The sequence below is a fragment of the Notolepis coatsorum genome (assembly GCF_963971535.1).
Source record: "Notolepis coatsorum genome assembly, chromosome: 9".
Classification (NCBI taxonomy): Eukaryota; Metazoa; Chordata; class Actinopteri; order Aulopiformes; family Paralepididae; genus Notolepis; species Notolepis coatsorum.
In genome coordinates, this window is record NC_140173.1 from 139099913 (window position 1) to 139221808 (window position 121896).

Sequence of the window (121896 nt, forward strand, 5' to 3'; positions counted from 1 at the left end):
CAGCAGTATCCAGGCCTGTCCATAGGTGCCAAGAAGCTGGCAGAGGTGTGGGGCAAACTGACTCAGTCTGACAAGCTGCCCTACAAGGAGAAGGCCCAGAAACTACGGGAGAAATACGACCGGGACATGGTGGCGTACAGAGGAAGAGGAGGACGAGGAGGGAGATGATGATGATGATGATGATAATAATAATAAACTTTATTTGTATAAAAAAAGATTGGACTGCATGTTGGACGTCTGCAGTATGTTTAGAATTCACCCATTAAGATCCATGGCGCCTCCAGACGGGGAAGTATTTTTTAAAGGGATGGAAGACAAAACCGGAAAAAAAAAACTCATTGATTGATTGAAAATTGTATTTAACAGATTGCAGAATGGGTACAATGCAGTACGGCTCAATACACACAATTGTTAAGGGGATGCAGACCAGAGAAAGACTTTCGTCTTGTTTACATCAGGGTCCCCCATTTTCAATTCATCATAACATATATGACACACAGATCCATGACAGTAGACCTCCCAGCACTAAACACTAACCCAGTCCAACTGAGACTCCTCCGCTCTGAACTCTGTTGGCCCGTCCTCCTCTCCTGTCATCCCCTCCCTTCCTCCATCAAAGTCTTGTTTGTTATTTTCTTACTTGAGACTGGTTCTCAGTTGCAGTTCACAGTCAAAGTTAGAAGAAAAGTTCAACTTTTATAATAAAACCACAATCCAAAGAAAAATAAAATACTGATGTCTATATTTTCACATTTGGTTTGATTGATTGATTGCAGAATGGGTACAATACAGTATGGCTCAATACACACAATTGTTAAGGGGATGCAGACCAGAGAAAGACTTTCGTCTTGTTTACATCAGGGTCCCCCATTTTCAATTCATCATAACATGACATAGATATACAGTACTGTTACATCTAGACATTTATGACATACCAGATCTACAAATATACAGTACTGTTTGAGTACAAAGAGTCTAAAAAGAGTATACATTTGAGGGGTATATCCTACAGTATACATAATATACCTATATATAATATACAATAAAATATACCTATTTCCTATATATACATATAATATAATAATATATAAAGTGTTTCCCCCAGGATGTTATTTTGCAGCAGCACTTGGATCAATGCTTTGCACCTGCTGCACCTCATCCCACTGCTGTGTTAACTTATCAGTGTAAGACAACCAGGGGCAAATACATATTAGTTATAAAAAATAAATATAAAAGAATGCTGCTGTTGAATGCATATATAGGGCAAACACTGCATACATGGCAACAAATTGTTATAAATCAACATTATGTCCACCCTGTTGGTTGAATAACAGGATGGAAGTTAGCCTTTAGCCTGCCTGTGTTAGCATATTTACTGGCAAGACCTTCATTATTTGATGAGGAATCCAATTCTTCACAAACCCTTTTTTTTAATTATTCAAATTGATTGATCTCAATACTTAGGCCTAACAGGGTGGACAGTTATTTTCAAACATAACAAACTCACTTAATAAAAACATCAAAATCAGATAGCAAGAGGTAGAAAATCACACATCTTACATTTGATTTTCCCTCCACTGTTGTGACGTCGCCTCATGAGAGTGATGTCATTGGGAAATGTGTTTTCTTCTTAAAGGGACAGTGACGCAGCTCAACAGGGTGGACAGTGATGAAAGGGATGAACATAAACACCTTTAATTTTTTTAATAAAATAGAATCAAATAGTTTGACCATGTTTTTATTAGTTATTCTTTAGATTGAAGTTGAACGAACGGCACTGGAGACGTGGCATAATACCTCTTTAATCAAAGCTTTAAAAGCTTAGAATCCCATATCACTGTTCATGATAAATAACAATTGACCATACATGAAAAACCAAATGGAATTAGTATTTGTCCAAATCTAAAAAAAAAAAAATAATTATACTGGGGAAAAGGCACAGCATAAGAAATATTTACCCAGTGGTTCCCAAACTTTTTCAATCAGGCCCCACTTGGGTGTAGTTGGAAATATTTCCGAGCCCCACCTAACCGTGTCCCCAACTAAATGTAGGCTAGAATAAATTTTAGGCTACAAACATGCCATTTCCTCTACTACCAACAAGACGAGATTAACATAACAAGACAAAGAGACAATAAATTTTATTTGAAAACGAACAAAAGCTTGCCAGATGATCCTGTGCCACTGTGGCCTAATAATTAGGCCTAATTAAAATGCAGTTGTGGTAGGTCTACAGTAGGCTACTTCCCTGAGTAGATTTCTTTTCATTCAAATAATAATAATAATGAGCCTGCAGTACTTCCCTGAGTAGGCTAGTAGAGTTCTTTACATTCAAATAATAATTGCACTACTTCCGTTGCTCGTCTTTTAGCCGTTACCAGAAACGTCTCAATTTTTGTTCGATTCCTCTCACAAATTCCTCTCATGCAGCGTAACGTTACGTCTCACTCTCTTCGATTCACATTAATTCGCTCATTCGATTGGACAACAGCTAGCTAGCCTGAAACACAAACTTACAATGCTTTTACAATGGACCAGGAGGACAATAACACCTTTTTGTGGCAAAACGTATATTTAGGCTTCTGAATGTGCTCTGTATATAAGGAATAACAAACGGACAGTCAACAAATTTTTCTTGACGAAAATGTGAAAGTGACGTTTATCAGTTTTGGTAGGCTAAATTAATATAATTCTTTCTTTTCTTTCGCGCCCCCCCCCCCCACCACCTGCAGTACCTCCGCGCCACACACTTTGAGAACCACTGTACTACGTCATCGTGGGACGCGGCGGGGGATAAACGAACAGAGTCGGGAGCCGTCTGGTCTCGAGGGGAGCGGCTAGGTGGCGTGGTCTGTAGAAAGACTGCGCACCGTCGTTTAGGGCTGCAGGCGGCTGAGAGACGGGGGGAGTGAGCGTGAAATAGGGCTGGGCGATATGGCCAAAAATGTTATCACGGTGTATCACGATAACATTTTTCATATCATTCAATATCGATAAATTATCGATATTTTTATTAGTATTAAAAAAAAATTATTTAAAGGGCGGCTAGGTGGTGCAGTGGGTAAGGCGCTCACCACCAATGCAGGAGACGCTGGGTTCGAGCCCAGCTCTCCGCATTGCTATCAGCTTGGCTGGTCGTTCATACTAATACAATTGGCAGTATTAGGGGGTGGGAAGCTGATGGGTGGGGATCGGACGTTGTGGACAGCGACTCCTACAGGTCGGTTGGTGCGCCTGCGCAGCAGAATCAGGAAGCGACGGGGGGCGGCGTGCCCTCCAAACGCAGACCCCCGACGCTGAGAGATCACGCTGTACAGGTGAAAAGATGCGACGGCTGCTTCCTCGAGTACCGGAGGGGACACGTGATGTAAGGCTTCGTCCACATTGCAGCCGGCTTGTGGGAGGCATGGCCTAACAACGTTCGAGACAGGGGAGGGTAGAATTGGACGATATGAAATTGGGGATGGGAGAAAAATAGAAAATGGGAGAAAAAGTAGATACAAAAATATATATATTATTATTTAAACAACCTGTATGTTTATTTTGCAGCAATTCTTTATCGTTGCCACCATCTTTAGTGTTACAGCCCCTCACACTCCACTTCTCAGGCTGCAGCTGGTTTAAAAGCGAAAGTAAACCGGCTTCTCTGCTGGCTGTGGCTCCAGGGGAGTTGAACAGTTCTGGCTCTGCTAGTTTCTTTTCTATCTTTTGGCGCTTTTTTGGTGGACAAACCACCGCGCACATGCACCGTGACTCGCGACTGGAGACTAGCTCTGCTAGCACACATAGCCTACTGTGTACAGACGGTTTCAAACTGTATTTTAAATTAGAAAGCAAACAAAATAAATGAACGAGAAAAATAAATCTCAAATTGGTCAGTATTGTCATTTGGACAAGCAAAGCCATTACTTTAAGTTGCAGGCAAGAAAGACAAGTCTGTCCACCACCTCTGGTTTTAAAGCTGCCCTGTTGCAGGTCACAATAATTTATTTTTATTAGTTATATTAGTTGACATGTTTGTTTATTTTCAGTTGATGATGATTTATTTCCTCCTTTCCCGCCCATACAATACAATACAGTAATAATACAATAAAGACACAGTTGTTTAAATGTTTATTTTCTTAATTTAATTTCCTATACAATGTAGGAACAGCACAAGTGATTGATTGGATGAAAATTGTATTAACAGATTGCAGAATGGGTACAATACAGTACGGCTCAATACACACAATTGTTAAGGGTATGCAGACCAGAGAAAGACTTTCGTCTTGTTTACATCAGGGTCCCCCATTTTCAATTCATCATAACATATGACATACACGACATACAGATAGACAGTACTGCTACATCTATACATTTATGACATACCAGATTTGCAAATACAGTATTGTTTGTGATACAAAAGAGTCCAGAAAAGAGAGTATATACATTTGACGTAGAAACTGTACATTGGAGGAGGTTGGGTAGGTGGGGGGGGGGGGGGGGACTGTACATTGGAGGTGGTTGGGGGGGGGGGGGGGGGGGTAGGAGGGGTGGGTGGGTGGGGGACACTGTACAACTGTACAAGCAAAACTACATTGGAATATTGACAAAACCATACTTGGTCATTTACTGTACATTGGAGGGGGTTGGGTTACAACACAGGAGCAGAGTATAAACAACAGTACAGGAATGAGAAACAGTCTAAATGGGTTTTAACATTTTAGTTTATTTCATGCGGATATGATCTGTAATACCTGATCGGTACAATATCTACTAACCTGATCAATACAAGCCCCCCCCCCCTCTCATGGAACAAGGAACTCTTCAATCAATCACTCAACAACCGCACGTCAGCGCAGACGTACTTGCTTTTGATTTTGACGTTCAATTAACACGTTCGCTAACGGACGTAGAGAAACGTCAGACGTACTTCGAGATACTTCCGTACTTTCCGCCAATCAGCGCATTGTCCTGTCAGCGGGAGAAATGTCGTGGGAGCGGGCGGAAGTTGCCCAATCTGGAACAATCTCCGGGGCTGCAGCTGGACCCTATTGAAAATTCCCAGATGATGGAGGTCGTGTCGCGGCGGGAGCGAGTGGAAGTAGCGACTCGTGCGCCGCCAGTTTAGCTTCCCAGTATAGTGATTAGGGGCGAAATACGAAGAGGCCGTTCAAGAGACGGGCGGGGACTTCGACCACCAAAGCGTTGCATATTATATAAGTATATTCGGAGAGTTAGCCCAAAATCAGATAGCAAGAGGTAGAAAATCACACATCTTACATTTGATTTTCCCTCCACTGTTGTGACGTCGCCTCATGAGAGAGATGTCATTGGGAAATGTGTTTTCTTCTTAAAGGGACAGTAACACAGCTCAACAGGGTGGACAGTGATGCCAGGGACGAACATAAACACTTTTCATTTTTTTTTATAAAATAGAATCAAATAGTTTGACCATGTTTTTATTAGTTATTCTTTAGATTGAAGTTGAATGAACAGCACTGGAGACATGGCATAATACCTCTTTAATCAAAGCTTTTAAAAGCTTAGAATCCCATATCATTGTTCATGATAAATAACAATTGACCATACATGAAAAACCAAATGGAATTAGTATTTGTCCAAATCTAAAAAAAAAGATTATACTGGGGAAAAGGCACAGCATTAGAAATATTTACCCAGTGGTTCCCAAACTTTTTCAATCAGGCCCCACTTGGTAGTTGGAAATATTTCCGAGCCCCTGCACCTAACCGTGTGACTGTCCCCAACTAAATGTAGGCTAGAATAAATTTTAGGCTACAAACATGCCATTTCCTCTACTACCAACAAGACAAGATTAACATAACATGACAAAGACACAATACATTTTATTTGAAAATGAACAAAAGCTTGCCAGATGATCCTGTGCCACTGTGGCCTAATAATTAGGCCTAATTCAAATGCAGTTGTTGTAGGTCTACAGTAGGCTACTTCCCTGAGTAGGAGATTTCTTTTCATTCAAATAATAATAATAATAATAATAATAATAATAATAATGAGCCTGCAGTACTTCCCTGAGTAGGCTAGTAGAGTTCTTTACATTCAAATAATAATTGCACTACTTCTGCCGCTCGTCTTTTAGCCGTTACCAGAAACGTCTCAATTTTTGTTCGATTCCTCTCACAAATTCCTCTCATGCAGCGTAACGTTTTGATTGATTGATTGAAAAGTTTATTAACAGATTGCAGAATGGGTACAGTACAGTACAGCTCAATACATACAATTGTTAAGAGGATGCAGACCTGAGAAAGACTTTCGTCTTGTTTCCATCCTGAACATTGGCAAAACCAAGGAACTGATCGTGGATTATAGGAGAGGACAGCAGGAGACACACACCACTGATGATAAACGGGGCTACCGTGGACAGGGTGAGCAGCTTCAAGTACCTGGGGGTTCACATCTCAGAGGACCTGACATGGTCAACACACATAGACACAGTAGTAAAGAAGGCGAAACAGCGTCTCTACCACCTGAGACAGTTAAGGAAGTTCAGAGTATCGGGGAAGATACTCCAGTCCTTCTACTCAGGAGCTGTAGAGAGCATCCTGACCGGAAACATCACTGCCTGGTATGGAAACAGCACGGCACAGGACAAGAAGGCCCTACAGAAAGTGGTGCGCTCAGCCGAGTGTACCACAGGTATTGCACTACCCCCCCTGCAGGTTCTATACAACAAGAGGTGCAAATCCAGAGCCTGCAGGATAATGAAAGACCCTCACCACCCCAATAACAGCCTGTTTCAGCTGCTGAGGTCAGGCAGACGCCTGCGAACCCCAGCTACTAGGACAGAGCGGCTTAGGCTCAGCTTCTTCCCCCAGGCCATCAGAGCCATGAACAATGAACATTGAGTGCTCAGAACATTGAACTGTCCACACACAAGCACACATGAACACACACACGACACGCACACTGTGCACGCTCACACACGAGCAGCCACTTAACACTTTAACATGAGCGGGCACACACTCATGTCGCACACACGCACACTTATGGCCAAAGGAAAGGACACTTTAAATTAGAATAACAGGAACAGTGTATTGCACTACCAAAGCTAACTAGCATGTCACACATGCTCTGTAAATAACTATGTACAGATACCGAGATGTCACTCCATGTTACCTGCTACCTGTTACTGCACAATGTTGTTTCTTCTTTTGATTCTATTATATGTACCACTGTATTGCACATCGTTGCGGGCAAGACCACCCGCATTTCATTGTATACCTGTATGCCGTGACAATTAAAACTCTTGACTCTTGACTTGAGGGTCCCCCATTTTCAATTCATCATATGACACACATGACATACAGATAGACAGTACTGCTACATCTATACATTTATGACATACCAGATTTTCAAATACAGTACTGTTTGTGATACTAAAAAAATCCAGAAGAAGAGTATATACATTTGACATAGAAACTGTGCATTGGGGGAGGTTGGGTAGGTGGGGTGGGGCTGTACATTGGAGGTGGGGGGGGGGGGGGGGGGGTTGGGTAGTGGGGGGGGACACTGTACATTGGAATACTGACATACATTTGACATGGAAACTGTACATTGGAGGAGGTTGGGTAGGTGGGGTGGGGTTGGGTGGGGCTGTACATTGGAATACTGACAAAGCCAATGTTGTGGAAAATGTGTATATGGGGTGGACTAGTTTAATATAGGTCAACTAGCAGTGCTGAAAGACACTAGGGCGACAGTCCGGCTGATGTTCTTAAAACAACTTTAAGTATGGGACAGATAGGGACAGATAGACATTTCGAGTACATCACATCTTGTTCTTTTAATCTTGTACATCACATCTTGTTCTCTCTTTCACACACACACATATACTCTTTCACATTCACACACACACACACACTCATTTTCATATTCACACACACACATATACTCTTTCACATTCACACACACACACTCATTTTACACATCTCACTCACTCACACACACACACACTCATTTTCTCTTTCACTAATCTTGACTCCAGACTCCAGCTTTATCTCTCTTCGATGTTAAATCTATGTGTCATCTTAATGTACGTCATGTCATATCTGATATAATATGTCACGTCATCATATCTGTCATGTTGGGGCAGGGCTGGGAAGGTATTATCTGGGGGGCACGGGGGTTGGGAGGTTAGAGTGTTTTTGTTCAGCTGTGGTGACCGTCTGCTAGATCCATAGTTCTTCTGTTAAACCTTCTTTCCTTAAATAAATTGCTTGTTGAAACTGGAAATAACGTCTCCTGCTGTGTTAACGACTACTCAGCCACAACATTTGGTGACCCTTGACCTGTAGATCGCCTTGCCGGGCCCCTCACACGGCCAGCTCCTGACCTCTCCCGTAGAAGTTCTGGCGGTGTCGACAAGATAACAAGGTGAGCGTTGTGCTTTTTATTAGAATGTCCGTTAGAGATTCTGCGGAAGGAAAAAGTTGAGCTGGCTGTGTGATAGGTCTGGACGGACGACTAGAAACGAACACGAGTGGTGAGGTGTTGACACAAGGCGAATCCTCTTTTAACAGGCTATAAATGCGCATTTTGCTAATCAATCTTAATTGCATGTTTTCGACCTTTTGGTCAAACTTTCTCTGACCCTTTACAAACACTCTCGCCCACTCCCCACTTCCCTTCGTATATCTATATGGCTGTTAGTAGAACCAGGTTAACTGTGTCCTGGCTGTAGTAGAACCAGGTTAACTGTGTCCTGGCTGTTAGTAGAACCAGGTTAACTGTGTCCTGGCTGTAGCATTGTAGAACCAGGTTAACTGTCCTGGCTGTAGCATTGTAGAACCAGGTTAACTGTGTCCTGGCTGTAGTAGAACCAGGTTAACTGTGTCCTGGCTGTTAGTAGAACCAGGTTAACTGTGTCCTGGCTGTAGCATTGTGGCATTGTGGCCCACTCCCCACTTCCCTTCTTATATCTATATTGCATGGTTCCGTCCCTCTCACACAAGCATATACCAGTACACGCCACACACACACTTACAAATAGGACCCTCAAAACACACACACACTCATTCTCACATTCACACACACACACATACTCTCTCACACTCACACACACACACATCTCTCTCACACACACACACACACACACACTCATTCTCACATTCACACACACACACATACTATCTCACACTCACACACACACACATCTCTCTCACACACACACACACTCATTCTCTTTTTCACTCACACACACATACTCTTTCTCTTTCACTCACACACACACTCATTACACACACACACACACAATGAACACACACACACACACTAAACAACGCAATAAACACACAAACATATACAAAGTTAGTAAACACGAACAACTACACACTTGGCATAACGGTTTGTTTTCACTAGTGCCTCACCTGTCCTAAATTCAATCAAGATGCATACGGCAGAAGACATACTGATAGACCGGACCCGCTTCTAAAAAACCTAATTCTCAAGGTAGGTGTCCGTTGGCAGAGGTGCACAAAGGCCGGGGACACAAAATGGCCTTCCGGAGGTACTTTTGATCTCTGCCTATGCGAAGAGATGAATGTAATGATTCGTAACCACAAGGCAGGCGACAACAGCAAAAAGAGGTTGAGAAAGAGGACAGAAGAGTTGGGGGTAATGAAGCTCTACACCCAGAAGGGGAGAGCATACAGGCAGGAGGCTTTAGCGCTAAATCAGAGAGAGACGGATATAGGGAAACCAACATCCCCACCTTATGTCACGCAATTGCCGGTGGGCACTGTGACAATAAGAGGAGAATATGAGGAGGCGGAATTAGAGACCTCCGCTAGGTCAGAGACCCCCGCTAGATCAGAGACCTCCCTTAGGCGAGATACCCCCCCCAAACTGACCCCGCAGGATCTCTATCCGAAAGTCCTGGCGGCATATAACGAGACAGCACGTCAGAAGTTGTATGATGCAGAGGAAGAGGAGGTAGAGAACCTGGGCAGGCAGAGGGAGGGAGTCGGGAGGAAGAGAGAGGAAGAGGCCCGTCTAAATGTGGCCCAGCAGACATCAGAGAAACACGGAGCGTGTGGCCACGGTAAACTGTTGAATGAGGAGGAAGATGAGAATGACACGAAACCAGAACAGGAGAAAGGAAACATTACAGGAACCCTGACTTTCGCCCCTGCATTCCTGGGAAGTGTGACAAGCACAAGCCAGTTTCCCCTGCTAATAAAGGGGAACGATATCTTTCACATGCCATGGTCACCTCTAGACATCGATGGCTTAATAGCAAGACTACCGGACCTTTCAGAAGGAGCCTCCAGGTGGATCATGCAGTTTGAGGAAAATACGTCACCTTTTCTGCTAGCAGTGGGTGACGTCAAAGCCCTGTTGACGCGTTTGCTAGGAGTTGGTGCCTGCCGGGACATCATGGGTGATACATCGATGCGAGTGGCATGCGACACGCAGGCCCATGATGGAGACATATTCAACGCGCATAGAGCGGCGTTGTGGTACAAACTCAGGAATCAATATCCATCACGTATTAATCCGGCAAAACTGGCAGGCAACCCCATAATGGAGACGGAAGGGCCTGGCGCCTATGTGAACAAAGTACTGAAGGAGTGGAGAGGTGAGCTAGGACACAACCCAGAAATTGACCCGTTGCAGAGAGCGATGTTTAGAGAAAGTGTGATGAGAGGGCTTCCAGAGGTGGTTAAGAATAGACTGGAAGACGTGGTGGGGTTAATGGACATGACTTATCCTTTGTTCTGTGCACATGTGACACATAGTGTGGAGAAGCAAAGGGCTCAGGAGCAGAAAGTCAGGGATCAGGATAGAAATGACGCAAGGAAGTTAACTCAGCAACAACTGCAGCCCCAAAGGAGGCTGCAGGCAGTAATGGTGTCATCTGCTACCTCTCCACCCATGCAGGACCAGGGACCCCCGCCTGCACCTCAGGTAGTGAGAAGCTATGGCTATAGTTCACAGAACCAGGCGCCCAGGCGGCAGGCAGGGAATGGGCAATCAGGCCCACGGATTACACAGGGACCGGGGAACGAACAACAGTTTTCCCGTTTCCACTGTTGGAACTGCGGCATGCAGGGACACAGGGAAATGAGATGTGGGCAACCATACCGTCCCGGCTCGGAGTATGGAAGACCCGTGCGCCAGGGGGAGTCACAAGGGCCCTACAACCAGGGGGAGACAAGAGGGCCCCGAAACCAGGGGGGTAATTACTAGGGGTGCCCAGAGAATGCGACGGGGGGAAATCAAATTATTGTGGTTTCCAAGGGAGCTGAGCAAGAACCTATTCTGCAGGTCCTAGTGGAGGGCAAATTAACAGAAATGATGGCAGACACTGGAGCAGGTTTTTCCTGCATAAAGCAAAAATACGCCGCTCACTTACCCCAGTCTGGACAGTATGTTCGGACGGTCGGATTCTCGGGAAAAACACAACTAATACCCACGTCAGATCCAATCTCTATGACGTTTAACAACAAGACCATAACAATACCTGTATTCATTTCGGACAGCACCCCGCGCAATCTCTTGGGACGAGATGCAATGTGTAAACTAGGCTGTAAAATCCTATGTACGCCTGAGGGGATTCTAATTGAACAAGACGTGTACCAATTGATGTTACAAGGGACAGGGGAGAAAGAGGCCACTGTGTTCTGGCTGGGCAACATAGATGCAGAGCTGCAAAGGGTCTGTGACCCCTGGGAGCCATTTCTGAAGGCCCAACTGCCTCAGTCTAGACAAACAAACATGGAGGCACATTGCACACTACAGTATTTGATGGATAGTGACCTAATTAGGAACAAGGCATGGTTGCAGGGACAGCCCGAGCAGGTGCAGATTAACTCATCTACGGTAATTGTAGGGAGACAGGGCGCGGCGTTGAGGGTTAACACAAGTAAGTATCTACGGGAACAACATAGACTAAGAGACGCCGCCCCACACATCACTCTGAGAATAAATCCTGGTTACGAATCCGAACATCTAGGTTCAATGATACAGGAATCCGAGACTCAAAGGTGGGTCTCCACGGAATCTCCGCTAATTTGGAACAGCGCAGATGGGAGTTTCATAAAAATAATGATTTCCTTTTCGGTTTTGGCAAAACCGCAAGTAATCAGATTACCAGGAGACCCTTGCGTTATTCCAGAGGCGGACGCTTTGCTGGAACAGGACATGTTGGCGCGCACCCCAGAACAGTTGTGGTCAAAACACGACACAGATGTGGGTCTAATATTGTCGGCACAGCCAGTGAAGGTCAGGTTAAAGAAGGGTTGTAGATCACCCTTTATCAGACAATATACAATGAAGCCAGAGTCGGAGGAAGCTATATCACATCAGATTGAGGGACTGTTAAAGGCAGGAGTGCTCGTCCCTTTCGAATCCAGATGTAATACACCTATCCACCCAGTGCTAAAGGCGGACAGGGCTAGGTACAGACTGGTACACGATTTGATGGCGGTGAACGACGTGGTGTCTGGACCAAAGGCGGAAGTCGCTAATCCACACACACTCCTGACAAACATCCCGAGTAGCTCGCAGTACTATACGGTCATTGATCTCACGCAGGCATTCTTCAGTGTTCCATTGGAAAAAGAGTCTCAGTATCTGTTTGCTTTTACCCACAGGGGGAAACAATACTCTTACACCCGGTTGCCACAAGGGTTCGTGCACTCGCCACATTACTTCTCGAAGGCGCTCAAGGAAGACCTGCAAGGAGTGTGCGACACACTACTCAGCACGGTCTTACTGTATGCAGATGACATTCTAATCTGCTCGGATACACGTCAGCAGTGCCATGAGGACTCCATCAAAGTTTTGAGTGGATTGGCCATGGGAGGCCACAAGGCATCCCGTTCAAAACTGCAGTACTGCCAGCCAAAAGTTGAGTACTTGTCTCGCGTCATTCAAAAGGGCATAAAAAACATCTCACCCACGCAGCTCGAAGCTGTATCCAAGGCACCTAGGCCGTTGACGGTCCGACAAATGATGACGTTTTTAGGGATGACTGGGTACAGCTCTGAGTGGGTGGAGGACTATACGATAGCGACAGCGCCGTTGAGGATGATGATAAAAGAGGCGGGTACAGACAAGCTTCACGCTCCCTTGACATGGACCGAGGAGGGGGAGGACGCGTTCATAAACATTAAGCGTCTGTTGTTACAGGCCCCTGCCCTGGCGCTGCCGGATTATGAGAAGTGTTTCCACCTATTCGTCTCACATAGAGCGCAGCATGCGACAGCTGTCCTGACTCAAACACAGGGGGGGAGTGGGAAAAAACAACCGATAGCATATTACTCTAGAGCTCTTTCGCCGGTAGAGCAGGGTCTGCCACCTTGTTATCAGGCCCTGGCCGCAGCACATTTGATGTATGAGAAAGCAACGGCCGTGACAATGGGATATGACATTTGCATTTGGACACATCACAAATTGGCAAACTTGATTGAAAGAGGCAAATTTGTTCTGACCAGCCAACGGCAACAGGCTTACATGAGGCTCCTGCAGTACTCGGACGTTACGATAAAAACATGCCACGGCAGTAACCCGGCGGATCTGGTACCACTCCCGAGCGAGGGTCAACCGCATGAGTGCGAGGTGGAGGTACAGGCTTTCGTGAAACTCCGTCCTGATTTGGGAGTCGACCCGCTCGCGATAGCAGAACTCTCACTTTTTGTGGATGGGTCCTGCTATCGGGAGGGGGAAAATTTAAGGTCAGGATACGCCGTCGTACAGTGCAAACCTACCGGAGAAACACTAACAAGAAAGGCCGGACAATGCATGCAACCATGTTCGGCCCAGCTTGCAGAACTAATAGCACTAACAGAAGCATGCATAATAGCTAAAGATCGCACGGTTAACATCTTTACAGACTCTGCTTATGCGCATGGCGTATGCCACCTATTCGCGGCCATTTGGAAGGCAAGAGGCTTTAAGAAATCGGACGGCTCACCGATCCTTCACCACAAGCAGGTTGTGGCGCTTATTCAGGCTGTAAAGTTGCCCAAAAGCATTGCTATCGTAAAGTGCCAGGCACACAGAAAAGACCTGTCCTTTGTGACGACGGGAAACAACGCGGCGGACGAGGCCGCAAAGGCGGCGGCTGCGGTGCCGTCCATGGCTGTTCTGATGTTTGCGGCCGAACTGACGACTGAGGTAACTGAGGATAATTTGAGTGATCTTCAGGACTCAGCCACGCAGGCCGAGAAACAGTCGTGGACGGAGAGGGGGGCTGTAAGGGGGGCAGATGGTCTGTGGAGGAGTCATAACGGTTTGATAGTCGCCTCCATCGATCTTCTGTCCTTGGTGATACCTGAGGCTCATGGTGTTGATCACTGTGCAAGAGCAGAGACCCTGAGACGAATCACGAAAATGGGATTTTGGTCCCCAAAGCTTCAGGCACAAATTGACGTTACACTAGCCAGGTGTTTAACATGCTTACAGGGTAATGTGCGCAAAAGAGTACCGACAGTGGCGGCTTACACACCCCTCCCTGAGGGACCATTCAGACACCTGATTATGGACTATACGGATATGATAACGCCAGTGCAGGGCAAACGATACCTCCTGGTAGTAGAGGACTGCTTTAGTCGCTGGATTGAGGCCATTCCATCTAAACACAAGAACGCGGACACAGTGATCAAGTTCCTGTGTCGCGAGGTCGTTCCGAGATTTGGAATTCCCACGATATTACAAAGCGATAATGGCCGCGAGTTCATCGACAAGGTGGTTAAAGGGCTGATGCAGAAATTAGGTATAAGACAGCGCCTTTCCTGTGTCTATAGTCCCGGGTCGCAGGGAAAGGTGGAAAGGGCCAATCTGGTCATTAAAAACAGACTGTTGAAAATCTGTATGCAAACTAAGCTTAACTGGATTGATGCTTTGCCGCTTGCTCTGATGGCTATTAGAAGCAGCGTAAACCGCCAAACACAGCTAACACCGCATGAAATGCTTACAGGCCGCAGCATGCCAGCACCGCCATTTAGACACCTGGCTAGGGGCCCGGCATTAGATATTTTTGAGCAAGATCTGAAAAAATATCTTCAGCAAGTGACTAAAATACATGAAGCTGTGTTTCGACAGGAGCAGAGAAAGGAGAAAAGGGGGGTGAAGGAGGCGGAGAAGGAAGCCACCAAACCGAGGCTGATCCCTGGGGACTTGGTCTTCGTAAAGGTCCACAAGAGAAAGTGGTCATCACCCCGGAGAGAGGGCCCGTACGAGGTGATCCGATCAACTGGGACGGCAGTCCAAGTCAAAGGATCAGCGACCTGGTTCCACTTCAATCACTGCATAAAGGCCAGCGGCGACCTCTTGGGGGATACAATCGATCGCAGTTATGCAGAACCCGACATGGAGGGCCCGAGACGGCAACTGGAAGGTGCAGTGCCTGCTGATGCTCCCGCAGATGTTGGCAGCAGTGTGCGGACGGTCGGCCGGGGGCAACAACGTCATTGCGAACCGTCACGGTCGACCCGTCCTTGAGGATGACGGGTTTGAGTGGGTAAGAGTCCCACGGGGTCCCGCTCAGGCTCAAGTACCGGCAGGCTTTCATGACCAGGCTCAGAATCAGGCGCCCCCTCTGGCCCCCATCGAGGAAGGGGGGGAGAAGATAAGACTACAACCAAAAGGGGTGTTTCCCGGAGGACCGCAAGGGCATGTTTTTGATTTTGACCATTCCCCCGTTACAGGCGGGGATACTTACCACTATACTAACGAGGATCGGGTTGTGAAATGTGCGGTGTCAATGTTGGTGTCAGCAATACGCCCTCAGCAGTATCACAATATGTGTGTAATCATCATCCATTGGAGTGCAGAGCGTAACAGAATGAGATTGAGTTTAGGGGTGGGACGGTGGACGGCGACGCTAAAAGTTCTGCTCGCTACCATCTGCCTCTAAATACTACTTAAGATCCGTTTCATGTTGGGCCGCTGAATGCACGGTGCGCATAGACCGTCCTGAGAGGCATATAGTGCGTGCATATGCCAACGCTACATTGACGGAGGTAGTAGACGTGGACGGGAGAGCTGACGTCTCCATTTGCGCAACTGCGGTGGGGGTAGAAAGGAGGGTTGAGCCTGTCCCGAACCAAGCACAGGGGACAGGGGTGAGGGGAAAAAGGGAGGTCAAGGACACTGAGTCGGAAGAGGTGGGGGTACAGGATATGTTCCAGAGGACAGCCGGAACGTTGAGGGACTCAGTGGGCTCACTCTGGGCCAGGTTGAGGGGTTTGCTTCCTCCCGGGGAACAAGATGGGGGCGACTATGACTATGACGAGGAAGACCCGGAGGCTGACCCTATGTATAGGGCGGCTTTAGGGAATGAGTGGTTTAAGTGGGTCCAGTACACGAGCGCGCAGAATCAGATAGAGGATTGTTATGTCTGCTCCAAGGCACGTCCGGATAGGCTGCTGGTGAAGGGCACGAAGTTCAGTTGGGCTCAGTGTGACAGGGATGCAGAGGCATGGGAGGGGCCCCATAATAGTCGCCCTTGGTGCGAGGCAGAGTGTTTGGGGTTTCTCGGCTCTAGTCGTTTTAAGGCGGCAGGAAACCTCACGGATTTCAAGGATGTCACTATGCGGGAACGTTGTAGGAAATTGGATGTACGTGTGCACGGGGCAGCGACGGGGTTGCCAATACCCAGAGGTGTCAAACTATGGCTGACCAAGGATTTTGAGTGCTTGCAGAAGGAGGGGACCCGGGACGTAGGGGAGGTGGCAGAGGGGCGGTGCACTACTATTTGGAGCGTCACGACTAACTGCACGAAAGAAGGAGAGTGGGGACACGGGATCGTGTTGAAGGGAGTGGATACCAATCCACGGCCTGTAGCTTGCCCTTTTCATGTCCAGGATATAGCACTGGCGGACCAATACTGGCTCTGCGGCGGTAGGAGGTTGAGGAATACACTTCCTTTAGATTGGTCAGGTAGATGTGCTCGGGTTCAGGCGATCATGCCAATGGTGGTCCTACCATTATCAGTGACGGAAGGACCTTCTGGGTCTCCTATCTCTCGAACAAAGCGTAGCTACAAGGCAGACCCAAGGGTATATCTGGACAGCATAGGACAGCCAAGGGGCATTCCAGCCGAGTTCATGGCTAAGAATGAGATTGCGGCAGGGTTTGAGTCTATTCTGCCATGGATATCGGTCAATAAGAACACAGGGTGGATCAACTATTTGTTTTACAATCAGCAGCGGTATCTCAACTACACCGAGGAGGCGTTGGATGCAATGGGGGACCAGATGCACGCGACCAGTACGGTGGCGTGGCAGAATAGACAGGCTCTGAACTGGTTAATGGCGGAGAAGGGTGGAGTCTGTTCCATGTTTGGACAGTACTGCTGCACATTCATTCCAACGAATGTGGGGCCAGGGGGAAAGTTCTCCGAGGCCATGGCTAAGCTGAAGGATTTGAGGGAGGAGTTGAGGGAGAATTCTGGCCGGAATGAAGAATGGTGGGGGAGTGGGGTGTTTGAAGGATTGGGACAGTGGGGAAGCATAATGATGCAGATGGGGATATCCATTGGGGTGGCAGGGTTGATATTGGTTCTCCTTTTCTGTTGTGGTATGCCTCTCTTGGGTAGGCTGGTAACTTCACACGTAACGAGCCGAATGCTGATGGTGGGGCAGAAAGAGATTGAGCCACCAATCGGGCCATGCCCTCAGCTCTATGCTGCCTTAAAGGGAGACGAGGGGATAGAGGATTAGGGGTATGGTGAGGAAGGGACATTTTCTTTTTGTTTGGTTCAGTTTTGTTTGTTTTATTCCTTTAACTAGGCGTATGGTGAGGAAGGGACATTTTCTTTTTGTTTGGTTCAGTTTTGTTTGTTTTATTCCTTTTACTTCAAAAAAAAAAAAAAAAAAAAAAAGAGAAAACAACATGTAAGGTTTTTTTTTGAAGACATTTTGTATTGGTTCTTTCCTTTAAGAGTGACGGGGGATGGTCTGAGTGGATGGTTTATTTTTTATTATTTTGGTTTATTTTGCTCATGGTCCTGGTCAAACCGGAATGGGAAGGGGCACGTTTATCAGTTTTGGTAGGCTAAATTAATATAATTCTTTCTTTTCTTTCGCGCCCCCCCCCCCCCCCACCTGCAGTACCTCCGCGCCCCACACTTTGAGACCCTATTGGGAGATTCCGTCATTTGACAATAGGGGGTATCTGCAGAGCCGCAGAGCCAGGCTGGACGGGTTGGAGGCGGTCTGGACAAGTATTAGTGGTCTGGACAAGTATTGCGGATGAGGGGGGGGGGCTCTCTCGCTATGTGTTGGAGTGCGCATGCGTGTGGACTGGAGCACGTGAGAGTATAAAGAGTCCATTTTTTCCTAACTCTTTCTCACATCACAAGAAGAAGAAGAAGAAGAAGAAGAAGAAGAAGAAGAAGAAGAAGAAGAAGAAGAAGAAGAAGAAGAAGAAGAAGAAGAAGAAGAAGAAGAAGAAGAAGAAGAAGAAGAAGAAGAACTCTTTCACAGTGTGGTGTGCGCGCACTGCGCCGGCAGAACAAGATGTCTTTCAGTAAAAATGTAAGTACCTATTTAGCTATTTTGGACATTAGGTTTGCTTATCAAGGCCACCACAGACCACCTGTGCAATTGAATTTAATTAGCTAACTGGCTCTCTCTTTCTCTCTCTTCTATCTTTACTAAATATAAACGTGCAAGTACATGGTGTAGTAGGACTGCTATCTTTACTAAATATAAACTTGCAAGTGCATGGTGTGTATAGGACTGCTATCTTTACTAAATATGTAAAAATGTAAGTACCTATTTTGGACATTGGGTGTGTTGCTTATCAAGGCCACCACAGACCACCTGTGCAATCGAATTTAATTAGCTAACTGGCTCTCTCTTTCTCTCTCTGCTCTCTCTGCTATCTTTACTAAATATAAACGTGCAAGTACATGGTGTAGTAGGACTGCTATCTTTACTAAATATAAACTTGCAAGTGCATGGTGTGTATAGGACTGCTATCTTTACTAAATATGTAAAAATGTAAGTACCTATTTTGGACATTGGGTGTGTTGCTTATCAAGGCCACCACAGACCACCTGTGCAATCGAATTTAATTAGCTAACTGGCTCTCTCTTTCTCCTCTGCTCTCTCTGCTATCTTTACTAAATATAAACGTGCAAGTACATGGTGTAGTAGGACTGCTATCTTTACTAAATATAAACTTGCAAGTACATGGTGTAGTAGTAAGCCATCTCCAAGTGGGCAAGTGATGTGGTGATTAGAGGCACAACCTAATATTTACATACCCATTATAGGTCTTCAAGTCACGCATACAGGAGATTCTATTATTGGACTCCAAATACATAGAGCATACCTCTGGCTTTGGCGATTAAGACTACAGAACTGTTTTTAGGTACACAGATGAGAGCTACTGTTTGTTGTGTTCATATGGCATTTAGATGTGATGGTTCACCGATGAGCGATGCTGCCCTTGGGGGGAGGGAGTGCAGAGACTCAAACGCATCAGCGACTCAACTAACTGCGTGTCTGTCTGCATGAATAAAGACTTCTCAAAGTCCAGTTGTTGTGAAGGGCCAGATTAAAGCTGAGAATCTACATTTATTGTTTTATATACCTTGTATATTATTTATATATACACGTTATATCCCTTTAAGCCTGCGTTTGAATCATAGTAATATTCGCTTTCCTTATTGGATAACGCCATCGGCGCCAGACCGCAAGCCCCCAAAGTCAGGTTCAAAGGCGAGTCCGGGCATGTCGTACGTTTCCGCCAAGACAAGGTGGCCATCAGCGGCGACATCAAAGGGATGTTCCTGCAGGTGCGACTGATGGAGGAGGACAAGCCCCTGCTGCGGTTCCTGTGGAGAGAGAGGATCGACGATGAACAACCCTCCATCTATCAATGGGAGGTCCTCCCCTTCGGCACCACATGCAGCCCATGCTGTGCCACGTTCGCACTGCAAAAGCACGTGACCGAAGACCCTGGAGCTGACGAGGAGGTCAGACAAAGCGTAGAGAGGAGTTTCTACGTGGACAACTGTCTACAAAGCGTATCAACGCCAGAAGAAGCCGAAGCCATCCTACTTAAGCTCCGAGCCTCCCTGATCAAAGGCGGCTTCGACCTTAGGCAGTGGGCCAGCAGTGACCCTCAAGTACTTCGCAGCCTCTCCCCAGAGACAAAGGCAGCAAGCAGCGAGACCTGGATGGCGACCACCCCAGGTGAAGCACAGGAAATGACATTGGGCCTCATCTGGCGCTTCAAAACAGACTCGCTCCATTATAAGCACACACCCCTGACCCAGGAGCAGGGAAGGTCGACCCCTCTACCGACCACTCGACGGAGCGTATACAGAACACTCGCAAGCCAATACGACCCGCTGGGGTGTATCCTACCTTACACCACTCGGGCGAAGATGCTCGTGCGAGAACTGTGGGACAAGGAGCAGGGCTGGGACGACCCCATACCCGACCACCTAGCTTCCACCTGGAGAGAGTGGAAGAGAGAACTCAGCTCGCTCCAAAATGTGAACATTCGCGGGAGCTACTTCCCACCCACAGTGCGGCTGGAGACGTGTCAGATGGACCTGCACGTCTTCAGTGACGCCTCGGAAGTAGCCTACGGTTCGGTGGCTTACTTGCGAGCCCGAGAGGAGGGAGGAGAAGTACACACAGCTTTCGTCCTGGCTCGCTCAAGAGTAGCCCCCCGCAAGCAACAATCTATCCCGCGTCTAGAGCTCTGCGCAGCTCTGATAGGCGCGCAACTCGCCACGCTGATACAACGTGAACTCACCATAACGGTGCAAAAGACAATCTTGTGGTCAGACTCCATGACTGTACTCACATGGATCCAGTCCGATTCTTGTAGATACAAAGTCTTCGTGGGAGTCAGAGTCACCGAGATTCAAGACTTGGTAGGATCAGCGTGCTGGAGGTACGTTGACACCAAGCAAAACCCAGCAGATGTCATCACACAGGGGATGTCTCTAGACGACCTCACACGTCCCAACATTTACATTGACGGTCCTGAGTTCCTCAAGCTCCCGGAGGAGGAGTGGCCTACCCCCACACCACGGGAGGCTAGTCAAGAGGAGGCAGAGATCAAGAAGTCTATGTTCTGCGGGCTGACGCACGTCCCAGCCCCCACGGACCCTAACATAGACGACTGCTTAACTTTTGAAAGTGCTCAGATAAAGACATTCTTGTGGCACCACCCTGAGGTTCCCCCCACCACAGACATTGACGCATCGAACTACGCAGAGGCAGAACTCCTTCTGCTACAGCGAGCCCAAAGAGACTCATTTCCAGATGAGCTAGACTGCCTGCAGGGGAAAAAGCCAATCCCTTCAGACAGCCGACTGCTCACCTTGGCCCCCGAGCTCGACACCCATGACCTCATCAGGGTGGGTGGTCGTCTGCGACGGGCCCCGGACTTAACGGATGACGTCAAGTATCCTATCGTCCTCAACAGCCGACACAAGGTCACCGAGCTTATCATAAAGAAGTACGACGAGGATGTGCACCACGCGGGGGCAGAGAGAGTCTTCGCTGAGATCCGACGCCGTTACTGGATACTGCAAGGGAGAGAAGCAGTATGTCGCTTCCAACGGACTTGTCTAGACTGTCGCAAGTGGCGAGCATAACCCAGTATACCTATGATGGCCGACCTGCCTTCCTGCCGCCTCCGACTCGGCGAGAGGCCCTTTCACTCCACGGGCGTGGACTGCTTCGGCCCGCTCTACGTCAAGAAAGGAAGAGGGACAGAGAAGAGGTGGGGCATTGTATACAAGTGTATGACCACACGAGCTGTTCATATAGAAATCCTTCAGACCATGAGTACGGATTCATTCCTCATGTCCTTCCGGAGATTTATATCAAGAAAAGGAAAACCGTCTGCGTTGTTGTCTGATCAAGGGACAAACTTCAAAGGCGGAGAAAGAGAACTGAGAGAGAGTTTCCAGGCCATGGGCCCAGAACTTAAGACCCACCTCGCTCCCTATCAGGTCGAATTCCAGTTCAACCCCCCGAACGCCCCTCATTTCGGGGGAACCTGGGAAAGAGAAGTCCGTTCTATAAAGACAGCTCTGTACGCCGTGCTTGGGGCCCAGACCGTGGCGGAAGAAGTCCTCACGACAGTCCTCACGGAGATCGAGGGCGTATTGAACTCGAAGCCCCTCGGTTACGTCTCAAGTGATGTAGCAGACTTCGACCCAGTCACCCCAAACTCTCTCTTGATGGGGCGGCTGGACCCTGCCCTTCCACAGGCGGTGTACAGACCTGAAGAAGTGAATGGTCGAAGAATGTGGAGATACAGTCAGGTATTGGCTGACCAGTTTTGGAACAGTTTCCTCCTCCACTACCTACCGTCCCTCCAAGCCTGTCAGAAGTGGGTAAAGGACAGGGACAACCTGAAAGTGGACACAGTCGTTATGATCATAGACCAGTCACTACCCCGAGCTATGTGGCCAGCCGGCCGCGTAAGCAAAGTGATCACTGGTGCCGATGGGAAGGTCAGAGCGGCAGAAGTCATAGTCCAAGGGCGGACCTACACCCGACCCGTGGCGAGGCTGATAGAGTTGCCGGAGATCCCTGACTCCCCTGATGACGACCATGACCCACTGACTTTGTAGATTGCCCTACTCCTCACAACAAATATTGAGCAGTTGACTGGACTATTAATCTGTCTCCCTTAACTAATTAGGTGCAGACTAATTAGGAGGCGGCTGTTGTGAAGGGCCAGATTAAAGCTGAGAATCTACATTTATTGTTTTATATACCTTGTATATTATTTATATATACACGGTATATCCCTTTAAGCCTGCGTTTGAATCATAGTAATATTCGCTTTCCTTATTGGATAACGCCATCGGCGCCAGACCGCAAGCCCCCAAAGTCAGGTTCAAAGGCGAGTCCGGGCATGTCGTAACATGCCCGGAGACAGTGCATTGATTCGAGACGAGAACTGAGGTTCGGCACTAGATAGCCACTTAAGTATATATACAGCGGCAGGTGCGAACAGTAGCTGTTCATCAAGTTCGGTAAAACAGTGAAGTGAGAAGCAGTGCGTCTAACAGAGCGTTGAGAACCACGTGCGTAGTGAATAGTAAAAGTGTCAGATTTAATGCAGTAACGTCAAGTTCGACTTAGCTTAATGTGAAGTAAAGAGTCGTTAATTATTGTGTATCGTGCCAACAGCAGTTCGTTCGTGTGTAGCATTACCCAGCAGTTCGTTCGTTTAGCTAGTGGACCTTAGCCAGTGCGCGTGGACTAAATACATTGGCACCAGCACACGAGGAGGCCTAGTCGGAGAACCTACTGGACATGTGCACAGGAGAACCGACGGCGGCGATTGCAGAACCAGTATTGGTTGGATTATATTGATTGTGGAACGTACTACCTGGAGAAGAGCATCGTTAATCTCCACTGTTGTTTGGATTTAAACACCGTGAGGATCTACATTCGGGCTGGCCTCATGGACCGAGGCTAGCTGGCTATTATCATTGCTATTGGGCAATTGGATTACAGTTATTGCTTTTGATGCTGAGCTTTGGATTACAAGGACTGGCTTCTGTACGTGAATCCCCTTCTTCTTCAATTGATCAGACTGAGTATCCGAACATTCCTCTCTCCTCCAGAACTTACAACTCTGGGAGGAACCCATTGTCTCCAGCGGTACCAGCGTTGCCCTCTATAATTGCCATTCTACGCCAGGCGGCGTTAGCCTAGTACCCCATCGTAGGAATCATTCTATTCCCATTGACTTATGCTACTGACTGACTTTATGCTTATTCTTCGCCATACAAGCGCGACCCTAATTCTCATATCTGTAACATTTACTGCATAATAATAAATACCCTCAAATGATATTTCTTTGTCAGTGCCGTGTTATTATGAGTGTCTGCCATATATTAGATGTACTGTCTGGCCAGTAATTAAAGTACATACCTAGCAGTGGTTTAATCTATCACAATCTTTAATACAGTCAGGGTTTTGTAACCCCTCAGTTACACCAGTTATTATACTGATATCGAATAATTAATTCTGCTCCCTCCCTCCCTCAGGCGTGTTGCACAGGGCATAGATCCTAGACCCTGGACTGAGACGACGGCCTATGATTTGCAGGTGAAAAGCTAATACAGTCATTACTATTATCCCCATGATTTCTGCCATCATTGTTATGTTGTAAGATAACATATGTATAAAGCCCCCATTTTCTTTTCTTCATGGGCATTAATAACTTATTTCATTTCTAGCACATGTTCATTCCAAGACAAACAAATGGAATTGACTGTGGGATTTTTATGCTTATGGTAAGATTGTTTCATATTGGTATACATTAGTTTTACCCTTGAATATATATATATATATTAAGTCTATTGAAGACGCAGAACATTACATATAACTGCTGCTGGATGCACCACGTTTTAGTGGAGTTAGGAAATTAAAAGCGCTCTTCCCCCTCTTTTTTCAGTACACCCTTTGCATTGTCGCCAACACCCGGTTCCAGTTCACAGAGGTCTGTATTTCCAACCAAAGTAAAGGGCCTATGTAACACATATGGCACAACTTGCAAGCAGAGATACTTGTGATTGCAATTACTTAAAAATACCACTTCATGGGGAGCTCCAGTAGCTCACCACGTACCGCGAGTGCTATTTCAGCGCCGTGGACAACCGCGCTCGCGCGGATCTGGGGCTGAGTGCGTTCGAATCCCGGACGGCAACCGTGCCTTTCCCAGAGTGTCTTCCCCCCCATCTGAACCCTTTCAGCCTGCTTCTGTCGGTCGAACTTGACCAAGTATGAATGCGAAGAAAAAGCGATAAACGCTAAAAGAACCAGGTGACTGGTCAAAGTTAAAAAAAAAAAAAAATACCACTTCATATCATTCTCATGACATCATGCCATTGCCTACCAATATAGCTCAATTGTACAACTCGTTGGCCATTAATGATAATCCCATGTTATTGTTTGTCATGTCTGTGATTTTTAGTTGGACATGAACTCAATTCGTGAGTGGTGGTGTACTCTACTAATGGAGCGCTTCCAAACTGAGGGGTACGTTACAGTATCTTTTTTTTAAAACTTTGACCAGTCAGCTGGTTCTTTTCGCGTTTATCGCTTTTTCTGGTCAAGTATGACCGACAGAAACAGGTTGAATGGGGTATAGATGGGGGGAAAGACACTCTGAGAAAATACGGCAAGTCCGGGAGTCGAACTTGTGTACCCCAGATCCGTGACGCACACGGTTGTCCCCGACGCCGAAATAGCGTTCGAGGTTTTGATTGATTGATTGAAAACTTTATTAACAGATTGCAGAATGGGTACAATACAGTACAGCTCAATACACACAATTGTTAAGGGGATGCAGACCAGAGAAAGACTTTCGTCTTGTTTACATCAGGGTCCCCCATTTTACCCCAGGTACGCGGTGAGCTACTGGAGCTCCCCACGTTACAGTATCTTGGAGTATAATTAGTCAACATGTGTTGAAGCAATAATAACTTATAATTGTTTTTCATAATTTGAAAGGCACGGCAAGAGGTTTGCCCACAGGACCAGGGAGTCGAGGTGTCTGCTCCAAGGACTGCTACAACTGTTTACAGGGTGCCTCGGACTTCAAGGATTACTACCAGTATCCCACAACACCTCCAGGTTGCCATGGACCGCAGTGCTGAACAAAAAAAGCTGGTGGACTTCATCATCACAGCACATTGGACTAAAGAACACCTAAAGGTACAGTATGTTGGCACCTGTTGCCAAATCTGTGTTTACCAAGCCCATCTGACTGTCTACAATGATTTGATCCTGGACGATTCTCTCTCCTTGCTTTTCTGTACTCTCAGGCCGTCGTAAGTGGCAGAGAACCGTCAAACTGGTTGCAGAAGTACATCCAGAGGTCACCAAGCAAGAAGCGGTCATGGTCAACGTGTGCCCCAGTCTATTTTCAGGACGACGGGCATCAAAACGCAGTGTTTGACTTCTTGTCAAACATCCTGGCCAGCACAGTCTCATCTGTACCCATCCTGGATAATGTAGCCTATATCCTTGAGGTCTTGCTGCCTGAGGTGAATTTGTATGATATTTTTACTTTTCACTATGTATGAAACAAGCCTTTGTTGAGAGATTTCAATTCTAATGTGTGCAGTTATTGAAAAATAATGCATGATCCAGGGGCTAATTTACTTCTGTCTCATGGGGTAAACTGTAATCTTCTCTCTCCATGACAGGCCACTATAAGCGCTATTGCAGCAGTCAATGAGGTCACCAGTAAGAGGGCTGAAGAAATCTTCTGGACCCCATATGTCGACAAAAGGCATGCCAACATTATCCTAATCATCAGATTCGTTTTTATTATCTGAAACATTTTCTCTTTTAAATGTCTTGTTTTGAATTTATTGTCACAGTATGTGTTGTCCTGGTCATATCGCTATTAGACCTAACTATGTATAGTGGTACAGTGTAGAATTACCAGAATATTGCATTGTCAAACTTTTTTACATTTTCTATATGTTATGCTTTTTCATATTAGTGAGTGGGAGGCATTCGATGACAAAATCGACCGTGAAAGGAAGAAGCAGCGCTGAACTCTGCTGCAAGGGTCCTCACACACACCAAACCCTGGCAGCACATCACCCCCACCCTGCAAAAACTCCACTGGCTCCCCATCAACTACCGAATCCCCTACAAGAGCCTCCTCCTCTGCAATCATTAGAGTTTTTTTTTTTATTATCTTTCCCCCCCTCCTTTTTCCGATTTTTCTCCCATCCCACTGTTAGTCGTTATGCCAATTCCCAACCCCCTTTCTGGTTGTTGACCCTGAAAACGAAACGAAAATGGCCCTGTGTGTAACTGCAGCCGTCTCTGTGCTAACAGTCACGTTTTCAGTACGAGAAGACAAGACAAAACTTCTTTCTCTGGTCTGCATCCCCTTAACAATTGTGTGTATTGAGCCGTACTGTATTGTACCCATTCTGCAATCTTGTTGAAATAAAGTTTTCATTCACACTCAAAATCTGTGTTCATTTTTTATTTTGCATACTAATGTTCTGTGTCTTGAGTCGTACTTGTATTGAAAAACGATTTTATATGTCTGAGGAGAAGACCGGTACTCATCATCTTCGTCTCCACAAAAAGAAAAATTACATGTGAAGTATGTTGTGTGCCAGGTTCAAACAGTGCTGTATATGTACAGTTTATTCCTACTCCTATCCAAGCTCCGGGAGGGTCATCAAAGAGAAGTCGGGCCATCAAAGAGAAGTCGCCTATTCTTAGTCCTTGCCCCACAATGGTGGAATGAACTACCCACCCCAGTTAGGACAGCCGAATCCCGTCTAATCTTTCGCCGTCGACTAAAGACTCACTACTTCAACCATTATCTAAATTAAAAAAAATCTAACCCTAACTAACCTTACTGTCATGCACTTGTCCTAATAAACTAACCTACACTGTAGCACTCAACACTTTATGAACATTGTTACTGAGATGAAAGTTAAGTTTACTCTATTATTACTAGATCTGGTATGTCTAGATGTAACATTACTGTCTATGTACACATAAATGTCTAGATGTACACTTTATGAACATTGTTACTGAGACGAAAGTTAAGTTTACTCTATTATTACTAGATCTGGTATGTCATAAATGTCTAGATGTACACTTTATGAACATTGTTACTGAGACGAAAGTTAAGTTTACTCTATTATTACTAGATCTGGTATGTCTAGATGTAACATTACTGTCTATGTACACAAATGTCTAGATGTACACTTTATGAACATTGTTACTGAGACGAAAGTTAGTTTACTCTATTATTACTAGATCTGGTATGTCTAGATGTAACATTACTGTCTATGTACAAGTTTACTCTATTATTACATGTCATAAATGTCTAGATGTAACATTACTGTCTATGTACCTATGTAAACGAGACGAAAGTGAAGTTGAAAATGGTGCGCAGTAGTGCAAATACTTGTCCAGACCACTAATACTTGTCCAGACCGCCTCCAACCCGTCCAGCCTGGCTCTGCGGCTCTGCAGATACCCCCTATTGCCTGGGCTTGACATTGTGCGCTCGTTACTCTCCTCAGATGAGCCGGTGTATGTACCACTACCAGCAGCTTAGGTTACAACTTTCCTGTTTGCATTAGTTTTTTATTAAAAACGTGCATTTATTATAATTTTTTATTTTATTTTTTACAAAATATAGTATCTGATTTCACACAGCTGTTCACACACTAGTTTCAGGGTCAGTCTATAGTAGGTCTACCCAATCACGTGGCGAGACGAGTGGTTATGTTTATGAAACGCACTATGAATTGAAAATGGGGGACCCTGATGTAAACAAGACGAAAGTCTTTCTCTGGTCTGCATCCCCTTAACAATTGTCTCTGGTCTGCATCCCCTTAACAATTGTGTGTATTGAGCCGTACTGTATTGTACCGATTCTGCAATCTGTTAATAAAGTTTTCATTCATTCATTCATCATTCACCAAGAAAACTGTTTTTGCTCTCACGTGACTTCCTTTTATGAGTATTCTCACTTGCCATTGGATGACATTGACTGCCACGCCCCCATGCGACCCATTTCCCCGCGAACAAGCGCTGGCTGGCGGGGAAGCTGCTCGGGTGATATATAAAGGCTCATCGGGGTATCATCCTTAATCACCCAGTACAATAACATTCATTTAGATTTTTTTAAGGACTGAAGAAGTGAAGATGGCAAAGCAAAGCTCAATTTTCAATTTTTTCAACAAGTCTCCGCCACTGGCTTCAAAGAAGCTGAAGCCAAGTCCTTCTCCCGTCGAGGCAGACGTGCCTTCCTCCGTGAAGTCCAGCTCCTCTCCGAAGGAGCAAGCGAAACTAGCAGCACCACAACAACAACAACAACAGCAGCCCACCAAGGCTAAAGTTAAACCAAATAGCCGCTCGAAGGCTGTGAAAGGGGGGTTCAGCAAACTCTTTGGCGACAAGACGCCAACAACAACAACCAAGGAGAGGTAAGAATGATGATGGGGTCCAGTATACTTGCTGGTTTTCTTACCGCATCCTGGTTAGCTGTCCCCGTGCACTGACTGCACCACGGTACAGGCCTGGCTGTCTCTATTTGGAATAAAGTTATTGTTGTCTAGCACAGCGATCAAATGAAAGCCATCAAGCACTATGAATTGAAAATGGGGGACCCTGATGTAAACAAGACGCACGTCTTTCTCTGGTCTGCATCCCCTTAACACTTTGAGTGCCAACGATGCTATATTTGACTTGAGCTGTACTGTATTGTACCCATTCTGCAATCTGTTAAATAAAGTTTTCATTCATTCAGCAACTGATTTATGTGATATATGTCACAAATTTAATATGTCACAAATGTAACAGTACTATATACCTGTGTATGTCCCTATGCCATTTAATGTCATGATGTCATGTATGTTGTCGTGTATGTCATAAATGTCATGATGAATTGAAAATGGGGGACCCTGATGTAAACAAGACAAACGTCTTTCTCTGGTCTGCATCCCCTTAACACTTTGAGTGCCAACAACGCTATATGTCGTTAGTTAATGCCGACCGTTGAATGCCAGCGACGACATGCAGCGTTTTATTGTAGTTTTTTTTTATTATTAGCGATTTGAATTCATATTTCATCAATCTAGTCTCACGTTAGTGCTGCAAACTCTCTCTGAGCTCCATTGGGAAAATACCGCCCCCTATCGTCTCTCCCTGTTATACTGCACCCCATTGGATTAGACTGAATGAAAGGGGGGGGGGGAATCCAGTTTCCTCATTTTACTTCTCCGGCAAGCCATCCGAAGAGATCCAAGTCATTGCCGAGCCGCAAAACAGCGTGGAATACATATTTCCAGTACCCAGCGCTGAATCAATAAACGCGATCGATATTTGGAATGGCGATCAGGAATTGGAATAATCTTTTTGGAGAACATCTGATCTGAGGTAAGGAATCTATTTTACCAGTCTTAGGATAATCAGAGCTGTTTTCACAAGAGATATCAGCGTGTGCCATATGTGTGTGCGCTGATCAGGAAATGAGAGAATAGATTTTTCAGCTCGCTTCTCTAGCGTGCATAATATACTATCGATAATCTAGCGTTTATTTGAAAACGATTCATAAATAGGCCAAAAAATTACAGCGTTTTTTGTGTATTCCAGAATATTCCAGTAAATGCTGTTTATCACAGAATCTTTATATTTTCCTGAAACTTTCAAGAAAACAAGGGGTTTTCAAAATGGTATAAAACGGAAATGAACCGATAAAAAACAATCCGTTAACTTTCGACAATGTTGACTGCAAACAAGTCATTGATAAGCGATGGCCAGATTAGACACAGACATAATTTAAGACATAGTTTATGGACTTTATGCGTTCACAACGCTATCATTGAAGTGGGTGCTGGCATTCAACCATGTTTTGAGACGGGGACCCGTGGCATCCAAAGTGTTAACAATTGTGTGTATTGAGCCGTACTGTATTGTACCCATTCTGCAATCTGTTAATAAAGTTTTCAATCAATCAATGGAAATTCTTCAATCTGACGGGTGCATTCCATTACTACTAAACTGCCATGGTAAACATGCGTATGGTGCATTCGGTCGGTCCTCGTCAAATCAAGACGAGATGGTGTTCGGGCGCTATAGTTAGGTAATGAAGTCAGGACCAATCGGATGCAACTTAAGGAAGGCAGCCAGTTTATCCAACCTTTCTTCCTTGATGTAGGTCGTTTGATCGATGCTTAGGAATGGTTATGAATGATGTCTCATCATGATACTCATGTTCATGTTCATAATAACTCAAAGTAATTCTGTACTGACTGCAGCTTGAAGGATACAACAGCTACTGAGAGAACTTGCTTCTAAACTGGAACAGAGGGTTGTTTAAATCTGTTTAGTTAATTTAAAATCTGAACTCGGTCTGCTTTCAGGTGAGTTGATTTCAGGGGGTCTGTTTTAAAGCTGGCATTTTGTTCTGCTAAATTGAGCCATTAACCCCCAGAGTCGGGTGTCCCATAACCCACAGGTGTATGACATCAGTTATCAGTAATAGAGATTTAAATGCTTGCTGGATAAGCGCCAGCGTACGAAGACCGACCGTCTGATCTCAAACCTACCAAAGTCAGCCCATGTTATCCCACTTATTAGGGACCTGCACTGGCTCCCCATCGCTGCACGAATCCGCTTCAAGGTCCTCAACCTGGCATATTGCGCGGCGAAGGGAACGGCTCCCGCTTACCTCTGGTCAATGGTCTCTACACACTCGCTAACTACTGTACACACCCTCAAGACCCCTCCGCTCTACATCCTCTGGCCGCCTCAGACCCACTCCTATCCGAGCTCCGGGAGGGTCATCAAAGAGAAGCCGCCTATTCTCTGTCCTCGCTCCACAATGGTGGAACGAACTTCCCATCACAGTTAGGACAGCCGAACCCTGACCGACTAAACACACTTCTTCAATCAATATCTGAAAAAAAACACTCCTTACTGTATTATACCATCATGCACTCTTAGTTCCTACTATACTAACACCCTGAAGAAGGCCATGTGTAGGCCGAAACATGTCGGTTTTTTAAAGAATTTCTAAATAATGTAAGTCAACAAATAAAGGCTTTTAAAAATTTGTAGAGCTGCCTTGGATCTCAACTTTTCTTCTATAAACGAATCCTACCCCGGATTTAATCCAAAGAGCACCTACCGAAACAAAACAAGAACGCTGAAGCCCTCTCCATATCCTCTTTTTTATACTAATATGTCTTTACTACTATGCACTCAACACTGCAGCACCCAGGTTTCAGCACTGTTTGATGAACATTGTTACTCAGCTGTAAGAGTTGTACCCTTCCTGCTGACTTGTTGTACAGTAAGTCGCTTTGGATAGAAGTGTCAGCTAAATGACAAAATGTAAAGTATATTTGCACCACGAAGGGTAAGTGAAAAATCGCAACTCGTAAACTCTAGTATCCTGGAACCTGCCAGAGTTGACCTCTGGTATTTACCATTTGGTCGGCCATTCAAGTGCAACTTCCTTGTAGTAAACTGGGTAATTTCTGACTTAACGAGTTGACGAGGACCGACCGGACGCACCATTAGTACCAACTCTGAGGAGCTGTTCGCCTGTTCCGTTTTCACCCCACTGGTGCTGCTTTGAATTTGTTGTAATTTCTTATCTACTATCTTTGGTAGTACTTGAGTTAGTCAAGTCCTAGTATTTGATGAATACTAGAGAAAAGCTGATGCCCAATACCATTTTCACTTTAAAAAAATATATATATATATTTACAAGTTGATGAGGATTGAAACTTTTTTGCAAATTAAAAGTTGGGAAGGAATTTGAGGACTGCTTTGACCAGTCACAGTCCATAAATAACCCTCTAAAGAGTTTTCCTTCTCCCCCCCAGCCTCCCATGTCCTTTCAGTGCAGGTGCCCTGGTATGGACAAAGCTGGAGGGACACCCCTGGTGGCCATGCATGGTAGTGCCCCAGCCTCTGAGTGGGCAGCAGATGAGGGGCCGTGGACGGGACCAACGCATACACGTCCATTTCTTTGACGAGCCTCCTACAAGGGGATGGGTCAGCAGCAAATACGTACGAGAGTACAAAGGTGAGCTTGAGATGGTCACGGAGTAGAACGTACCCATGTTATTCTTCTGACCTTCATGTTCTTACTTAACACTTTCAGCGCCGGCCCGTTTTAGCCATCTCTACCCGCTAGATGGCCAGCTTGATAGTCGTTTCCGCTGTGTTTCACTGTGTTTGCAAAGTTGTGTGTGTGTTCTGTATTATAGCTGTGGAGACAATGCTGTGGCTCATTTGACAGACACTACTTGTAGTGCAACATGGGAAAAAAAAGTTTGTTTCTACACACTGTAGTTTGTAGTTTATTACACGCTAAACATCGTGCATTTCCAAGATAATCCAGTCTTTTTTCATAGATGGCGAGATAAAACGCGTTATGTGCAATAAGCCCGAATCGTTCTGGTTGATTCCCTGAACCCCCAAATACTCCCAAATCAAAGGTATATAACATGTACATATGTACCTTCACAAAATCATCAGAGGGGGGGGGGGGGGCAGGGGGACAGGACGTTTTAACTCAAAACTGTGATCGTGTTTGCCGAGCATGTTTTACGTCCGGTAAAACACAGAACTGTGATCGTTAGAAAAACACGTTTCAGGTTCGGTAAAATAGACCTAGAATATACCTTACCTTAGCCAGAAGGTATTCTAAAAAGAATAATTCCAAGTGATCGCATCGCCATCGCGATTACCAGTGTATATGTATATACACGTTTCGATGGTAAAATACGCTTAGGCAACGGAATTTCGAGGCGTTCAATGTGAATCTCTGTTCAAGCAGGAGGTGGAGCGTGTATCCACGCCAATGCAATTCCAGTTCAGACACAGACGATACTGCCACCTGGTGATAGTCGATCGGCATTGCAATTCCAACTTATACAAACGACCATGGGACGGCTAGAATGACCCGTATGATTTATAACGGGGACCAGAGGAAAAATATCAAAGGATCTAAAAAAAAAAATGAATATTACGTGTTTGGCGCTCAACCGCTGGCGAGCGAACACACGTGATTGGCGCAGAAAGTGTTAAAGGGGATATTTCTTACTTACTTCTTCCTTGAGTCATATTTCTTACTTAGTGGAATGCCACCCATTGTAAGAATTAGGGATGCTCGATATTGGCTTTTTTACCTATACCGATATTGTCCAACTCTTAATTTCCGATACCGATATCAACCGATACCGATATATGCAGGGTTTCCCCCCCCCCAAAAAAATGGAATAATTTCAGGTAATTAACATTACATATCTCTTGTTGTTGAATTAACACAACATTATGCATACTTTTGACAATAAATAAAATCAGAATTTGTTCTTACTTGCTTGCCTGGGTAAATAAAGGTTATAGAAATGTAAAAAAAATTGAAAACCGATACCGATATTTTCCGATATCACATTTTAATGCCGATATCGGCCGATAATATCGGTAGGCCGATAATATCGGTAGGCCGATAATATCGGACATCCCTAGTAAGAATCCATATGTTCTTCCTGTGCCCCAGGACAGTTCAGTCAGTATGTGTGAACATGCACCGCTCTCTCCTAAATTGATTGTTACTTTGACGTATTTCCCGTATTTCACGTTAGCCTAGCTTAGCACAATGAATGGAAGAGGACAGTGCCGGTTAGCCTTCGAAAGAGGCGTTAGTTAGTTGGATAATGCCTAAGCTAACCGGCACTGTCCTCTTCCATTCATTGTGCTAAGCTAGGCTAACGGGGCAGCCAGATAGCTTTCTACTTAACGCACAGAGAGGAAACTGGTATCTATCTTCTTGTCTCTCTCCGGAGAAGACGGTAAGCTAATTGACCCAAATGTTGGCGTGTTCCTTTTTAAAGGGGAACTATCTTATAAATGGCCTTTTTCAGTGTTTAGCATTGTTTCCTGGCTATGTGGACTTGTATTAACACTTTGGGTGCCGGGAGCCGTCTTTAGACGTCTTTGCTGGCCATGCTAAAGTTGCCGGGGGACGCTGTACGTCGTCTTTATATCAATATTTCAAAAATCTGCGATCGGATTCATAATGTCCCTCCGCTGGCCTGAGATCCACCAGCAGGACCCACTGAGCTCTCTGGCGGTTCAGGAGCGCCATCTGGTGGCCGATCGGCGCAAGCGCTTAACAGGAAGCGCACTAGAGGTTTTGCTAGACGTCCGTATTGCTTCCGGCCACTCGGTACATGTCCCGTGACTCTAGCTCGTCACTCTACATAGCGATCGATTGCCAATAACTCGATAAACAACATGATTTGGACGTATATACCATTATACAAGCTGGAGATGGACCGGGTAATAATATATCCCATAATGATAAAATTTCTACTCGACGATGATCGCCCAACGGCGCGCGGAGACTGGGGTGAGTTTCAGCGTGTAACGTTACCGTCTTCGATAATAACTGATATTATCAACATTTGACCCACATTAGATGATTGGTATAACGCTGCCCACGGAATTATAAACGCCCCCTCGCCCATCCGGTCAACATCAGATGACGTGTAGTAACTTCTAGAAGTACGTCTAGTTGGAATTTTTTATATCGCGCTGATTGCCATCAAACTGTATTTCATCATCAATATAATGCATTTGGGGCTATATATCACGTTCTGGAGAAAGCTGCAGAAAGAGATGAAAACATACTTATACATTAGACCATACTTTACTATGAATATGTGAATGAAAAAGTTTAACGTTGCTACACAATGAACAATACATATAGGACTTTGAATGGGCCCTAATAATGGCAATGTAGCAATAGAATTTAAAAAGTTATAGCCCTGCAAAGAAGGGGACTTTCTCCATAGACAAATAGCGCTGGCAATCTATGGTATATCATTAATTTAACCTTAGGCAACCAAAGTGTTAATATGATCTATGTCTCTAATTCTCATATTGGCGCATTCTTCCAATTCTCCTCTCACAATATTCACCCTCACTGAACTGAGTCATTCTGAAAATGTGATGATCTGTGATGTCAGAGAGACTCGGCTGCATGATAATCTGCTGCGGGCGAGACTCAAACGGGCCCAGGCTCAAAACGGCTTGAGATCTTGAGGTAGAAAAATGCTGTTTTTGAGGACTTTATTAGAAATACAAAACAATGAATTAAAAAAAATAAAAAAATTACAGAGGTGTTCCATAGACTCACAGGAATTGTGTAAAAGTGCCCAAATAGTGAAAGAAATAGTAAAATAGTTCCCCTTTAATATCTCACCTAAAAACGCCCTGTGGCCCTTCAGGCTCCGACAGCCTCGAGGCTAGAACCGGCGGAGTGTTCTTCAGCAGCAAGCCTGTGATCCGCCGCGGGATGGAGCTCGCCGACGCCGTCATGTCCGACAGCCCCGAGAAGAGACTGGAGATGCCCCTCTGCACGGATCCATCGGACGACGAGGAAGAGTACGAGGACGACATGGAGGTGACCGTGATGGATCGGATTAATAGATGTTGATAATGTAGACATTTTAAATATACATTTTTCTTTGTCTTTTTTTGTTCTTTATAACCTCTTATCCATCGGGCCAAAAATGGGGCTAGTTTTGCATAACACGCCTGACGATTGCGTACCCAAAGTAAAGTAAAAAAAAATGCTATTTGTGCACTTATAGCGCATGCACGAGTTTGGTCTCTTGAAAGGAAACATTCTGAACTTTCTTCCACAACAGGAAGAATCACTCTTAGAGTGCTAAAACTTTTGTTTACTCAAGTTTTTTTGTTTACTTCCTGTTTGAGTTCCAGCTGAGAGGTAGGAGCTGGAAAACATAACGGTTCCATAGCCTGAAGTCTTATCTACAGTACAGGTCCAACGTTGATAACAATCCCACGGAAAATGTGTGTTTTACACGTGTTTTTATAATGCGTGTGCCGGCAATAATTCGGCATGATTATCCAAAAAATGGCCGTCCGCTGCCTTCATTCAGACGTCACTGCGAGTCGAAGCAAAGAACTTGTTGGTCTTCTACCCCTTTGTCGTCGACAGTCCTCCTCGCGTGGGATAGCGTTGGCTCCAGAATTTCATTGGCTACGAAGGCGGTCAATCATTTTCACCGTCGGTATATTACACAAGGGCTGATTCCTATACGGTAAACGGAGAGAAGAAGTTTGTTTGGAGAACTTCTCATTGGCCATCCAAATCGATGAGCGGTCCGCCATTGTGGACGGATTATTACCGATACAAGGATTACAAAAACATCTGTAAAACACACATTTTCCGTGGGATTGTTGTTATAAACTTTGGACCTGTACTGTAGATAAGACTTCAGGCTATGGAACCGTTATGTTTTCCAGCTGCTGGAACTCAAAAACAGGCATCTGGCAACAAGTAAACAAAACGTGAGTCACTTTAATTTTTATTTCAGTGTGTTCAAACTTCTAACTCTATTACATTAGCACTCAGAGTGATTCTTCTCCTGTTGTGGAAGACAGTTCAGAATGTTTCCTTTCAAAAGAGGCCAGACTCACGCATGTGCTATAAGGTCGCTTTCACATATAGTTTTGGTGGACTCGGTGCGGTTCTGGGGGTGAAGTTGCAACATTGTTGCATTCTTCATTTGGTTCGCCTGCGTTCACATAGAAATCTGTGAGGCGGACCGAGACCTTCTGAACAATGTCACGCGGTCGAAAAGGGCGCTTGTCTATTGGACAGTGGAAATGTGTGTGTGGCTGTGAGCCCGTGTGTGTGTCTGTGTGTGGACTGTCTGCGAGCCCTGTCTCCAGATCAGCGGAGGCGAATTTTGACATGGCATTGATCCATTGTTCTATTGAAGCACATTACCACCATCCTCTCGCTAAACAATGCTGCGAGCAGTGGTAAGGTAATAATAGTATTGACGTGGCATTGATCCAATGCCGTGCACCTCGGTAATAATAATAAGCCGTGTTTTTTCTTCCTTCTTCCCAAGATGCACAGTTAGATAGATAGATAGATAGATAGAGAGATTAGATGCAGTGTGCTTGTTTTGCAGTGAGTGCTGCGAGCAGTGATAATAATAATCACTTCCTATATTTGGTTCGCGTTTGGTCCGCTGAAGCCGAACCGAGACCTACGTTTTCAGGCGGACCAGAGTTCGCCTGTTTGGTCCGCGAACCGAGTTCGACGCGCATTCACACAAACCCGAAAAACCGGACTATCGAATTCTGGTCCGAAAGTCCGGACCAAACAGCCCCTGTGTGAAAGCGACCTAAGTGGTTCAAGTAATAAATCGCATTACTTTGGGTATGAAATCGTTTTATGCCAAATGTGCCCTCAGCATAAGGGGGTTAAGAGGTTAAACATAATGTCATTTGGGTATTTGTTGATCGCTCTCAGGGCAATGTTGTGGGTATTTTTATATATTCATGTGCTCTCAGGTGGACAAGTCGACTCTGACCGACGAGGAGGTCAGCGACGACGAGGAAGATCAGGAACAAGAGAAGAAGAAGCTCTCCAAGCCCAGCCGTCGCTCATCTCGCGCTTCGACGGAAAATGGAAACCAGCCCAAGCGGCGCCGCATTGTCGTGGCGTCGGACAGCGAAGACTCCGGCGAGGAGTTCAAACCGGAGAAAGCTGCTGCAGCTAGCAGTGAGGAGGAGGAAGAGGCCGTGAACAGTGGAGAAGAAGAAGAGGAAGAAGAAGAGGAGGAGGAAGAGGAGGAAGAAAGTGAGGAGGAATCCGAACTGGACAGCCCGGTCAAGCCCCTGAAGCGTAAACGTCCCGCGGAGAAGCCCGCGGCTAAACCAAAAGCCAAGAGCCCCACCACCACCACCACCACACCCGCTCCCGCTCCTAGAAAAGCCCCGTTGGCCGCCGTCCCCTCTGACACCAAGTCACGGTTGTCGGCGTTCTCTGCCCCCGACGGCGGCTTCGAGAGCCAGGCAGCGAACGGGTCGGGCGGCGGCGGCGCAGTGGCCACGGTTTGGGACCACGAGAAGCTGGAGTGGCAGCAGGATGGCAGGAGGAAAGACGGCCGGCGGCGGCGGCAGACGGACGGCGACTACGACCCCGCCACCCTGTACGTCCCGGAGGACTTCCTCAACAGGACCACCCCCGGCATGAGGCGCTGGTGGCAGATCAAGTCGACGATGTTCGACACCGTGATCTTCTTCAAGGTGGGCAAGTTCTACGAGCTGTATCACATGGACGCCGTCGTGGGCGTCAACGAGCTGAACCTGACCTTCATGAAGGGCACCTGGGCCCACTCGGGCTTCCCGGAGATCGGCTTTGGACGTTTCTCCGACGGCCTGGTCCAGAAGGGCTACAAGGTGGCCCGCGTGGAGCAGACGGAGACCGTGGAGATGATGGAGACTCGCTGCAAGACCATGCTTAGGCCCACGAAGTTTGACCGTGTGGTGAGACGAGAGGTGTGCCGAATAATCACACGGGGGACCCAGACCTACAGCGTGTTGGACGGCGCCCCCTCGGAGACCCAGAGCAAGTACCTGCTCAGCCTGAAGGAGAAGGCCGAGGGCGAGAGCTCGGGCGGCGGTCGTACTTACGGGGTCAGCTTCGTCGATACCTCCGTGGGTTATTTCCACGTCGGTCAGTTCCAAGACGACCGTCATTGCTCTCGCCTGCGCACCCTGGTGGCACACTTCCCTCCTGCCCAGGTGCTTTTTGAAAAGGGGAACCCGTCTGTTGAGACGCGGAAAATCTTGAAGGCTTCCCTGTCCGCCGCTATGCAGGAGGGGCTGAATGCAGGCTCTCAGTTTTGGGACGCTCAGAAGACGCTGAAGACGCTGGCGGAAGAGGACTACTTCAAAGAGAGCGTTGGGAAGGATCAGGAGACCAGCAACAATACTCTCCCCGCTGTGCTTAAAAGCATGACCTCTGAGAGTGATTCATTGTGCCTCACCCCTAAGGAGGGTTATGAACAGGCTCTTTCAGCACTGGGCGGATCCATCTTCTATCTGAAGAAGTGTCTAGTGGACCAGGAGCTGCTCTCCATGGCCAACTTTGAAGAGTACGTCCCTGTCGATGTGGCGATGGAGAAATCGGTCGGCTCCTCCAGCTTCTTTGCCCAGACTCGCCAGCGCATGGTCCTGGACGGCGTGACGCTGGCCAACCTAGAGATCCTCCAGAACGGGTCGGGAGGAACCGAGGGGACGCTGTTGGAGCGCCTGGACACCTGCTCGACCCCGTTTGGCAAAAGGCTCCTCAAACAGTGGCTCTGCGCCCCTCTCTGTAACCCCAAATCCATCTGTGACCGACTGGACGCACTGGAGGACCTAATGGGTGCCCAGGCCCAGGCTACCGAGGTGTCGGAGCTCCTGAAGAAGCTCCCGGATCTGGAGCGTCTCCTGAGCAAGATCCACAGCATTGGCACTCCTCTGAACAAGGGTCAGGACCACCCAGACAGCCGAGCGGTCCTCTACGAGGAGGTCACCTACAGTAAGCGCAAGATAGCGGACTTCCTGTCGGCACTGGAGGGCTTCAAGACCATGCAAGAGATCATTTCGGCCCTCGCTCAGGTCTCTGGAGATTTCCGCTCCGCGTTGCTGTGCCAAGTTGTCAACTTGAAAGCCAACAGGGAGGACGGCCTCTTCCCCGACCTCTCGGCGGAACTCAAGCGCTGGGACACTGCCTTCGACCATCAGAAAGCCCGCACCACCGGCGTTATAACCCCCAAGGCCGGCTTCGATCCAGAGTTTGACCAGGCTCTGGGCGGAATAAAGGACTGCGAGAGAGATCTGCAAGAGTACCTGGACAGACAGAAGAAGAGACTGGGCTGCAAGAGCATGGTCTACTGGGGCACCGGGCGCAACCGCTACCAGATGGAAGTCCCCGAGAGCATCTCGGAGAGGAACATCCCAGAGGAGTACGACGTGAAGTCGACCAAGAAAGGCTGGAAGCGCTATGTGACCAAGGAGTCCGAGCGGCTGTTCTCGGCGCTGCAGGGCATTGAGGAGAAGAGAGACGCCGCCTTGAAGGACTGCATGAGGAGGCTCTTCTACAACTTTGACAAGAACTACAGAGACTGGCAGACTGGCGTGGAGTGCATGGCCGTGCTAGGTAAATATGACTCATTCACATTACACAATATTCATATTACTAGGTAAATAATATGACACATTCATATTACACAATATTCATATTACTAGGTAAATATGCCACATTCATATTACACAATATTCATATTACTAGGTAAATATGACACATTCATATGACACAATATTCATATTACTAGGTAAATATGACACATTCATATTACACAATATTCATATTACTAGGTAAATATTATACATTGATACTACACAATATTCATATGACTAGGTAAATATTACACATTCATATGACTAGGTAAATATTACACATTCATATTACTAGGTAAATATTAAACATTCATATGACACAATATTCATATTACTAGGTAAATATTAAACATTCATATTTCACAATATTCATATTACTAGGTAAATATTACACATTCATATTACTAGGTAAATATTGCACAATATTCATATTACTAGGTACATTTTACATTATTTTTTTTTAAACTTTGACCAGTCACCTGGTTCTTTTAGCGTTTATCGCTTTTTCTTCGCATTCATACTTGGTCAAGTTCGACCGACAGAAGCAGGCTGAAAGGGTTCAGATGGGGGGGAAAGACACTCTCGGAAAGGCACGGCTGCCGTCCGGGATTCGAACGCGCTCAGCCCCAGATCCGCGCGAGCGCGGTTGTCCACGGCGCTGAAATAGCACTCGCGGTACGTGGTGAGCTACTGGAGCTCCCCTCATTTTACATTCTTATTACACAATATTCATTCATATTACTAGGTAAATATTACACATTCATATTACTAGGTAAATATGACTCATATTACACAATATTCATATTACTAGGTTAATATTACACATTCATATGACACAATATTCATATTCATAGGTAAATAATATTACACATTCATATTACACAATATTCATATTACCGGTACTAGGTAAATAGGAAATAAATGTCTTTAGTGTATGGAACATCATGATTTCTTTCCAGGCTCGGCTATCTTTTTGCTGTTACTAAATGGTAGACTCAGCATAGAAAATATCATCCAGTTTCTGTGAAGGATTTAGGTGGCAGGTGTTTCCTGAATCCTTTTCCTGCACCTTCTTACAGATATACTTAGATATTAGGGGTGTAACGGTACACAAAATCCACGGTTCGGTACGTACCTCAGTTTTGAAGTCACGGTTCGGTATTATTTTCGGTACGGGGGGGGGGGGTGTAATACAAAAAAAAATTGCTTCATTTATCTATTTATTTAACTGTATTAAACAATATAAAACGAATTGGCCATAATTTACTGAGCAAACGAATGCTTACTGCTGTAACCTACTAATAACACTTTATTATTATATAGCAGATGCCTTGGAGGATAAGTCGTGGACAACTGTAGCGTGTGCTTGTTTATACATAGCCCCTTTCATGACTCTGATGCTTGAATGCAGGGCTTGCATCAGTCACGAAAGGGGCTTGTTTATACAGAGCTGGTATGACTTGCTGGCTGAAATACGGACGAGAGGGAACTATATTATTATAGCTATATTACTTTTAACATGTGCTTAAACCCAGTGTTCTCGACAACGGAGTACGGTCGATAGGGCTGGGCGATATAACGATAAACATCGCGATATATTTTAATAATCGATATCGAATATCGAAATAAAAAAAATAATCGAAAATGTTTTCGCTTTTAAACCAGCTGCAGCCTGAGAACTGGAGTGTGAGGGGATGTAACACTAAAGATGGCGGCAATGACAAAGAATTTCTGCAAAATAAACATACATCTGTTGTTAAAAAAAAGATATATATATTTTTTTTATACTTTCTTTATACGGTCGCAGATCTGCTGCTATAAAAACACCTATGGTGTTTGTTATTGCTTTGGCCCGGTCTGAATTGATAGCAAGATGCTGCTTGAATGCCACGGGGAGCTGGGTTTGCACTAGGATCTGTTTCTTCCGTGTACCAGTGATATTCACATTCGGGTGATGCCGTTTCAAATGTGTGATAAAGTTCGCAATAAAGTTGAACAATGACATGGCTCTGGCTGGTCAGTTAGTATTGACTCGCCATACTAAGGCTAATATGCTATGCTGAATTACAGCTCTCGTTCAGTGTAGCTGCACGCTGCGTGGGATGAACAAACAACATCCGGTTAGTTGTGCATGTTATATTAGGGCCGGGGGGATTTAAAAGTTCTGCAAAAAAAGGTTCCGTACCGTTGCAATCGTTTGGTGCACAGCGCGTACTGTACCGGAGGACCACATTGAGGCGGTACAGTATGGATTCGCGTACCGTTACACCCCTATTAGATATTGTTACTGAGTGATGAAAACCTTGCATTTCCAAAGTCACTATTGTTCACCGAACTACACCCCCATAGTAATGAATGGAGGTCTACTTTGGTAGAAAACCACAACCTGCTCACAACAAGATCTGTGTATTATCTTGAGTAACCGGATCATGATTTATGGAAAGAGATCGCTTTTGGGTTTCTTTTCAAATTATTTTATTTTGCCACTTTGAACAACACAACCAAGTGCCATTCAGCTCCATTGTATCGGAGTGACGGCAGACATTTCTGCGGCAGATATCATCAAAACAAATCGCACAAACGGTCTGGATGGATAGATTGCACTCCGGGTATGGGGAAAAGATGTTCTTTTTGTTGTTTTGGGGTGAACCTGTCACTTTTTTTTTATAGAAGCAACGCACTTAATAAACTGGCAATATCATTATCTCACTAACTTAACATTCATTCATTCACTCTCATTTAGCCAGTCTGTTCCTAGTGGCAGCTCAGTCATGGGACATTGTGTAAAACCAGTTCAGTCCAATACTACATCTATGACACTGTCCTTTTGTCCTTTGCGCCTCTCCAGACGTGCTGCTGGGCCTGGTGCGCTACAGCCAGGGGGGAGACGGGCCGATGGCCAGGCCCCAGGTGCTGCTCCCAGAGGATGACCAGTCGGTCCCCTTCCTGGAGCTCGTGGGGTCCCGCCACCCCTGTGTCACCAAGACCTTCTTCGGCGACGATTTCATTCCCAACGACATCTTCATCGGCTGTCCTGCTAGCGATGAGGAGGAGGGGAAGGGGAAGGGCCAGGCCCCCTGCGTCCTCGTCACAGGACCCAACATGGGCGGAAAGTCCACCCTCATGAGACAGGTGGGGGGCCACTGATTTATAAAATGATGATACAGATTCCTCTTGTGTAGAAATCAGGAACTTAAACTGCTAGAAAGAGCTGTGGTATTTATTTATTTTACATGTACAATGTACTGTAAGTCTATTTTCAAGGGGTTCATTTCAGAATAGTAGACCCATTTTGGCAAAAATAAAGGTAACTGGTCGAGTTTAAATATTTATAAAAAAGAAATATATATATTTTTCTTTTATCAACCGCTTGTTCTTGGCATGTCGGTAACAATTTGTAAGAGTAGTAGGTCTCAACTTGTTTTTAAAATGGTGGATATCACCATTTTGGAATGAATTACCGGTACAAGTGTCTCTCCTGTGTGGCTTCAGTGTGGACTGGTGGTGGTTCTGGCCCAGCTGGGCTGCTACGTTCCTGCGGAGAGCCTGCGCTGCACCCCGGTGGACAGAGTCTTCACCAGGCTGGGCGCCTCCGACCGCATCATGGCAGGTAAACGGCTCGCATGATCATGTCTCTTATCAGAGGGGCTGAACGCTCCCAGTAGAACATGCTGCCCTAGCTTGAAACGGTTTCATGTTCAGTTCTTGTAAAATGCAAAAATAAATGATTTAAATAATAATAATAATTCATTTGATTTATATAGCGCTTCTCAATGACCCGAAGTCGCTGACAGTAGTTATAGTAAAAACAAAGAAACAAAAAAGGAACATGAGACCATGGGGGAAAACAGCATGAGATAACACAAAAAGACAGAGCGACAGGAACAGACATCAATCGGTTTACTCAACTACTCAACTACAGAATGTTGTTGATGTTGCATTATCATTTGAGATTACCCCCCCCCCCCCCACACACACACACACACACACACACACACATGCATTTATGTGGGGACATTACATAGACGCTAGAATAGATTGAAATCAGGACACACAAATTCTAATAACATTTTCTCTGTTATCTGGCTAACTTGTGACTCTTTTGTGAAATAGTCCTCTGAGGGCGCCCCAAGTGGCGAACCACGTAACGCGCTGCGTCGCGGCACGGCCAACCCGGGTTCGATTCCCGGACCCGGCGTTCTTTGCCGAATGTCTTCCCCTGCTCTTGTCACCCATTTCCTCCTCGCCCTCTTTCTCTCTACCGGACTGCCCGGTAGTAAAAATGCAATAAAAATCTACAAAAACATATATTAAAAAGAAAAAAGAAAAAATCCTCTGAGCCCCCCCCCCCCCCTTTTTTGTGGGATAGGCTGACACGACCTAACCTTAACCCAATGTGTCTTCTTCAGGGGAGAGTACCTTCTTTGTGGAGCTGAGTGAGACGTCCAGCATCCTGCACCACGGGACCCGACACTCTCTGGTGCTCCTGGACGAGCTGGGTAAAATAACTGTTCCGTTCATCGCTGTGAGAACCAGAGTCATGGGACATCTTCGTCTTCTATACTTGGCTATAGGGCTGTCCCCGACTAAGGATTTGGATGGTCGACTATGATTGGCCAAAATGTGCCGTTAGTCGACTATTGGTCGACTAAAAAATAAAAATAAAAAAAATTTAATATTTTTGTAAAACAAAAAATTATTTTGTATCATTCCATTTGGGCTGTGGGCTGTGCTTAATGTCTGAAGGAGTCGACGGAAGGCTTCTTGTCCTCTGCAAAAGCATGCAATTGGTCCACTGATGGATACATCTTGATATTTGTCTAGTCTAGTGTGTTCATTAGATGGGTGAAATCCTCTTTCAGTGCCTCTGTGCCTGTTTTCGTAGGCAGTTAGCCTCTGGTATGCGTGCCATTAGTGTTAGCCACGCTTCTAGGCCTCTTTTCTTTTGGAAAGAATGATATATATATATTTTTTTTTTAATTATTATAAATTATTATTATTTTTTATATATATATCTATATATATATAGATATATATATTCGACTAAGAGGTTGGCCAGTCGACTACGGCTCCTTTCGACCGATTAGTCGACTAATCGACTAATAGGGGTCAGCCCTACTTGGCTACTATTTCTTTTAAAGCATATACTGTATGCACATGTCTGTTCCATGTTTTCGTTTAAAGCCAAACTGATGAGTGAGAATCTCTGGTGAGAATGTACATTTCTGTTCTATACAATAAGATTCTCTCCAGCACCTTAGAGAGTACGCTAATGCAATTGGCCTATAGTTGTCTTTGCTGTTAATTTTACCTGTCTTGTCTTTGATAACGGGCACAAGTTGAACTGCTATCATGGAGTCGGATGGAAACGGAAATGTATTGATGATCGGTATACAGTCCAAAAGCCTGAATATCATATCCGTTTGTTCTTGTGAGTTTAGTTTATTGCATTGGGTTATTTAGCCATGACAGATCATTTACATCTAGAGTCCCTGGGCAGGAAGCTAAAAAAGGGAACCACTACAAATAGTAGAGTACATCAGATACTAGGGGTGGGAATCGCCAGAGACCTCACGATACGATACTATCGCGATACGTGTGTCACGATACGATAGTATCGCAATACTAAATATATCGCGATACGCTGAGTATTGTGATTTTTTTTAATTTTTTTTTATCACATTTAATTTATTACCTTTTTTCCACTGCAAAGTAAAACTTTGTCAACATGTTTTATCTAATAAAATAAAGTTCAGTCTGTTCATCTCACTTCAATAATTGTTATTGCAGAACATGGTATTACTATTTTCTCAAGCAGACAGATGTAAACACTGTAATCTGTGTTGCATGTACCTGACAAACTGAACTGTTTGTATTACAGTCATATTACAACTTAACTGAATGCACATGTGTGCGTGTGGACTACTGTACTATTACAGGTATTGAAATGAACAATGCAACTTCCTTATACAAAAAAAATACTTTTTTTATGAATAATTAAATATCGATACTTGGCGTCCCTACGTATCGATTTCCCCCCCCCCACCCCTATCGGATACCTATACCCATGTTGGAAAACAGTTGGTTCCATACACAGGTTTATATCAGTGATCACATGACTGGTCTGTCTTAAGCCATGTTTTAAGTGCATTTAGAAATACTGAAGCTTGTGCTTCTCTGATGCGGGTGGGGATCGTGTTCCAGTTACCTGCTGCTCTGACTGAAAAATGCTGATTGTCCAAAAACAGTTTTCCCAAATAATGAAAGACGTTCAACGATTTGCAGGCAGGGGCACAGCCACGTACGACGGCACAGCGATAGCCAGTGCTGTGGTGAAGGAGCTGGCGGAGAAGATCTGCTGTCGTACGCTCTTCTCTACACATTACCATTCTCTGGTGGAGGACTACACCAGCAACCCTGCCGTCAGACTGGGACACATGGTGAGATCATTCACGCAGTGATCATCATATACTGAATCTGTTGTGAGGGTGATAGTCTGACTTAGAACATAAAAAAAAAATCTGCAAAATGTGCCTTTTTATTAGTTGAGAGACACAGTTCCACTATGTATTTTGTTCATATTTTGAATCCACGATCCATATTTTGAGCCCAATCCGTATTGAAGAAATGGCGCCCTCTAGGCTCCCCTGCACAGTATTACAAAAACGCAAGCGGCAGTCAGAACAACCTTGCACTCTCCCAGCCCCACACACACACAGTGGCCACTCCCCCCTGCTATACACACTCTGGCCACTCCCCCCTGCTATACACACACTGTGCCCCCCCCCCCCCCCCCCCCCCCCCCCCCCCCCGCTTGTATCCTTTCGGCAACAAACCCTTCCGCGTTGCTCTGATTGGCCAGCGATCTATGCTCATTTCGCCCATACGCCCGCGCATGAGCCGCGATAAGCACCTCAGGCAGGCAGGAATACTAAACTCGAGTTAACCTAATTTATACAAATGGAAGTATTGATTTCGCCGTAACGAATCATTAAAAAAATATACCCTTAACTGGAATATGTTGTTTCTTTACACGTATGTTGGATTACGTAATTGGTTTGTCATGACAAACTAATAAAAAGTCGCGAATCAACCGGTGGTTAATATCCCTGTGGCTGTGTGGTGTGGTTGTAGGCACGAAAATGCAGCTCGAACTACCCGTTATATTAAATTAATTGCTGTTTAACTTGTCCGTGTCCAGTCCTTTCGATTAGCCCCACCGTTCATTGTAAACAATGATGCATGTAATTATATTAACGTTACTGTGTGTTGTTGTAGCTATGTTAATATAATAGGATAACCACCGGTTAATTCACGATTTTTTTTTTATTTGTTTGTCACGACAAACCAATTACATAATCCAACATATGTGTAAAGAAACAACATATTCCAGTTAACGGTATATATTTTTAATGATTCGTTACGGCGAAATCAATACTTCCATTTGTATAAATTAGGTTACCTGCCTGCCTGAGGGGCTTATCGCAGCCCAGCCCCACACGCTCTGGCCACTCCCCCCTGCCATACACACTCTGGCCACTCCCCCCTGCCCCACACGCTCTGGCCACTCCCCCCTGCTATACACGCTCTGGCCACTCCCCCCTGCCATACACGCTCTGGCCACTCCCCCCTGCTATACACGCTCTGGCCACTCCCCCCTGCTATACACACACTGGCCACTCCCCCCTGCTATACACACTCTGGCCACTCCCCCCTGCTATACACGCTCTGGCCACTCCCCCCTGCCATACACGCTCTGGCCACTCCCCCCTGCTATACACTCTCTGGCCACTCCCCCCTGCTATACACGCTCTGGCCACTCCCCCCTGCTATACACGCTCTGGCCACTCCCCCCTGCTATACACGCTCTGGCCACTCCCCCCTGCTATACACACTCTGGCCACTCCCCCCTGCTATACACACTCTGGCCACTCCCCCCTGCTATACACACTCTGGCCACTCCCCCCTGCTATACACACTCTGGCCACTCCCCCCTGCTATACACACTCTGGCCACTCCCCCCTGCTATACACACTCTGGCCACTCCCCCCTGCTATACACACTCTGGCCACTCCCCCCTGCTATACACACTCTGGCCACTCCCCCCTGCTATACACACTCTGGCCACTACCCCCTGCTATACACACTCTGGCCACTCCCCCCTGCTATACACACTCTGGCCACTACCCCCTGCTATACACACTCTGGCCACTCCCCCCTGCTATACACACTCTGGCCACTCCCCCCTGCTATACACACTCTGGCCACTCCCCCCTAGGATTATAAGGATAATGTAACCTGCTACAGCCAGCAGTGATATCTTTCTAACCAAGGATAATGTAACCTGATACATTTTCTGGACAGGTACAGAGCTATATATATTCAGTAGGAGGAATGTAAATCTACCCTCAGAATGGAGCCTGGGGGTCCCAGCATGTTCTCTCTCTCTCTCTCGCTCTCTCTCTCTCTCGCTCTCTCACTCTACTATCTATCTATCTATCTATCTATCTATCTATCTATCTATCTATCTATCTATCTATCTAGGAGGAATGTAAATCTTAACTGTGTCCATGCTTTGTCTCCTGAAGGCCTGCATGGTGGAGAATGAATGTGAGGATCCCAGCCAGGAAACCATCACCTTCCTCTACAAGTTCATCGCAGGGGCTTGTCCCAAGAGCTACGGCTTCAACGCCGCCCGCCTCGCCAGCCTCCCGGAGGAGGTCATCCAGGCAGGGCACAGGAAGGCCCGAGAGTTCGAGCAGAGCACCATCAGCCTCAGAGTCTTCAAGTAGGTCTTATACTACATGTATGGTCATGTTCAAGTAGGTCTTATACTACATGTATGGTCATGTTCAAGTAGGTCTTATACTACATGTATGGTCATGTTCAAGTAGGTCTTATACTACATGTATGTTCAAGTAGGTCTTATACTACATGTATGTTCAAGTAGGTCTTATACTACATGTATGTTCAAGTAGGTCTTATACTACATGTATGGTCAAGTAGGTCTTATACTACATGTATGTTCAAGTAGGTCTTATACTACATGTATGGTCAAGTAGGTCTTATACTACATGTATGTTCAAGTAGGTCTTATACTACATGTATGTTCAAGTAGGTCTTATACTACATGTATGTTCAAGTAGGTCTTATACTACATGTATGGTCATGTTCAAGTAGGTCTTATACTACATGTATGGTCATGTTCAAGTAGGTCTTATACTACATGTATGGTCATGTTCAAGTAGGTCTTATACTACATGTATGGTCATGTTCAAGTAGGTCTTATACTACATGTATGGTAATGTTCAAGTAGGTCTTATACTACATGTATGGTAATGTTCAAGTAGGTCTTATACTACATGTATGGTCATGTTCAAGTAGGTCTTATAACTACATGTATGGTCATGTTCAAGTAGGTCTTATACTACATGTATGGTCATGTTCAAGTAGGTCTTATACTACATGTATGGTCATGTTCAAGTAGGTCTTATACTACTTGTATGGTCATGTTCAAGTAGGTCTTATACTACATGTATGGTCATGTTCAATTAGGTCTTATACTACGGTACATGTATGGGAAAAGGGCCTTCATGTTCTCTGCTCCCTCTGCCTGGAATGGACTTCAAAAAAACGTTGAAACTGCAGGCCCTCACTACCATAATCTGATTTTAAAGTTCAAATTAAGGGCATTTTAAAGAATGAGATGGGAGAATGTCGCTGCTTCACTGCATAATGTGGTGTTATATTTTTAACCTGACCTTCTCTCCCCAGCAACCTCCTGCGGAGCCTCACCTTCCATCCTCTTTCTACTTTTTTACCCTATTACCCTCCAATCTCCCCCAATCCCATTCAATCTAATTTGCTGCAGCTCGAATGTATCCCCTTGCCCCACTTTGCCTTTTATGTCTCTGTCTGTGTTTTGTGTATTTTTGTATATATTCTTTTTGTTTTTGCTGCCATTTTGGCCAGGTCTTGCTCGAAAAAGAGATCTTTGATCTCAAGTGACTACCTGGTAAAATAAAGGTAAAATAAAAAAAGATTATGGTAATATTCAAGTTGGTCTTATACTACTTGTATGGTCATGTTCAAGTAGGTCTTATACTACATGTATAATAATATTTAAGTAGGTCTTATACTAGTATGGTCATGTTCAAGTAGGTCTTATACTACATGTATAATAATATTTAAGTAGGTCTTATACTAGTATGGTCATGTTCAAGTAGGTCTTATACTACTTGTATAGTCATATTCAATTAGGTCTTATACTACTTGTATGGTCATGTTCTTATACTACATGTAGTCATTAGGGGTGTGACGGTATTCGTACCAAACCGCTGCGGTACGGGACCTTTGGTTCAGTACGCACTGTGTACGAATATAACTTGTGCAAAGGGCCGGGTGTTATTCGATCAGCCCACACACCACAGAGAGATTACCTGTAATTTAGCATAGCCTCATAGTAGTATGGTGAACGCAAACAAGCCAGAGCTAGAAGACCAATCCCCCCCCCGCTTCATGTTTATCACACCTTGTTCAGAGGCGTGTTGCTGTGTATGAATGTCCGTTCTAGGCCATAAACGTTCATTAATTTGATCTCTCTCTCCGAGAGACAGCCCTTTCTCAATCTAGCACCAATTCCCCCTCACGCACTGAGAGGGGGTGTACAAAACCTTTGTCCTGGACCAACGAGAACATACATCTTTAAAAAGGTGCTATAAATAACATTCAGCCACTACATATCGCACTAGAGCACCAGCATGTCATTTATCCAATCGGGTGCATTGTATGTGGGGAAATGGGAAGTAGGGAGGGGATACATGCCTGCAACATGTAAACAACATTCCTCCAAACATCTTTTAAAACAGTGTTTCTCAACTGGTGGGTCGCAACCCAAAAGTGGGTGGCGGGGCCATTTTGAGTGGGTTGTGTGTAAAAAGTAAAAAAAAGAAAGAAAAAAATGTGCACTACCTATCTTTGTGAAAGTGGCTTCTCAGCTCTGGTCCAGCTGAAGACAAAGCAGAGGAACAGATTGGACATAGAGTACAACCTCAGAGTTGCTTTGTCTACCATCACCCCATACTTTGAGACTCTTGTCAGGAGCAAACAACATCCCCAGTTATCCCATTAGTTCCCTGGGATGTTAAGCTAAGAAGGATATATTTATTATTATTTTATTTCATTGTGTTTAGCCCTAGTTGCACTTTTGTTGCAACCCCAGTTATCCCATTAGTTCCCCCAAACTTACTGTAGGTCTGTTATGTTAAGCTAAGAAGTCTGCTAAGAAGCATAATTATTTATTATTTTATTCCATTGGGTTTTTAGCCCTAGCTGCACTTTTGTAATTGCAACCCCAGTTATCCCATTAGTTCCCCCAAACTTAGGTTTGTTATGTTAAGCTAAGAAGCATTATTCATTATTTTATTTCATTGGGTTTTTAGCCCTAGTTGTACTGTTTTGTGTTTTGTGTTCATGTTTTTAACAGTGCATGGAAGATTACTGCAAAAAGTTTTTTGAAATAAATCAAGTCGTTAAAAGATTTGGGTCGCGACTTATGTTGGGTCCCGAGGCTAGACCAGTTGAGAACCACTGTTTTAAAAGTCTGATACATTTTGGGGGGGGGGGGCGAAGCGAAGCAATACTTTCACTCTGCACCTTTCTAAAAGCTCTGGATGTATTTTTCTTTAATGATTACTCGACATATAGATTGAGTTGAACACTGTATCCATCTGGTTACTGAACACCATGTTCTCCTTGCAGGAAGCTCTGCCAGTTTGCTGAAGACCCCCTACTGGACAGAGCCGGCATTGCTCCCCTGCTTCAGATGATCAGCAACCTGTGAACAACATGTTCTTTTTGTTCAGTTTATATTGCATTGTTTATATATATTTTGTAGTTTCCACCCAATCTCAACTAGCAAAAGAATACACTACTGTAATGATCTAATAAAGTTTATTAAAAAAAAATTACCACTTTTCTCATCTAGGAAATTAAACCCTTTCAATTCACACTAGCATCTACATAATGGTTATTGAATACTTCACAATATATTAAGTCTAGATGTTATGATACATGCATACAATTCAGGCTGTATGAGAAGAACCCAGTCACCAATACACATGAATGGGGAAGAAGGTAAAAACAAAGCAATGAAACCATATAGAGCTGTATAGATGCCTGCCTCAGCTTCAGGAGGGGAAGAAGCCAGTTTGTGAAAATCTCCAGCAACATTGTCAAACATGTGGGAAAAAAACATCCAAGATATACAAGCAACTGGGCCAGCAGTGCTTTCACAAGACTTGTTTCTTTTCAGATCACTCGTCAGAATGGAGTATTTATTCATTCACAAACGTTTGGATGATATTCAAACATCCTCCCCTATGGAGTAAGAAATTGTACCTTTTATGGAAGGAGTGGCACTTTCTTTTGGTGACTAGGCACAACAGAGCCCGACTGGGAAGAAACACATTTTATTGTCTGCATGGTGTCCTTAGCATTTCCAGAACTAGTGCAGATCGTTCCGTGTTGCCGCTCGCAGCTTTCTTGAGAACCGCTCATCCAATCAACTTCACATTGGACACTGGCAATACACCGGTGTGAGGTCGACCGGTTTGAGGAAATCGAAAGACAAGATTCCTTCCATTTCAGTTGGATACACAGACTGGAGAGCGTCTGGTAAGGTTGACTGGGGTTTTATTGGAACGTTCACATTTTAAAATCAAGTCTTAACTGCCACTGTTTGAATTCAATTGACTACCTTCCAATTTAGGGCTGACCTCAAGTCAAATAGTTACTTTAAAAGAATCAACATTACAATAAATGTCCCGCAGCATAGTTATGCAATAATCTTTTAAATTACTATTTCACTTTCTAATCTTTAAAAGGGAGCAGCCCTATTCCTATTAGTCATGCCACTCATGAGCAAATATGTCTTTGGCCTTATTTGCTCACAAGGAATCAAATTCCTTATGTTGCAAGGAAGGTTGGACTTGGTAAGTAAATACCAACCGCTAACTAACAATACTATACAAAAAAAAATTATGCAAAAAAATTATAATAACACGAGGGAGAACAGAAATATCACGTGGGTTCATACAGACATGAAAACATTGTATAAACCTACAATATCTGATTCTATTCCAAACAGATCAGGTCGTAACAAGTCTTGTAAAAGCATATGAACAATTATCTATACATTTTTTTTCGCTCTCCCTCTTCAAAACGAAAAATAAGCCAACATTGCTGGAGAAAATGCTTAGTGTTTATCTTCTCTTTTCTCGGTTCTCTTTCACAGAAAGAACTTAGATACGGCGACATGAGTACAATTACAGCAAGTCTAGGGTGTAATAACAAAATGGAAAAAAATACATTTAACAAAATAAGACATTCAAGTAGAGTAAGATTTCCGCATGAAAATACAAAACTACACAAAAAAAAGCAATAAAATCAAATCAACATGTTCTTAAAAAACAAAAGAAAGCAGAAGTGCTAGGTCATTTCTTTACACCCCCCCCCCCCCTTAGATATTTATATATGAGCATGACTGCTGCCCAGAGATGGAAGCATTGTATCGGGCCTCAGGCCTCCACAAGGAAGCCATGTCTTGGAACATCTCTTTCCACGATCAGGGTCCATGTACAGTGAATGTACGGTCGCCCAAGTCTCTAAAAGATCAGCCCGGTGGCACTCCATCTCCTGCAGCACACAGCGTCTATCAGCCGCTCAGCCCCTGAGTCCATTTCCTGCTCCCTCTCTCTCTCGCTCTCTCTTTCCCGTTGAGGAGTCTTGTTTGTTGAGAAATTGCAGGAAAAGAATAAAAGCGAGGCGTCCGTAGCAGAACCTTTTCTCTTTTTATAATACATCTTCGTTCGGCATATTCTTGTCCCGAGTCTTTTTCTTCTTTTTTTTTATATATTTTTTTTAAAAGTCACTTTTATACGTTCTGTCAAACAGTTATCTGTATTTTTTTTCTTTTCATTTTTTCTAAAAATGGGTATTTTAAAGTCTGGGTATTATTGTCACTGTTGAAAGGAGGGAACGCTCCGCCCCCTGCTGGCGGCTCAGTTGTGCTGCAGTGTGTTGGACTCTATAGGAGGAGCAGAGTCGTACAGCGTGTCCGTGTCGTGGGTCGGCTCGCCCGCCAGCGTGCACGGGTTCGACAGCGTCCCGGCCCCGCAGTCGCAGAAGAATCTGCAAAAGGATGGAAAAGGATAGAGGGGGGGGGGACACTGTGAATCATTTGACAAGAGAGGGGGGAGGGTACCACTACCTCCACTATCACTTGCTTACTTCCAATTCCATGTTCTAAACTTGAAAGTATTGGCTGAAGCTAAAAGATTTGATTAGAAACATTAATTGGGGTCACTGGATGAAACGGATAAGGATGATCTCTTGTGGAGAAAATATGTGCAAAAAATCAATTTTCTTAAAGGGGAACTATCTTATAAATGGCCTTTTTCAGTGTTTAGCATTGTTTCCTAGCTATGTGGACTTATATTAATAGGATCTATGTCTCTATTTCTCATATTGGCGCATTCTTCCAATTCTCCTCTCACAATATTCGCCCTCACTGAACTGAGTCATCTGAAAATGTGCATATCTGTGATGTCAGAGATTTCTCAGCTGCATAATAATGTGGCAGTTGGTGTGGCAGTTGGCACCAGGCCACACAGTGGTTGGAGCCCAGCCTCAAAACGGCTTAAGATCTTGAGACAGAAAAATGCTGTTTTTGAGTACCTGATTAGAAATACAAAACAATGAATTTATTTTGAAAGAAAAACCTTACAGGTGTTCCATAGACTCACAGGAATTGTGTAAAAGTGCCCAAATAGTGAAAGAAATAGTAAAATAGTTCCCCTTTAAAGAAATTTCACATTACACTCAGCATTTGGGAAATCATCAAGAGATAACAATGCTGAATTTTAGCCTGGTATCACCCTTTATCTGGTCGCAGTATCAGCGCTTGAGAAGGCTGTGTGGTGCGTACCTGTCGTGTCGGATGAACTCCACGTCGTGTCCCGAGTGGCACTTCTTGATGCAGTTCACACAGATGGCGTTGCGGTCGGTTGTGTTACAGGTGTGACACCTGCAGGAACAGACCGTGTCAATAAATACAAGTCACCACCAACTGACAATGAGCTCAGGACACCAATTAAGACAGCTAGACTGACTAGCTTAGCAAGCAAGTGATTTTATCTTGTGCTCTTGACTTACCAAGATCATTTCAAGATATTCTACACTGGCAGATAATTTTGGTGGTTTAAAGCTGCAATAATTATGTCTGATCACTAGTGGGCAGCATGGAGCTACTCTAAGCTAACGCATAATTTCTCCCTAAATGAAAGCCTCATCTTATTTCACCAAAGTGATCATTTTAAATGCACCATCTTCTAACCAATTGCTGAAAATAATAATAGTTTTTGTGCATAGATTACTAGATTTCAATTACAACCTTTTCCTGGTAGGTAAATATTTGACTTACAAACATACTGTTCTGACTGCACAATATTGATATATTTAAGAGATCTGATTAACACTATGATCGCCGCGGACGAGTTAAGACGTCATTCCGAGCCATGCTCATTCTGCCGAAGACGCCGTAACTCGTCTTTGATGTCAATATTTCATCGAAATCATATTTCCTTTCCGGAGCCCTGAGATGTACTGGTGAGCTCCACTCAACTGTCTAACGGTTCGAGAGCGCCATCTGGTGGCCGATCGGCCAAGAGGGAGGGGCGCGCCAAACAGGAAGTGCTCATCCATATGTGCTCCGGGCACTCGCGATCGGTAGCCGGACTCCATCTCAACACACTGGATGATCAATCGCTCGCCCTAACTCAATAAACAACGTTATTTGGACGTATATAGTATTATAGAACCTGGAAATGGTTCATCAGGATCAACATCCCATAATCGAAAACGGTCTACTCCACGCTGATCGTCCAACGGCGCGAGGAACATACGGTAAGATTCAGCGTTATTTTCTAACGTATTCCATATAAACTGCTATGATGAACATATGACCCACTCTGGATGAATCATCTAACGCTGCCCACGGAATTATAAACGATCCCCCGCCCATCCGGTCATCATCAGATCATACGTAGATCATTCTAGAAATACGTCCAGTTGAAATTTTTCATCTCGCGCCGATCGCTACCAAACTGTATTTCATCATCAATATAATGCATTTAGGGCTATAAATCACGTTCTGAAGAAAGCTGCAGAAAACGATAAAAACATACTTATACTTTAGACCATATTTTAGTATGAATATGTGAATGAAAAAGTTTAACGTTGCTACACCCTGAACAATACATATAGGACATTGAATGGGCAATAATAATGGCAATGTAGCAATAGAATTTAAAAAGTTATAGCCCTGCAAAGAAGGGGAACTTCTCCATAGACAAATAGAGCTGGCGAGGGATGGTAAATTATGAATTTAACCCATGGCGATTAAAGTGTTAAATAAATTAAAGCATAGGTTTAGAAAAATAGGCAGAACTAAAGCGCAGGCCGGGTTTTGTCAACAAAGAACTAATGGAATAACAACAGACTGGCCACTGGAAGCACAGTATGATCAAGTAGGTCACCACGATGACAGGTGGTCATAAAAACAAAGAATACTAGGCGGCTGGGTGGCGCAGCGGACTAAGCGCTTGTCACCAACGCGAGAGACACTGGTATCGAATCCGGCTGTCAGCGTTGCCTCTGGCTTGGCCAGCCGTCATACTGGCTCAATTGGCAGAGTCAGCGGGAGGGAAGCCGGTGGGGTGGTATTCTGGTCGTTGTAAACAGCGACTCCTACAGGTCGGTCAGGGCGCCTGCACAGCGAGGGAGGGTGATGGTGAGGGTAGTGTGACCTCCCACACGTTACACCTCACCAATGAGAGTCAGCGCTGGCAGGTGAAAAGATGCTGCTGGCTGTCTCCTATGTCTCGGAGGAAGCATCTGATAGACTTCAGGGCTCCCTAGACCGACCAGTGGGGGGCTCCCTAGACCGACCAGTGGGGGGCACATGTGAGCAACGACCAGGAAGGGGAGGGGGGAATTGGCATAACAACTAAAATTGGGATGGAAGAAAAACACAGAAAAACAGGAGAAGAAGTGGATACAAAATTTAAATAAAATAAAAAGAATACTGATCAAGTAGGACAGCATGATGACAGGTGGTCATAAGAACAAAGAATACTGATCAAGTAGGTCAGCATGATGACAGGTGGTCATAAGAAGAACAATAAATACTGATCAAGTAGGTCAGCATGATGACAGGTGGTCATAAGAACAAAGAATACTGATCAAGTAGGTCAGCATGATGACAGGTGGTCATAAGAAGAACAAAGAATACTGATCAAGTAGGTCAGCATGATGACAGGTGGTCATAAGAAGAACAATAAATACTGATCAAGTAGGTCAGCATGATGACAGGTGGTCATAAGAACAAAGAATACTGATCAAGTAGGTCAGCATGATGACAGGTGGTCATAAGAAGAACAATAAATACTGATCAAGTAGGTCAGCATGATGACAGGTGGTCATAAGAAGAACAATAAATACTGATCAAGTAGGTCAGCATGATGACAGGTGGTCATAAGAAGAACAATAAATACTGATCAAGTAGGTCAGCATGATGACAGGTGGTCATAAGAAGAACAATAAATACTGATCAAGTAGGTCAGCATGATGACAGGTGGTCATAAGAAGAACAATAAATACTGATCAAGTAGGTCAGCATGATGACAGGTGGTCATAAGAAGAACAAAGAATACTGATCAAGTAGGTCAGCATGATGACAGGTGGTCATAAGAAGAACAAAGAATACTGATCAAGTAGGTCAGCATGATGACAGGTGGTCATAAGAAGAACAATAAATACTGATCAAGTAGGTCAGCATGATGACAGGTGGTCATAAGAAGAACAATAAATACTGATCAAGTAGGTCAGCATGATGACAGGTGGTCATAAGAACAAAGAATACTGATCAAGTAGGTCAGCATGATGACAGGTGGTCATAAGAAGAACAATAAATACTGATCAAGTAGGTCAGCATGATGACAGGTGGTCATAAGAAGAACAATAAATACTGATCAAGTAGAACAGCATGATGACAGGTGGTCATAAGAAGAACAATAAATACTGATCAAGTAGGTCAGCATGATGACAGGTGGTCATAAGAACAAAGAATACTGATCAAGTAGGTCAGCATGATGACAGGTGGTCATAAGAAGAACAATAAATACTGATCAAGTAGGTCAGCATGATGACAGGTGGTCATAAGAAGAACAATAAATACTGATCAAGTAGGTCAGCATGATGACAGGTGGTCATAAGAAGAACAATAAATACTGATCAAGTAGGTCAGCATGATGACAGGTGGTCATAAGAAGAACAATAAATACTGATCAAGTAGGTCAGCATGATGACGGGTGGCCATAAGAAGAACAATAAATACTGATCAAGTAGGTCAGCATGATGACAGGTGGTCATAAGAAGAACAATAAATACTGATCAAGTAGGTCAGCATGATGACGGGTGGCCATAAGAAGAACAATAAATACTGATCAAGTAGGTCAGCATGATGACGGGTGGCCATAAGAACAAAAACACTGTTAGAAAATAGCTACTGCAGCTTTAAGAAATTCCACTGGTTTAATTAATGGTAATAATGTCAATGACTTACCAGCACATGCACACAATAAATGTTAGTTTGAATACAAAATAACATCACTTGCTCAGCTTGGTGGGTTTCTTTTGGTTTGTTTTTTCTCAGTGTGAAGATATTTGGAGGAGAATATTACCTGTAAAAATCGTGCATTGGATAGCTGGTGTAACTTGAAATCTTGTACAGGCACTGACCTCTGCTAACAGCCTTTTCAATGGCATCTTGATTGTTCATTATTTTGTTATCTGGAGGATGACAGGAGTTGAGATGTGATTAGAACATTTTGTCTTTGGAAACCGGCAATTCAGGATTAGTCAAAGAAATGCATTTTTATCATGTTATACATTTGTGATCAAGGAAGTGAACAAGGTTGCTTCAGACGGACAATACCTTTCATTGTAACGTTGACACCGGACGCCAGGAACAAGCCTCCGAAGCGGTTGTTGAAGATCTGATTGCCCTCCAGCGTCGCTGTGGCATGGTTTGTGATCTCGATACCTTGTGGAGAAAACCACAGTTCAGATGCCTAACATGGATAATCCATCATTAGTCTCACAAATGTACAGTGAAGTAGGGTTTCCCCTCGTAAAAGTTGCCATGTCTGCTGTTAACGGCCTACAAGGAGTCGAATGCATGTCCAGCAGCAGATTTATGGCAGTGTGTCCGAATTCTGTCATTACATTGAGATATACCATATATGATGCACAGCTGGTTCTGCTAATAGAACAGCTGGTTCTGCTAATAGAACAGCTGGTACCCTGCTAATAGAACAGCTGGTTCCCAACTCCCCTGTTAATAGAACAGCTGGTTCCCAACTCCCCTGTTAATAGAACAGCTGGTTCCCTGCTAATGTAATAGCTGCTACCCTGCTAATAGAACAGCTGGACTCCTTAGTTTAGTAATAATACATTAAATTGACAAAATTACATTTTGAATTTGAGTCTGCTATTTTCTTCATCAAGCACATCCAGGATTAATTATCTATGTTTGTTACAATATAAGTTCCAACATTTGCTGTTATCCTAAGCTAAAACTGCTAGCATTCCTCATAGGGGTGGGACGATACATCGATCCAGATCGATATATCGATCTATTATCAATAATCAAATAGGATCGATGCAACATTAAAAGATCGATTCATATTGCGATACTCTTATTTTGAAAATCCGGCGAGTCGTATCCGCCCAGTAGTGTGAAACGCTGTGTAGCTCTGTACAGCAGAACAGTGCTACAGAGCGCCTATTTTGCGACTCGATATAAGTCTGTGCAGTTTTTTCCCCGCAACGGGTCAAATACATCTAACATGCTTTGCATCGTCGCCATTCCTTTATGCCCACGTCGCGTGGGCAGACCTAAATGAATGTTACGTTAGCTGCTTAAGCGAACTAAGCTAAGCAGCTAACCGTGAGAGAACAGGAGGGGACTGGGGAAGAAGGAGGGGGGGGGCGGGGGCATTCTACCTTTCTGTGTGTGGGGACTGGGGGAGGGACATTCTGTGTGTGTTTGAAAAGACCAGATGAAGTCAGGAGTATTATTATATTGATATTATTTACTGAGGGAGGGGTTTTAGGTTGCGTGTTGTGAGTTCCAAAACATTTTACTTAAAGTGTAAAACGTGGCACTTTACAGTGAACAGGAGGTCCATTTGTATTAAAAACAATAGATTGTTTTTCATTTAAATGTCTGGAAGAGCTCAAAAATAAAAACGTCAATTGATATTTCCATAGCCTTTTTTTAGTTGATCTAAATGTGACTGATTGTGTTATATGGGCACATAATATCGCCTCATATCGATCGCAGGCACCTGAATCGAATCGTATCGTGGCAGACTTTGTGATATCGGCAAATATCGTATCGTTGTCCAAAGAATCAATATCGTATCGTATCGTGATGAAACTGGTGATTCCCACTCCTCATTTGAGTGCTCAATGTCCCATTCAGTTCATTCAAAAGCCAATACAGAAACTATTCCCCCCTCCATACTGTGACATGTACCAGATAAAGTAAAATAGCATTCGCATTCAAATACATTAAAAAAATGTAAATGCCACAGTCACCATTGGTCACTACCCACCTGCAGCAAAGCCATCAAATATCCTGTTCTTGCGTAGGACAGGGTGGCTGTTGGTGCTGATGAGGACTCCTGCCTGGGCGTTTCTGAAGATGTCGTTCTCCTCCAGCAGACCTGAGGACACAGGAGAGGCTCTGTAGTAGAGAGACTGACCCAAACATACAAACCTCTTCCCTCTTCTAGCCTAGAAATGTATAGCTCAATGTGTAGGGACCAAAAAATAAACATCCAACAAATTCCTCTGTGATAACAATGAAATCTGACAGGCTTTGAAATTAACTGACTGCAGAATGACATGCAGCTTAAAGGGGCACTTCACCAAAAAACTATGCAGATTTATCTTGCACACATCCAAAAGCTCTGAACCGTTTTGCACACATTCCTTTAGTTTGACAGTTATTGAGAGTAAATTAGTTTGAACATGGCCACTCACTAATGATGTCATCAGGGGGACCACTGAATACTTGTGTTCATTTACCTCTTCCACCATTGAAGATGCAGATCCCTCCGTCCCTGCCGTCGTGGATCTTGTTCCTCCTCAACGTAGGGTTGCTGTCTGTTTTGATCCACACTCCTGCCATGGCGTTGTCAAAGATCTCGTTGTCTTCAATGAAGCCCAGGCCTGAAAGCAATACAAGTCAGTCAGTCAGTCAGCACAAGATCTCAGCTACGTCTCACTCTAGACAAAGAGGAAGCCAACTGGATAAAGACTTTTTATACACACACACACACATACTGTACATACATACACATTATATATATATATATATATTACACACATATACATTTCTTTATTTTATAAAAAGAATTCAGTTGGTTGTTTCATTATTGTTTGTATTGTGTATTAGGTGAGATACCTTCATAAACCTCTGGTTTTTCTTAAAGGTCCCATGTCTTATAAATGGCCTTTTCCAGTGTTTAGCATTGTTTCCTAGCAATGGGGGATCATATCAATGTGGTCTGTGTGTCTATTTCTAATTTCTTTTTTTATCCACTTTTTCTCCTGTTTTTATGTGTTTTTCTCCCATCCCAATTTAGTCGTGCCAATTCCCCCCCTCCCCTTCCTGGCCGTTGCTCGCATGTACCCCCAACTGGTCGGTCTAGGGAGGGTTGATAGATACTATCACATGTCCCCTCCGATACATGCAGAGTCAGCCAGCCACTTCTTTTTCACCTGCCAGCGCGGACTCTCATTGGTGAGGTGTAACGTGTGGGAGGCTCACACTACCCTCACCATCTACCTTCCTCGCTGTGCAGGCGCCCTGACCGACCTGTAGGAGTCGCTGTTTACAACGACCAGATTACCACCCACCGGCTTCCCTCCCGCTGACTCTGCCAATTGAGCCAGTATGACGGCCGGCCAAGCCGGAGGCAACGCTGACAGCCGGATTCGATACCATTGTCTCTCGCGTTGGTGACGAGCGCTTAGTCCGCTGCGCCACCCAGCCGACCTCTAATTCTCATTTTGACTCATCAGTCTAGTCTCGAGTTCACGAGATCTTCCCTCACTCAACTAAGCCATTCTGATTTGACTGTTTTGCTGACGTGAATAAGGCACTGATTTGCATATCTCCGCCCCTGGTTGTAATCACCTCCACCGCCCACAATCAACCATTATTTAGTGCAGAGACCAGACACAGCAAGGAAGTGCAGTGAGTTAGCCTAACCTAAAAAGTATGAGCAACACGGGCAAGAAATGTGCTGTTCCTGGCTGCCAAGCTGCTAATATGTCTTTGCACACTTTTCCTAATGATGTCGTGCTTCGCCAGCAATGGGCCAAGTTCATTTTTGGATTTCTGCAAAAACGAAGGATAATGCTGTCGTGATTTCCTGGCTGTTGCTAAAGAAGGGAGCTAGCCTGTACCAAGTCTTCGGGAACGAAAGAAAGCATAGAATCAGTAAGTAATGAGTTAATTAGCAGTAGGACCCCGTTCATTCATCCGCTTGTGTATTACGGTACTCTTCCGTGTGTGTGTGCGTGCATTTCATATGGGAGTTGAAGCTGAGCCATTGGTTCACTGTCGGTTATATTTATTATGGACAGAAGTTGTCAAATCATTACTCAGCAACTGTCAACTGTCTGCACATGTCACTCAATAGTGTATTAACGTTACTATTACTGTAGCGTTTCTGCGTTTTGCGATTTTCCTATGTCTTATACAGTAGGAAGGGGGAAGAAGTGGGTGTTCCTATGACTTGTATTCAGCTTACAGCTTCGAAACTCCACTTATTTCGTTTTACAATGTCAAAGCCTTTTAAATATAATCAAAACGTTCCCGCATTTCTGTCCGCTTTATCGTTTTATGACAGAAATCTGATAGTGTATGCGTGTTCGCGCGAGGGGGAGTCGGATTCGGCACAACACCGGTCGAGGCAGTTGAGAGCTCCCCTGAGTCCAGACTACAGCTGGGCGATACATTGTAGGCGATTGCCTAGAGCGAACTATTGAATATTATTATGAAGAGGACAAACGGTGATGATCCATCCATAACATAAGGTGCGTTTTCACCAGACTATGTTGGATTCTAGTATTTTCAAGAGTATGGGCGGAGCCAGGCCAAAACGGCTTGAAATCTTGAAGTGGAAAAATGCTGCTTTTGAGTACTCGATTAGAAATATAAAACAATGGATTTTTTTGAGAAAAACCTTACAGATGTGTTCCATAGTGGGCGGCTAAGTGGCGCTCGCCACTAACGCAGGAGATGCTGGGTTCGAGCCCAGCTCTCGGTGTTGCTACCGGCTTGGCTGGTCGTTCATACTAACACAATTGGCAGTGTTAGGGGTGGGAAAGCCGGTGGGTGGGGATTGGACGTTGTGGACAGCGACTCTTACAGGTCGGTTGGTGCGCCTGTACAGCAGAATCAGGAAGCATCAGGGGCAGCGTGAGCCTCCCACGCGTTACTCCTCGCCACTGAGAGATCGCGCTGTTCAGGTGAAAAGATGCGACAGCTGCCTCCTCGTGTACCTGAGGGGACACGTGATGCAAGGCTTGGTCCTCACTGCAGCCGACCAGTGGGAGGCATAGTCTAGCAACGTTCGAGACAGGGGAGGGGAGAATTGAAGGGAGAATTGGCGAGGCGAAATTGGGATGGGAGAAAAACAGAAAAATAAGAAGAAAAAGTGGATTTGTGTAAAATCGTCCAAATAGTGAAAGGAACAGTAAGATAGTTCCCCTTTAATCTCACCTGTACATTTCTGTTTTGTTTGTTGCTTTGGTGTTCTCTTCTTTTGTTTCATTGTGCAAAAAAGAAATTAAAAACGATAAAACATAAATATATACAGGTGCATCTCAATAAATTATAATAAGAGGAAATATATGGGTTGCCTCCACGCCACACCGCATGGATTCATGCAAAAGGAGGCCCGACCAAGTATTGCATATACTTTTCATTAGGCCGACATTTCTGTAATATATATATATATTTTTTTCCATTGGTCAAATTTTCTCAGATACTGAATTTTGGGTTTTCCTTAGCTGTAAGCTAATTGAATTACTGAAATAAATGTACTTTTCCTCGATATTCATATTTATTGAGATGCACCTGTATATAGAGAGATTTCTCACCAGAGTTGTAAACCAAAATGCCGCCGTTTTGGCCTCCCCAGATCTTGTTCCGTCTGATTTTGGGGTTGCTGCCAGTTCTGCAAGTAAAGGTCACAACGAAAACACAGGTACGGTTGAGTTTAGGTGATTTGCACTTCTTCAATGCATGCCGTTTATTCTGAGGATTCCCGCGTCATCCTAATATTCCGCTAACCTTATTTGTACTCCAGAATACATGTGATTGTAGATATCATTGTCTTCTAGCACGCCATGGCCGTTGTCGTAAAAGTACACACCAACCTGCAACATAAATACATGAATAGTGTTGGGCCATTTAGACTTGGAACACAAACCCCAAACTTCAATGCCAAAAGCTGTTAAAATGTTGTTATGTTAAAAATCTAAATCAACATTACTTTCTGCCTTTTTCCACACATACAGTAGAAGTAGAGATTAGATCTCTCCAATAATGAAACATGTATTATTATATCACAATCAATGTTGTCCAGTGACCCCCAAACGTAAATGCCTATGTCAACACGGACCGATCAGAATGTGTACATTATTACAAATAAGTACCTATTCAAAAATAAATGTACTTTTAATGTTTTCAGAAAACGTTTGAGCTCCCTGTTGAGGAAAAAACCCAAGGTACTCGCATGGGAGGCAAGTACCTCACCTCACCAAGACAAGAATACCAAGACACCTCACCCAAACCCTACCCAGACTGTTACCATAACCCCTTAACACTTCCAGTGCCACTTGTTAACATGGTAAAGCATGGTTAAATGCCACCACCCACTTCAATGATAGCGTTGTGAATTCCCAGTCCCTTCCTGGTCGCTGCGCACTTACCCCCCACAGTCAGATCATCTGGGAGAGTGGAGGCTACCACGTGCTTCCTCCGACACACGTCCAGCCAATCACCGCTTCTTTTCACCTGGCAGCGCGGATTCTTATCGAGGGGGCGTAGCGTGTGGGAGGACCACACTATCCCCCTCGAGTCCTATCCGCGCTTAGCAGGCGCCCCGACCGAACTGTAGGAGTCGCTGTTTACAACGACCCGGACGCGTGTAGCTTTATGCCAAGCAAGCAGTGCAAAAATTTACCGTAGTGGCGTGCAGTAATGCGCCTTTCATTTTCCGCCGCCCAGCGCCCAGGTCGCGCGGAAATAGGCTGTCTATTGCCATTCTCTTTGACAAACTCTAACCTTAACCAGCTCCTTAACAACGCCTAAACTTAACCGTTCTAACCTTAACCAACTCCGAAACAATGCCTAACCTTAACCTTAACCTTAACCATGCCTAACCTTAACCATAGAAATTATATTGCCATTCTCTTTGACAAACTCTAACCTTAACCAGCTCCTTAACAGCGCCTAAACTTAACCGTTCTAACCTTAACCAACTCCGAAACAATGCCTAACCTTAACCTTAACCATGCCTAACCTTAACCGGCGAAAGAATACACGTTAAAAAAAAATCACGTTAAAAAATATTTTCGATGGGATTCGAACTCGCCAGCAAACGAGCCATAGGATCCACAGCCATGTGGCCTTGCCAATTGAGCTATTGCTAGATACTGAATAAGGGGCGGTGACTTATATATATTGAGCTCCGCTCGTGTCGAACCAAGGCGGGATCTCATGCGCATGCGCGGGCACCTCGCGCGAGCACGCCGGCGCACGCACGCACCTGAGCGAGCACGCCCCCGCCGGTGCACGCACGGTAGCATTTGTCTGAAAAGAAGGGCGCTTTACCGCACTGGCGTGCGGTGACGAATGCGGAAGCATTTTTGCACTGCTTGCTTGGCATTAAGGAAAACGCGACCCGGACCCACCCCGCCAGCTTCTCCCACCCTCTAATACAGCCAATTGTATTAGTGCAGACGGCCAGCCAAGCTGGTGACAACCCCGGAGCTGTGAGCTGGATTCGAACAGGCGAATCCAGCTCACAGCTCCGGGGTTGGTGACGAACGCAATCTCCGCTCGGCCACCTAACCGCCGTGCATAATCTCTGTCTTAAATTATGGCTATGTGTCTAATCTGCCCGTCGTTTATCAATGACTTGTTTGCAGTCAACATTGTCGAAACGGATTTTTTTTTTTAATAATCGCTTCATTTCCGTTTTATAGCATTTTGAAAAGCCCTCGTTTTCAAGGGAAATATAAAGATTCTGTGATAATCGGCATTTACTGGAATATTCTGGCATACACAAAAACGTTGTTATTTTTCGGCCTATTTATGAATCGTTTTCAAATAAACGCTAGATTATCGATAGTATATGTGTACTTATGCACGCTATAGAGGCGATCTGAAAAATCGATTCTCTCATTTCCTCATCAGCGACCACAGCCACACACACACACGCGCATAGGGCAAACGCTGATATATAGGTGAAAATAGCTCTGATTATCCTAAGACTGGTAAAATAAATTCCTTACCTCAGATCAGAGGTTATCCAAAAAGATTATTCCAATTCCTGATCGCCATTCCAAATATTGATCACGCTTATTGATTACAGTGTTGGGTACTGTAAATACATAATCCACACGTTTTCCGGGCCGGCGATCACAATGGATTCTTCAGTTGGCCTTGACGGAAAAGTAAAATGAGGAAACTGCCCCCCCCCCCCCGCCCCCCCCCCCCCCCCTACCCACCCTTCGTCAGTCTAAAGTAATGGGGTGCAGTTACACAGGGAGAGACGATAGGGGGCGGTATCTTCCCAATTGAGCTCAGAGAGAGTCTGCAACACTAACCTGAGGCTCGATTGATGAAATATGAATTCAAATCGGCAATAAAAAAAAATACGACAAACAAACAAACGCTATATAGCGTTGGCGGGCACTCAGCGGTCGGCATGAACTAACGACAAAACGTGTGGCTGGCATCCAAAGTGTTAGCCCAGTACCGGGTTGAGATTTATTTAACCCTAACCCAATACAGTCCGTATTAATTAATGTTGCGTTTCTTTTTCAAATGTAGCCAAGAGTAAAGCAAAGTGAGTTTATAGAAATATCTGCGCATTGCATCGGACACCGGATGATTTAGTATTGATCTATTCATGACGTGAAAAAAATCTCAGGGCTAAACTAACCATAATCCTAACCGTAACCACACTGTTACCTTAAACTAACCATAACTGTCAAACCCTAACTTTATATCTTAACCATAACTGTTAAATGTCAAAATGAACCATCATCATAGTATTGCAGTGTTTGTATCAGGGTGGGTGGTTTAGTCTATTGGTGAGACTGAGCACCCGCCTGCGACCACAATCATTGTTGGTATTTATGTTTTCTGATGAGACCGTGTTGTCCGTCTGTACCTGCTTGCCGCTGTGTATCCTGTTCCTCCTCAGGACCGGCGTGCTGCCCGTCGTCACCCACACTCCTGCCAACGTGTTGCTGTAGACCTCATTCTCCTCTATCACCCCTTGTCCCTTTTCATGCTGCACCACACACACACACACACACACGGGTTACGCACATTGCTATGTATTCAAACCATCAAATGTTATGAGTGTTCAAGATACAAGATACAAGAGTTTTATTTGTCACGGCATACAGGTATACTAAAATGATGGGAAGAGATGGAATAATGTGAGAGAGAAGGGGTCTAAGGGTCAATTCACTTTCAGATCCCAATCAATTCAAAATGGAAACGGCGCAGTCTCAGGTCAGTTGTTTTGTCTCTGTACGTCACATTTGAAATGGAACAATGACTGAGGACTGAGGTTAAGTCATTCCCCGCCAACGACGAGTATACTCGTTATTGGCCGCCAATCGTTGGACGCCAACAGCGAGTATACTCATTATTTGATCGTTATTTCTTTTATTCGCTATTTCCATTCATAAATCATCCAGGAAGGCTGTGTTACCATAGGGAATGAGTCTGAGATCGCAAAAGTCCAATAGCGCCGCCTGGTGGTATGCGGCCGATGTTGCACTCCCTTTGAGACTCTGTGTATGTGGCTGTGTGTCGATGAATGTCATCCGGGCGGACTTTTCGAGTAGCCTGGACCGATGGCTTTACCCGATCGCATTGAATAGTTTTCGGGACCCCCGATTCATTATGCTGTGGTGGGTTATGTCCTGGCCCAAATGGACATACGATCTAGCAGATGGCAATCAAATAATTGGAATATTCTTTTTGGAATCTCATCGGCCACAGGTAAGAGCAATCTAACGTCAATTTCAGCTTGATTGTGCTTTGTTTTCATAGCCATCGCCCTGATCAGCGTATGCTGTTGTACTAACAAATGCCGTTATTGACAATCAATTAATCAGAAATGACCCCCCCCGCCAATTTCATGCATTCATGATGGAACATAATATACTGATCATATGCATTTGAATTTTTTATTGTAGCATGTATAGGGACGAAATGCCAATGGATTAAGTATAATATGCGTTGCGGCTTATTACTAGCCTCCCAGGAATTACCCTAAACCGCTCTAAAACCATACTTATATTCACCACGGTATAAAACGGGAATGTATGGATGGAAAAAATATTCCTTTTTCACATCTTGAACGATAGATACTCGTTGGGCCATAGTATTGCATCCATAGCTATAATATTTATATAGTTATAGCCCTGCAAACAAGGTGAGCGACTCCCATCGTTTACAGCGGTGGCAGTAGCTACTACAGGATAAGGCTAATAGCTGGCAGTCAATGAGTTAAAGATCAGACTTTCAGCTGTCATATTTGTTTGTTTACATCAACATCATGTGAACAGTGTAGGAATTGTAGCCCTTTTTATATATAGTCCCCCCCCCCCCATTTTAGGGGACCAAAGGTAATTGGATAAATTAACAAACGTAAATCAATTAGTCATAATTTATATTTGGTTGCAAATACTTTCAGTAGAAAGCTATCCGGCTGCAAGCTAGCCTAGCTTAGCACAAATCAAGGGAAGCGGATACAGACCAGCTAGCCTAGCCTCTCCCAGAGTTTTAAGTTAGGTTAATATCCGCTTCCATTCATTTGTGCTAAGCTAGGCTAGCTTGCAGCCGGATAGCTTTCTACTGAACACAGAGAGAAAATGGGTATCTATCTTCTTGTCCGACTCTGGAAAAGACGGTAAGAACATTTGCCATAATGTTGGCGTGTTCCTTTAGTGGGATTTTAGGTGTACAGTGGACTCGCCATCAGAATACTCACAGTATGGGATATGAAAATACTAGTGCTGTCAATAGATTAAAAAAAATTAACTAATTAATCTCACAATTTTCTGTAATTAATCTAGATTAAAAATAGCATTTTTCTACTTAAAACCGAAGCTTGTAACAGATATTTACTTGAGTAAAATCATGGAATTAATGTAAAATCAACACAAAGAAAGTATATTTAGATTCAAAGACTATTTGAATAGCTTTCTTTGAATACGGTTTCTCTCCTGTGAAATACAAATGTTCAACAAAACCATCAACATTGACTCAGCTAGACCTCTTTCTTATATCCGCGGCGCTAAGATTGAAGATTTTTCACTCCATAGATTAATCTAGATTAATTTATTTTAATGATTTAAATCATTTTAATTAATCTCCAAAGTTAAAGCATTAACTTTGACAGCCCTAGAAAATACCATTCATGAATTAACCCCCGACCTCAGTGTGATAATCTTTAAATATATACATATATGAATGATATTTCCTTCAGTTGCCTATGTGCATAGTGATATAATGTTGATGGGTCGGGGAGCCTGTTGATACGTACTACATATATGCCTCCATGTTGTCCATCGTGGATCTTGTTGTGTCGGACGATGGGGCAGCTGTTTGTCCTAATCTGGATGCCAGCCAAGGCGTTACCGTAGATGTCATTTCCTTCGATGAGGCCTCTCCCGTCGCCGAAAATGTAAACACCACCTTGGTTGCCGTTGAAAATGGCGTTGCCCCTTTAGTTGGGTCAAAAAACGATGGATAAGTTAACTCCTTGTTGAACTGTACTCATCAGTATCCACTCAACATCTGAAGAGACCAACACTCCGACAAGATTATACTACCATGATCAAACCTAGTATCATTACCCAAGTTCGTAGGCATATTATACTTTGCTTACAAAGAGCAACATTTATGCTTTGCTTACAAACAACAACATTTAAGCTTTGGTTACAAACAGTAACATTTATGCTTTTCTTACAAACAGCAACATTTAAGCTTTGGTTACAAACAGTAACATTTATGCTTTTCTTACAAACAGCAACATTTAAGCTTTGCTTACAAACAGCAACATGTATGCTTTGGTTACAAACGGCAACATTTATGCTTTTCTTACAAACAGCAACATTTAAGCTTTGCTTACAAACAGCAACATGTATGCTTTGGTTACAAACGGCAACATTTATGCTTTGCTTACAAACGGCAACATTTAAGCTTTGGTTACAAACAGTAACATTTATGCTTTTCTTACAAACAGCAACATTTAAGCTTTGCTTACAAACAGCAACATGTATGCTTTGGTTACAAACGGCAACATTTATGCTTTTCTTACAAACAGCAACATTTAAGCTTTGCTTACAAACAGCAACATGTATGCTTTGGTTACAAACGGCAACATTTATGCTTTTCTTACAAACAGCAACATTTAAGCTTTGCTTACAAACAGCAACATGTATGCTTTGGTTACAAACGGCAACATTTATGCTTTGCTTACAAACGGCAACATTTATGCTTTGGTTACAAACAGCAACATTTAAGCTTTGCTTACAAACATTCATAAGAGATGAATATCCAGTAACATTTATTTTTCTAAATGTGTAGCGTTTGGGAGTGAAACTCCTCTTCTAGTCGTGACAAACGGACACGTACCTTATTGTAGGGTCACTATTGGAGGTGATCCACACGCCGGCAAAGTTGTTTGCGTAGATCTTGTTCTCGATGAACTGGCCGCGGCCCTTCTCGTGCACATAGATGCCCCCGGTCTGGCCGTGGTGGATCTCACAGCGGACCACCGTGGGGTTGGCGTATGCCTTCACCTCGAAACCCGCTATACGGTTCCTGTGGATGTTGCAGCTCTCGAAGTAACCCTGCAGATGGGAGCACAGAAAGAAAATATATTTTCTACCATATCCTTGTAAATAAATACATAAATAAATAACAGATGAACCTCAAGTCTTTTTCTTGTTTATAATCTTGTTTATCGGAACCTCAGATGTGCAAAACAACCAGTATAGCGAACACCATCATTAGCTCAAAAGGCAGCCATGTGAAGAGACTGTACATTGTGAAGCAGTTAGTTTGATCTGGCCCACTAGAAGTCTCAACCCAGTACATGACAGTATTACCCTACTTGTGAAGGGAGGGCAGTCCGGCCTCCACCAGACCTAGGTGTTCAGCAGTCTGATGGAGGTTGAAGCTCTGTATCGGCAGCCTGATGGCATTAGTTTGTAATGGGTGTGAAGGGTGTATGTGTGTTGTCCTCAACTAATTGAGAGGCCTTCTTAACTGTCAGTTTCTTGTGGATACTGCCGGGTGGCTCCTGGTCCTTCCCAATGATCTTCAAGTTTCTTTATTATTTATCACAATAAAATAGATATTTTACGATGAAATGCTTGTTTCTGTATGAGCCCCTGAGAGTGTGCTTCATACAGTAAAAAAAAGTTTAAAAGTAAGTAAGAGTAAGTAAAAAGTAAGTAGAGAGGAATATTCAATATACATATAATAGTAAAATGAGTAACAGTGAGGTACAATGCAGAAATGAGGTACATGACTTAAGGGTAAGGTGCAAATGCAAATGAGGTATGAATGTAGTGCAAATCTCTTTAATAATAGATAAATATAATGTAGTGTTAAAGTGAGTAAAGTGAGTGTTAAGGTGAGTGTTTGTTTAACCACCTAAAACTAGGGCTGACCTTCGAAGCTTTTTTTGGCCGTCGAAGTCGCTGCGCACTTACCCCCCACAGTCGGTCTGGGAGGCGTCTATACTTTCTACAACGGAGCTCGGTTTCCGGGTTCCTCAGATTGGCCACGACGCCCACGTGACCTCCACTAGCACGGCCCCTTCCTGCCGCGCGCTGCGCTCGCCAAGCTCCTGCCGCACCGCGCTCCCAGCTTCCTCAATGAAATGGAAATCGCTACTTTACATCAGGGTGAACGCTGGCTGTTGGTAACACCACCCACTTCAATGACAGGCTCTCATATTTGCGAATGCATAAACTAAATTAAATGCATAAATTAAAAATATATACCGTTAACTGGAATATGTTGTTTCTTTACACATATGTTTGATTATGTAATTGGTTTGTCATGACAAACCAATAAAATCGCTACTTTACATCAGGCTGAACGCTGTTATGCTGCCACCACCCACTTCAATGACAGAGCTCGGCGCATTACATCAGGCTGAACGCTGTTATGCTGCCACCACCCACTTCAATGACAGAGCTCGGCGCATTACATCAGGCTAAACGCTGTTATGCTGCCACCACCCACTTCAATGACAGAGCTCGACGCATTACATCAGGCTGAACGCTGTTATGCTGCCACCACCCACTTCAATGACAGAGCTCGGCGCGGCAGGAGCTTGGCGCTTGAGGAAGCTGGCGAGCGTGGCGCGCGGCAGGAAGGGGGCGTGCTAGCGGAGGTCACGTGGACGTCGTGGCCAATCGGAGGAACCCGGAAACCGAGCTCCGTTGTAGAAAGTATAGACGCGTCTGGGAGAGTGGAGGCTATCACGTGCTTCCTCCGACACACGTCTAGCCAATCAACCGCTTCTTTTCACCTGGCAGCGCGGACTCTCACTGAGAGGGTGTAACGTGTGGAAGGATCACACTACCCCCCTTAGATCCTATCCGCGCTGAGCAGGCGCCCCGACCGAACTGTAGGAGTCGCTGTTTACAACGACCCGGACCCACCCCGCCAGCTTTCCCACCCTCTAATACAGCCAATTGTATTAGTGTGAACGACCAGCCAAGCTGGTGACAACGCCGGAGCTGTGAGCTGGATTTGAACAGGCAAATCCAGCGTCTACGGTGTTGGTGACGAACGCAATCTCCGCTATGCCACCTGACCGCCTTTATTTTCCCGTTTTAATCTCATGCCCATCGAACAAAGCATCGAAGTATTTAAGACAGCCCTACCTAAAACGCCTGCTAAAAATGCATTATATAGCCTGTATAAAATCCCCCAAGTCCTGAGACTTTTCTGAATTGTCCTCGCCTACTAAAATCTTATTTTCTCAGGCTCTGTAGCAGATATAAACATGATGATAAAAAAAACAAAAAAAACATTGGAGAGCTTACAAGTGTGTCTTCTATTCACATTTACATTTATTCGATAGTACTTGCTTTACAATTTAATTACAAAAACAATCCATAAACAACAAAAATATCCATAAAATGTCAATAGAATAAATGTTGAATAAGAACTCGTAAACATTTAATATGTTTATAACAGGTAAAGTGACATGTGAGAACACTGAAAGCGAGCCCCCTGGTGGAGATCTGTAGACATGTCAAGTGTGGGATAACTGACTGACCCAACTATACATACAAAAAGGGAAATAAATAAAAACTGAATTTCCACATTCTCAGGAGTCCATTCTGGACTCAGTAGCCCCCCTTAGACGGAAAGAAAAACACAGTCTAAAGGCCAGCCGTGGCTAAATGACACCACTAGAGCCCAGAGGAGAGAGTACAGGAGAGCAGCGCGTAAGTGGAATCTCCAGAGCCGGGGGAGTTGTCGGGTCACGTCTGAAGTCCACCAGCAGTTCCTTCGTTTTGCTGGGGTTTAGGTGTTCCACCACGCAAACTGCAAACCTGTGTATTTCTCCAATGAGGTTCAGGTTAAGGTAAGGGTTAGGTTAAGATATAGAGAACTGAATCAGATTAGGACATTAAGTGTTCACTGTATCAGAGACTGCAATATTGTCTGCAAAAAGTCTCACATTTTTGTATTAATATGAAACTGCTCCATAAAACACAGAAAGATATCCCACAAAATGACTACATGTAGGCATAAAAGGGAAGAAAATAGCCTTCCTGCCAAAGTAGACCACAGTACATATGGGCACCATGCTACCTCTAGCTACTGTGGCATACTGTGTGGCATACCGTGTCCAGCACACCGAGACGTTTGGCTTACCATGCCGTGGTCAAACGTGAAGACGCCTACGTCCCGGCCGTGGTGGATGTGATTCCGTCTGATGATGGGGTTCCCGTGGTTCTTCACCCAGATCCCTGCCAGCGCGTTGTTAGAGATCTCGTTGTCTTCGTATATTCCCTGAGGACGGACAAGAGCTAGAGTCAGAGGGGAGGTTGGGGGTTCGCCCTGGCTTTTAATATCTTAAGACAGCCAGACATAATTCTGATGCCATAAAGGGAACAGAGGAGTGGAGACAGTAACAGAGGAGAGACAGTAACAGAGGAGAGGAGAGACAGTAACAGAGTGGAGACTGTAACAGAGGAGAGTGGAGACTGTAACAGAGGAGAGTGGAGACAGTAACAGAGGAGATGGAGACAGTAACAAATATCAATATCAAAACAGGGTCCGGTCCAAAACAGGGTCCGGCTGGGATCCGGAGGGAGGCTGGATGAATTATGAATGCCATGGCGAAAAAATTAAATATTGATCCCAAACACGTGATACGCCGCTGTTGGCGTTCAACGCATGGCAGGCAATAACGATTTACGCCGTTTATGGCGCACAATGTGTTAAGGCAAAGAAATTATGAAAAAAAAAAAATTGAAATGTAATCCAAAGTGTTGAGCGAGGTCATCCACACAATCAACAGGTGTGTCCCCAGTTCCAGCTTGGTATCATTCTAATGCAGACACATCACCAAGTAGTTCCTGTATATTTTAGTTTGACATCATGGGTACAGCATGGGAATGGCTAAGAGGCACCACTCCTGTTCAACTCACTACTCTGAAGGAATGAGAACCAAGAAGAATAGGTAGATTACCCGTGATCATAGTTGAGAAAAGCACTGTTCCAGAGCTCCATTATAGCAGGCAACTAGCATTTGTTGCTATGCTAATGCTCGCTGCTTTATGTAGTCTGTAGGGCTGTCTTAAATACTTCGAAGCTTCGTTCGATGGGCATGGGATTTGAATGGGAAAATAAAATTCGAATATATATTAAAAAAATAAAAATAAATAAATCTATTATTTTTTTGTTTACCTGCAAAATCAACTCTGCCTCTCTTTGTTAACTACAACAAGCAATGCCGTATGTTATTTAAGATCAGGTGATTTCAAAGCTGGTTGCACTCTGTGTTTTAATGACGCCACGTGCACGCACGCTCCCGCGCATGCGCATAAATGTTCCCCCGCGTGCGCACAGAATAAAGACGATGCCTAATTGCCTATAGGAATGGAATGTAACACATTTCATTCACAAGTTGTGTGTGAATGTATCCGAGAACGTATTTGAACACACCTGACGACCTGCGCTATTGTTATGCAAAGTAGCCAGGTGGGTACTTGGTGAGTTGGCGCATCAGTCGAGTACAGCGCATTCCTGTGTGCACGCGTGTGCACATCCGTGCATGTGCGTGCTTCTGCTTCTGCTCACAGAGCCGGTTGCTCGGCATGCAAGCCAGTCCCATGACCAACGCGCCCCTGTTTAAGATGAGGTCGGACTCGGCACTGACAGATTTGTGTTCATTGTGCTGCTTTTATAAAGCCTCAAATGACGGCTTACAATATTTCATGAAAGAAAAGTGTTTCGTTTGTCTAAGATTTAAACTTTACAGTACTGACAATTCTCTTTTTTTTATCCACTTTTTCTCCTTTTTCTGTTTTTCTCCCATCCCAATTTAGTCGTGCCAATTCCCCCCTCTGGTCGGTCATAGGGAGGGTTGAAGAATCTATCGCATGTCCCCTCCGATACATGCGGAGTCAGCCAGCCACTTATTTTTTCACCTGCCAACGCAGACTCTCATTGGCGAGGTGTAACGTGTGGGAGGCTCACACTACCCTCGACATCTCCTGTCCTTGCTGTGCAGGCGCCCTGACCGACCCGTAGGAGTCGCTGTTTACAACGACCAGATTACCACCCATCGACTCCCCTCCCGCTGACTCTGCCAATTGAGTCAGTATGACGGCCGGCCCAAGCCGGAGGCAACGCTGACAGCCGGATTCGATACCGGTGTCTTGCGCGTTGGTGACGAGCGCTTAGACCGCTGCGCCACCCAGCCGCCCCAGCACTGACCATTCTCTATAGTATTTTTTTATAGTGTCCCGACCCATATAAAAACATGTCTTAATAAAAGATTAAGTCAAATTCTGCCTTTGTCTCTATAGAGCTTTATAGAAGAAGGTTGCAACATAATTATGTAATGTAATGTTGTTGGCTGTGTAACGGAGAGCAGCCGAACAGGCAGCGCCGCTCCCGACTCATTATTAATTTAATTAATCCACTTTATTTATAGAGCACATTTAAAAACAACAAAGTTGACCAAAGTGCTGTACAAGTCCACAAAAAATTAATATATATATATATATAATTCATATTTTTTTAATTATTTTCTTAATCTCGAAGCTTCGAATTAAAATAGAATCTCGGCCCGAAGCTTCAAAATGCCAAAATAAAATTCGAAGGTCAGCCCTAGTAGTCTGCATAGGCTTTTAGCATGGACTAAAGCGCGTGTAGGTCTCAGGAGAGTTGCGTTACCTGTGCATGATCGGTGATGTAGAGTCCAACGTTTTCACAGTCGCTGATGTTACAATGCTTGATGGTGGGACAAGCTCCTTGGCCACTCACACACACAGCTGACCCAACTGAAACGTGTGCAAGAAAATCCGGATTTACTTGCAAACGATGACATCCATGTTAAAATATGTGACCTTCTTAACACTGGTATTATTAATTAATTATTAATTAAACTGAAAACACAATAGATTAAAATAAAATAAGCTATATGGCTAGCACTCTTTGCCTCCGTTGGCGGGTTGGAGGGGAATCAGCTCTCCTATTGGAGGAGCCCCCCCCCCCCCCCCTAGTGACGGAGATATCCCCGATGGAGATTCTCCAAGCCTCTATCATTGTCCAACATCTTTTGAATTCCTGTCCTTCACAAATGTCCATGTGCACATTTAAAGCAACTGCTATTCTAACATAACTCAGACTCTAACACAACTCAAAGAACAAAGACAACATTGGTGCTCCCATGGTGTTAAGAGGATCTCAATCGTATCCCTCTGTTCCCCGTTGGAAGGGTGAGGAGTAATGGCTCTCCTAGTGAGAGGGCTCCCCCTAGTGGCAAAGTGCGCACTATATAAGCCAACATTCGTTCTGTGGACGGCCTCAGAGCTCCCGGTCAATGTTCTGAATTTGTCCCACTTATGCGCATGTTCATTTGTATTGTGTGTCACGTGTAATCCTGTAGTTCCTTCATACCAGTCCATCGTGTATTATTCCCCAATATGTTTCCTAATCAGCGTGTCCCTTTTTAAATACATTTCAAATCGTTTGTCTATAACGTGTGTATTGTAAATCATAGTGTTAGCCTCTATGTTAGCTTGTAAGCTAGTTCGTATGTTAGCCTGTAGCTTCTCTGCACTGACATTCAGCGTCCCGCTAGCTTGTTCTACCTGTTGCATCATTGCCTCGTGTTGAGTCTTTTCCATCTGTGTATTTACTTCATCTGGGGTTGGTTTTCTTTCATTTGTCCTCATGTTCATTCTTCCTTCTTTCTTTTGTCCTCGAATCTTCACTTTTTATTTAGTTTTGAATTGTTTTACTTGCTTTTTTTTTATATTCATTGACCGGGAGCTCTTTCATGTGGCTGCTCACCAGAAAGTCACAAACCGGAAGTCCCAACACTGGTATTATTAACTAGAATAATGCACTCAGTAGAGGGAGTACAGACCTACGCCAAGATGTAATCTCCCCACTTTACTCTCTCATTCAACACATTTTACTGGGTAGATGGTAGAAAGTTGCCTATATTGCAATAATACATACCGATACCATCAGTAGGACATCACAAACACATTTCGAATGTCATCATGATCACTATTAATGACCTCAGACACTGTGAAACGGTTTGTTATCACTACTAATGACCTGGGACACTGTGAGAAACAGTCTGGAAGAACAGGACAGGTTACCTGTACAGGTGCTTCGTATGATGCAGTGGTCTATGATGGGGCTGCAGTTGACTGTGATCTCCAGACAGTGGTGTGCATTGTGGTGCTGGGCGGATTTATCATCAGGGTTGAACTAACAGAGATACAACATATATCAACAGATGAATCTAAAACAATAATCTAAACTACAATTAGTCTGGTTCAGATTAGGCTGGGATACACGGATAAAATAAAAGACAAATCATTGCATACGTAAATAATACATATAACCCATGTATGATAGCATGTACAATAATGTTGTATTATACCATATATATATATATATATATATATATATACATCATATAATAATTGTTGCATATCTGTAGATACTATATCTTGTGTTTTATTATAAAAGAACAACACCGATTAGCACTATTACTCTACTATTAGAATTGATATATTTTATATCCAGTTTAATCACCTGTACATTGTATATTGCTATTGCACTTTACTGTTACATTTGCCTCTTCTTTTGGCTGTACTTGTGCTGTATGATGACAATACATTTGAATCTAATGTAATGGAAATAGCAGGAGACTATTGGCAGGTGGTCTATCATCTCACCCGTATGGTCATGTAGCCAACGTAGGCATCCTCGGAGCCTTCCATAAATACAAATGTAGAATCCCTGGTGTTCTCAATGACCACTTTGTCAGCTACTTTTCCAGGGGCTGTGAAATGTACACATACAGTTGCAATGGAGAAAGTTGCCCTGATTAGTATCAGTGTTAAGAATCATTTACAAGCTTTTCTTTTCGATATCCTAACATTGACAACTCAATGTTTTTTTATTGAGGAATTCAATAGTATTATTAATGGACAATAAGACAACATGCTCTCATTCAACAAAAATATTGGGGGGGGGGGCGGGTTTTAGAAACTATTTCAGGTATCTGAAATGCCTACATACCTGCTCCAAGCATTGTGATGGGCGACTCGATGTAGATCCATTCATCCGTGTAAATACCAGAGTGGACGAATATCAGCCCGTCAAAATGGGCCTCCTGGACACCTCCGAGAGCGTCCTCTATGGTGTCGTAGTACTGAGGAGAGAGACATGTGATCACAAGACCCTTCCGACGGGACAAATCGGCTGAATGACATGGAGATACTACTGACTTACGAGCATGCTCTCTCTTCCTTTGTATCTCGCAGGATTACTGTAGAAGTGTTCAGCGAAGCCCGGCTTCACATGTGCTCCTTTATACTGCGGAGATAAAAAAAAAAGAAAAAGGGAAATCAAAGAATTTGTAAATAGAATGTCAATCGCACTACAGGTAGGGATGCACCAATACAAACACTGGATATGGGTCCGATACCCTGATACAATAGGTCAACTTCCCTAATACTAAGATCTGATACCAAGAAATATGTGTAACATGTCAGAAATGAAAGCTAAATCATTTGAATTCCTGCATCTTTAACACATAGAAGCAGATCTCTCCAATGGAGAAAACTGACTAGCCTATATCTCAATCATGTTGTCCAATGACCCCAAACTGATGGTCTACTGAGTATTATTGAGAGTAAATTAGTTCGCTTTGACAGCGGCTGGTGTGTGAGGTGGGTAGTAGAGTTTTATGAAATTTCGACGTCCATCGAAAGCCCTGGGTCTCGTCTTTATTAGGGCTACAACGATTCCATGACTGCGTAATTTCCTCACGTCTAAATCATCCGGTTTCCGATGCAATGCACAGAGATTTTTATAAGCTCATATTTCAACAAACGTAGTGCTGAAAATATACACATTGACTGCTGTTTTGTTAAGGTTAGGGTCTTTACTCTTGGCTACATATGAAAAGAAAACGCAACATTACTTAATATGGACTGTATTGATCCATTTGTGACGTGCAATAAATATTGGACCAGGGGTGGGAATCACCAGTTTCATCATGATACGATACGATATCGATTCTTTGGACAACGATACGATATTTGCCGATATCACAAAGTCTCTCACGATACAATACGATACGATTAGATTCAGGTGCCTGCGATCGATATGAGATGATATCATATGCCCATTTAACACAATCAGTAACATTTAGATCAACAAAAAAAAGGTAATGAAAATATCATTTGACATTTGTATTTTTGAGCTCTTCCAGACATTTAAAGGAAAATCAATCTATTGTTTTTAATACAAATAGACCTCCTGTTCACTGTAAAGTGCCACGTTTTTATATATTGAGCTTTAAACTTTAAGCTACATTTTTTGGAACTCAAAACTCACAACCTCCCTCTCCCAAACCGTTCCTACAACAATTTGTTGATGTTGCATGATGTATAGGCCTACATTTATTATGTATTATATTGTTTATGTTTAAATAACATTTAAACATCAAACTCCTCTGACCTCATCTGGTCTTTCCAAAGACGCGCGCACACACACACACACAGAAAGGGAGAATGCTATGCTGTAACATCTACACACACGGAGCTACTGCTGTTGTTCTTGGGCGGATATGAGACTCGCCACAGGATTTTCAAAATAAGAGTATCGATATGAATCGATCTTATTACATCGCATCGATCCGATTCGATTGTTGATAATTACATCGATGTATCGATCTGGATCGATGTATCGTCCCACCCCTAGACCAGTACCGGGCCAATCAGGCTTAATCTCCATCCTGAACTAGTATATGCCGTGTAAAGTGACAACACATCTTGATCCAAAACAATATACCAAACAAGGTGCGGACCCCTTGCCGTCATGTGAATATGAGAAACAACGAGGATTTCAATGTCCACACAATAGGCTTCAAAGCAGTTCAAGATAGTTGCATTTAATGTACCACATCAGTCTCTTAATAAATTACATTCTCTTAGGGATGGGAATCATTCTCTTAGGAATGGGAATAACGGTTATTTGGAGGGCCGACTATCCGTCGCCGCTGACCGATTGAAAACCGCGTTTTTCCCCCCTCAATGATAAGTCAATGCTAAATTAACACGGCTCCATCTCTCTCTCAGCAGACTTATTATGCAAAAATAAATTGGCTATCACTTGCACTCGTTCATCACCTTTTTTTCTTTTTTTTTTAATAATTTTTAGCATTTTTACAGCTTTTACTGGTCACGCAGGACCGACGGAAGAGAGGGCGAACGGGAGGAGATGTGGTTGAAGACATGCGACAAATATCGCCGGGAGCGGGGAGCGAACCCGGGACGGCCGCGTAGGTGCGCGAGGCACTATGGTATATGCGCCACGAGGGCGCCCCGACTCATCACTTAACGTGGATGCCCACGTTTCTCAGGCTTGGTCCGTTTAAACGGAGAGGAAGAGGAATGCTCAAGAGGAGAGGCTGAGGCTGTCGAAAGCAGACGGATTTATGGCGAGCGCAAGCCGGTGCAAAGTACAACGGTAGATGAATATCGTTCCCATCGATCATATCAAAAACATGCCTGGTGGACAGAAGGAGAACCACTGAACACAGCACGGCAGCACGCAGACGAATGTGCCACCGGGTTCCCCAGGGATCCGACAAACTAATGTATTGGAATGATTCAAGAAGATATTGTACGAGGGCGGCTGATTGGCGCAGTGGGCAAGGCGCTCGCCACTAAGGCAGGAGACGCTGGGTCCGGGCCCAGCTCTCGGCGTTGCTTCCGGCTTGGCTGGTCGTTCATACTAATACAATTGGCAGTGTTAGGGGTGGGAAAGCCGGTGGGTGGGGATCGGACGTTGTGGACAGCGACTCCTACAGGTCGGTCGGTGCGCCTGTACAGCAGAATCAGGAAGTGACGGGGGCAGCGTGAGCCTCCCACGCGTTACTCCTCGCCACTGAGAGATCGCGCTGGGCAGGTGAAAAGATGCGACAGGCTGCCTCCTCGTGTACCGGAGGGGACGCGTGAATATTTTAGGCAACCAACTTGTGTTTAGCGTTTCTCTGATTGTCCACTACGCCCATGTGACCGCGGCAGCGCGAGAGAGCTGCAGCGCGGAAATAGGCTGTCTATTGCCATTCTCTAAGACAAACTCTAACCTTAACCAGCTCCTTAACAGCGCCTAAACTTAACCCTTCTAACCTTAACCAACTCCGAAACATGCTGGGTGTATGCTGGGTGTATGCTGGGTGTATGCTGGTTATATGCTGGGTGTATGCTGGGTGTATGCTGGTTATATGCTGGGTGTATGCTGGGTATATGCTGGGTATATGCTGGGTATATGCAGCTTACCAATTGCTGAAAGCTTTCCTTCCAGGGATTTGGCTGCTCATGTTCGTCTGTGTTTATCTGGAAGAACTTCCCAGCCTCAGGGTGCATCATGGGTCGTGTGTACTCAAACACTTCCATGTATAGCCTCTTCCTGCAATGTAAAAGGCACACAATTAATTAATATGATCCACATCTCTGTGAATTAGTTACTTGAACTGAACTGAATCTTTCATACCAGTATTATCAGCAACTACAGGAACTCTTGGACAACTGACTAATCAGAGAGAAATCACATGTGAGTGGGCTTTGTCCAGAGCAAACACATACAGTAAAGGGATGCACAATATACTGCAGACCGTATCTCTTATCAGCCCAGATTTGTGATCATTTAAATGTTTTTACTACAGCAGTCCGATGAGTAAAATTGGGCAGATATATATCACCAAACATCGGCTGATGATAGACATTTTTTATATTGCTCTGCATCTGACCAATGAGCAGAAGTGAAAGAAAAAGATTATTTCTCTGTCTATCATCCATGTAGAGGTGTGTGTTATTATCAAATATTGCCGCATTTATAAAAATAAAATAACTTATATAATTCTGCAATATTTGATAATGACAAAATGTGAAGAGAAATAAACATTGTGAATGAAGTATTGTGGTGCTGGAGAAGCCCTGGCCACACATTATAGTCCAGAGACTGTTTGTTTGTTACAGGCCCCTGAGAAATCACATCATGTTATTATTTTCAAGGTGGGTCGTGATTTCTACCAACACCAAGCACTAGACATTTCGAATTTCCAATAATTTTTTTTTATTGACAGAAAATGCTAATGTATTTTTGTTTATGTGGGATAGAAATGGCATCATTGCAGCACATTGAGACACAGGGTCTAGGCTATTCTACTCCTGAAGTACTAGTTACACTGCTAGACAAGCATGTCGATGATGCTCATGAAGCTTTACTAGTGCAGTGCAAAACGCAGTCATTCGGAGTGCTTGGCCCCAAGGAAACTATAAAAGAAGGAAGGGTCATCATCACATCACTGTGTAGCGCGTGAACGCACATTGGTGCCATGTGTGGAAACTTTCATTTCAGCCTACATCGAGTTGAATGGGATCAGCCATCTCTCCTCTTATATTAGAGCTGTAAATCTTCACTGGCCTCACGATTCGATTACGATTCAGCTGTCCGCGATTCGATTCGATTCTACGATGCATCTCGATGCAGCTCAATAATATATTACATCCTCAATTTTATAATCTACTGCACATGGCTACTTTCTCATCAATTGATACAAGCAGTCAGATCAAATTTACTTTTATTTAGAAAGCTCTTAAAACCTCTTCTGCCCATGCGGTCCGTCGACATCACGTCATAAATCAACCTCTCCAGACTGTCATCTTTTTTCTCTCTCAAACTTATTAAAGTATAAACATCATAACCATGTCACAACAGCAGTTATAATGTATATTATCATCAATACGTTAGTTTACCAATAGGTTAAAGTGTTATTAGATAGATTTTAGTTTTCGTTTTTCTGTTTAGTTCGCGAAAGTCTGCCATTTAAAAAAATTGACCGTCGGGAATGTGTAACACTCGCCTGTTCAGAACATGTGTCCATGTGTAACACTCGCCTGTTCAGAACATGTGTCCATGTGTAACACTCGCCTGTTCAGAACATGTGTCCATGTGTAACACTCGCCTGTTCAGAACATGTGTCCATGTGTAACACTCACTGTTCAGAACATGTGTCCATGTGTAACACTCGCCTGTTCAGAACATGTGTCCATGTGTAACACTCACTGTTCAGAACATGTGTCCATGTGTAACACTCGCCTGTTCAGAACATGTGTCCATGTGTAACACTCGCCTGTTCAGAACATGTGTCCATGTGTAACACTCGCCTGTTCAGAACATGTGTCCATGTGTAACACTCGTCTGTTCAGAACATGTGTCCATGTGTAACACTCGCCTGTTCAGAACATGTGTCCATGTGTAACATTCGCCTGTTCAGAACATGTGTCCATGTGTAACACTCGCCTGTTCAGAACATGTGTCCATGTGTAACACTCGTCTGTTCAGAACATGTGTCCATGTGTAACACTCACTGTTCAGAACATGTGTCCATGTGTAACACTTGTCTGTTCAGAACATGTGTCCATGTGTAACACTCGTCTGTTCAGAACATGTGTCCATGTGTAACACTCGTCTGTTCAGAACATGTGTCCATGTGTAACACTCACTGTTCAGAACATGTGTCCATGTGTAACACTCGCCTGTTCAGAACATGTGTCCATGTGTAACACTCGCCTGTTCAGAACATGTGTCCATGTGTAACACTCACTGTTCAGAACATGTGTCCATGTGTAACACTCGCCTGTTCAGAACATGTGTCCATGTGTAACACTCGCCTGTTCAGAACATGTGTCCATGTGTAACACTCGCCTGTTCAGAACATGTGTCCATGTGTAACACTCGTCTGTTCAGAACATGTGTCCATGTGTAACATTCGCCTGTTCAGAACATGTGTCCATGTGTAACACTCGCCTGTTCAGAACATGTGTCCATGTGTAACACTCGTCTGTTCAGAACATGTGTCCATGTGTAACACTCGTCTGTTCAGAACATGTGTCCATGTGTAACACTCGTCTGTTCAGAACATGTGTCCATGTGTAACACTCACTGTTCAGAACGGGGCCAATTGCTTTGACCCCGGAAGTGCCGCTTGAAGCCTCGTCGAGAACCGCGGAGAATCTATCTAGACACTATGTTGGAACCCAAAATAATAAATGATGCACGTGACCAGATCTCGCCAGTTGATAAATGATTAGTAAGGCATTAGGAACCAATTACAACGGAGATCAATGAGCTATGGCAGAGGGGTACGTTGTCAGGCGACCACCTGAGATAGACTGCTGTCCCAGATGGGAGGGGGACGACGACAAAGGAGGGGTAGGGGAGGAGGGGTGCAAAGAAAAGTACAGGAGACCAGTAGAGACCAATAGGGTATATCTGCAGAGCCGCAAGCCCAACGTCGGGGCGGGGCTTCGGGGTTTGTACTCTGTTTGACTGTGCATTCGGGCTTGTACTCTGACTGTGCAGTAGTCAGTTTGTGCTGTTTATTTTTACAAGCAGTGAGGACTCGACAGCATTTGCATTTCTGTGTTCTGTGTTGCAGGTTAGGGTTAAGGTAGGGTTAGGGTTAAGGTTAGGGTTAAAAATAAACAGCACAAACTGACTACCTCCAGGTTTTACAGGAAACAAGACAAGGTACAAGCCCCGACGCCCCGCCCACGCACAGTCAAACAGAGTACAAGCCCCGAAGCCCCGCCTCAAACAGAGTACATTTACATTAACATTTACATTTAGTCATTTAGCGGACGCTTTTATCCAAAGCGACTTACAAGTTCTGTACGACAAGTCATCAGGAAGGGTACAACTCTATCAGCTGAGTAACAATGTTCATCAAAGTGTTGCATGTTACAGTGTAGGTTACTTATTAGGACAAGTGCATGACAGTTTAGTTGGGGTTAGATTTTTGTTGTTGTTGTTCTAAATAAATAATAACAACTTTATTTGTATAGCACCTTTCATACAGGGGATTGCAGTTCAAAGTGCTTTACATCAGTAAGATGTAAATAATAATGAAGTAATAATTAATAATAATACATTATTTATTTATTAAATATTAAGTTTTGATTTTTCTTTTACAACTGAGGTAGATAGATTACATTTTTAGAGACTAAAGTACCGAAAAAAGGTACCGTTGGGTACCGGTATCGATTCACAGGTACCGGTACGGTTCAAATGTGAAGTACCCATCCCTAGCAACGGCTACAGAAAAATGTGAGTACACAAGTTCAAGTTCAACTCAAGTTCAGACCTCTGTTACTCTATTTCATTAGTACTAAAATAGATTCCTTTTTTGCATTAGTAACTAACTTTAGAATGTTATCTATCAAAAGAGACGAGGCTCATGCATGTGCTATTAAGTATAAAGCTAAGCTTTGCAAAAAAAGTATGCAGTCCTCAAGTTCAAGTTAAGAAATTGCCACTTTTCTGGGTGCCTGTTAAGAGGTTAAACCTTTCAAAGTGGCAACAGAAGCACTGCCAACAGCAGCACTGCCAAACGGACGAATATCCAACTGCGTCGGCCGTACTGCCTTTAAAACATGTTCTAGTCTCTCTAGCTGGTTACAGCCGAAGTTGTCCAAACTTTGCACGAAGAACGAAATACAACAAACCTACTACTTAACAAGGATACCACAGAATATTGTTCCTTTGCATGGTGCAGAAAATGGCATTCCAGGATATAGCCGACTTAGCATCAGGGGTAGGAATCACCAGAGGCCCCACAATACCATATTACCACGATAATAGTCACGATATTGCATTATATGACATTTTTTCCACTGCAAATTATGCCCCCCCACCTCTACTTACTGAGCATTGAAACAAAGTTCAACAATATGTTTCAGCTTTTGGTAGAAAGGCAGATAATTGACCCACCTCAAACCCCACTTTCTTTTCTTGATCCTCCAATTCCTCAGGAGCAACAGCTTTGTTGGTTGGGGGATCAAGAGGACTCTCTGATACACAGGGTCATTGTAATTCAATCTGAAAGAGCATGCCTGCTCCATTGGTGGGATCTTATTGATGCATCAAAGGAGTGGAAAGTGTGTTGATAAGCATATGAATAACTCTAGAAAAGCTTGAAACCATTTACCACTGCTGTAAATGCTCAACTACACCTACTGCTCAGCCAGAGAATCTTTCGCTGAATTTTAATAGCCAATAAAAAAAAATCTGAAAGAGCCCGAGGGGAAATAATAGCCTCAAACAAAAGACACCACTTTGTGCACAATCAGCTGTCTGTCAACAATTTGCTAAAGCTTTGTTATCACAACCGCGGCGCTGACACAAGAAAGCAGTAATAAATTAAAAACAGGCCTACAGAGGGGGTTTACTGCAGGCATAAACACATACACATACACACACACACAGGGCACAGAAAGCACACCATGAAGAGGCAGAGAAGCTACTGTTGTGATCTGGAAAGGTACTATATAATTAAGGTGAAGCAGTTCATTTAGTTGATTGCAACTTGATGCATAATTTAAAACAATCTTTCCTAATCTTGTAAATACCATATCAAAATTCAAAAGCATTTAAGATTTGAAGCTCCTGTATGAAATCTTATCCTTGATTAAAGATAAGTTCAGGATCTTTCATTTTTGACCCCATTTCCTACTTACCAACGATGTTGATCAGTATCTCAGTATAATCCATGCTGTTCTTCATACTAGATAACTTAGACCCGAAACAAATGTTGAAACCTCCAAAGTGCCAAAGTGCCAAAGCTAAGAGCTTTTCACAGTGGCCATGTTAACTTGACATTAGTTGTGTGGCTGACTTGCATAACTTAGGAGCCTCAGGATCCAGTATGAAGATTGTAAGATTGTACTGAGAAAGTGAAAGAGAACTGGAATCTGAAACTCATAACTTTTGATACAATATGAGTAGGGTTGGGCACCGAGAACCGGTTCTAATAGGAACCGGTTCCTAACTTCCGGTTCTGAATATTTTTTGTTTACTTTGTTAATTAATACCCTAGTTACAGTATAGCAACCAAATTAAACTGTAGCAAGTCAACTGACAATGTGAATAGTATGAAAAAAATTAAGATTTTTCAAAAAAAAAAAAAAATCTCCTGCGAAATAAGCTGTGACCCGTTTTGACCTGCACCTCAAAGAATCGGGAATCGAGAATCGTTTAGAACAGGAATCGAAATGGAGAATCGGAATCGGAATCGTTCAAATCCAAACGATGCCCAACCTAGGGCTGGGCGATAAAACGATAACGATAACTATCGCGATAAATTATTTCCTCGAAATAAACATGAAACGTGGTCGCAAAGTTTCGATATATCGATTTTCCAAGCTTGGATATGAGCACACGCACTAACAACCAATCAGTGAAGGAGATGGCCGAGAGCGAAGGAGACCCGGAAGGAGACCCAGAGGTAGGACTCACTCAACAACAAGGCTTGCTAGGCTAATTAGCTTGCACGGCGCTGTTTTATATATTTACGTGCCGAGTATGTGTGTGGCGTGAATTCTGAGGCCACGTTTATAGTAGTGTGGGGTATACAGTGGACGTCGTTTCAATATATTGTGGCGGAAGAGAGTATTTTAGTGTCATATTTATTACATTGTCATGAGATACTCTGCTTGTCGGCTAACTGCTAACGTGCGTGGACTGATGACGACATCAACTCGACTCGAGACATTCGCAGCAGCATAAGAAGTTAATTAAACTTGACAGACATTATATCGACGATAATTATCGATATCGAATTATATGAAAATAATTTTATAATTTTATCGCGATAACGTTTTTAGTAGAGCTGGGAAGTTAACGGCGTTAACGTGCTGCGTTATCGCGAGACTAGTATCGCGCGATAATATAATTGACGCCGTTAATCTTTTTCACAACGTTGGGTCTGTATTGTCCTTAAATACTTGCCGTAGTTCCCAGCTGTGGTACCAGGAAGTGATTGCACTACCGGAGCTGTAGTCAGAATAATGTGTTAAACTAAAGTAGTGGTCCGGTAATCATTGTTATACAGGTGAGGTTAAGAAGTCCTCAGGATATAACACAATTCGGCGATGAGGACGTCTGAATCTGCACAATGCAAGAAAAAAGAAGTCCGTTGCAAGCTTTGTTTACATTATTAATGACGCGAGTTAGCATGTTAGCTCACGTTACTCGGGTGGCACTGGGAAACATCTACAAGAGGAGGAAATCCACTTTACACACTAAAGGAAGGATCGACTGGACTATCGTGAGTGTTTACAACAGAAATGGCTTGGGTTATTGGAAATATTGGACCGTTTGATGACAATCTGGAGCAATATGAAATGAAAATGGGAGACCCTGATGTTAGCATGTTAGCTCACGTGACTCGGGCGGCACTTGAAAACATCTACAAGAGGAGGAAATCCACTTTACACACTAAAGGAAGGATCGACTGGACTATCGTGAGTGTTTACAACAGAAATGGCTTGGGTTATTGGAAATATTGGACCGTTTGATGACAATCTGGAGCAATATGAAATGAAAATGAAAATGGGAGACCCTGATGTAAACAAGACAAACGTCTTTCTCTGGTCTGCATCTCCTTAACAATTGTGTGTATTGAGCTGTACTCCGACTGTAGTAGCTGTTCAGTGTTCTCTTGGAGGTGGGCCTGAGACTGTAGTAGCTGTTCAGTGTTCTCTTGGATGTGGACCTGAGACGGTAGCTGTTCAGTGTTCTCTTGGAGGTGGACCTGAGACTGTAGTAGCTGTTCAGTGTTCTCTTGGATGTGGACCTGAGACTGTAGCTGTTCAGTGTTCTCTTGGATGTGGACCTGAGACTGTAGTAGCTGTTCGGTGTTCTCTTGGATGTGGACCTGAGACTGTAGTAGCTGTTCAGTGTTCTCTTGGATGTGGACCTGAGACTGTAGTAGCTGTTCGGTGTTCTCTTGGATGTGGACCTGAGACTGTAGTAGCTGTTCAGTGTTCTCTTGGAGGTGGACCTGAGACTGTAGTAGCTGTTCATTGTTCTCTTGGAGGTGGACCTGAGACTGTAGTAGCTGTTCAGTGTTCTCTTGGATGTGGACCTGAGACTGTAGTAGCTGTTCAGTGTTCTCTTCATTCATGGAACCGTTACACTGAGCTTGCACTGAATTTGTTGAGAAACCTGCTTCTGCAGCAGTCTGTGTGTGAGCAACCAGTCAGCAGCATTGTGAATTCAGAGATTCACTAAAAGACACATTGAGAGACAGGTTTGTGTGTGGATTAAGAAATGAAGGTGCACAGAAGAAACTACTGACAGAGAGTGATTTGACACTGGAGAGAGCTGTCAATATCAGTGTAACAATGTTAATGGCATCAAAGGAAGGGCACAGACAATTACGATAAATCTGGTTTTAAAAGAAACACTGAAATTACAAAAAGAAGAGACCTGTTCATGCTGTTGAACAAGGAGATAGAACAGCTAGTGACTCCTCAGATGAAGAGGAGAGGATAAATCTCCTCCTCCGGTCATTATTTGGGTAGAACACACATTTTGAATGCATTTGGCAGACACTTTTTTTTTTGAGCCATTTTAATCTAGATTAATCTAGATTAATTCCAGGATTGCAGGTAGATTAATCTAGATTAAAAAATGTAATCTATGCCCAGCTCTAGTTTTTAGTCATATCGCCCAGCCCTAGCCCAACCCTAAATATGAGGTTTACAAAGATGTCCTCAGTATGAAGGGATAACTAGCTGAACGTTAACATATTTAACACTTTGGGTGCCATGGGTTAAATTCATTATCAACCGTAGGTTGCCGGCTCTATTTGTCTATAGAGAAAGTCCCCTTCTTTGCAGGGCTATAACTTTTTAAATTCTATTGCTACATTGCCATTATTAGGGCCCATTCAAAGTCCTATATGTATTGTTCATTTTGTAGCAACGTTAAACTTTTTCATTCACATATTCATAGTAAAGTATGGTCTAATGTATAAGTATGTTTTCATCTCTTTCTGCAGATTTCTCCAGAACGTGATCTATAGCCCCAAATACATTATATTGATGATGCAATACAGTTTTATGGCAATCAGCGCGATATAAAAAATTCCAACTAGACGTACTTCTAGAAGTTACTACACGTCATCTGATGTTGACCGGATGGGCTAGGGGGCGTTTATAATTCTGTGGGCAGCGTTATACCAATCATCTAATGTGGGTCAAATGTTGATAATAGCAGTTAGTATCGAAGACGGTAATTTTACACGCTAAAACTCACCCCAGTCTCCGCACGCCGTTGGGCGATCATCGTAGAGTAGAAATTTTACCATTATGGGATGTCGATTTACCCGGTCCATCTCCAGCTTGTATAATGGTATATATGTCCAAATCATGTTGTTTATCGAGTTATTGGCAATCGATCGCTATGTAGTGTGTCGAGATCGAGTCCCGGGACCTATAGCGAGTGCCCGGAAGTAATATGGCAGACCAGCACAACCTCTACGGCACTTCCTGTTAAGCGATTGCGCCGATCGGCCACCAGATGGCGCTCCTGAACCGCCAGAGAGCTCAGTGGGTCCTCCTGGTGGATCTCAAGCCAGCGGAGGGGAAATATGAATCCGATCCCAGATTTTTGAAATATTGATATTAAAGACGCTGTAAAGCGTCCTCGGCAACTTGAGCATGGCCGGGAATGACGCTTTTAAGCGTTTTCCGGCAGTCAAAGTGTTAACAACAACAACAACAACAAGGGGGAGGCAGAGAACCGTCCGACACAAAGCCACACCTACTAGACAACTACTATGTAATTCCAACAGTCTGATCCCTGCTCTAAATGAATGCGCTGACTACATAGTGTGGAGTCGCTACATAATATCCTGCAGGCTAATGTTTTGGTATAAGGCATTACGGGTCACTACTCCCTAAAAATGAGCATCTTGTCTAAAAAGGGATAGTCCACATTTTAACACTTTAATCGCCGATGACGTGTTTAGACGTCATTCCTCGCCATGCTCATTCTGCCGAAGACGCCGTAACTCGTCTTTGATATCAATAATTCAAAAATCTGTGATCGAAATCATATTTCTCCTCCGGAGACATGAGATGTACTGGTGAGCTCCACTCAACTGTCTAACGGTTCAAGAGCGCCATCCGGTGGCCGATCGGCAGATCGGCCAAGAGGGAGGGGCGCACCAAACAGGAAGTGCTCATCCATATGTCGTCCGGGCACTCGCGATCGGTAGCCGGACTCCATCTCAACACACTGGATAATCAATCGCTCGCCCTAACTCAATAAACAACGTTATTTGGACGTATATAGTATTATACAACCTGGAAATGGTTCATCAGGATCAACATCCCATAATCGAAAACTGTCTACTCCACGCTGATCGAAAGTATATCGTTGCTACACCCTGAACAATGGATATAGGACATTGAATGGGCCATAATAATGGCAATTTAGCAATAGAATGTAAAAAGTTATAGCCCTGCAAAGAAGGGGAACTTCTCCATAGACAAATAGAGCTGGCTAGGGATGGTAAATTATTAATTTGAACCATGGCGATCAAAGTGTTAAGAAGCCTATTTCTCACAAATTGGGGGTCGTTTCCTTTTGATCTGGACAGAAACAGCAGACAGACTCACCAGAGGATGGGGTCGTTGGCCAGCTCACCGAAGCGCTTGCACACACATGCGGCTCGGCACAGGTCCTGCTCCAGCAGGTAGGAGAAGATCTTCAGGACCACCTCGTCTGGAAGCTTCTCTTGGAGATACTGCTCTGCCGGAGCTGCTGAGAGGACCAAGAAACCACAGCAGAAATATAAGAAGAGGTCTAGAATGCACTTCTTGGGTGTTGCGACACTACAGCCATATTTGTCAGGGATATAAACTCAATTCAATAGCAGTACCATGTATTTTAGCTTGATTCTGCTCCTCAAAAAGGGAAGGTTCTTGTCTATACAGGATTCAAACAGACATGTGTTTTTCCAATGGCCAATGCCGATATTTAGAGAGCAGGGCAGCTGATGGCAGATATATAATGCAGATGTGTTTTTTCTTTTATCTGTTAAAATCCAACAATTGAATATTTCTTCCAGCACGGCAGCAGGTAACCATGAGTAACAACTCCCCAAATATTATATGCAAGGCAAAGATACACAGCACACTCAAACCTACAACAAATTGACCGGATCTGCTTTTATTTCTCAAAGGTAATAAATCTGTGAAGACGCATCAAATGGGCTGGATTTGGGCTGGCAGTCTAAACATAGCCGTATTAAACTTTTTAAACCCAAACCATGGTGGACGAAGAACCTTTCTTTAAAACTAATTATTATTGGTTGCACCGGGAACAGGAGCTCCCGCATCATGCTCACTGCCCTCCATTTCACCATGCATAATATTTTAGTAGCCAATAGGGGTGTAACGGTACACGTATTCTCTCTCTGTGCGTAAGGAGGAATTGGTGCTAGATTGAGAAGGGGCCGTCTCTCAGAGATCAAATTACTGAAAGTTTGCGGCATTGGCATATAGAACGGACATTCATACACAGCAACGCGCCTCCGAACAAGGTGTGATAAACATGAAGCGATATCTTTTCCTTGGCATGAAACAGGAAATAGTAATCAAACCATTAGGGACCTGCATGATGCTTCTTTCTCTATTCAATAAAGTTTTACCCTGAGAGATGATTTACAATAAAGTGCTAAAAACTGAAAAGTAGGCTACTTACATTCTTGACACTAGAACTCCCCAAATAGCATTAGCATAAAGACAAGAAGGTAGGCCAGCTGTAGTTTAGATTAGCTTGCATACAACTTTGTCTTGAGGTTCCACAAAGTATTTCCAAGCGGGGCTTGAGATTGTGTGCAAATCACTATCTTTGTGACCGATGGTCGTGGTTGTTGTTTTAACTGTTTTAATGTTGTCCATTTGTTACTACAGTTCTTCAAGTCAATGAGTTGAAAGTGACGTTGCGTGTCTCCTATGTGGGTCATGCAGCGCATTCAGGCCCACACCCACCAAGGGGCTGTTTTTATTTTCTTCACAATCTATATATATATATTTTATATATATATATATTTTTTTTACAATTTATTCATTTGAATATAGAATATTTGTTGACAGCCCTACTTAACAGTAACTGCACACTATATCAGTGGTTCCCAAAGTGGGGGTTGAGACCCCTAGGGGGGTCGCGAGCCGCCGCCAGATGATTTCCAAAAAATAAAAAATAAAAAAATAAATAGATTTTTTTATGCAGTCAGGCCACTGAACTTAGAAGCAGGCCAGGCCAGTGTTTCTAGTTGCAGCGGTGCAATAGTTAGATAACCTAGGTGGGGAACAACCAGGAGATCATTGCAACTCACACAAGTTGGAGAACTATCTCTCTCTCTCTCTTGCTCACACACACACAAAGGGAGCCGCATGTGATTGGTGGAGGCGGGACCCTTACAAAAAACTAAAAATCCATCAAAATCAGTGTTGTTGCTAATCAATAATCCCCCCCCAAAAAACTCTACTTTGCATTTGATATATTGCAAATATATGCCATCACATACACTGGCATTTAAAGGGTTAGAATTATAAAATGAATATGTGGTGTTATGATCAGGGCTGAAGTTGAATAAAAGATTGTATTATTTTCAATCTGACATTACAAAAAAACTGAAAATCCATTGTTGCTAATCATATATGCTATAATGCTAGCCTATTTTTTAACAATAATTTGTGATGCCATCACAAACACTGGCATTTAAAGGGTACAAATAAAAAAATTCCTGCACCAGAATGCAGGAAATTAAGTCTTTGTAACAAAGAATTTCCTGGCAGGGACCCCCAGAACCCCCGCTTAAAAAGTGGCCTGACTGGGGCTATATTTCGCACTATATTTCCTGGCCTGAATGATTTCCCCAGTCCGGCCCTGGTTAAAAGCCTCCAATGCTTATTAGTGTGTGTGCGTTTGAACGTTTGCATGTTTCAACCATACATTTCCATTTATAAAAAAAATGTAAAATAAAAAATTATAAATAATTTTTTTCCCTCCTATCATGGGGTCATGGCTCTCTGACACCGTTATTTCGGGGGTTGCGGCCTGAAAACTTTGGGAACCCCTGCACTATATCACCGCTGAATGGAACATGGAAAGCCAAACTTTCCCCCACTGTATCGAACTGTTACAATGACTAAAAAACCGAGGTACGTACTGCACCGTGTTTATTGTGTACCGTTACACCCCTAGTAGCCAATAATGGGCCAACTTCTTGACTAGGTTATTATCTTCTAATGGCAGGCCGCTAGCTTTGTGTGTTACATTTGAAAATGTGAAAAAGTATTTTTACATTCAAAGAACCTACCGTAAAAGTAGCCTTCTACTGGTACATCCAGTAGTCAAATCTCTACCTTGGCACAGATTTCTACTGTTATGCCGGTTCAACCATTATACCGCCCACCCCTAACTTCAATGACAACTTTCACTTGTTGATTAGATCTTTGAGATAATTTTGTTTTCGTTTATAGCCTAAATTAACACAGAGATAGCTTAACACATTGTCTGCCACGCAGTATGCCCATCCTTATGCCCAGTCTGCCAGTGCTGTAACCCTATGGAGATGTTTACCTTCTTTGTGGGGCTATAACTTTTTAAATATTATTGTTATATCGACATTACTATGGCCCATTCAACATCGGGTATCTATCGTTCCGGATGTGGGAACGTTATATTTTGTCATTCATACATTGTTGTGTTAATACCGTCGAGAATATAAGTATGTTTTTAAGGTTTTCTGCAGTAATTCCTAAAACGCGAGATATAGGCCCTGACGCATATGATAAGATTATCGATTGGCGTTTCTTTCCTATACACGCTATATTAAAAAATTTAAACTTATATGATCGGTATACATTATGCTTCGTTTATAATTCCTTGATCATCAGTAAGGGCTTTATTTAGTATGGGTTGATATGTTGATCAGATGGATTGCCGTGAAATGAATAAACAATCGGGTTGAAAATAACGTTATATTCCTCTTACCGTTCGCCGATGAGACCGGAGGAAAAATATTCCAATTATTTGACGTCGATCTGCTAGATCCATTTCCCGTTTGTATGATGCAATAAACGCCGAAATCATATTGATTATTGCGTTTCGAAAGCGATCCCATGCACTCGAGTGTGTATCTAGACCCACGTTACAAGATATTACTGAAGGAGGAATTTCCTCGATGCACCGAGCGCCACTTCCGGTTTGGCTTGAAGTGTAACTCGCCCGACATCCACCAGGCGGCGGTATTGAGGCAGTGCAATATCAGACAGGGTCCAGCTGCAGTCCCGGAGGGAGGCTGGATGAATTATGAATGCCATGGCGAAAAAATTAAATATTGATCCCAAAAACGAGTTAACTCGTTTCTGGCGCACAACGCATGGCGGGCAATAACGAGTATACTCGTTTTTGGCGTCCAATGTGTTAATATATAAAATATTGTTAACCTTTGGCTATAAAGTATTGCAGTATTTCTTCCCTTCAAAATATCTGAACTTTGGAGACCTATTCAGAGCCCCAAAACAACAACACAAATACCCACTGGACTCAGACTAACAGACCTCACCATATAAATTAGGTGTTTTGCATAATTCTATTACCTTTGAGATTTTTATTTTTGCACTCAAGTCAATGTTGGATTATGTATAAAGAATGCGTTCCTAATTACCTGGTAAATCTGGACACTTTCCTGAAACTCTGGGACGCTTAGACCGATGGCCAAAGTTCTCTGTGGTAGAAGTGGAAGCACCCTGGACAAAAAAATTATCACAATAAATCATAAAAACTGAAAACATTTCAAAAGAATTTTGGGGGTTAAAGAATCATCAGTATTGTTGCATTAAGACCCCATGACTCCAATTTCAATACATTTTTACTTTATTATGTGACCTGAACGTTCATTTGATTATTAAAATGCATGGCCATCTACGTGACTACGTAATGTAACAATCTTTTTAAAGATGTTTTTTTTGTCTATTCGTTAACAATATACTGGTATCCGTGTATACATTACCAAAATCCTGCTAGTTGATTAGCCATCATTTAGGGGATCTAGCATGTTAGCACGATGATCATGGTATGGTATCATATGAAACTGGAGAATTTGATGAATCCATAGATACCAGCCATGTCATGCTAGCTCATGGGAAAATGAGGTAGATATTGCTCCAAAGTCAGGCCAGATTTTCAGGGGGGGAATTGGCATGGCCATTTTCAGAAATGTCCCTTGACCTCTGACCTCAAAATATGAAAATGGGTTCATTAGAACCACACAAGTCTCCTCTTTAAAGCTATGCCCAATTTATGAAAATCCCATGCAGATTTAGATTATCTTTTTAATAAGCCATATATTACTTATATAATATACTATAATAAAGTGTATTCAACCATGAGATCCTGCCTCCAGTACACATCGTTAACTCTCAAAACTCCCAAATGAGTATAGACTCCAAATATTGGGCTCTACTGCACATAGTAATTACCTCAGTGGAATGTCTAAATAATTTATAATAATTACATTGTCAAACATACCTCCATATTTGTTTTTGTTGGACACGCTGTTCTCTTGGGTAATAGAGATTTTCTTCTAAGTTGGTATGGACTATTCTGAGCTCCTGGACCGGATTCTTCTGCGACCATATCTGCAGGAACGTCCTCATCTGCCAAGAGGGGAGGAGAAAACAATGGCACTCAAATAAACAGGCCATGAAAACAAGTCACTTTGGAAAACTGATCACGTTTTCACAAGCAATTATAACTTCTTAGCTGCCAACGGAAATCATTCATGAATAAATAAAGATAAATTACTTAAGCTGGCTACCTGCCAAATAGACGGATTTGACAGACTTGCCAACCACAGTATTTGGCTGGTGGCCTCATGTTACATTTTAAAGCTTGTATAATAAAAAAGGAATTAAACTAGGACAATTAGAATTAAACTTATTAACAATTTCAAACCTGCACATAATTATTCCTGAATGCCGTTTACTCGACCTGCAGCATATTCATCCTCTCCTCAAGAATCTCAATAGACTAAACGTTGAAGTCAGTTAAAAGGTGTCCAATGGAGTTTTTCACCACTAGTTGATGTAATTGGCACTATAGAGCACAGTAGGTGGAAGGGGGTCCCTGGACCTGTGTGTCACTTGTTCTTCCAGTATGGGGGTGATGAAGAAAACAGAAAAGATAGTGCACTGGAGACGTCATGTAAAGATGCCCATGTGCTTCAAATTGATTGGTCTATATACGATCTCCCGCAACATCTTAACCAGTTAACTGCACTTTGCCAAAATCAAAAGTGAAACTTAACATGGATGGGACATGAACACTGAAAGAGCAAGGGGAAAAAAGAAAATGGACATTTCAAAGGTTATATTATGAGGTAGGAAATGTATTCAGCTTGTAGTAGACTATAGAACAAGAACAATAGAAAAGATACTATTTTGGTGGAAATGTAAATATAAATACAAGAAAGACCCATAACACTTTCAGCGCCACGCTTAATCCCGATCTCTGCCGCTAGAAGGCCAGCTTAAAAATAGTAGTTTCTGCTGTGTTTCACGATGTTTGCAGTAGGGATGGGACTTTCTAGCAAAAGTGCTATTCGAAAATTTGTGTTTCATAATATCGAATATTAGAATATTCGCCCCCCCCCAAAAAATTTTATATAAAAATAAATGGATATTATAATTTTTTTCAGCTGACAGACAATAAATCAAAATGACACCATTCACGGCTTCCGGTTTGACCGCGGAAGAACATGGCTGCTTAACTCGCGAGCTCCCCGACAGCAAAATGACTTAGCCCCGGAAAACATTTATTAACAACACCAGGGTACATATTTAATAGGGATGAAAAAAGGGGCTATCACGAGACGTATGGCGCACACGATTCCAACTGAAAAGGACGACGGAATGGCAGAGAATGAAGACGTAACGGGAGAAAAAGATGGCGACGATGATTGTGAACAAGAAGCCACGCTGCTGAACATATTCAACGAGCTCAAAGACTTCAGAAAAGACAATGAGCGTCAATTTCGGGAGATAAGAAATGACATGAACAGAATGAACGACAGGCTCGATGAAACTGAGGGGAGAATCGGAGAAAATGAAAACGTGCTTGGTGCGGCGACGGCTCTAATAAAAAAGCTAATGCAGAGGCAGGCCGACGTGGAGGCTAAGCTACTCGACCAGGACGAGGAGAGAGAACCTGCGGGTGTATGGTATCCCGGAGGAAAAAGAGGGGAAAGACATGCATGGATTTCTAGACGCTTGTTTAAAGATGCCCTCGGTCTGCCTCATGACATGGACCTTCGTATCGAAAGAGCACACCGGGCACTGGCCCCGAGGCCTAACAACCCACAGCTGAAGCCACGGTCAATCGTGGTTAAGTTTGGGAGTTACAAAATGAAGGAAGAGATAATACGCCGAACATGGCAGAAGAAGAACGTCTCATGTGGCAACGATCGCTTCTATGTCGACCATGACTTCCCCACCGAAATACTGAAGAAGCGAGGAGAATATGCCGAGGCCAAGAGAATAATGAAGGAGAAGAATCTCAAGTTCCAGACACCGTATCCAGCGAAGATGAGGGTATTCTACGAAGATGGCACCCGCCTGTACCAGAGGCAGAGCGCGGCGGAGGCGACGGCGGATATGGCAAAGCGTGGATTCAAGATCACCGTGGTGAACCCGACTACCGACCCGGACCGAGAGGAGATAATGCGGCTGTCTACCTGGCAGACAATGGGAGAAAAACGGGGACCGGGGGACGACATGCAGACGACGGGGACTGAGCGCCCCACACAGCAGGGCAATGGTCATCACGGATACCGGGAGAAACTGCAGGGATTCAGACGGGGACAGTCGGAGGCGGACAATTGAGATAAAGTTCATGAAACGCATGAATACAGATAAGTCACGGGGGCATCGTCATAGAGTAAATAACATCAAAAAATGTCAATATGTATATAGAGGAAAGGGGAAAAAAAAGTGATTGGAAAAGAGAAAGAAAAATAATAAAAAAAAAAAATACGTGAAATGAAAATAGAGGGCAATGGTTAGAAGAATATAATAAAAGTATGGGAGGGGAAATATCCCAGATGGATACAGGAAAAATATAACGAAATGAACCACAGGCCATCATGGCTATGTCATAGAAGTTACAATGTACCAAGATATATCTGAAAGATATACAAATGTTAATGCTTGGAAACGTTACCGTTTTGTCAAGTTCAGTTGAATTGATCGCACTGTATATAGATTACAGTGTGAGCCATACGTTACGTCAGGGTTTACAAGATAATAGGGGCACAGTTTTGGGCAATCTGCCTCGTGCTGTATGCACTCCTCTGTTAGTCGAGGGGGATCAAGGTGCATGGGTGAGTATCGATTTCACCCTCGGTACGACTGTTCTATCTGGGGTCATATCGAACGTAGCTTGGGTAAATGTGGGGGGGGGAAGTGTATTTATGTTTTTATATGTTCCTTTTTATTTCATTGTATGCTATACTACTGTATATATATCTTCACACTCTCAGGCACTAGACTACGTCATGGATTGCACAGGGGAGATGCACTACGAGAAATATGGGGCTGATTAAAATAATATCGTGGAATATAGACGGATGTCATCATCCCATTAAGAGAAAGAAGATATTGACGTTCTTGAAACAAAAAAAGGCAGATATTGCACTAATTCAGGAATCCCACCTGGATGAAGAAGAGTCGGCCAAGCTTAAAAGGGATTGGGTGGGACAAATATACTATAGCACGTTCTCTTCTAGGAAGAGGGGGGTGGCAATATTGGTGAGAAAAAACTTAGACCTAAAGGTACACAATAGTTTCTCACATGATGAGGGAAGATGGGTTATACTGGATGCTGATTTAGAGGGACAGAGGACTACTTTAGCTAATATATATGCGCCCAACGGGTCGTCCTCAGACTTTTTCCATGAGGTATGTGAGGTGATCAGGAAAATAGGGAATAGCAACGTAATCATAGGGGGGGACTTCAACTTGGTTGGAAACACCTTGATAGACAGATCATACCAACCCAAAACCGCTGACAACACAGGGAGACTGGCGGTTGGTGTTCTGATAGAGGAATTGGGTCTAGTGGATATTTGGAGGGTTATGAACCCACAAGAAAGAGACTACACGTTTTACTCTCACCCACATTCCTCATACTCTAGAATAGATTATTTCCTGATCTCTAGCGCACTTGTAGAACAGGTTGCAAGTACCGGGATAGGGAACATTGTAATATCTGACCATGCTCCGGTTGATTTAGTGATCACGTCCATGGAAGAAGGGCAACGATCTCGGAGATGGCGATTCAATAACCTAATGTTAAATGATGAAGGATCGTGTACATACATTAGAACTATATTTAAGGAATTTTGGGAACTTAATGAAGGGTCAATAGATGATAGTGGCATAATGTGGGACACATGTAAAGCTTACATGAGAGGACGACTCATACAATACGGTGCGATACTAAAAAGGGCGGAGAAACAAAAAATGACAATGTTAGATGAGGAAATTAAAATACTTTCGAAACAGCACAGCCAAAGACCAGACCCAGAAACGTGGAGGAACCTAAGCAAATCCAAATACGAATTGAACAACATATATCAAAAGAAGGCTGAATATGCGTTATTTAGGACCAACCAAAAATATTATGAACAAGGGGAGAGAGCGGGTAAAATATTAGCGAATCGGGTTAAACAAATGCATAATCAGAATATTATATCCTCGATTCGTAATAAAGATGACAAGATTATTACAGACAAAAAGGAAATTAATAATGTCTTCAGGTGCTTCTACCAGGACTTATATACCCCACAGAAGGCGGTGGATCAGCTAAAAATGGACGCGTTCTTCGACAAAATCAAATTACCGTCATTATCGAAACAACAGGTAAAATCAATGGAGGGGGGGGTCTCGATAGAAGAAATACACGCGGCAATCAACAGCCTTAAATTGGGTAAAGCACCAGGAGACGACGGGTTTACTCCCGATTTCTACAAACAATTCAGTGATATAATCGCTCCGAGATTATTAAAAGTATATGAGGACTCACTGATAAAGGGGGGATTGCCCACTAGCCTGAGATCTGCCACTATTACATTACTACAGAAAAAGGGCAAAGACCCTCAATGCTGTGGAAGCTATAGACCTATATCCCTGAGCAACTTGGAAGAAAAAGTATTGGCAAAGATACTTGCGAATAGAATAGAAGATGTACTACCAACTTTGGTGCATTCAGATCAGGTGGGCTTTGTGAAGGGGAGAAACTCAGCTGATAATATCCGCAGACTCCTACACATAATGTGGAAGGTAAGGAATGATATAGAACCTACAGTGGCCTTCTCATTGGATGCCGAAAAGGCCTTTGATAAGGTGGAATTTGCATTCTTATTTCACACGCTAGAGCGCTTCGGGTTTGGTCCATCGTTTACTGGGTGGGTAAAACTGTTATACACAAATCCGATGGCATCAGTATTGACCAACGGGATCGTGTCCTCGCCCTTTAACCTAGGGCGGGGGACGAGACAAGGTTCCCCGCTTTCTCCCCAAATGTTTGCGCTTTTCCTCGAACCACTTGCTATCGCACTGAGGAATAATCAGGACATCAAAGGGATAATAGCGGGGCAGGTAGAACATAAATTATTTTTATATGCGGACGATATCTTATTGGTATCCAGCAATCCCCGAACAGCAATTGGGATCATTGGAAATGTTATCGAGTCCTTCTCCGAAATATCTGGATACACAATCAACTGGAGCAAGTCAGAAGCAATGCCTCTCTCTAAATGCTGTCCCCCTGATATCAGAAGGGGGTGGCAATACAGATGGATGCCGTCAGGATTGATATACCTAGGAATAAAGCTGATCCTAGGTCTGAAAGAGTTGATGCAAGCCAATATTGCCCCTATAATCGAACACATTAGTGCTCTGACCCAGAATTGGGCCAAAATGAATATGTCCCTCCTGGGAAAGATAAACCTAGTGAAAATGATATTAGCTCCCAAATTAAACTATATCCTATATATGTTGCCGCTGACTCTCCCGACCCAGTTACTCAAACAGTATGACAAAGTCATTAATGTATATCTGTGGGGGGGCAAAAGGCCGCTGTTTGGACGGACCAAAATGTATGCAGCAAAGGAAAATGGCGGTTTATCCCTGCCTAAACTAGACTGGTATCACTATGCATTCTCGCTCTCCCAGCTCTCCAAACTGAATCACTCGTCTGAGGAGGCACCTGCTTGGGTCAAGATGGAGGAGGAAATGATATATCCCTCATCTCTGGAATCCTTCCTGACACAATCAGACAGACCTACACCTCTTAAAAACCCTTTGATGGCATTTATCAGGGAAACTTGGAATCAATCGCACAAAATGACTGGTGATAGCCCATACTTAACTACGAGAGCCTCTATATGGTATAATAAGAAACTAAAGATTGGGAAGAAATCAGTCATATGGGACAATTGGGTTAAAAGGGGGATACATGTACTGGGTGATATAGCCGGGGAGGATGGGGTTTTGCCTTTTGAGGATATTAAGGAGGATTTTGATATAGATAATAAAAACTTTTATAAATTCCTACAGATTAGACATTGTATATCGTCATCAATAGGAGGACCAAAGTGTGGCCCAATTACTGCAATTCAAGAAATATTCTATAAAGGATGGCGCAGGAAAGGCGGTGCGTCAAGATTTTATGATGTTATAAGAGAATACAATGCACCCAAATTGGCGGGTTTGAGATTGAGCTGGGAGAACGATGTACATGAGGAGATTACTGAGGAAATGTGGGAGAAACTGGTATCCAAATGGAGTAAATTCTCTAGGGAGGCGCAATCACAACTTATTTTTTACAAAGTACTGAACAGAAGCTATTGGACGCCTAGTAAACTGGCCAGACTGAAATTAAGGGACAGTGACATCTGCTGGAGATGTGAGAAGGAGACAGGCACTTTACTGCACATGTTGTACGAATGTGAGAAGGTCCGGAAAATGTGGGATCAAATTGTGATATTCCTAAGTAAGGTCCTGAATGTGAAGATAAATAACGCCCCAATGGCATGTGTTTTGGGTATAGTACCGAAAGGGATTAAGCTGCCTAAATACCGGGGAATGTGGTATAGAATGGCCATGATATCAGGATGTAGAATTGCATTACGACATTGGAAATCACCTGTTGATATTACTTTTAAAGAATGGATGGAACTAATGTTTCGGACAGCATCATATGAAAGGGTGACGTATAGAGTCGCAGGGAGAGAGGATATTTTCGCTGAGATATGGGACAGTTTTCTACACCTGACTGAACGATCTGAGGACAAATGATTAAGATGGGAATACAATATTATCAAGGATGAATATGAAAAAGGGGATTTGATCTGATGATACTTGTGCTCTGTAATATATTATGTATATATGTACATATATTTTATGTCCGGATGGGGTGTCTATGGAATGGTCAATGTCTCTATCACACTCACATGTGCGCAGATATAGCCACATACAAGTATCTAGGATACACATATTCATATGTGTACATAATAGGTTTACACGCACTCATATACACAAGGATAAGGTATACACGTCAGGGGCACACATACATGCACATACTCATGTATAGGAAATAGACATACATACACCTACATATACACATAGTTGAGATATAGGCTTTCACTGACACATAGGGGGATACACAAGTATATAGGAGACACACACATACGTAGCTGAAACGTGGAAAAAAGGAAAAAAGGGAAAAAAAAAAAAAAAAAAAAAAAATGCAGCACATACCTGCCCGGTAGATCGGCCTACATGTAACGTATGACGTATATATATATATATATATAACAGGGATGTATTGTATATGCACAATGTATAGTATGTTTTTTTTTGTAAGTGTTTTTTTTTATTTCCATGTCAGTTATTAATGTGTTTGTATGAGTCTCTTACAGGTTTTGTATGTTGCTACAAAAACGAAAAAGGCGAATCTTGGATGTTGGATACTATGCTGTGAAAGGATACACTGTGAATAATGGAAAGATTTGTACAAAAATATCAATAAAAAAATAAATAAAAATGACACCATTCACCATCGTAGCCTATAATAACAGCATTGCATTGGCCTATCAACCGGCTTTAATAAACAAACAGAAACAGTAGCATGTGCATCTTTTTGATCAATTAGGCTAAGAAAATTAGGCTGCCTCTAAATATAAAAAGGAATTAAATAAGAATGTTTGATTAAAAAAAATTATAATAATAATATATAATCTTTTTTTTACAAAACGAATATTCGATTGTAAAAAAAATGAAATCGATCTTAATAACAGAAACAACTATTCGAAAATTCTGTCCCATCCCTAGTTTGCAGTAGTGATGTTAACACTTTCAGCGCCACGCCTGGTTTTCCGTTTTACCGCTTGAATGCCACCATCGGCGCCAATGTTAACGTTAATATCGCCTAATCTATGTTTTAAATTATGGCTATGTGTCTAATCTGCCCATCGCATTATCAAATACTATTTTCCAGCCAGTGCTGTGAAGGCAGATTGTTTTTTTATCGCGTCGTTTCCGTTTCAGAGCAGTTAGAAAAGCCCCCGTTTTGATATAAAAAACAGCTCATTCTGGAGCATTCTATGAAAATCGTCTTTTAGTGGAATATTCCACAACGTTGATATTCATCAGCCTTTTTATGAATAGTTTTCAAATAAACGCTAGATGATCAATATTATACGTGCACGCAAGCACATTACGGCCGCGCACTGATAATCGCTCCGTTGATTTCCTCAGAGTTTTACAGTGAAACCGAAAGAAGACATTTCACAAAACAGCTTATAACTTCATCAAACTTACTCCGATTATCCTACCACTGATAACATAGAGTCCTTACCTGACATCAGATGGTATCCAACTGGTATATTCCAATTCCTGATCACCATTCGAAAAAATCGATACGTGTATGGATCCAACGCGATACAGTAGAACTCCATGATCCTTGGGGCTCTGAGGTTCCAGAATGAACTCTGGTAACCCCGGCTGGATCAGTGAACTGGAAAATGTGGAGTACCGGATTTTTTTCCCCATTCATTTTCTCATTGAGTCCATTCCAAAATCATCTGGGAGACGACAGAGGGCGCTTTTTTCCACAGTGATCGCTGGCGCCCCTCGGCTATACTCGGGTAGGCTCGGGTGATGCAATCATTTTTCAGATCGCAAAAAAAAAAAAAAAAAATCAGAGAAATCTCGTGAGTGGCACGCAACCACCTATAAAAAAAACAGAGAAATCTCGTGAGTGGCACTCAAAGTGTTAAGATTCACCGATTCGCATCGGTGCACCGGCATAAACGTTCACGATGCGAGTGCACCGGTGGAATAAGTGCACATCGGCTACAATTCAGGCTGAACTCGCGATGCATCTTGTTGTAGCGTCTTTGCATCGGTCAAAACCGATTCATTCATATAATTTCCTCTCATCCACTTCTGTCAGCAGTGCACTGTGACTGCACAGTGCACACAGCAGATACTATCTTTGCTTCGCTACTACAGAAGGCGAGAGCCGCGTCACAGTTATCAACAAACAGTGGAAGTCGAGGAGGAGACATGAATAGAATTGATCAACTGGCTAACGCTAGTAGCCGCAGGCTAACGCCAGTTAGCCGTTCAGCTAACGCTAAACTACAGTGTCTAACTAACTAACGTGACTCTGCAACACCAGTTCCATTAGTGAGGAAATGGGGGGGGGGGGGGTATATTGACGACGCTTGACAACAGGTTCAAAGATAACTTCACATTTATTGGCAAATCGTTTCTTTATATCGCTTCCTCCAGCCAGGTTCAAACTGTGTTGTTGACAAAATGCCATCATGGTGTGGTCAGCTACGGAGCATCAGAACACTCAAACGCGTGCGCGCGCTCTCTCTCTCTCTCTCGCTCTCTCTCTGTTCAATGATTTAAAGTGGCCAAACGTTACAATATAAATACTAACTGGATAGTTGATGATAAACATTTAATTTCATTATCTGAAATATTATAAAATCATTAAGTCGGTGGTCAGGTGGCGTAACGGAGATTGCGTTCGTCACCAACGCCGGAGACGCTGGATTCGCCTGTTCGAATCCAGCTCACAGCTCCGGGGTTGTCACCAGCTTGGCTGGCCGTTCACACTAATACAATTGGCAGTATTAGAGGGTGGGAGAAGCTGGAGGGGTGGGTCCGGGTCGTTGTAAACAGCGACTCCTACAGTTCGGTCGGGGCGCCTGCTAAGCGCGGATAGGATCTAAGTGGGATAGTGTGATCCTTCCACACGCTACGCCCTCTCAGTGAGAATCCGCGCTGCCAGGTGAAAAGAAGCGGTTGATTGGCTGGACGTGTGTCGGAGGAAGCACGTGATAGCCTCCACTCTCCCAGACCGACTGTGGGGGGTAAGTGCGCAGCGACCAGGAAGGGGATTGGGAATTGGCATAACGACTAACATTGGGATGGGAGAAGATCGGAGGAAAAAGGAGGGGGGAAAAGACTAAAAATAAATAAATAAAAAAATAAAATCATTAAGTCCGCTATAAGCCATTATCCCTTTGTGTGTGATTATTATTGTTTCACAGTAGTGTGTATATACATTGTGTGTGTGTGTTTTTAGCTAAAGTGGATAGAAAACACAGTACTAGGCAAAAGTCTTCTTAGGCACCCAAGAGTTTCTTTTCACCTGGCAGGGCGGACTCACACTGAGAGGGTGTAACGTGTGGAAGGATCACACTACCCCCCTTAGATCCTTTCCTCGCTGAGCAGGGGCCCCGACCGAACTGTAGGAGTCACTGTTTACAACGACCAGGACCCACCCACCGGCTTTCCCACCCTCTAACACTGCCAATAGACCTATCTCAAACCCTGCCCTCTTTTATTGATCCTCCAATCACAACTGTCGCTTACCTCGGACAAACTTTGTTTGACGACGGCCGGCCAAGCCGGAAGCAACGCAGAGAGCTGGGCTCGAACCCAGTATCTCCTGGGTTGGTGGCGAGCGCCTTGCCCACTGCGCCACCCGGCCGCCCCCAGTGTAATGTTATCTTATTGTCAACATAGCCTACGAAAAGAACAATGCCAACAGTATGGTCTGGATATGAGATACAATCTGGCATTGGTTGGACAGAAGTCATATAGAACTCCATTGTTGTCCAAACATTACTAAAACAAGTCACAGAGCTGTTTGTTTTGGTCAGTATAATTCATCATTGCAATGAACACAAGCATCGTAGCTTTCCCCTGAACTACTTCATGAAGTGACAGCGATGGCCTTCGGGCCTAACAAAAATAATAGTTGGTTTCAGGTTGGTTGTCAGTTTGGCCATGGGTAGGTAGGGAATTTATTTTATTTTATTTTTTTATTTTATTCTTTCCCACGGCGACTATGGATAGGGAATTTCTTTATTTAATTAAAATGTTCACAACAACATGGATGCATGTACTCTGCCAGCATGTTTAATATCCATAATACTAAATGTTTGACTAAGATTTCTATGAAACTTTATTATTAAAAAAAAAAAAAAAAAAAATCTGATTTTTTTTTTTTTTTTTTTTTTTTTTTTTTTTTTTATAAATATATAATTTTTTTTAAAAACTCATAAAATATATTGGGTCGCACCTAAATCGGCAGGGTCGGTCGGCAACCTGAAACCAACCATTATTTTTGTTAGGCCTCAGGTGTTCTTCAGTGTGACTGCATGCTTGCTGTGCCGTTTATAATCCCCTGCTGTGAATCCTGAAGTGAGCATAGCTCCCTCGGCAGCACCTGGGGGCGTGTTCACACCAGCCTCGTTTAGTCCGGTTGAATCGAACCCTTGATTGTAGGGCTGGGCGATTAATCGATTAATTCGAATTAATGATTTAGGACGATTTTTTTTAAATGAAAATCAAGTCACCTTTTATTTTATTTTTGTTTTCAGGCCCTATCTGGGGACCGCTCAGCAGCGCCCCCCACCCAACAGCTGAATTGCCAATGGCTGAATTGGAGTATTGCACTGTGCCGGCACAGCTGGTGGGTTCTGTGGCTCTGCAGCTGCATGCACTCGCAAATCTAGCAGCAAGCTCCCGCTGACACATCGTTGTCATTATTAGACCTGCTTGGTGAAGCAACGATGAAACAAATGTAATGATTGTTTCGTTCATCGCATAGGCTATTTAATTTTAGCCTATTTTAATACAATTCAAATAATCTAATTGTGCTTAGAGGGAATTATTTTCACCAGACATTATGACCGGAGAGATTAAATATGTCGGACTTCAACAGATTTTGCCGGTCAAATACCGGTAATTACCGGCTAACAGAAACCCTGATCGCTGTACCGCGTTTTTGAGATCAATATTTCATTTTTTTCGCCATGGCATTCATAATTCATCCACCCAACCCCCTGCAACGCCTCAATACCGCCGCCTGGTGGATGGTCGGGCGAGTTACACACACTCAAAACCGGATAGTGTCATCGTGCGTCGAGGAAATTCCTCCGGCAGTCACATGTCGCTACGGGACTACAGACACACTATAGTGCATATGGATTGCTGCCATAACGCAATAATCGATATGATTTCGGCGTTTATTGCGCCATACAAACCGGAAATGGATCTAGGTGATCGGCGTCGAATAATTGGGATCTTTCTCCTCCAGTATGATCGGCGAACGGTAAGAGGGCAGTAACGTTATTTTCAACCCGATTGTTTATTCATTTCACTGCAAACAGTCTGATCAATATATCAACCCATAGTAAATAAAGCAGTTACTGACGACCCCCCCCCCTTTCCTCCACTCATGATGAAGCATAATGTATACCGATCATATACATTTGAATTTTTTAATATAGCGTGTATGGGAAAGAAACGCCAATCGATAATCTATATATGCTTCAGGGCCTATAAGTACCGTTTTTGGAATTACAGCAGAAAAGATTAGAAACATACTTATATTCTCGAAGGTATTAACACAACAATGTATCAATGAAAAAATATAACGTTCCCACATCCTGAACGATAGATAATCGATGTTGAATGGGCCATAGTAATGTCAATATAGCAATAGCAATACAATTTAAAAAGGTTATAGCCCTGCAAAGAAGGTAAACATCTCCATAGGCTTTCAACGGTGGCAGAGAGTGGTATAAGATGGGCACAACCAAGAAAGAAACTGTAAAATGTAATTTATTTCAAAGAGATCCATGCTTATCCCCATCTCTGGCTGACATCACCATTGTGATACATGATGGATAGGCCTTTGTGTTTTCCTCAGTGAGGGATTCTCTTTTGTCGGTCAGCAGCGTTTTGTACTTGCTGAAGCTTCTCTCTGTATAATTATTTTTAAAGTTTAAATAATCAACATTATCTGGCCATCCTCAGTAAATACTATCAAACTTTCCAAAGATCAGAGTTGGGACGGGCACGCACTCACACAGAAAGGGAGAATGGCTTATATGAGCTATCCAGTTCATATATCAACTTATGTCAACTATCCAGTTCGTTTTTATAGTGTAACGTTACGAGAGAGAGAGAGAGAGAGACTGAGACTGAGAATTGTCTCGGAGTTGTCTCGGAATGGATTTGGTAGTTTTTGTCTGCGTCTCCGTAGACTGTGCTGCACCACCGTTTTAAAATCTTAGTGAAGATTGATTTATATGAAAACCGATGTATGTATAATTTAGCCAGCTCGCCAACGTTACTGTGATTAAAGCAAACTTAAATAAAAATAATTATAATTTTTTAAGGGGGGGTTACCATTAGCGGGGCGGGCCGCCCCGCCAAGGCAATGGTAGGGGAAACACTGAGGTGTGAATGCAAACGGTTCAAGCAAAAACAGAAAAATATCTGAGAAATCGTGCATGTAATCAAGCTGATCGGACAATTTTTGTTGACATTTCCTGTATATTGCCAAATGTGTCATCATAACGCAGGGGTTTCCCTAAACAATGGTATAGGAGAGCAGCATCACTATGACAACACACCAGCGCCACCATGTGTTTAAAAAAATGTAAGTTCAGTGAAAGCTTGGGGCCAGCTTAGAAACAGATGCATCATTATCCAATACTAAGACTAGCCTATTTCAAACAAACTTAGGTTAGCTTGCTGGTGCACATCTTTGCCGCTGAGGTAATTTTCTTATGCATCTATGAATTAGCTCATAATTTTCTGAAACTCATAAACATGTAATTATTACACACCAAGCAATAGTATAGTCTGATAAGAAAACGTGCCCCAGCTTGGTAAAAATCCACTCTTATAGCTCCATCTGTAGTTAAAACATTTACTTCCGTGTTCTTCTCATGTTCTACTTTTTTGACGAAGCTGCTGTGGAGAATTAGACGACCGTTTCCATGGTAGCGCATTTGATGAAAATGATAAATCCATCAGAACTTGAAGAAGATGATAGCGGAAGTAAACGTTTTAACAACAGATGGTAGTTTCAAAAGTTGATCTTTACAAAGCTGGGGTTAGTTTTCCTTTTTGCATTTCCTACCAGACTATATATAATTATAAAACAATCAAGTAGCTGTGCTTGGTGTGTGATTACATGTTACGAGTTGGAGCAAATATGAGCAAACTCGGAAGTGCATAGGGAAATTGTATGACATTATCTGCCGCTCAGATATGCGCAGCAAAGCTGTGGCGATGTTTCGGCTACATATAGACCCGTTCGATGTTTACAAAAATGCCATGTTCGAGCCAATCAGCAATACCAACTGAGTCACGTGACTAAGTTACCCCGGACCTGCGCGAGCTACTGTGCCAAAATAAGTACAATGGGGCTCTATGGAGAAACCAAAATAGTTTGAAATGAAAACGGCTGGATGTCATTTAGCCAAATCAGCATAGCTGTGAGTGTGAGTCATTCACCTTTTACATATCTAGCTTTGGCATGGATTGATTGTTTAGATCGCTAGCATGGCTAACAAATGCAAATATATTGTAGTCTGCCCTGTTGTTCTGAGCAGGATTTATGTTCCTTGCTGCTTCGGGTCTGCGCGCACATATTAGAGCTGTGAATCTTCACTGGCCTCACAATTCGATTAGATTACGATTCAGCTGTCCGCGATTGGATTCTATGATGCAGCTCAATAATATATTACATCCTCAATTTTATAATCTATATATTATTTACTGCACATGGCTACTTTTTCATCAATTAATACAAGGAGTCAGATAAATTTACTTTTATTTAGAAAGTTCTTAAATCAGAATGTCAAAATAAATGTATTTACTAGTGTTGCATGATACAGATACTAGAAAGGTATCTCGATACCCAGCTGTTAAAAACGGTTCAATACTCTTTTTATTAGTATCAGTATCAATACTTTTAGAATAGCCTGATGCTGTATTTTCTATGAGTTGAGTGAATGCATGACCAGAGCACTAGCTTCAATAATACAATACAAAAAAAATATATATGGTAAATATAATAAATAAAAATAAATATAATATATTTGATTTGTAGTTGTGGAGCAAATCCCAAAGCGCTACGTTGTAAAAGAACATAAAAGCTAGCAAGAGTAAATTTTTTTACATTTAATTTAAATGATTGATTATGTTCTGTCACTGCATCGATGCTGAATCGTCCACGTCCGCATTGCGATGCATCTTAGAATCCGAGAAATGTCCACACCCCTAGCGCATATGTCACGACATTGTCGGGCGAACAGGTCTATAGCCTACACAATTTTTAGGCTACATTTATGATATGGTGGTATTGACAGATACCTTTCATAGGGCTAACCAAGTCGTTCTCACTTCCTCCAATACATCACGTGAGCTATACAAGTATACATGGTGCATCACTGGCCAGCTTACTACCCTTCCACCTTACAAGAGTAGAGCAAGCACAGGATCTATTCACACCAATGAGATATGTTGGTCCAGACACCATTATTGGACCTACTCTTGTGAGTAGTGGGAAGATTCTGACTAAAGTTTTTCTGACCTGTAGATTCACGGCAAAACAAGTTTGGTTGAAACTTGTCCAGTGATCTCACAGTGTTAACAATAGTGCCAGGTGTGAAATTCTCACCCACTTAGGAAGTACAGGAACTGTTCTTTTTTCATTCCATTGGCACAGCTTCAAATGCATCATCTTCCATATATTCAGTTTCTTTGGTGTTGAGGGCTACGCATTGAATGCAAGCACTTTCATGTGCAAACCAAGCAACATCCACACGAGTTACAAACTGAATGCCTACTTAAGAACCCCCTGGCTGTGACAATTAATTGTCAAGGGGTTCATCTACAAGGTTGAAGGTTCATCTACAAGAAGGCATACGCCTATTCATATCTTAATAATACTGCACAGCCCTATAAGGTGCATGTCGAGCAAAAACAGAAATTTGAACCATTTAACCCAAACCGAATGTAGTCCATAGATGCTGACGTTTAGGAACGTTTTGAGACATAAAATTGGCCAAAAGTATGCCACAATGTGTTTTTAAAATTAGCTTTACAGAAGCAAGCGACAACATGAAATAATCTAGGTTATGACACAAACCCCCAGCACAAACAATAATACAAAATGTTCTCCATTACCTGCTTTGAAATCTATAAACTGCTTGCTGATCACAACAAGAGGGACATGCCATTAAAAAAGGACGGAAAGATAAAAACAGTCCCGTTTAAACATCTTATTCACAGTAACATGATGAGTGGATTGGTACCCCAGACGGGAGATGCACACCCTGCCTGTTGCTCTGGTTGCAGGGAGGACTCTCCCGGGAGCTACTAGACCAGTAACCACTACAAACACCGTACGCATGGCCAATTACACCAGCAGTCTGTATATGGTTGCACCATAAAAAACAGACAACAATGTAGAGATCTTTAGCCTTTGGCTGAAGAAACACTTTTAAAGTTAGGAGCAAAAAACATAAAATGCCAGTCAGATGATCATAGAGCCATCATAGGACATGAAAAAGGTTTGTTTTGATGCCTGTCTGGAACATGGATGTCAACAAGAGATCCTCATGGGAAGAAGCTGGATAACTAGCCAATTTAAAAGACACAAGGGCGATTCTACAGTTATGAACCACACTTTTGTACTAACTAGATAATAATCGGATCGGTCAATTCATTGCTGAACATCGGCAAAGTAATCATTTGAATCAAGTCATTCAGATTGCTTTCTGTCACTGATTAAGTAAACGTGAATGAATGAATGAAAACTTTATTTACAGATTGCAGAATGGGTAATACAGTACGGCTCAATACACACAATTGTTAAGGGGATGCAGACCAGAGAAAGACGTTTGTCTTGTTTACATCAGGGTCCCCCATTTTCAATTCATAGTGACATTTATGACATACACAACATACATGACATCATGACATTTATGGCATAGGGACATTCATACATGACATACAGGTATATAGTACTGTTACATTTGTGATATATATACGATATGCAAATATACAGTACTGTTACCCGTAGATCCTAACAGAGAATATATACATATGATGGGGAGGAGACTGTACATTAGGAGGAGTTACTGGGGTTGACAGTTACTCACGATCTGGTAATAACATTTGATCTGCCCTTCAACTCGTTTCCGTCTCATCTTGACGCTATGAAGTCTATAATGATGTAGTTAGCCATCACTTGTCCAACTGCCAAACACAAGATCAGGTGTACCGTGTAGCGAACGTTATTGATCCCAGCCCTTAAGCTGCGTTATGTTATATGTACGTTATTACCGTTAGCAATTAACCGTTAGGTTAACTGAGGTGTGCCCCTGAATGCCATTCATTTACGTTGTTTATTTATAATAAAAAAAAAAAATCACACAGCTGTCCTAACAGACAGGCTTGAACTGAGGCGGACGTGGCCAATATAGCTAACGAAATGTTGGCCAGGGGCAGATAGATAGCACTGTCCTCTGTTCTTCTGTCACACCAGACACTACTTCTAAATCACGAAACGTAACAGTAGAGAGACTAACGCGTTAAATGTAGATACTGGCGAGAAGAAGGCACAATCTGGACAGTCTGTTCAGCCCGGCAGGAGGAGACACACAAGACTCTTCTTGTATCACAAACAGTACTGTATTTGCAAATCTGGTATGTCATAAATGTATAGATGTAGCAGCAGTACTGTCTATCTGTATGTCGTGTGTATGTCATATATGTCCTGATGAATTGAAGATGGGGGACCCTGATGTAAACAAGACGAAAGGTCTGGTCTGCATCCCTGTATGTATTGTATGTATTGTAGGCTTTGTCAACATTCCAATGTACAGTGTAAAATGTGTGTGTGTCCCCTACCCAACCCCCCCCCCCACCTCCAATGTACAGCCCTCACCCAACCCACCCAACCCCACCCCACCAACCTCCTCCAATGTACAGTTTCTACGCCAAATGTATATACACTCCTTTTCTGGACACTTTTGTATCACAAACAGTACTGTATTTGCAAATCTGATATGTCATAAATGTATAGATGTAGCAGTACTGTCTATCTGTATGTCATGTATGTCATATATGTTATGATGAATTGAAAATGGGGGACCCTGGTGGAAACAAGACGAAAGTCTTTCTCTGGTCTGCATCCCCTTAACAATTGTATGTATTGAGATGTACTGTACTGTACCCATTCTGCAATCTGTTAATAAACTTTTCAATCAATCAATCAATCAACCCATTCTGCAATCTGTTAATAAAGTTTTCAATCAATCAATGGCATAAGGCTGATAATAACAACAACAGCTAGCAAAGTTAGCCTGCTAAAATAGCTAGCAGCAACATTTCGTTATGTAAAGAAAAAGAAAGAAAGCCAAACAAAGCGCGGCCTGCGGCTCCAGACCAGAGAAGCCTCGGTGTTTCCTGATCCATCAAGTCAACTGTAGTGTAAGCTGTGGCGTTTTTTCAACAATCATTTTACAAGAGAGCTACTACTATCACCATCACCACTAATGCATGTTGTGCCACTTTGTCTTTGGTTTGGCCACAACACTGTGGGACATAATGCGTATGATCGTGGCTTCTCCAGAGTCGGACAAGAAGATTTAAGATAACAATTTCCTTTCTGTGCGTTCAGACAGTATAATAAAGCTATCCGTCTTCTGCAAGATAGCCTATAGCTTAGCAGCACAAATAAACCCAAGCGGATACGGATCAGCTATAGCCTAGCTATTGTTGACCAAAACACTAGTTGTTTTAAGCTAGGCTAGTGGTCCGTATCCGCGTCCATTCATTTGTGCTAAGCTATTAGGTGTACTAGCTTGCAGCCAGATAGCTTTCTAACTGATGAACGCACACAACAGAGATGGTATGGATTTGGTCTCAATTATCTTCTTGTCGGACTCGTCTGGAGAAGACGATAAAAGCTCATATCAATAGTTAACTAAACATGAAACTCATTTGTGTTTGGATATTGACTTTAGCATGTTATATATATACTAAGCAATGTAAGCTAAGCTAAGCTATAGCTAGCTACCTCTCTCCTGGTGGTTCCTGTCGGGCTGCACCGGGCGCGGCCTCGACACTCGCCCGGGTCTCCTGCTGCTCGCTCGGACGGAGTTCATCAAGGTGCTGGTGGTGTTGCTCTTGGAAGAATATGGAATAACCCTAATATTCCATAGCTATATCTACAGTGTGTTTTTCTTAAACATTGCGCAATAAGCCACCCTTCTTTTCCCGTGACTCGAGAGAGAGGGGGGGATAAAGGCAGATATGTTGCTGCACCCGTAGCCCTGCCTGCGCCTTCTTTGCCCTTTTTTTTTATTTTTTTTTTGCTGTTGCAAGGAGGAGGAGGAGCCATAACAAGACAAGAAGGACCGTCGGCGTGTATGCCTTCGACGACGGAACTGCATTTCCGCGTTCGAGTTTTGCGCTCTGATTGGCCAGGTCATGTGACATGGGCGCCAATCGTGGGACAGCAAGTTCTGCGCCTATTTCCGGGTCTAACAGCCTGCAAACTACCTGGTTGCCTAAATATTAAAGGCAACCTACTTGTGTCTAGCCACGCCCAACTTGCGTCTAGCCACGCCCCCGCAACTACCGCTCCGCTCTGCCGCGGAGCGTAGCGGCCGACGGTCCTGCGTGATTTTTTTTCATAGCCGCAGTTTGCGGAGACGCTCTCTGATTGGCCACTGACGTTTCTGGTCGGGTGACATGTGCAGCCAATCGTGTGACGCCTGTTTCTTTCACCGGTTAAGCTTAGGCACTCTTTCGAAGTTGAAATGGTTAGAGTTTGTCTTAGAGCAGGGCGATAGAACACCAGCCCTGATTCCAAACTCTAACCTTAACCAACTTCGAAAGAGTCGCCTAAGTTTAACCAGTGATAAACTAGGCGTTAGGTAGTTTGCATGCTGTTCGAGGCGGAAATGGGCACAGGCGTCACGCGATTGGGCGCACATGTCACATGACCAGAAACGTCAGTGGCCAATCAGAGAGCGTCTCCGCAAACTGCGGCAACGAAAAAAAATAACGCGCCGGTCCGCCTGAATGCCTTCTACAACAGAACTGCATTTCCGCGTCTCTGATTGGCCAGGTCATTTCTGGTCATGTGACATGTACGCCCAATCGTGGGACCGCAAGTTTCTACACTGGTTAGGCTTAGGCGCTCGTTCGAAGTTGGTTAAGGTTAGAGTTTGTCTTAGAGCATGGCGATAGAACGCCTGCCCTGATTCCGAAGGTTAAGCTTAGGCACTCTTTCGAAGTTGGTTAAGGTTAGAGTTTGTCTTAGAGCATGGCGATAGAACCAGGTATGCCGGGCCACGATGTCCCGCCCACTCCAAGTACAGGCCCCGAAGCCCCGCCCAGACATTGGGCCTTGCGGTTCTGCAGATTTACCCTATTCCTTCAATGTGGCAATAAGTGGGACAGGGTGTATTTATGTATTAGCTCCACTAGATGGCGGCAGACAACATCTGACAGATTGGAGTGGCAAGACAGCAATATTCATTAGGTTCAAACTGAGAATGTTTATAAAAAAAAGGTTGAGTGACCTAAAGCCACAACACGAAAAGCGAATTATGTGACCCCCCCCCCTGGTGGTATGGGATATCACACTAGGGATGCACCAGTACTGATACTGGTATGGGATATAGGGCCAATTTCAGGTTAAAACAGGATACCCACCTGAATAGCTACTTGTAGCACAGAATTCTTTTGTGAAAAGTCTTGAGTTTCCACCTTTTAAATTACATAATGTCTGTAATTATGCTAAAAAAAATATTATTGTATCTTAATAGTTTATTACCCGATGACGATGGTCTGAGTTTATATAGCTTGGTAAAAGTAATAGATGGGATATCTTCTGAAACTCAAAGATTAGGTTACTATTGACAAGAAAATTGTTGTGCATTCCTCACATGTATTCATGTGTGTGCACACTGCACACTAACACACACACACACATGCAGCTGGCCTCCGTTAAGTGAAACAGAGCAGAGTTGTTGACTTCGGCCTCATCTGCTTGCTCAGGAGCAATGATACACATTCTCAGATTCTGGAAGAGAAGGCAGGCATCCGAATACAACAATTGTTAAGTCGCTTCATTATATTATCCCAGGGAAACATTAGATACATACAATCATTATGACTTAATCACCTTGCATGGCCACATTTAACAGGCTATACATCATATTAATGTTATCGTTGGTCTGTGAGGTCTTTCCCCAAATCTGTTTTACCTTGAAGAATTCTCCTGGTGAATCTCTATACATGGGGATGGAGGAAGCAACAGGACATAATTGACATCAAGTTTAGTCATTTAGTCCAACACACCAGCCAATGAGGGACATTCTAAGTTTGGTAGGGAGACGTGTAAAATGTCCAGCTGCAATGTAAGGTTATAACAGTGTTATTATTACACACAACAAGTCAACTGTCAGCACATCAAAAAGCATAATGCACTTTTGGATTAAATCACCTGCCAAATGAAGGACAGTCGCTTTAGAGGGTAAGAATTACTCTTGACGTCATTCTGAAATCACCTGCTTACTTTTTTTATTTTATTTTTTTATCTTTTTCCCCCTCCTTTTTCCTCCGATTTTCTCCCATCCCAATGTTAGTCATTATGCCAATTTGGCAATTCCCAATCCCCTTCCTGGTCGCTGCGCACTTACCCCCCACAGTCGGTCTGGGAGAGTGGAGGCTATCACGTGCTTCCTCCGACACACGTCTAGCCAATCAACCGCTTCTTTTCACCTGGCAGCGCGGACTCTCACTGAGAGGGTGTAACGTGTGGAAGGATCACACTACCCCCCTTAGATCCTATCCGCGCTGAGCAGGCGCCCCGACCGAACTGTAGGAGTCGCTGTTTACAACGACCCGGACCCACCCCTCCAGCTTTCCCACCCTCTAATACTGCCAATTGTATTAGTGTGAACGGCCAGCCAAGCTGGTGACAACGCCGGGAGCTGGATTCGAACAGGCGAATCCAGCGTCTCCGGCGTTGGTGTCACCTGCTTACTTCTATCATTCTCTGACCTGTGGTTGGAGACAGTCACCTGTCAAGTGGCATCACAGCACTCCAGTTAAGACTGAAGGGGGAGTCTTTGATGTAAATCAACCTAGTTTAAATTTCTCTACGAATGGTTTCATTTTGTGACAACAACGTATGGTAACAAAACATCTTAGAGACTCTGGCATTCCATACAAACAACATTATCTGACAGCAGCAAGCAGCAAGCCACAGACATTCTGGGATTGTGGATGTGTGGACTGCTATGTTGAGAGTATGGATCCTCCTGGTATGAGTGGATGGTTTCACCATCTGGTAACCTGGAACAGAGTCAAGCCCACAGAGGCATAATTAATGAAATTAAAAAGAGATTAAAGGAACATGCCAACATTATGGGAAATGGGTCTGTTGAGAGACTGACATCGGCAACTCTGTCATCTCCCTGTTGCGTGTGAAAGTAACGGCACAGTTGGGAAATTGTTACCAAGTGCATTCTTTATAGTTTAGTGCCACTGCCATCACGTTTCTACGTGTTTAACACAGAGGTCAACGAAGACCCAGGATCTAAAGTTGACAGGGTTTGTGTGTATTGAGCTGTACTGTACCCATTCTGCAATCTGTTCATTAAAGTTTTCAATCAATCAATTATGGGTATAATTGACCCCAGCAGCTCTATTGGTCACTCAGTCTGTTGGTCCACAAAAAATCCCCACCCTCTCCACAGGTTTTTCCTAGGAGGCTGGAATTGGGCATGGATGGAGGTCAAACGTGTGTGTGTGTGTGTGTGTGTGTATGTCTGTGTGTGTGTGTGTCCATGCCATTTGGCGAAAAGGGGGCGTGGCAATGCGAATGGCCTATCTCATAATGTCTTGTTTTAGGGATGGTGGTGGAGTCCTCGTAAAAAAAAACGGATATAAAGATACCACAACAAAGGTCTGTGGTAGATCCACATGACATGACATGAGAACGTCTTCCACGGTTGGGCTCGAGATCCTTAGCAGGCAGCGATGAGTGCAATGTACAGTTTCTACATCAAATGTATATATACTCTCTTTTTTAGACTCTTTTTGTATCACAAACAGTACTGTATTTGCAAATCTGGTATGTCATAAATGTATAGATGTAGAGCAGTACTGTCTATCTGTATGTCGTGTATCTGTCATGTTGTGATGAATTGAAAATGGGGGACCCTGATGTAAACAAGACGAAAGTCTTTCTCTGGTTTGCATCCCCTTAACAATTGTGTGTATTAAGCTGTACTGTAACTGTACCCATTCTGCAATCTGTTAATAAAGTTTTCAATCAATCAATCAAGAGGCTGAACTGAGGCGCGCGCCGTCTTGAACGAACGAACCCAATAGTATGCAGCTGCAGAGCCGCAGAGCAGCGCTCTCAGTCAGGACCGCGCTGTGACTCCAATTCAGCCATTGGGTGGGTGGCGCTGCTGAGCAGCCCTCACACATCTATATTAATGCCAGCCCAAGAGTGCTTCCGCATTCGCCTGATTGGCCCCGGTAACCAATGCGCATTTTCTTTTTTGCCACTCACAAGCGGAAATGGAATACATATTATCCAAACGAGGACCAGATTCACCCATAACGCCATAACGTTATTTCGCTGTACATTGTAACGTTAACACAACGCAGCTGTCAACTGTACTTTACATATTATCCAAACGAGGACCAGATTCACTCATAACGCCATAACATTATTATGTTATTTCGCGCGACTGTACATTGTAACGTTAACACAGCGCACCCTAACTGCTTGTGTATTCTAGCAGTGTTT

General features: G+C 43.6%; 3 protein-coding genes across 5 annotated transcripts in view; 2 read left to right on the forward strand and 1 right to left on the reverse strand.

Annotated features, from left to right (window-relative positions):
- Nucleotides 1-701, forward strand: part of LOC311234451 (uncharacterized protein) — a 24121-nt gene extending 23420 nt beyond the window's left edge. The window contains exon 5 of the mRNA XM_084321630.1: nt 1-701. This exon is cut by the window's left edge and continues 419 nt beyond it. Coding sequence (XP_084177756.1) covers nt 1-168 — 168 coding nt within the window. The 3' untranslated portion in view covers nt 169-701.
- A 27852-nt stretch (nt 702-28553) lies between these two features.
- Nucleotides 28554-54276, forward strand: msh6 (mutS homolog 6 (E. coli)). The gene is made up of 10 exons (XM_084321621.1): nt 28554-28945; nt 32354-32556; nt 35768-35943; nt 37875-40512; nt 43381-43664; nt 44025-44142; nt 44942-45031; nt 46818-46972; nt 49121-49320; nt 52293-54276. Exons 1-10 carry the CDS (start codon nt 28665-28667, stop codon nt 52372-52374), a joined length of 4227 nt encoding a protein of 1408 aa, XP_084177747.1. The 5' UTR covers nt 28554-28664; the 3' UTR covers nt 52375-54276.
- A 147-nt stretch (nt 54277-54423) lies between these two features.
- On the reverse strand, nt 54424-117388 carry fbxo11a (F-box protein 11a). 3 transcript variants are annotated; one of them, XM_084321623.1, is made up of 22 exons: nt 117136-117388; nt 98191-98318; nt 97328-97409; nt 93264-93405; nt 83073-83202; nt 80014-80097; nt 79801-79933; nt 79455-79561; nt 78870-78981; nt 77431-77537; nt 74899-75036; nt 71626-71843; nt 70532-70712; nt 68138-68260; nt 65026-65111; nt 64833-64909; nt 61746-61889; nt 61271-61381; nt 59587-59694; nt 59333-59441; nt 55519-55617; nt 54424-54722 (listed from the first exon to the last, which is right to left on the reverse strand). In XM_084321623.1, exons 1-22 carry the CDS (start codon nt 117221-117223, stop codon nt 54593-54595), a joined length of 2637 nt encoding a protein of 878 aa, XP_084177749.1. In that variant the 5' UTR covers nt 117224-117388; the 3' UTR covers nt 54424-54592. The 3 variants fall into 3 exon arrangements, 2 of the variants coding, with proteins under 2 accessions (XP_084177749.1, XP_084177748.1); XM_084321622.1 differs by having other exon boundaries at nt 93264-93408; XR_014620102.1 differs by having other exon boundaries at nt 54584-54722; nt 59391-59441; nt 93264-93408.
- Between the last annotated feature and the right edge of the window lie 4508 nt (nt 117389-121896).

Excerpts from the sequence above, each read along its gene's own strand:
- fbxo11a (XM_084321622.1), bottom strand. The coding sequence starts at position 117,223 with ATGAACTCCGTCCGAGCGAGCAGCAGGAGACCCGGGCGAGTGTCGAGG. Across the intron at positions 93,409-97,327 it reads AAAGTGTCCAGATTTACCAG|CAGCTCCGGCAGAGCAGTAT; the intron begins GTAATTAGGAAC and ends TGGTCCTCTCAG. Across the intron at positions 54,723-55,518 it reads GAGTTCATCCGACACGACAG|ATTCTTCTGCGACTGCGGGG; the intron begins GTACGCACCACA and ends ATCCTTTTGCAG.
- msh6 (XM_084321621.1), top strand. The coding sequence starts at position 28,665 with ATGGCAAAGCAAAGCTCAATTTTCAATTTTTTCAACAAGTCTCCGCCA. Across the intron at positions 35,944-37,874 it reads AGTACGAGGACGACATGGAG|GTGGACAAGTCGACTCTGAC; the intron begins GTGACCGTGATG and ends ATGTGCTCTCAG. Across the intron at positions 40,513-43,380 it reads GGAGTGCATGGCCGTGCTAG|ACGTGCTGCTGGGCCTGGTG; the intron begins GTAAATATGACT and ends GCGCCTCTCCAG.